We start from the raw sequence: 144,179 nt of genomic DNA, 5'->3' as shown, positions 1-144,179 counted from the left end.
ACTATAAAGTGGAGGGGTAGGAAGACAAAACTAACCTTGAAATTGATGTATATGTTGATGTATACATGGTGTCTTATTCAGCAAGATCATGTGAAAATCTGAATCACAAGGTATGATGTTCAACAACTACTACTCTCATGAGGACTACAATAAGATGATGACCTTATGAAATAAGAGAAATAAGAGATCTGCACGATGGTGGGGTATAAAAACAAGCCTACCCTTACATGAGAAAACAACAATAAAACATTCATAATTCTATCTTCAATAAGATGGAATATGAAGCTGTGACTCTCAAAATAGGATGTTCAATTAGTTATTATCCTTAAAACATTAACTATATAATGTTTGTGGGTTTTCGCCAAACTTTAATTATCATTTGCGAACCTCCAGGGTCTCTCGTCTCTAATAAAGACTACACGATTGTTTGGGCAAAAAGACAAAACTACCCCAAAAGTAGATTTCTATTTTGACGTATACATGGTGTTGTGGTCAGTAAGAACCAGTTTGAAAATGTGGAAGACACGATATAATGTTAAACAACATGTTGGATATTGTTATAGATTGACCCGATAAAATTAGAGAAATTGGAAAGCTACATGTTAGCAGGGTAAGAAGACAAACCCATCCCGGTATGACAACGTAATAACAAGGCTACAAGTATTGGGTGACGTCATGTTCAACAAGATAAAGCGTAAAAGTGTGGACGATAGGAGATGATGTTCGAAAACAAGTATTTTGGTGATGGCTGTTGTTAGTGATTAACTGGGCGAAACGTGAGAAATAAGGTGGCTATAGGAAGGTTGGCTAGAAAAACAAACGTACCCCTGTGTGAAAAAACAGTAATAGTGTATCCATGGTGTCATCTTCAACAAGACGGAATGTGAAATTGTGTGTGACAAGACACGATGTTTTGTGGATGAAATCTGAAATTGTGTGACAAGACACAATGTTCTGTTAGTTATAATCAGTTAAACTCAAACTACATAACGCATGTGGGTTTTTAAGATGCTTTAATTTGGTAGTGCCAATTGCGTGGGACTTTGGACTCGAACAAGTACTTTTATAATAAGTTGCATGAGAGAAGGGTTTGCAGAAAGGTATAAATACCACGACTGAAATTGTGTGTTATAAGACACGATGTTCTGTTGACGAAATCTGAAATTGTGTGACAAGGCACAATGTTGTGTTAGTTATAATCAATGAAACTAACAATATAAACCATGTGGGTTTTGAGCGTATTTTAACTCCAACAAGTACTTTTATAATAAGTTGCATGAGAAAAGGTTCTGCGAAACAGTATAAATACCACGACTACAGAGTTGAGGTATAGGAAGACAAAACAACCCCAAAAATAAATATATATGTTGATGCATACATGGTGTCTCGTTCAACAAGATCGTGTGGAAGTGTGAATCACAAGATACGATGTTCAACGACCATTACTCTGGTGATGGCTACAATAAGAGGTTGATCATATGAAATAAAAAAAAATAGGAAAGTTATACGATGGCGGGGTAGAATGACAAACCTACCCTTATGTGATAAAACAACAAGCCATTCATAATGCCATCTTCAATAAGATTTTGACCAACCCTTACACAATATGAAATGAAAATGTCATTGACAATTATGTGACCATATAAAAAAAATTGGAGAGCTATCCGGTGGTGGTGTAAAATGACAAACCTACCCTTACGTAAGAAAACAACAAGCCACTCGTATTGTCTTCAACAATATGAAATATAAAAGTGTGAATGACAGGTTTTGATGTTAAGTTGTTATCCTTGAAACTCTATCTATATGATGTTTGTGAGTTTTCACATCATTACCAAACTTAGTGGGTCTCTCGTCTCCAATAAAGTTTACAATTCCACGACTACCGAGTTTTGGGGTAGGAAGACAAAACTACCCATGGAATAAATATGTATGTTGATGCATAGATGGTGTCATGTTCAACGGGATGGTGTGGAAGCGTGAATCAAAAGATAAGATGTTCGATAGGTAGTACTCTCGTGATGGCTGCAATAAGAGTTTATCCATATGAAATAAGTAAAATTGGAGAGCAACACGATGGCGGGGTAGAAAGACGAACCTACCCTTACATTTAAAAACAACAAGACATCCATAATACCTTCTTCAACAAGATGAAATTTGAAACTGTGAGTGGCAAGATACGATGTTCATTTAGTTTTTGTCCTTAAAACTTTAACTATATGATATTTATGGGTTTTCACTAAACTTTATTTATCTTTAGCGAACCTAGCAGGTATCTCGTCTCCAATAAGGACTATACGATGGTTTGTGTAAAAAGACAAAACTACCCCTGAATTTGATTTATGTGTCGATATATATATGGTGTTGTGGTCAAGAACAAGTTTGAAAATGTGGATGACGCAATATTATATTAACCAACAAGAACATTGGTGGTGTAGAAAGACAAACGTACCCTTATCGTGGTGGTGTAAAAAGACAAACCTATCATTACATGAAAAAACATCAAGTCATTCATAGTGCCATCTTCAACCAGATGGAATACGAAAATGTGTGACAAGATATGATGTTCAATTACTTATTATCCTCGTAACTCTAACTAAACGATGTTTGTGGGTTTTCACCAGATTTTAATTGTCATTAGTGAACTAGGCAGGTCTATCGTCTCCAACAAGGACTTCATTATAGTGAGTGTGAAAAGACAAAACTTTTCCTCAAGTAGATATCTATTTCGATGTATACAAGGCATTGTTGTCAACAAGAATAAGTTTGAAAATGTGGATTACACGATATGATGTTAAGCAACACGTACGTTGGTGATGAATATTGTTAGAGATTGATCACATGAAATTAGAGAAACTGAAAAAGTACATGATGGCAGGGTTAAAAGACAAACCTATCCTTGTATGACAAAACATTAAGGTAGGCATTCATAATCTCATGTACAACAAGATGAAATGTGGAAGTGTCATTGACAAGGTACGATGTTCAATTACCTATAACTTGAAACTTTAACAATATAACGCATGTGGGTATTCACGATACTTTAATTTTGATGCTATCATTTCCAACGAGTACTTTTGTTGATGGCTAGTATGCAAAAAGTGATAAATAACAAGTCTACATATCGGTGGGGTAAAAATATAAAACTGCCCCGAGCTGAAAAATGATGCTCATGTTTATATGATGCCATGTTCAACAAGATAAATCGTAAAAGTGTGAAAGGTAGGAGATGATGTTCAAGAACAAGTATTATGGTGATGGCTGCTGTTAGTGATTAATCGGGCGAAATGAGAGAAATAAGGTGGCTACACCAATGCGATGTAGAAAGACAAACGTACTCTTATCTGAGAAAACAATGATAGGGTATTGATGATATCATCTTCAATAAGACAAAGTGTGAAATTGTGTGTGACAAGAAACAATGTTCTATTAGTTATAATCAATGAAACTCTTACAATATAGCCTATGTGGGTTTTGAACATACTTTAATCTCGTAGTTCGAATTGAGTGAGACATTCGACTTCAGCAAGTACTTTTATAATAAGTTTCATGAGTAAACGGTCTGCAAAAAGATATAAATACTATGGCTACAAAGTGGAGGGGTAAAAAGACAAAACTACCCTTGAAATAGATATATATGTTGATCTATACATGGTGTCGTGTTCAACAAGATCATGTGGAAATATGAATCACAGGGTATGATGTTCAATAACTATACCTTTCATGATGACTACAATAAGATGATGACCATATGAAATAAGAAAGGTTAAATATCTACACGATGGCGGGGTATAAAAACAAACCTACCCTTACATTAGAAAAGAACAATAAAACATTCATAATTCTATCTTCAACAAGATGGAATATGAAGCTGTGAGTCTCAAGATAGGATGTTCAATTTGTTATTATCCTTAACACATTAACTATATAATGTTTTTGGGTTTTCACCAAACTTTATTTATCATTAGCGAACCTCCAGGGTCTCTCATCTCTAACAAGGACTACACGATAGTTTGGGCAAAAGGACAAAACAACCCCAAAAGTAGATTTCTATTTTGATTGTGGTAAGTAAGAACCATTTTGAATATGTGGATGACACGATATAATGTTAAACAACAATTATGTGGTTGTTGGATATTATTATAGATTGACCCGATGAAATTAGAGAAATTGGAAAGCTACATGTTAGTTGGGTAAGAAGACAAACCTATCTCGGTATGACAACACAATAACAAGACCACAAGTATTGGGTGATGTCATGTTCAACAAGATAAAGCGTAAAAGTGTGAATGATAGGAGATGCTGTTTGAAAACAAGTATTTTGGTGATGGCTGCGGTTAGTGATTAATCAGACGAAGCGAGAGAAATAAGGTAGGTACACGAAGGTAGGCTAGAAAGACAAACATACCCCTGTGTGGGAAAACAACAATAGGGTTTTCATGATGTCATCTTCAACACGACAGAATGTGAAATTGTGTGTGACACGACACGATGTTTTATGGATGATATATGAAATTGTGTGACAAGACACAATGTTCTGTTAGTTATAATCAATGAAACTCTAACAACATAAACCATGTGGGTTTTGAGCATACTTTAATTTGGTAATGCGAATTGTGTGTGACATTCGATTCTTATAAGTACTTTTATAATAAGTTGCATGAGAAAAGGGTTTGCGAAAATATATAAATACCACGATTACAGAGTGGAGGTATAGGAAGACAAAACTACCCCTGAAATAAATTTGTATGGTGATGCATACTTGGTGTCGTGTTCAACAAGATCGTGTGGAAGTGTGAATCACAAGATAAGATGTTCATTGGAAGTGTGAATCTCAAGAAAATATGTTCAACGGCTAGTACTCTGGTGATGGCTACAACAAGAGCTTGACCATATGAAATAAAGAAAATAGGAGAGCTACACGATGGCAGGGTAGAATGACAAACCTACCCTTATGTGAGAAAACAACAAGACATTCATAATGCCATCTTCAACAGGATGAAATATGAAACTGTGAGTGACAATATTCAGTAAGAGAAATTGGAAACCTACATGATAGGGGATGATGTTCGGGAACAAATCTTTTGGTGATCGCTGTGGTTAGTGATTGACCAGGCGAAATAAGAGAAATAAGTTGGCTACACGAAGGTGGGGTAGAAATACAAACGTACCCCTGTGTGAGAAAACAGTGATAGGTATTCATGATGTCATCTTCACCACGACCAAAATTGTCGGCAACAAGAACAATTGTGAAAATGTTGATGACACAATATGATTTTAAGCAACAAGACATTGACAAACCTAACCTTATGGTGGTAGTGTAAAAAGACGAACCTATCCTTATATGAGAAATCAACATAAAGCCATTCATAGTGCCATCTTCAACTAGATGGAATATGAAAGTGTGTGTGACAAGATACGATGTTCAATTACTTTTTATCATTGTAACTCTAACTGTACAATGTTTGTGGGTTTTCACCAACTTTAATTATCATTAGCAAACTAAGCAGGTCTATTGTCTCCTACAAGGACTTCACAATAGTGAGGATAAAAAGCGAAAATTACCCTTGAAGTAGATATCTATGTCGAGGTATACAAGGCGTTGTGGTCAACACGAAAAAGTTTGAAAATATGGATGGCACGATATGATGTTGACCAACACGTACGTTGGTGATGGATATTGTTAGAGTTTGACCCCAATCAATTCAGCGAAATTAGAATGGTACATGGTGCCAGGGTAAAAACACAAACCAATCCCTGTATGACAAAACAATAAGGAAGGCATTCATAATGCCACGTGCGACTAGATGAAGTATGGTAGTGTCATTGACAAGGTACCACGTTAAGTTACTTATAACTTGAAACTTTAACAATATTACACATGTGGGTATTCATCGTACTTTAATTCTGATGCGATCGTTTCCAATGAGTACTCTTATTGTTGACTAGCATGTGAAAAAACATGCAAAAAGTGATAAACAACAAGTCTATACACCAGTGGGGTAAAAATACAAAACTTCCCCCAAACGAAAAAATGATGTTGATGTTTACATGACGGCATGTTCAACAATATAAAGTGTAAAAGTGTGAATTAGATGTTCGAGAACAAGTATTTTGTTGATGGTTCGTGTTAGTGATTGACCGAGCGAAATGAGAGAAATAAAGTGGCTACACGAATGCGGGGTAGAAAGACAAACCTAAACCTACGTTAGAAAACAATGATACGGTATTCATGATATCATCTTCAACAAGACGGAATGTGAAATTGTGTGTTACATGACACGATGTTCTATTGACGGAATATGAAATTGTGTGTGACAATACACAATGTTTTGTTAGTTATAATCAGTGAAACTCAAACCACATAATGCATGTGGGTTTTTAACATACTTTAATTTGGTTGTGCCAATTGCGAGGGACTTTCGACTCGAACAAGTATTTTTATAATAAGTTGCTTGATAGAAGGGTTTGCAGAAGGATATAAATACCACGATTAGAGAGTGGTGGGATACGAAGACAAAACTACCCCCGAAATTGTGTGTTAGAAGACATGATGTTCTGTTGATGTAATCTGAAATTGTGACAAGACACAATGTTCTGTTAGTTATAATCGATGAATCTCTAACATAAACCATGTGAGTTTTGAGCATATTTTAATCTAGTAATGCGAATTGAGTGTGACTTTCGACTCCAACAAGTACTTTTATAATAAGTTGCATTAGAAAAGGGTATGCGAAAATGTATAAATACCACGACTACGGAGTTGGGGTATAGGAAGACAAAACAACCCCCAAAATAAACATATATGTTGATGCATACGTGGTGTCGTGTTCAACAAGATCGTGTGGAAGTGTGAATAACAAGATACGATGTTTAACGACCAATACTCTAGTGATGGCTACAATAAGAGGTTGATCATATGAAATAAAAAAAAATAGGAAAGCTACACGATGGCGGGGTAGAACGACAAACCTACCCTTATGTGATAAAACAACAAGACATTCATAATGCCATCTTCAATAAGATGGAATATGAAACTCTGAGTGACAATGCTCAATAAGAGAAATTGAAAAACTATATGATATAAGATGTTCGGAAACAAATCATTTGGTGATGGCTGCGGTTAGTGATTGACCTGGCGAAATAAGAGAAATATGTCAGCTACACTAAGGCGGGGCAAAAACAAAAATGTAACCGTGTGAGAGAAAACAATGATAGGGTATTCATGATGTCATCTTCAACAAGACCGAAGTTGTGGTCAACAAGAACAAGTGTGAAAATGTTGTTGACACAATATGATATTAAGTAACAAGAACATTGAAGAGCCTACCCTTATGGTGTTAGTATAAAAAGACAAACCTATCCTTACATAAGAAAACAACAACAAGCCATTCATAGTACCATCTTCAACCAGAAGGAATATGAAAGTGTGAGTCACAAGATACGATGTTCAGTTACGTATTATCCTTGTAACTCTAACTATACGTTGTTTGTGGCTTTTTACCAAACTTTAATGATCATTAGCGCACTAAGCATTTCTATAGTCTCCAATTCGGACTTAATGATGGTGTGGGTAAAAACACAAAACTACCCCTTAAGATGATATCTAGGTCGATGTATACAAGGCATTGTGGTCAACAAGAACAAGTTTGAAAATGTGGATGACACGATATGATGTTAACACATACGTTTGGTGATGGATATTGTTAGAGATTGAGGGGATGATTTGAATGAAATTATAAAGGTACACAGTGACAGGGTAAAAAGACAAGCCTATCCCTGAAATGTGGAAGTGTCATTGATAAGGTACGATGTTCAGTTACTTATAACTTGAAACTCTAACAATATAACGCATGTGGGTATTTACCATACTTTAATTTTGATGCGATCGTTTCCAACGAGTACTTCTCTGGTCTTGTCTACAATAAGATCTTGACCATATGAAATAAAAAAATAAGAGAGATGCACGATTGCGGGTTAGAAAGACAAATTTACCCCTACGTGAGAAAACAACAACAAGACATTCCTAATTCTAATCTTCAACAAGATGGAATATGAAACTCTGAGTGTCAACATAGGATGTTCAATTTGCTATTGTCCTAAACACTTTAACTATATAATGTTTGTGGGTTTTCACCAAACTTTAATTATTATTAGTGAAACCTCGAGGGTCTCTCGTCTCAAATAAGGACTAAACGATAGTCGCGGTAAAATGACAAAACTGCCTCTGAAGTAGATTTCTATTTCGATGTATACATGATGTTGTGGTCACTAAGAACAAGTTTGAGAATTTGGATGACACGATATAATGATAAGCAACAATTTCGTGGTTGATGGATATTGTTAGAGATCGACCAGATGAAATGAGAGAAATTGAAAAGCTATACGTTGGTAGGGTAAGAAGACAAACCTATCCCGGTATGACAAGACAATAACTAGTTAACAATTATTGGGTGACACCATGTTCAACAAGATAAAGCGTAAAAGTGTAAATGATATGAGTTGATGTTCGAGAACAAGTATTTTGGTGATGGGTGCTGTTAGTGATTGACCAGTCGAAACGAGAGAAACAAGGTTATCTATCTGAACGGCGGGGTAGAAAGACAACCGTAGCCTTGTGTTAGAAAACAATGGTTGGGCATTCATGATGTCATTTTCAAGAAGACGGAATGTGAAATTGTGTGTGATAAGACAATGTTTTGTTGACGGAATATGAAATTGTGTATAACACGACAATGTTCTGATAGTTATAATCATTGAAACTTTAACAACAAAAAGTTTGAAAATGTCCATGACACAATATGTTGTTAAGCAACGCATATGTTGGTGATGAATATTGTTAGAGATTGATTAGATGAAATGAGAGAAATTAGAAAAGTATACGGTGGGAGGATAAAAAGACAACCCTATCCCTGTATGACAAAACAATAAGGGCATTCATAATCTCATGTACAACAAGATGAAATGTGAAAGCGTCATTGACAAAGTACGATGTTCAATTACTATAACTTGAAACTCGAACAATATAATGCATTTGAGTATTCTCCATACTTTAATTTTGCTGCTATCGTTTTCAACAAGTACTTTTATTTATGACTAATATGCCAAAAAACATGCAAAAAGTAATAAATAACAAGCCTACACATCGGTGGGGTAGAAACACAGAACCAACCCCGAACTGAAAATGGATGTTGATGTTTACATGATGCCATGTTCAACAATATAAGGCGTAAAAGTGCAAATGATAGGTGATGATGTTCGTGAACAAGTATTTTGGTGATGTTGGTGATTGACCAGGTGAAATGAGAATAATAAGGTGGTTGCACGATGGCGGGGTAGACAAAAAAACGTACCCCTTTGTGAGAAAACAATGATAGGGTATTCATGATGTGATCTTGAACAAGACGTAATGTGAAATTGTATATGACAAGATACGATGTTCTGTTGAGAAAATGTGAGATTGTGTGTGACAAGACATATTGTTCTGTTAGTTGTAATTAATGAAACTCTAACTACATAACACTTGTGGGTTTTGACCATATTTTAATTTTGTAATCCGAATTGAGTGGGACTTTTGACTCCAACAAGGACTTTTATTATAAGTTGCGTGAGAAAAGGGTCTGCGAAAAGATATAAATACCACGACTGCAGTGTTTTGGGGTAGGAAGACAAAACTACCCGTGAAATAAATATTTGTTCTGATGCATAGATGGTGTCGTGTTGAACACGATGGTGTGGAAGTGTGAATGAAAAGATAAGATGTTCAACAATTATTACTCTCGTGATGGCTAAAATAAGAGCTTGTCTATATGAAATAAGAAAAATAGGAGAGCAAGACGATGACAACGTAGAAACACAAAGCTACCCTAACGTGAGAAAACAACAAGACATTCATAATGCCATCTTCAACAAGATGCAATATGAAACTTTGAGTGACAAGATACGATGTTCATTTAGTTATTGTCCTTAATTCTTTAACTATATAATGTTTGTGGGTTTTCACTAAACTTTAATTATCATTAGCGAACTAGGCGTTTCTATCGTCTCCAACAAGGACTTCACGATAGTGAGTGTAAAAAGACCAATCTATCCCTCAAGTGGATATCTATTTCGATGTATTCAAGGCATTGTTGTCAACAAGAACAAGTTTGAAAATGTGGATTACACGATATGATGTTAAGCAACACGTATGTTAGTGATGAATATTGTTAGAGCTTGATCGCATGAAATCAGAGAAATTGGAAAAGTACATGATGGCAGGGTAAAAAGACAAACCTATCCGTGTTTGACAAAACATTAAGAAAGGCATTCATAATCCCATGTACAACAAGGTGAAATGTGGAAGTGTCATTGACAAGGTACGATGTTCAGTTACCTATAACTTGACACTTTAACAATATAATGCATGTGGGTATTCACGATACTTTAATTTTGATGTGATGATTTCCAACGAGTACTTTTATTGATGGCTAGTATGCCAAAAGTGATAAATAGCAAGTCTATAAACTGGTGGGGTAAAAATACAATACACCCAAATTCAAAAACTATGTTGATGTTTATATGATGCCATGTTCAACAAAATAAAGCGTAAAAGTGTAAATGATTGGAGATGAAGTTCGAGAACAAGTATTTTGGTGATGGCTGCTGTTAGCGATTGACCAGGCGAAATGAGAGAAATAAGGTGGCTACACGAATGCGGTGTAGAAAGACAAACGTACCCTTATATGAGAAAACAATGATAGGGTATTGATGATATGATCCGCAACAAGACAAAATATGAAATTGTGTGCGACAAGACACGATGTTCTATTGACGAATGTGAAATTGTGTGACACAAAACAATGTTCTGTTAGTTATAATAAAAAACTCTAACGACATAACCCATGTGCGTTTTGAACATACTTTAATCTGGTAGTGCGAATTGAGTGAGACTTTCGACTACAACAAGTACTTTTATAATAAGTTTTATGAGTAAACGGTCCGCAGAAAGATATAAATACCACGACTATAAAGTGGAGGGGTAGGAAGACAAAACTACCCTTGAAATAGATATATATGTTGATGTATACATGGTGTCATGTTCAACAAGATCGGGTGAAAATCTGAATCACAAGGTATGATGTTCAACAACTAGTACTCTCATGAGGACTACAATGAAATGATGACCATATGAAATAAGAGAAATAAGAGATCTACACGATGGTGGGGTATAAAAACAAACCTACCCTTACATGAGAAAACAACAATAAAACATTCATAATTCTATCTTCAACAAGATGGAATATGAAGCTGTGACTCTCAAAATAGGATGTTCAATTAGTTGTTATCCTTAAAACATTAACTATATAATGTTTGTGGGTTTTCGCCAAACTTTAATTATCATTTGCGAACCTTTTGGGTTTGTCGTCTCTAACAAAGACTACAAGATTGTTTGGGCAAAAAGACAAAACTACCCCAAAAGTAGATTTCTATTTTGACGTATACATGGTGTTGTGGTCAGTAAGAACCAGTTTGAAAATGTTGATGAGACGATATAATGTTAAACAACAATTACGTGGTTGTTTGTTATTGTTAGAGATTGACCCAATGAAATTAGAGAAATTGGACAACTACATGTTGGTTTGGTAAGAAGACAAACATATCCCGATGTGACAACACAATAACAAGGCAACATGTATTGCGTGTCATCATTTTCCACAAGATAAAGCGTAAAAGTGTGAATAATAAGAGATGGTGTTCGAAAACAAGTATTATGGTGATGGCTGCTGTTAGTGATTGATCAGGCGAAACGAGAGAAATAAGGTGGATACTCGAAGGCATGATAGAAAAACAAAGGTATCCATGTGTTAGAAAACAATAATAGGGTATTCATGATGTCATTTTCAACAAGACGGAATGTGAAATTGTGTGACAAGGCACGATATTCTGTTGACAAAATCTGAAATTTTGTGACAAGACACAATGTTCTGTTAGTTTTAATCAATGAAACTCTAACAACATAAACGATGTGGGTTTTGAGCATACTTTAATTTGGTAATGCAAATTGAGTGTGACTTTTTACTCCAACAAGTACTCTTATAATATTTTGAAGAGAAAAGGGCCTCCGAAAAGATATAAATACCACGACTACAGAGTGGAGGTATAAGAAGATAAAACTACCCCTGGAATAGATATGTATGTTGATGCATACATGTTTTCGTGTTCAGCAAGATCGTGTAGAAGTTTGAATCACAAGATAAGATGTTCAACGGCTAGTACTCTGGTCATGGCTACAATAAGAGCTTGGCCTTATGAAAAAAAAGGTGAGCTAAATGATGGCAGGGTTGATTGACAAACCTACCCTTATGTGAGAAAACGATAAGACATTCATAATGCCGTCTTCAACAAGATGAAATATGAAACTTTGAGTGACAATGTTCAGTACGAGAAATCGGAAACCTACATGATAGGGGTTGATGTTCGAGAACAAATCTTTTGGTGATCGCTCTAGTTAGTGATTGACTAGGTGAAATAAGAAAAATAAGTTGGCTACACAGAGGCAGGGTAGAAAGACAAACGTACCTCTGTGTGGGAAAACATTGATAAGGTATTCATGATGTCAATTTCACGACACCGAAATTGTCGTCAACAGGAACAATTGTTAAAATGTTGATGACACAATATGATTTAAGGAACAAGACATCGACAAACCCAACCTTATGTTGGTAGTGTAAAAAGATGAATCTATCCTTATATGAGAAATCAACATAAATCTATTTATAATGCCATCTTCAACCAGGTGGAATATGAAAGTGTGAGTGACAAGATACGATGCTCAGTTACTTATTATCGTTGTAACTCTAACTATACGATGTTTGTGGGTTTTCACCAAACTTTAATTATCATTAGCGAACTAAGCAGGTCTATTGTCTCCAACAAGGACTTCACGATGGTGGGGGTAAAAAGTGAAAACTACCCTTGAAGTAGATATCTATGTCAAGGTATAAAAGGCATTGTGGTCAACAAGAACGTTTGAAAATGTAGATTGCACGATATGATGTTAACCAACACTTACGTTTGTGATTGATATTGTTAGAGATTAACCAAATGAATTGAGGGAAATTAGAACGGTAAACGGTGGCAGGGTAAAAACACAAACCCATTCTTGTAAGACAAAACAATATGGCATTCATAATGCCATGTACCACAAGATGAAATATGGAAGTGTCATTGACAAGGTACCATGTTAAGTTATAATTTGAAACTTTAACAATATATTGCGTGTGGGTATTCACCATACCTTAATTTTGATGCGATCGTTTACAGCGAGTACTCTTATTGATGATTAGTATGCGAAAAAACATACAAGAAGTGATAAACAGCAAGTCTATACACCGGTGGGGTAAAAATACAAAACTACCCCCGAACTGTAAAACGATGTTGATGTTTACATGACGCCATGTTCAACAAGATAAAGCATAAAAGTGTGAATGATAGGAGATGATGTCCGAGAACAAGTATTTTGTTGATGTTAGTGATTGACCGGGCGAAATGAGAGAAATAAGGTGGCTACACTAATACTTGGTAGAAAGACAAACCTAACCTTATGTGAGAAAACAATGATAGGGTATTCATGATATCATCTTCAACAAGACAAAATGTGAAATTGTCTATTAAAAGATACGATGTTCTATTTGCGGAATTTGAAATTGTGTATGACAAGACACAATGTTCTATTAATTATAATCAGTGAAACTCAAATTACCTAACGCATGTGGGTTTTTAACATACATTAATTTGGTGGTGCCAATTGCGTGGGACTTTCAACTCGAACAAGTACTTTTATAATAAGTTGCATGAGAGAAGGGTTTGCAGAAAGATATAAATACCATGAGTACAGAGTGGTGGGATAGGAAGACAAAATTACCCTTGAAATTAGATATGTATGTTGCTATATTCATTGGAGTCGTGTTCAACATGATCATGTCTAAGTGTGAATCACAAGGTATGATGTTGAATGACTAGTACTCTCGTGATAACTTCAGTAAGAGGTTGATCATATGAAATAAGAAAAATAGGAAAGCTACACGATGGCAGGGTAAATTGACTAACCGATCGTTATGTTTGAAAAAACACTTTCATAATGCCATCTTTGAACCAACAAGATGAAATATGAAAGTGTGAGTGACAAGATACGATAAGTTATTTATTATCTTTTAAACTCTAACTATATAATATGTTTGTGGATTTTCACCAAGCTTTAATTTTCATTAACGAATTTAGTCCGTCTCTCATCTCTAACGAGCACTACATGATGGTAGGGGTAAAATGGCAAAACTACCCCTGGAAGAGATATCTATGTCGATATATGCATGTTGTTGTGGTCAACAAGAACAAGTGTGAAAATGTGGATGATACTCTATATTGTTGAGCAAGAAGTACATTGGTTGTGGATTTTGTTAGAGATTAAATAAATGAAATGCGAGAACTGCGAGTGCTACACGACTTTCGAGTTAAATGACAATCCAAAAAGAATAACGTGCATTAATAATGCAGTTTACGATAAGATGAAATGCAAATGTCTTTAATGATTATGTGACCCATGTGGGTTTTGAACATACTTTAATCTGTTAGTGCGTATTGAGTGAGACTTTCGACTACAACAAGTACTTTTATAATAAGTTTTATGAGTAAATGGTCCGCAGAAAGATATAAATACCACGACTATAAAGTGGAGGGGTAGGAAGACAAAACTAACCTTGAAATTGATGTATATGTTGATGTATACATGGTGTCTTATTCAGCAAGATCATGTGAAAATCTGAATCACAAGGTATGATGTTCAACAACTACTACTCTCATGAGGACTACAATAAGATGATGACCTTATGAAATAAGAGAAATAAGAGATCTGCACGATGGTGGGGTATAAAAACAAGCCTACCCTTACATGAGAAAACAACAATAAAACATTCATAATTCTATCTTCAATAAGATGGAATATGAAGCTGTGACTCTCAAAATAGGATGTTCAATTAGTTATTATCCTTAAAACATTAACTATATAATGTTTGTGGGTTTTCGCCAAACTTTAATTATCATTTGCGAACCTCCAGGGTCTCTCGTCTCTAATAAAGACTACACGATTGTTTGGGCAAAAAGACAAAACTACCCCAAAAGTAGATTTCTATTTTGACGTATACATGGTGTTGTGGTCAGTAAGAACCAGTTTGAAAATGTGGAAGACACGATATAATGTTAAACAACAATTACGTGGTTGTTGGATATTGTTATAGATTGACCCGATGAAATTAGAGAAATTGGAAAGCTACATGTTAGCAGGGTAAGAAGACAAACCCATCCCGGTATGACAACGTAATAACAAGGCTACAAGTATTGGGTGACGTCATGTTCAACAAGATAAAGCGTAAAAGTGTGGACGATAGGAGATGATGTTCGAAAACAAGTATTTTGGTGATGGCTGTTGTTAGTGATTAACTGGGCGAAACGTGAGAAATAAGGTGGCTATAGGAAGGTTGGCTAGAAAAACAAACGTACCCCTGTGTGAAAAAACAGTAATAGTGTATCCATGGTGTCATCTTCAACAAGACGGAATGTGAAATTGTGTGTGACAAGACACGATGTTTTGTGGATGAAATCTGAAATTGTGTGACAAGACACAATGTTCTGTTAGTTATAATCAGTTAAACTCAAACTACATAACGCATGTGGGTTTTTAAGATGCGTTAATTTGGTAGTGCCAATTGCGTGGGACTTTGGACTCGAACAAGTACTTTTATAATAAGTTGCATGAGAGAAGGGTTTGCAGAAAGGTATAAATACCACGATTACAGAATGGTGGGATAGGAAGACAAAACTGCCTCTGAAATTGTGTGTTATAAGACACGATGTTCTGTTGACGAAATCTGAAATTGTGTGACAAGGCACAATGTTGTGTTAGTTATAATCAATGAAACTAACAATATAAACCATGTGGGTTTTGAGCGTATTTTAACTCCAACAAGTACTTTTATAATAAGTTGCATGAGAAAAGGTTCTGCGAAACAGTATAAATACCACGACTACAGAGTTGAGGTATAGGAAGACAAAACAACCCCAAAAATAAATATATATGTTGATGCATACATGGTGTCTCGTTCAACAAGATCGTGTGGAAGTGTGAATCACAAGATACGATGTTCAACGACCATTACTCTGGTGATGGCTACAATAAGAGGTTGATCATATGAAATAAAAAAAAATAGGAAAGTTATACGATGGCGGGGTAGAATGACAAACCTACCCTTATGTGATAAAACAACAAGCCATTCATAATGCCATCTTCAATAAGATTTTGACCAACCCTTACACAATATGAAATGAAAATGTCATTGACTATTATGTGACCATATAAAAAAAAATTGGAGAGCTATCCGGTGGTGGTGTAAAATGACAAACCTACCCTTACGTAAGAAAACAACAAGCCACTCGTATTGTCTTCAACAATATGAAATATAAAAGTGAATGACAGGTTTTGATGTTAAGTTGTTATCCTTGAAACTCTATCTATATGATGTTTGTGAGTTTTCACATCATTACCAAACTTAGTGGGTCTCTCGTCTCCAATAAAGTTTACAATTCCACGACTACCGAGTTTTGGGGTAGGAAGACAAAACTACCCATGGAATAAATATGTATGTTGATGCATAGATGGTGTCATGTTCAACAGGATGGTGTGGAAGCGTGAATCAAAAGATAAGATGTTCGATAGGTAGTACTCTCGTGATGGCTGCAATAAGAGTTTATCCATATGAAATAAGTAAAATCGGAGAGCAACACGATGGCGGGGTAGAAAGACGAACCTACCCTTACATTTAAAAACAACAAGACATCCATAATACCTTCTTCAACAAGATGAAATTTGAAACTGTGAGTGGCAAGATACGATGTTCATTTAGTTTTTGTCCTTAAAACTTTAACTATATGATATTTATGGGTTTTCACTAAACTTTATTTATCTTTAGCGAACCTAGCAGGTATCTCGTCTCCAATAAGGACTATACGATGGTTTGTGTAAAAAGACAAAACTACCCCTGAATTTGATTTATGTGTCGATATATATATATGGTGTTGTGGTCAAGAACAAGTTTGAAAATGTGGATGACACAATATGATATTAACCAACAAGAACATTGGTGGTGTAGAAAGACAAACGTACCCTTATCGTGGTGGTGTAAAAAGACAAACCTATCATTACATGAAAAAACATCAAGTCATTCATAGTGCCATCTTCAACCAGATGGAATACGAAAATGTGTGACAAGATATGATGTTCAATTACTTATTATCCTCGTAACTCTAACTAAACGATGTTTGTGGGTTTTCACCAAATTTTAATTGTCATTAGTGAACTAGGCAGGTCTATCATCTCTAACAAGGACTTCATTATAGTGAGTGTAAAAAGACAAAACTATCCCTCAAGTAAATATCTATTTCGATTTATACAAGGCATTGTTGTCAACAAGAACAAGCTTGAAAATGTGGATTACACGATATGATGTTAAGCAACACTTACGTTGTTTATGAATATTGTTAGAGATTCATCACTTGAAATCAGAGAAATTGAAAAAGTACATGATGGCAGGGTAAAAAGACAAACCTATCCTTGTATGACAAAACATTAAGGTAGGCATTCATAATCTTATGTACAACAAGATGAAATGTGGAAGTGTCATTGAGAAGGTACGATGTTCAATTACCTATAACTTGAAACTTTAACAATATAACGCATGTGGGTATTCACGATACTTTAATTTTGATGCTATCATTTCCAACGAGTACTTTTGTTGATGGCTAGTATGCAAAAAGTGATAAATAACAAGTCTACATATCGGTGGGGTAAAAATATAAAACTGCCCCGAGCTGAAAAATGATGCTCATGTTTATATGATGCCATGTTCAACAAGATAAATCGTAAAAGTGTGAAAGGTAGGAGATGATGTTCAAGAACAAGTATTATGGTGATGGCTGCTGTTAGTGATTAATCGGGCGAAATGAGAGAAATAAGGTGGCTACACTAATGCGATGTAGAAAGACAAACGTACTCTTATCTGAGAAAACAATGATAGGGTATTGATGATATCATCTTCAATAAGACAAAGTGTGAAATTGTGTGTGACAAGAAACAATGTTCTATTAGTTATAATCAATGAAACTCTTACAATATAGCCTATATGGATTTTGAACATACTTTAATCTCGTAGTTCGAATTGAGTGAGACATTCGACTTCAGCAAGTACTTTTATAATAAGTTTCATGAGTAAACGGTCTGCAAAAAGATATAAATACTATGGCTACAAAGTGGAGGGGTAAAAAGACAAAACTACCCTTGAAATAGATATATATGTTGATCTATACATGGTGTCGTGTTCAACAAGATCATGTGGAAATATGAATCACAGGGTATGATGTTCAATAACTATACCTTTCATGATGACTACAATAAGATGATGACCATATGAAATAAGAAAGGTTAAATATCTACACGATGGCGAGGTATAAAAACAAACCTACCCTTACATGAGAAAAGAACAATAAAACATTCATAATTCTATCTTCAACAAGATGGAATATGAAGCTGTGAGTCTCAAGATAGGATGTTCAATTTGTTATTATCCTTAACACATAACTATATAATGTTTTTGGGTTTTCACCAAACTTTATTTATCATTAGCGAACCTCCAGGGTCTCTCATCTCTAACAAGGACTACACGATAGTTTGGGCAAAAGGACAAAACAACCCCAAAAGTAGATTTCTATTTTGATTGTGGTAAGTAAGAACCATTTTGAATATGTGGATGACACGATATAATGTTAAACAACAATTATGTGGTTGTTGGATATTATTATAGATTGACCCGATGAAATTAGAGAAATTTGAAAGCTACATGTTAGCAGGGTAAGAAGACAAACCTATCCTGGTATGACAATACAATAACAAGGCAACAAGTATTGGTTGACGTCATGTTCAACAAGATAAAGCGTAAAAGTGTGAATGATAGGAGATGATGTTCAAAAACAAGTATTTTGGTGATGGCTGCTGTTAGTGATTAACCGGGGGAAGCGAGAGAAATAAGGTAGCTACATGAAGGTAGGCTAGAAAGACAAACGTACCCCTACGTGGAAAAACAATAATAGGGTATTCATGATGTCATCTTCAACAAGACAGAATGTGAAATTGTGTGTGACAAGTCATGGTGTTCTATGGATGAAATCTGAAATTGTGCGACAAGACACAATGTTCTGTTAGTTATAATCGATGAAACTCTAACAACATAAACCATGTGGGTTTTGAGGATACATTAATTTGGTAATGCGAATTGTGTGTGACATTCGATTCTTACAAGTACTTTTATAATAAGTTGCACGAGAAAAGGGTCTGCGAAAATATATAAATACCACGATTACAGAGTGGAGGTATAGGAAGACAAAACTACCCCTGAAATAAATTTGTATGTTGATGCATACTTGGTTTCGTGTTCAACAAGATCGTGTGGAAGTGTGAATCACAAGATAAGATGTTCATTGGAAGTGTGAATCTCAAGAAAATATGTTCAACGGCTAGTACTCTGGTGATGGCTACAACAAGAGCTTGAACATATCAAATAAAAAAAACAGGAGAGTTGCACGATGGCAGGGTAGAATGACAAACCTACCCTTATGTGAGAAAACAACAAGACATTCATAATGCCATCTTCAACAGGATGAAATATGAAACTGTGAGTGACAATATTCCGTAAGAGAAATTGGAAACCTACATGATAGGGGATGATGTTCGGGAACAAATCTTTTGGTGATCGCTGTAGTTAGTGACTGACCAGGCGAAATAAGAGAAATAAGTTGGCTACACGAAGGTGGAGTAGAAATACAATCGTACCCCTGTGTGAGAAAACAGTGATAGGGTATTCATGATGTCATCTTCACAACGACCAAAATTGTCGGCAACAAGAACAATTGTGAAAATGTTGATGACACAATATGATTTTAAGCAACAAGACATTGACAAACCTAACCTTATGGTGGTAGTGTAAAAAGACGAACCTATCCTTATATGAGAAATCAACATAAAGCCATTCATAGTGCCATCTTCAACTAGATGGAATATGAAAGTGTGTGTGACAAGATACGATGTTCAATTACTTTTTATCATTGTAACTCTAACTATACAATGTTTGTGGGTTTTCACCTACTTTAATTATCATTAGCAAACTAAGCAGGTCTATTGTCTCCTACAAGGACTTCACGATAGTGAGGATAAAAAGCGAAAATTACCCTTGAAGTAGATATCTATGTCGAGGTATACAAGGCGTTGTGGTCAACACGAAAAAGTTTGAAAATATGGATGGCACGATATGCTGTTGACCAACACGTACGTTGGTGATGGATATTGTTAGAGTTTGACCCCAATCAATTCAGCGAAATTAGAATGGTACATGGTGCCAGGGTAAAAACACAAACCAATCCCTGTATGACAAAACAATAAGAAAGGCATTCATAATGCCACGTGCGACTAGATGAAGTATGGTGGTGTCATTGACAAGGTACCATGTTAAGTTACTTATGACTTGAAACTTTAACAATATTACACATGTGGGTATTCATCGTACTTTAATTCTGATGCGATCGTTTCCAATGAGTACTCTTATTGTTGACTAGCATGTGAAAAAACATGCAAAAAGTGATAAACAACAAGTCTATACACCAGTGGGGTAAAAATACAAAACTTCCCCCAAACGAAAAAATGATGATGTTTACATGACGGCATGTTCAACAATATAAAGTGTAAAAGTGTGAATTAGATGTTCGAGAACAAGTATTTTGTTGATGGTTCGTGTTAGTGATTGACCGAGCGAAATGAGAGAAATAAAGTGGCTACACGAATGCGGGGTAGAAAGACAAACCTAAACCTACGTTAGAAAACAATGATACGGTATTCATGATATCATCTTCAACAAGACGGAATGTGAAATTGTGTGTTACATGACACGGTGTTCTATTGACGGAATATGAAATTGTGTGTGACAATACACAATGTTTTGTTAGTTATAATCAGTGAAACTCAAACTGCATAATGCATGTGGGTTTTTAACATACTTTAATTTGGTTGTGCCAATTGCGAGGGACTTTCGACTCGAACAAGTATTTTTATAATAAGTTGCTTGATAGAAGGGTTTGCAGAAGGATATAAATACCACGATTAGAGAGTGGTGGGATACGAAGACAAAACTACCCCCGAAATTGTGTGTTAGAAGACATGATGTTCTGTTGACGTAATCTGAAATTGTGACAAGACACAATGTTCTGTTAGTTATAATTGATGAATCTCTAACATAAACCATGTGAGTTTTGAGCATATTTTAATCTAGTAATGCGAATTGAGTGTGACTTTCGTCTCCAACAAGTACTTTTATAATAAGTTGCATTAGAAAAGGGTATGCGAAAATGTATAAATACCACGACTACGGAGTTGGGGTATAGGAAGACAAAACAACCCCCAAAATAAACATATATGTTGCTGCATACGTGGTGTCGTGTTCAACAAGATCGTGTGGAAGTGTGAATAACAAGATACGATGTTTAACGGCCAATACTCTAGTGATGGCTACAATAAGAGGTTGATCATATGAAATAAAAAAAATAGGAAAGTTACACGATGGCGGGGTAGAACGACAAACCTACCCTTATGTGATAAAACAACAAGACATTCATAATGCCATCTTCAATAAGATGGAATATGAAACTCTGAGTGACAATGCTCAATAAGAGAAATTGAAAAACTATATGATATAAGATGTTCGGAAACAAATCATTTGGTGATGGCTGCGGTTAGTGATTGACCTGGCGAAATAAGAGAAATATGTCAGCTACACTAAGGCGGGGCAAAAACAAAAATGTAACCGTGTGAATGAAAACAATGATAGGGTATTCATGATGTCATCTTCAACAAGACCGAAGTTGTGGTCAACAAGAACAAGTGTGAAAATGTTGTTGACACAATATGATATTAAGTAACAAGAACATTGAAGAGCCTACCCTTATGGTGTTAGTATAAAAAGACAAACCTATCCTTACATAAGAAAACAACAACAAGCCATTCATAGTACCATCTTCAACCAGAAGGAATATGAAAGTGTGAGTCACAAGATACGATGTTCAGTTACGTATTATCCTTGTAACTCTAACTATACGTTGTTTGTGGCTTTTTACCAAACTTTAATGATCATTAGCGCACTAAGCATTTCTATAGTCTCCAATTCAGACTTAATGATGGTGTGGGTAAAAACACAAAACTACCCCTTAAGATGATATCTAGGTCGATGTATACAAGGCATTGTGGTCAACAAGAACAAGTTTGAAAATGTGGATGACACGATATGATGTTAACACATACGTTTGGTGATGGATATTGTTAGAGATTGAGGGGATGATTTGAATGAAATTATAAAGGTACACAGTGACAGGGTAAAAAGACAAGCCTATCCCTGAAATGTGGAAGTGTTATTGATAAGGTACGATGTTCAGTTACTTATAACTTGAAACTCTAACAATATAACGCATGTGGGTATTTACCATACTTTAATTTTGATGCGATCGTTTCCAACGAGTACTTTTACTGATGGCTAGCATGCGAAAAAACATGCATAAATATATAAATATCACGACTACAGAGTGGCGGGGTAGGAAGACAAAACTATCCTTGAAGTTAGATATGTATGTTGATGTATGCATGATGTCGTGTTCAACAGGATCATGCGGAAGTGTGAATCACAAGGTATGATGTTTAATGACTAGTACTCTGGTGATAACTACAATAGGAGGTTTTCCGTATAAAATAAGAAAAATATGAGAGCTACACGATGGCGGATTAAAATGACAAACCAACCGTTACGTGCGAAAACAACAAGACATTGATAATACCATCTTCAACAAGATGAAATATGAAAGTTAGTGACAAGATACGATAGTCAGTTATTTATTATCTTTGAAACTCTAACTATATATGATGTCTTTAGGTTTTCACCAACCTTTAATTTTCATTAGCGAATTTTGTCTGTCTCTCGTCTCCAACAAAGACTATATGATGGTAGGGGCAAAAAGACAAAACTACCACTCAAAGAGATATCTATATTGATGTATACATGTCTTGGTCAACAAGAACGGGTGTGAAAATGTGGATGATACCGTATACTGTTGAGCAAGAAGTATATTGGTTGTGGATTTTGTTAGAGATTAAACAAATGAAGTGAGAGAAATGGGAGAGCTACACGGCGGCACGGTAAAATGACAAACCTATCCCTGTATGAAAAAATAATAACGTGCTTTCATAATGCAGTTTACGACAAGATGAAATGCAAATGTCATTGACAATTATGTGACCATATAAAATAAGAAAAATAGGAGAGCTATACGGTAGTGGTGTAAAATGACAAAGCTACGCTTGCGTAAGAAAACAACAAGCCACTCGTAATGTCATCTTCAACAATACGAAATATAAAAGTGTGAATGACAAGTTTTGATGTCAAGTTACTTGTTATCCTTGAAACTCTATCTATATGATGTTTGTGAGTTTTCACATCATTACCAAACTTAGTGGGTCTCTCGTCTCCAATAAAGTTTACAATACCCCAATTCCAATTCTAGTAAAGCATGTGCATGATGTAGGAAGTTTTTGTTTGTCAAAGGCTGGGATTTGTGTAGATTGGATATTTTCAAGTCCCATATAAGGACTACTTGGAGTAGAAGAATATTATGTAGTTGTTTTTAACTATAGGTATCTATTGATCAAATATTTTTTAGCCCGATATAAAGACAATTTGGAGTAGAAGAATATCATATCATTACGGTTAATGATTGTTATGGGTCAGAAGTGATGGAGGCAAGGCGGATGGTTAAACCGCAAATCTTAGTTTTCAAAAGAAGATTATTGGAAATGTTAGCAATACACTTTATTACACTGAATCTAAAAGGGCTGCAATTTGATTTTGACTGATGTTTAGTCATTGTTTAGAATTTCTAAGAATACTCATTGTGTTTTCTTTGCCCCTGTTGTGTTCAATTAGAACATGCGCGAAAGTGTGAATGACACTATATGATGTTCAACAACTATGTTGGTGATAGCCATTTTTAAAGATTTATCGTACAAAATGAGAAAAATAACCCATGTGGGTATTAACCATACCTTAATTTTGATGCGATAGTTTTCAACGAGTACTTTTATTGATGGCTAGTATGCGAAAAAAACATGAGAAAAGTAATAAATAGCAAGTCTACACATCGGTGGGGTAAACACACAAAACTACCCCCTAACTGAAAAATGATGTTGATGTTTATTTGATGCTCAAGTAGTTATTGTCCTTAACACTTTATCTATATAATGTTTGTGGGTTTTCACTAAACTTTAAAATGACTACAGAGTTTTGGGGTAGGAAGACAAAACTACCCGTGAAATAAATATGTATTTTGATGCATAGATGGTGTCGTGTTCAACAAGATGGTGTGGAAGTGTAAATCACAAGATAAGTTGTTCAACAGCTAGTACTCTCGTGATAGCTACAATAAGAGCTTGTACATATGAAATAAGAAAAATAAGATAGCTACACGATGGCTCGGTAGAAAGACAAACATACCCTTTCGTGAGAAAATAACAAGACTTTCATAATGCCATCTTCAACAAGATGAAATATGAAACTGAGTGGCTAGCTACGATGTTCATTTAATTATTGTCCTAAAAACTTTAACTCTATAATATTTGTGGATTTTCACTAAACTTTAATTATTATTAGTGAACCTAGTGGGTCTCTCGTCTCCAATAAGGAATATACGATTATTGGGGTAAAAAGACAACACTACCCCTGAATTTGATTTCTATGTCGATGTATACATGGTGTTGTGGTCAACAAGAACATGTTTGAAAATGTGGACGACACAATATGATATTAACCAACAAGAACATTGGTGGTGTAGAAAGACAAACCTACCCTTATGGTCGTGGTGTAAAAAGACTAACCTATCGTTACATGAAAAAATAACAAGTCCTTCTTAGTGTTGTCTTCAACAAGATGAAATATGAAAATGTGTTGCAAGATACGATGTTCAATTACTTATTATCCTTGTAACTCCAACTAAACGATGTTTGTGGGTTTTCACCAAATTTTAATTATCATTAGCGAACTAAGCGGGTCTATTGTCTCCAACAAAGACTTCACGATAGTGAAGGTAAAAAGACAAAAGTATCCCTCAAGTAGATATCTATTTCGATGTATATAATGCATTATGGTCAACAAGAACAAGTTTGAAAATGTGGATGACACGATGTGATGTTAAGCAAGACATATGTTGGTGATGAATATTGTTAGAGATTGATCAGATGAAATGAGAGAATTTGGAAAAGCATACGGTGGCAGGGTAAAAAGACAAACCTATCCCTGTATGACATAACAATAAGAAAGTTATTCATAATTCCATGTACAACAAGATGAAATGTGGAAGTGACAAACCTATCCTGTATGACATAACAATAAGAAAGTTATTCTTAATTCCATGTACAACAAGGTGAAATGTGGAAGTGTCATTGACCAGGTATGATGTTCAATTACCAATAACTTGAAACTCTAACAATATAACACATGTGGGTATTCACCATACTTTAATTTTGTTGCGATCGTTTCCAACCAGTACTTTTGTTGATGGTTAGTTTGCGAAAAAACATGCGAAAAGTAATAAGTAATAAGTCTACATATCGGTGAGGTAAAAACCCAAAACCACCCTCGAACCTAAAAAGGGTATTGATGTTTACATGACTGCTGTTGGTGATTGACCAGTTGTAATGAGAAAAATAAGGTGGCTACACAAAGGCGGGGTAGAAAGACAAACATACCCCTATGTGAGAAAACAATTGTAGGGTATTCTTGATGTCATTTCAGTAAGGCGGAATGTGAAAGAGTGTGTGATAAGACACGATGTTATGTTGATTGAATGTGAAATTGTGTGACGAGATACAATGTTTTTTAGTTATAATCAATGAAATGCTAACAAGATAACTCATGTGGGTATTCACCATACTTTAATTTTGATGCGATTGTTTCCAACGAGTACTTTTATTGATGTCTAGTATGTGAAAAACATGCAAAAAGTAATAAATGGCAAGTCCACACATCAGTGTGATTAAAACAGAAAACTAACCCAGAACAGAAAAATGATGCTGGTTTACATGACGCCATGTTTAACAAGGTAAAGCTTAAAAGTGTGAATGATAGAAGATGATATTCGAGAATAAGCATTTCGGTGATGGCTGCTGATGGTGATTGATCGGGCAGAATAAGAGAAATAAGGTGGCTACATGATGGCGGGGTAGAAAGACAAGCGTAACCCTTACGTGAGAAAACAACAAGACATTCATAATGCCATCTTTAACAAGATGGATTATCAAACTGTGAGTGACAAGATACGATGTTCATTTAGGTATTGTCCTTGAAACTTTAACGATATAATGTTTGTAAGTTTTAACTAAACTTTAATTATAATTAGCGAACCTAGTCGATGTCTCGTCTTTGACAAGGACTATATGATGGTCTGGCTAAAAAAACAAAACTACCCCTGAATATGATTTCTATGATGATGTGTACATGCTATTGTGGTCAACAAGAACAAGTTTGAAAATGTTGATGACACAATATAATATTAACCAACAAGAACATTGGTCGTGTAGAAAGATAATCCTACCCTGATGGTGGTGGTGTAAAAGACAAACCTATCATCACTTGAAAAACTAACAAGTCATTCATAGTGCCATCTTCAACCAGATGGAATATGAAAATGTGTGACAAGATACGATGTTCAATTACTTATTATCCTTATAAATCTAACTAAACGATGTTTGTGGGTTTTCTCCAAATTTTAATTATCATTAGGGAACTAAGCGAGTCTATCGTCTCCAAAAAGGACTTCATAATAGTGAGGTTATAAAGACAAAACTACCCCTTAAGTAGATATTTATTTTGATGTATACCAGGCATTGCGGTCAGCAAGATGTTTGAAAATGTGGATGACACGATATGATGTTAAGCAACACATACGTTGGTGATGAACATTGTTAGAGATTGATCAGATGAAATGAGAGAAATTGGAAAAGTACACGATGGCAGGGTAAAAAGGCAAACCTCTCCATGTACGACAAAACAATAAGACATTCATAATCTCATGAACAACAAGATGAAATGTGGAAGTGTCATTGACAAGGTACGACATTCAGTTACTTATATCTTGAAACTTTAACAATATAACGCATGTGGGTATTCACCATACTTTAATTTTGATGCGATCGTTTCCACGAAGTACTTTTATTGATGGCTAGTGTGCAAAAGTGATATATAGCAAGTGTACACACCGGTGGGGTAAAAACACAAAACTACACCCAAACTCAAAAAGGATGTTGATGTTTATATGACGCCATGTTTAACAAGATAAAGCGTAAAAGTGTGAATGATAGAAGATGATGTTCGAGAACAAGTATTAACCAACAAGAACATTGGTGGTATAGAAAGACAATCCTACCCTTATGGTGGTGGTGTAAAAGACAAACCTATCCCCACTTGAAAAAATAACAAGTCATTCATAATTCCATCTTCAACAAGATGAAATTTGAAATTGTGTGATAAGATACGATGTTCAATTACTTATTATCCTTCTAACTCTAACCAAACCTTGTTTGTGGGTTTTTACCAAATTTTAATTATCATTAGCGTACTAAGCGGGTCTATTGTCTCCAACAAGGACTTCACAATATTGAGGGTAAAAAGACAAAACTACCCCCAAGTAAATATCTTTTTCGATGTATACAAGGCATTGTTGTCAACAAGAACAAGTTTTAAAATTTGGATGACACGATATGATGTTAAGCAACACGTACGTTGGTGATGAATACTGTTATAAATTTATCAGACGAAATGATAGAAATTGGAAAAGTACCTGGTGGTAGGGTAAAAAGACAAACCTATCCTTGTATGACAAAACAATAAGAAGGGCATTCATAATCCCATGTAAAACAAAATGAAATATAGAAGTGTCATTGACAAGGTACGATTACCTATTACTTGAAACTTTAGCAATATAACCCATGTGGGTATTCACTATACTTTAATTTTGATGCGATCATTTTTTATGAGTACTTTTATTGATGGCTAGTATGCAAAAAGTGATAAATAGCAAGTCTACACACTGGTGGGGTAAAAACATAAAACTACCCCGAACTGAAAAATGATGCTCATGTTTATATGGTGCCATGTTTAACAAGATAAAGCGTAAAAGTGTGAATGGTAGGAGATGATGTTCAAGAACACACATTATGGAGATGGCTGCTGTTAGTGATTAATCGGGCGAAATGAGAGAAATAAGGTGGCTACATGAAGGCGAGGTTGAAAGACAAACCGACTCTTAGGTGAGAAAACAATGATAGGGTATTCATGATGTTATCTTTAACAAGACAAAATATTAAATTGTGTGTGACCAGACACGATGTTCTGTTAATGGAACATGAAATTGTGTGTAACAAGAAACACTGTTCTGTTTGTTATAATCAATGCAACTCTATCAAAATAACCCATATGGGTTTTGAGCATACTTTAATCTGGTAGTGCGAATTGAGTTGGACTTTCGACTTCAACAAGTACTTTTGTAATACGTTTCATGAGAAAAGGGTCTGCAGAAAGATAAAAATACCACGACTACAAAGTGGAGGGGTAGGAAGACAAAGCTACCCTTAAAATAGATATCTATGTTGATGTATACATGGTGTTTTATTCAACAATATCATATTGAAGTATGAATCACAAGGTATGATGTTCAACATTTAGTACTCTCGTGATGACTACAATAAGAGGATGATCATATAAAATAAGAAAAATCAAAGATCGACACGATGGCGGGGTATAAAGACAAACCTACCCTTACATGAGAAAACAACAATAAGACTTTCATAATTCTATCTTAACACGATGAAATATGAAGTTGTGAGTGTCAAGATAGGGTGTTCAATTAGTTATTATTGCCACACACATAAACTATATAATGTTTGTGGGTTTTCATCGAATTTTAATTATCATTAGCGAACCTCTAGGGTCTCTCGTCTCCAACAAGGCCTACACGATGGTCTGCGTAAAAAGACAAAACTACCCCAAAAATAGATTTCTATTTTGACGTATACATGGTGTTGTGGTCAGTAAGAACCCGTTTGAAAATGTTGATGACACAATATAATGTTAAACAACAATTACGTGGTTGTTGGATATTGTTAGAGATTGACCCGATGAAATTAGAGAAATTGGAAAGCTACATGTTGGTTTGGTAAGAAGACAGACATATCCCGATGTGACAACACAATAACAAGGCAACATGTATTGCGTGTCCACATTTTCAACAAGATAAAGCATAAAAGTGTGAGCGATAAGAGATGGTGTTCGAAAACAAGTATTATGGTGATGACTGCTGTTAGTGATTGATCAGGCGAAACGAGAGAAATAAGGTGGATACTCGAAGGCGTGATAGAAAAACAAAGGTATCCATGTGTGAGAACACAATAATAGGGTATTCATGATGTCATCTTCAACAAGACAGAATGTGAAATTGTGTGACAAGACACGATATTCTGTTGACAAAATCTGAAAGTTTGTGACAAAACACAATGTTTTGTTAGTTTTAATCAATGAAACTCTAACAACATAAACGATGTGGGTTTTGAGCATACTTTAATTTGGTAATGCGAATTGAGTGTGACTTTCGACTCCAACAAGTACTCTTATAATAAGTTGCAAGCGAAAAGGGTCTGCGAAAAGATATAAATACCGCGACTACAGAGTGGAGGTATAAGAAGATAAAACTTCCCCTGAAATAGATGTCTGTTGATGCATACATGTTTTCGTGTTCGGCAAGATCGTGTAGAAGTGTGAGTCACAAGATAAGATGTTCAACGGCTAGTACTCTGGTCATGGCTACAATAAGAGCTTGGCCTTATGAAATAAAAAAAATAGGTGAGCTAAACGATAACAGGGTAGAATGGCAAACCTATCCTTATGTGAGAAAACGACTAGACATTCATATTGCCATCTTCAAAAAGATGAAATATGAAACTGTGCGTGACTGACTAGGTGAAATAAGAAAAATAAGTTGGCTACACAGAGGCAGGGTAGAAAGACAAACGTACCCCTGTGTGAGAAAACATTGATAAGGTATTCATGATGTCAATTTCACGAACACTGAAATTGTCGTCAACAAGAACAATTGTGAAAATGTTGATGACACAATATGATTTAAGCAACAAGACATCGACAAACCCAACCTTATGTTGGTAGTGTAAAAAGACGAATCTATCCTTATATGAGAAATCAACATAAATCCATTTATAATGCCATCTTCAACCAGGTGGAATATGAAAGTGTGAGTGACAAGATACGATGTTCAGTTACTTATTATCGTTGTAACTCTAACTATACGATGTTTGTGGGTTTTCACCAAACTTTAATTATCATTAGCGAACTAAGCAGGTCTATTGTCTCCAACAAGGACTTCACGATGGTGGGGGTAAAAAGCGGAAACTACCCTTGAAGTAGATATCTATGTCAAGGTATAAAAGGCATTGTGGTCAACAAGAACGTTTGAAAATGTAGATTGCACGATATGATGTTAACCAACACTTACGTTTGTGATTGATATTGTTAGAGATTAACCAAATGAATTGAGGGAAATTAGAACGGTAAACGGTGGCAGGGTAAAAACACAAACCCATTCTTGTAAGACAAAACAATAAGGCATTCATAATGCCATGTACCACAGGATGAAATATGGAAGTGTCATTGACAAGGAACCATGTTAAGTTATAACCTGAAAGTTTAACAATATAACGCGTGGGTATTCACCATACCTTAATTTTGATGCGATCGTTTCCAACGAGTACTCTTATTGATGACTAGTATGCAAAAAAACTTGCAAAAAGTGATAAACAAGTCTATACACCGGTGGGGTAAAAATACAAAACTACCCCTGAACTGTAAAACGATGTTGATGTTTACATGACGCCATGTTCAACAGGATAAAGCATAAAAGTGTGAATGATAGGAGATGATGTCCGAGAACAAGTATTTTGTTGATGGTGGGTGTTAGTGATTGACCGAGCGAAATGAGAGAAATAAGGTGGCTACACTATTGCTTGGTAGAATGACAAACCTAACCTTATGTGAGAAAACAATGATAGGGTATTCATGATATCACCTTCAACAAGACAGAATGTGAAATTGTCTGTTAAAAGACACGTTCTATTGACGGAATTTGAAATTGTGTAGGACAAGACACAATGTTCTGTTAATTATAATCAGTGAAACTCAAATTACCTTACGCATGTGGGTTTTTAACATACTTTAATTTGGTGGTGCCAATTTCGTGGGACTTTCGACTCGAACAAGTACTTTTATAATAAGTTGCATGAGAGAAGGGTTTGCAGAAAGATATAAATACCATGAGTATAGAGTGGTGGGATTGGAAGACAAAACTCCCCTTGAAATTGGATATGTATGTTGCTATATTCATTGGAGTCGTGTTCAACATGATCATGTGGAAGTGTGAATCACATGGTATGATGTTCAACAACTAGTACTCCCGTGATAACTACAATAAGAGGTTGATCATATGAAATAATAAAAATTAGAGAGCTACACGATGGCGGGGTAAAATGACTAACCAATCATTATGTTTGAAAACAACACATTCATAATGCCATCTTTGAACCAACAAGATGAAATATGAAAGTGTGAGTGACAAGATACGATAAGTTATTTATTATCTTTTAAACACTAACTGTATAATATGTTTGGGGATTTTCACTAGGCTTTAATTTTCATTAATGAATTTAGTCTGTCTCTCATCTCCAACGCGCACTACATGATGGTAGGGGTAAAATGGTAAAACTACCCCTGGAAGAGATATCTATGTCGATATATGCATGTTGTTGTGGTCAACAAGAACAAGTGTGAAAATGTGGATGATACTATATATTGTTGAGCAAGAAGTACATTGGTTGTGGATTTTGTTAGAGATTAAATAACTGAAATGAGAGAAATGTGAGTGCTACACGACATCTGGGTAAAATTACAATCCTATCCCTGTATAAAAAAACAATAATGTGCATTAATAATGCAATTTACGATAAGATGAAATACAAATGTCTTTGATAACTATGTGACCAAATAAAATAATAAAAATAGGAGAACTATAGGGTGGTGGGGTAAAATGACAAACCTACCCTTACGTAAGAAAACAACAAGCTACTCATAATGCCATCTTCAACAATATGAAATATAAAAGTGTGAATGATAAGATATGATGTTAAGTTACTTATTATACTTGAAACTCTATCTATATGATGTTTGTGAGTTTTCACATCATTAGCAAACTTAGCGGGTCTCTCGTGTCCAATAAAGACTACAAGATGTTAGGGGTAAAAAAACAAAATACCTTTGAAGTAGATATCTATGTCGATGTATACACAGTGTTGTGGTCAACAAGAACAAGTGTGAGAATATCGATAACACAATATGATATGAAGCTACAAGAACATTGACAAACTACCCTGATGGTGGTGTTGTAAAAGACAAACCTATCCTTACATGAGAAAACAGGAAGCCATTCATATTGCCATCTTCAATCAGATGAAATATGAAAGTGTCAGTGACAAGATACGATGTTTAGTTACTTATTACTCTAACTATATAATGTTTGGGTGTTTTTACCGAACTTTAATTATTATTAGCGAGCTAAGCAGGTCTATCTTCTCCATTAAAGACTTCACGATGGTGGGGTTTAAAAGAAAATACCACCCCTGAAGTAGATATCTATGTCGATGTATACAAGGTATTGTGGTCACCAAGAAAAAGTTTGAAAATCTGTATAACACGACATGATGTTAAGCAAGACGTACGTTTGGTGATGGATATTGTTAGAGATTGATCGGATGAAATGAGAGAAATTAGAAAGGTACATGGTGGCAGGGTAAAAAGACAAACCTATCCTCGTATGACAAAACAATAAGAAAGGCATTGATAATGCCATTTATGACAAGATGAAATGTGGAAGTATCATTGACAAGGTACGATATTAAGTTACTTATAACTTGAAACTCTTACAATATAAAGTGGTGATGGGAGATGATGTTCGAGAACATGTATTTTGGTGATGGCTGTTGTTGGTGATTGATTCGCCGAAATGAGAGAAATAGGGTGGCTACACTATCATTATTGATAGCTAGTATGCAAAAAGTGATAAATAGCAAGTCTACACACCGGTGGGGTAAAAATACAAAACTGCCACGAGCTGAAAAAAGATGCTCATGTTTATATGACGCCATGTTCAACAAGATAAAGCGTAAAAGTATGAATGGTAGGAGATGATGTTCAAGAACAAGTATTATGGTGGTGGCTGCTGTTAGTGATTAATCGGGCGAAATGAGAGAAATATGGTGGCAACACGAATGCGATGTAGAAAGACAAACATACTCTCATCTGAGAAAACAATGATAGTGTATTGATGATATAATGTTCAATAAGACAAAGTGTGAAATTGTGTGTGACAAGACATGATGTTCTATTGACGGAATGTGAAATTGTATGTGACACGAAACAATGTTCTGTTAGTTATAATCAATGAAACTCTTACAACATAAACTATATGGGTTTTGAACTTACTTTAATTTGGTAGTGTGAATTGAGTGAGACTTTTGACTACAACTAGTACTTTTATAATAAGTTTTATGAGTAAACGGTCCGTAGAAAGATATAAATACCATGACTATAAAGTGGAGGGGTAGGAAGACAAAACTACGCTTGAAATGGATATATATGTTGATGTATACATGGTGTCGTGTTCAACAAGATCATGTGAAAATCTAAATCACAAGGTATGATGTTTAACAACTAGTACTCTCATGAGGACTACAATAAGATGCTGGCCATATGAAATAAGAAAAATAAGAGATCTACACGATGGTGGGGTATAAAAACAAACCTACCCTTACATGAGAAAAGAACAAAAAAACATTCATAATTCTATCTTCAAGAAGATGGAAAATGAAGATGTGAGTCTCAAGATCGGATGCTCAATTAGTTATTATCCTTAAGACATTAATTATATAATGTTTGTGGGTTTTCACCAAACTTTAATTATCATTAGCGAACCTTCAGGGTCTCTCGTCTCTAATAAAGACTACAAGATGGTTTGGGCAAAAAGACAAAACTACCCTAAAAGTAGATTTCTATTTTGATGTATACATGGTGTTATGGTCGGTAAGAACCAGTTTGAAAATGTGGATGACACGATATAATGTTAAACAACAATTACGTGGTTGTTGGATATTGTTATAGATTGACCCGATGAAATTAGAGAAATTTGAAAGCTACATGTTAGCAGGGTAAGAAGACAAACCTATCCCGGTATGACAATACAATAACAAGGCAACAAGTATTGGTTGACGTCATGTTGAACAAGATAAAGCGTAAAAGTGTGAATGACAGGAGATGATGTTCAAAAACAAGTATTTTGGTGATGGCTACTGTTAGTGATTAACCGGGGGAAGCGAGAGAAATAAGGTAGCTACATGAAGGTAGGCTAGAAAGACAAACGTACCCCTACGTGGAAAAACAATAATAGGGTATTCATGATGTCATCTTCAACAAGACAGAATGTGAAATTGTGTGTGACAAGTCATGGTGTTCTATGGATGAAATCTGAAATTGTGCGACAAGACACAATGTTCTGTTAGTTATAATCGATGAAACTCTAACAACATAAACCATGTGGGTTTTGAGGATACATTAATTTGGTAATGCGAATTGTGTGTGACATTCGATTCTTACAAGTACTTTTATAATAAGTTGCACGAGAAAAGGGTCTGCGAAAATATATAAATACCACGATTACAGAGTGGAGGTATAGGAAGACAAAACTACCCCTGAAATAAATTTGTATGTTGATGCATACTTGGTGTCGTGTTCAACAAGATCGTGTGGAAGTCTGAATCACAAGATAAGATGTTCATTGGAAGTGTGAATCTCAAGAAAATATGTTCAACGGCTAGTACTCTGGTGATGGCTACAACAAGAGCTTGAACATATCAAATAAAAAAAATAGGAGAGCTGCACGATGGCAGGGTAGAATGACGAACCTACCCTTATGTGAGAAAACAACAAGACATTCATAATGCCATCTTCAACAGGATGAAATATGAAAATGTGAGTGACAATGTTCAGTAAGAGAAATTGGAAACTTACATGATAGGCGATGATGTTCGAGAACAAATCTTTTGGTGATCGTTGTAGTTAGTGATTGACTAGGCGAAATAAGAGAAATAAGTTGGCTACACGAAGGCGGGATAGAAATACAAACGTACCCCTTTGTGAGAAATCTGTGATAGGGTATTTATGATGTCATCTTCACCACGACCAAAATTGTCGGCAACAAGAACAATTGTGAAAATGTTGATGACACAATATGATTTTCAGCAACAAGACATTGACAAACCTAACCTTATGGTGGTAGTGTGAAAAGACGAACCTATCCTTATATGTGAAATAAACATAAAGCCATTCATAGTGCCATCTTCAACCAGATGGAATATGAAAGTGTGAGTGACACGATACGATGTTCAATTACTTATTGTCGTTGTAACTCTAACTATACGATGTTTGTGGGTTTTCACCAACATTAATTATCATTAGCGAACTAAGCAGGTCTATTGTCTTGAACAAGGACTTCACGATGGTGGGGGAAAAAACCAAAAATTACCCTTGAAGTAGATATGTATGTCGGGTGTACAAGGCGTTGTGGTCAACACGAAAAAGTTTGAAAATATGGATGGCACGATATGATGTTGACCAACACATACGTTGGTGAAGGATATTGTTAGAGTTTGACCAAATCAATTGAGCGAAATTAGAATCGTACACGTTGCCAGGATAAAAACACAAACCTGTCCCTGTTTGACAAAACAATAAGAAAGGCATTTATAATGCCATGTACGATTAGATGAAATATGGAAGTGTCATTGACAAGGTATCATGTTAAGTTACTTATAGTTTGAAACTTAACAATATAACGCATGTGGGTATTCATTATACTTTAATTTTGATGCAATCGTTTTCAACTTGTACTCATATTGTTGACTAGCATCCAAAAAAACATGCAAAAAGTGATAAACAACAAGTCTATACACCGGTGGGGTAAAAATACAAAACTTTCCCCAAACTGAAAAATGATATTGATGTTGACATGACGCCATGTTCAACAAGATAAAGCGTAAAAGTGTGAATGATAGGAGATGATGTTCAAGAACAAGTATTTTGTTGATGGTTGGTGTTAGTGATTGACCGGGCGAAATAAGAGAAATAAAGTGGTTATACGAATGCGGGGTAGAAAGACAAACCTAAACCAACGTGAAAAAACAATGATACGGTAATGATATCATCTTCAACAAGACAAAATGTGAAATTGTGTGTTACAAGAAACGATGTTATATTGACGGAATATGAAATTGTGTGTGACAAGACACAATGTTTTATTAGTTATAATCAGTGAAACTCAAATTACATAATGCATATGGATTTTGACATACTTTAATTTGGTAGTGACAATTGCGTGAGACTTTCGACTCGAACAAGTACTTTTATAATAAGTTGCTTGAGAGAAGGGTTTGCAGAAGGATATAAATACAACGATTACATAGTGGTGGGATAGGAAGACAAAACTACCCCTGAAATTGTGTGTTAGAAGACATGATGTTCTGTTGACAAAATCTGAAATTGTGACAAGGCACAATGTTTTGTTAGTTATAATCGATGAATCTCTAACATAAACCATGTGAGTTTTGAGCATATTTTAATCCGGTAATGCGAATTGAGTGTGACTTTCGACTCCAACAAGTACTTTTATAATAAGTTGCATGAGAAAAGGGTCTGCGAAAATGTATAAATACCACGACTACAGAGTTGAGGTATAAGAAGACAAAACAACCCAAAAAATAAACATATATGTTGATGCATACATGGTGTCGTGTTCAACAAGATCATGTGAAAGTGTGAATCACAAGATACGATGTTCAACGGCTAGTACTCTGGTGATGGCGACAATAAGAGGTTGATCATATGAAATAAAAAAATAGGAAAGTTACACGATGGCGGGGTAGAAAGACAAACCTACCCTAATGTGATAAAACAACAAGACATTCGTAATGCATGCGACTGAATTTTAGAGTAACAAAAATCTTGGTTCTCAATGTGTCCAAGAAGTTGGGCCCTCCATAACAAAAAATCCATGCGACTGAATTTTAGAGTAACAAAATTAGCCACATTTGGGTAGGGGATACTTGGATGAACCATTAGTGTTGGAACAACATTGTTGTTAAGAGGGTGAAGCCATGAATATGATTAGAGATACACTACCAAGAGAGTTGCTCTGATAGCATAACACACACAAGGAAAGGTAAAGAGCACGATAATTACATGGTTCACTGAGATTCAATGGGGAGCTTTTCATTGTATAAATAATAGTTACAGTAGAGTAAGTTTTGGAAATTTGCATCAAGAAGTTACCAAAGATAATCTCCTAAACAAAAGGCATATAGATGGAAATTATCTCTTAATTGAGATTTGTTTTATCTTCTATATGGCACCATAATCAGCTCATCTTATCGTATTCATATTTCTCTTATTTGAATTATTTGAATTGTTTTGCTTGGTGCCATCCTTGATTGGATCTAGGCCAGTTAGCGGGATCGGATTCTCACTATCAAGCCTCTCAAGTTTGTTGATATACAGATCACTTCTGCAAGTACTACTTTAGGTACAAAACTTTCTTTTTATTGTTCAAACCTGATCAGGTCAGTTCATTGTTGCGGGAGTGCAATACTCATAATCTAATATGATTATGTCGGAATTCTCTAGTCAGGTCAGATCTTTGATCATGTTAGTCCATCAGCAAAATCTATTTCCATTTCCAATAATAACAAACTATGGATATCATGCCTCAACAATATTTCACAAGCCCCCCATCCGGTTGATTCTAGATTCCCTGCGTTCAGCCACCTTTTTGATCCTTTTTTCACTACTAGTTGTAATCCTTGTCTATTTGTTTGTCTACTTTTGCTTGTCCCACAGGAGGGTGATTGTATAGTCCGGGGGTATAGACCTCCAAACTGGGTTGATTCTCTTTTATATCATGAGGAGGCCTTAATCCTTCAGCTCTGTTATGGAAAAAAAGTACGCCGTCAGATGCTGTCATTTTGGCTCAAAATTCTATGTTCTTGAAATCCTGCTTGTTGGCCAAAAAACCCATCTATTTTACCTAAGTTTTGGAAAATGATTTTTTGAGGAAAATTTCACTTTTTGAAATTTGTTTATTCCCTTTTGAAAAATCCAAAGGGTTTAAAACGTGTAGAATTGGCTTTGGCTTTGGACTTGTATTTGGTTTTGGAATTGGCCGGGTTCAGCTCGACTTACTTTTGTTTGGTCTTGATTTGGTTTGACTTTGACCATTGACTATCTTTTTATCACTTTGATCCGTTTTAGTCTCATTAAATAAAATCTTTATAGTTTTCTTAAAAGATTTTTAGTACCAAAACGTATTTTTGAAAAGTCTTACCAGCATGACCTTCCCATGAACATCTCTTTATATGAAGGAAGGCTTGACAGACTTTTTTGTGAAAAGAGGAAGGTGGAGTGAAAAATTATAGCCAACTTGGGACAGCATGGCACTTTCTTACTATCATGACAGCATCTAGGTATGGTAGAAATTCCAAGAGCACATCCTAGGGGTCCATTTAGTTGATATGACCGGTCAATTATCACATACAAGGTTGACAGCATGTTGGTTGATAGTGGCAAGGCAAGAGTGGCCTCAGGGTGTCACTAGGTTGATGGTTCATTTCACCTAAAGCAAGTGCCTGGTGGGGTTGGGATGTTTTTTTTTTTCCTTCCACTAGGTTGATGGTTCAATTTTTCATGGTGGGTTTGGGGTATTACTTTCTTGTCTGTCACTAAGTTGATGATTCATTTGTGTATATATATAAAGAGAGAATGTGGTACAAGCTAACCACCAGCTAACCAGGCCTTTGAAGGTTTTTTCCATGTTTTCCTTAAATCCAACCATATAGATGTGTTATACACACTTGCTTTTATAAGAATCAACTCTTGCATCATCCAATTTTGATATGCAGGTACATTTTTAAAAGGTCAGTTTAATATTTTCATAAATATTTAAGGCATAAAAAATCATATTTTTTTCTAAAAAACATGATCCAGCATGAAATTTAACAATAAATTGACCATGTCAAACACATCTGTATGGTTAAATTTAACAAAAACATGAAAAAATCCTTAAAAGACCTGGTTAGCAAGAAAAATCGCTAGCAGCTACCACCTCTCTCTCTCTCTCTCTCTCTCTATATATATATATATATATATATATATATATAGAGAGAGAGAGAGAGAGAGAGAGTAATGGATCCGTGCTAAACCATATTGGTGCTAAATCGGACCTAAAACGCGCTGACCATCCATTGTACACGTTGATGGATGGTCAGCGTGCAAAAAATGAAAAACGTCAGTAAAGGTCAAAAACATGATTTTTGCATGCTGGACGTCCATCAATGTGTACGATGTATGGTCAATGTGATTTAGCTCCGATTTAGCACCAAATGGGTTTAACACAGACCCATCTCTCTCTCTCTCTCTCTCTCTCTCTTTATATATATATATATATATATATATAGCACTCTGAGTCACTATAAAAAACAAATCAGTTAGGAGATAAGCTTAGAAACGAGACGAGCTGCTCAAGGTTTGTCTTGTGTTGGGCTCCTAAAGAGCTCATTCAAACTCATGAAATAAGCTCCGCTGAAGTAATTGGCTTGCAAGGAATAAGTCTAGAGTTCAAATCCTATTGCTTACAACTTTGAAACAATGTGTTTATTTTTGTAAATGAGCTGGTTTGAGCTTGGCTCAATAAATTTAGGATCCAATTTCTGTTACTTTCAATTTTAAAACGTGGGTTTTTTGTTAAGGAGCCAACTCGAGCTTGGACCATTTAATTTGACCGGGCTATGAGCTCAAGCTTGGCTCAGCTCGCTACAGAAATGTGCTTGAGCTAGCTTGAATGTCATTTGTATGGTTTGTTCGACTCATGTACCAGCCCTATTGAACCAACAAATGCATGGAAGGTGCAAATTATATCTGCAATTCAAGGTGCAAAATTATATTATGTTTATGATTTATTTTACCAAAATCCCTCTCTCTCATCCAACATCCTTAGTCACTATTGAAAAACCACTAGTTAGGAGTTAGACTGCAACCCCCGCTCTACAACGAGGGAGGAGACAATCTGTTCTTAAAGAGGCTTCATGAGGGACAATGGGAAGAATGAAGTGATACAAAATCACAGACTTAATGGGATGTTAATTGCATATATACGCTTAAGAAAAAACTGATGCTATTGTTAATTTGTTATTCCAATATCCATACCTTTCCCTCTTGGAAGTGGGGAACATCAAGATTCCTTGAAACATAGCGCAAACTTATGCATAATCATTGCCCCTTCCTTTTCTTACCCACTGCATAACTGAGTTGCAATTTTGAACCAACAAAGATATGCATGGATGGTGCACACTTGTGTCGCACTATTGAAGCAACAATGGAACGGATGGTGCAAAATTTGTTTGCATTTCAAGGGGGCCCACATGATGTGGCTTTTGATTCTTTTGATAATCAAGTCTTGAGGCATCGATTTACATGGTTTGTTTGGTGAAAGAACGTATTTTAGTTCCTAGGATTGTGTTGTGTGTGTAGGTTTTGACGGACTTCAAAAATTAACATATATTCCTCAATGCACCTAAATTTAAAACATAATTTTACATGGGAAACTGATTTGTTTTTTATAGTGACTCAGAGTGCTATATATATATATATATATATAGATAGATAGATAGATAGATAGAGAGAGAGAGAGAGAGAGAGAGAGAGAGAGAGAGAGAGAGAGAGAGAGAGAGAGAGCAGCTGCCTAATCTGATATGTGCCTATCGCCAGCTTACTGAGCAAATGAAGGGCTTTTTTTTAATGTTTTTCTCAAATCTGACCATACATATATGTTCTACATGCTTGATTCTATAAGAATAATCTCTTCAATCGTCTAATTTTGACATCTGGTTAGGTTTTTATAAAGTTTGAAAACTGATGATCTACTATATTCATAAATATTCAAGCTAAAAGATCATATTTTTCATTAAAAAAACATGATCTGGATAGTACCATATATATGTATGTGCGCGCTTGCGCTCTAAGAGACACGTTAAGCATGCATGATTGAGTTGTATTATTGAACCAACAGATTAAAGGCATGAATTGAGTTGTATTATTGAACCAACAGATTAAAGGCATGAACGGTGGAAAACTGGTCTACAATTCAGGGGGGCCCTCATGACTTGTGTTTTCTAGTGCTAAACAGACCATAGGAATCTTCAACCAGCATTTCCTTGATTACACTGGTTGACATGACCCAAAGTAAAGTGAAGTCTTTATCGGTGCATTGCATCGCAGCAAACAAAACATCCTTAATATTATAATAGCGTTGGGCATCTAGGCTGGAAATGTTCCACACTGCATGCTGAAAGAAAGGACAAAAGGAGGAAGTGGGAAGCTCTTGTATTTAAGTAATGGTGTTCAGGGTTTCCTTGCATCCTCTTCTAGCGATCCACTCTTTGTTTCCTTAATTTCTAGTTTGGTGGTCTGTGTTGAGTATATGGCAACCATAGGGGGAAGTTTGGTGCCACTAGCAGATGTGTGGCAATGGTTGGTGATGGCACCTACTTACTCCTTTATCTTCACTGGACTGGCCCTCGTTATATTCACTCTTTTTACTTACTACTATGCGCCTTCATGGAGAGTAAGGCATGTTCCTGGTCCTCCTGCAACCCCAATCCTTGGGCACCTGCCCTTACTTTCTAAGCATGGCCTTGGTCTGTTCAGTCTCCTTAAAAAGAAGTATGGACCTATATACAGGTATATATATGCATGTTCGGATTTTTCTTAGTATTTTGTTTTCCTTTGGATGTTAGCATGTGTTTTAGACTTTTGAAGAGGAGCAAGCCAATGCTCAAACCCTATAATGTAAAAATGATCACATGTGACCTGCCACAAGCTCAAAGCGACCATTGGTGAGATATGCATTAGCATTTTAACAACCAAAATGCACCAATGTTACCACTATATGTAAACACACATTTTGGACAAAATGTGTTGTCTCTATTCTATCAAAATAGATAATGATTAATAGCTTAATAACGAGTTTTGTCATATGTACTTAACTGACCCCAATTCACTTTACCTTCACTCATGATTATAGTTTGGGTTGGGCAATTTTGCAGATTCTTTAGGTCTTGGAATTGAGCTTGTGTGGTGATTTGAGCCAAAAAAGGGATGATGATGATGATTATGTTGATAAACATTGTTACACATGCTCATCTAACAATGAAAACACTTATTTTTTTGTCGAAAGGCAAAGAAAACTTTTATTTTGTAATGCTAATTTGTAGTAACAGTTTTTATGTTGCGTGCTTGTTTATGCTCTGATCATAAAGACCACCATCTTTATCTTTCTTCTTTAAAAAATGAGAAAAATAACATAATTGATATCCATTAACTACTCTAAATGGTTACATGTGAGACAAAATTTATCTCTTGGTTGTATTGCACCAATTTTGTATGACTTTCATGCATTTCCAATAATAGGCGGGCGGGCCTGCACCCCACTCTGGTTGCCCAAGTGGCAGCAGGCCTCACCAGAAGGTGCTGACCAGGTTCGACTCTCACTAGGTGTGCGGGTGTCTTTAACTGGTGGGCTTCATAAGAGCTTGGATGTCGGTGACCCCACTTGGGGTTTACATCACAGGGAGGTGGGCTCATTAAGTGACCCGAGTCTCTGCTAGTGTTCCTCGACATGATTTTTTTTTTTTTTACTTAAAGTTGGGACATCAATGGCATCATGTGAATGACGTCAACAACTTGGACTCCAACAATTCTAAGTGAAAATATTATGGTTTGTAAATATGGTCATTTTTCTTACACTAAAGCCAAAGCAAAAGGCTGGGCTTTGTGATATAAATATTTGATCTCGTCCTTCGTCTTGCATCATCTGTTACCATGCAGAAAACCATTTCACTTGAAGTCTTTTTTTTTCTTTTCCTGTTTCACCTTTTTTTTTTTTGTACTGGTAAGATAGAAAAATGGTAAAAAAATGCTAGTAGGAAAGGAAAAATGACAACTTTTCCAATCATTCCAAGTAGAGATTTTTTCTAAAAAGTTTGATTTTTTATAGGAAAAATTCCTCCACCCGGGGAGTAGAAGAATTTTTCCTATCATTTTTTTGTTGCATGAGGGCAATTGCCACAAGAGCTTCCTCCATCTTTATCTTCCTCCTATTCACCACCATTTTCATATCTCTCTCTCTCTCTCTCTCTCTCTCTCAGGCACGGTCGACCACCCCTCTTCCTCTATTTGGTGGAACCACCTCTCTCTAAGAGCTGCCCACCACCATTTTCAGATCTCTCTCTCTCTCTCTTTGGTCCAACCACCTCCGAATGACTCTCTCTCTCTCTCTCTCCCTCTCTGTGAGAAGGGGCTTGTGGACTCTCTTTCTCTTTCTCTCAACTTTTCATAAGCTCAGCACTGTGTTTTTCTCCTGCAGCAAAAACTTTTCATTTAGAAAAGTTATCAAGCAAAATTTTCTTTTTCTGAGTCCTTCCAAACGTGCCCATAAGGTTTCACATTAACCGGTGCCCAGAGTGTAAAACTCTATGGATACTCTCCCTCTACTCACTCGGGATAGTTTTCCATTTGACTTTGGCGTTGCAGCCAAAGATTGCACCTAAGGTATCGAACTATCAACCTCCAAGCGTTCAGCCAACCCACCTATCAGGTGTGAGGAACCCTAGTGGCCTTTTGATGCATAGAGTGGCTCGTGATGATGTCAGGGCATGCACTGCATCTCTGTTGATAATGACTTTTGAATCTTTACTAGAGCATCCACTTGCAGCATATTATGCTAGCTAGGTGCATATCATTTCAAAGGTGACATCAATGAGAAAGCAGGTTACATAGCCTCCATACTAAACAAAAGCAAGTGGAAAGTGGCAGACACAGTGAGTCAAAGCCAAGTTGTATTCAGATACATCGTGTCAAGCATTTGGGCTAATATCTGAAATTATGCATATGGTGCAACTAATGGTGTTTCTATTGTTGATTTGTTGACTAGTCTCAACTGCTCAAACATTGAAATAGGGAATTCTATTGACTAGATACGAATAAGTTGTCACCTGAAACATGAAACAACACAGTTCAAGAACTTGGTCATGATTCACCTAATGCCTTACAAGCTCCGATGAACTTCAACATCTTTTTATCTATGGGAAAATATTTGCTACTAACGAAGGTAAGAAACTAATGAGCTAGAAATCATAGGTGCAAGTTGTATCGACTCAATCTAATTAACCACATAGATTGTACCGTTATAATGACGGTTCTAGCAGCCCAAAGTTTTCAAAGTGCCAGAAATATCTTGATATCTTGGTATACTTTATGCAGATTTCATTTGGGAAGGCAGCCACTGATAATTGTGGCGAGTGCAGAATTGTGCAGAGAAGTTGGCATAAAGAAGTTCAAATCCATGCCGAACCGAAGCATTCCTTCTTGCCTTTCGACGTCTCATCTGCATATGAAGAGTCTCTTCTGTACCAGGTATGCGCGTAACACATTTACCTTAACATGCATTATATATATCCTATACCTTAATTTGTAGATGAAGTGGATTTAATAATTTTATTTTTTTTGAAGATGGAGGCTTTTGATTGCGTAACTTTCATCAATTTTACATTATTTACCTTCATTAATTTTGCATTCTATACCTTAATATTTGTAAACTAATACAATTAAATTATATGCATATATGGTCACCTCGTAGTTAGGTAAAATCGCCAACTTAAAATGCTTAAAAGATCATGCCGCTTGTGGCTCAGCTCATGTTTGGCTCCTAAAGAGCTTGTTCAAACTTGTGGAATGGGGTCAGCAAGCCAAACACAAACAACGAATGCTCGGCTCAGCTCAACTCGACTCGTTGAGGCTCGTCAACTAGCAATTAATATATTTTTGTATCAAAGAGTGTAGATGGTTGAAATGTTTGGCTTACAAGCAATATGTTTTATAGTTCAAATGGTTTTGCTCACAGCTTTGAAATAATGTATTTACTTTGTAATCGGCCAGTTTTAGCCGGCTCAGGTTTAGAGTCCAATTGGTATTATTTTCAATTTTAAAAAAGTGCATGTTCTTCGTTAATGAGCCAACTCAAACTCAGCTTTACTGAACTCAGGCCTGCCATGAGCTCAAGTTCGGGTTGGCTCACCACAAGAATGAGTGGAGCTTGAACACCCTGTTCTTAATTTTATGGTTGATTTCAGGAATACAAGATGGTCTACAATGAGAAGCACGATAACTGCCATCTACTAACCTTCCCATCTAGCAAGCTTAGTACCTGCAATGAACCATATCATACAAAATGCAGCACTCAGCTTCACAAACAAAGAAGACAATGACATAGATTTCTCTGACTTCTCCCTCAAACTAGCAAACGATGTCATTGGAAAGGCTGCATTTGGAGTCGATTTTGGGCTCACAAGCAACAGTGCCAATGTTGACAAAGAAATATCAGAGTTCATCAACAACCACATCTACGCTACCACATCACTCAAGATGAACTTCAATGCAACTTCTTCAGCCCTCCTAGGACTTTTCCTTCCAATTCTGCAATATCCGGTTAAGCGGATCCTCGAGTGGATACCAGGAACAGCCGACTGGCGATATAGATTGACCTATAGTATCCTTAGCCAGCGTTTGGATGACATCGTAAAGAAGAGATCAATGAGCCAGAATTTGGGACACAAGGACTTCTTGTCAGTGCTACTGAGTGATAGGAAGTTTGAGAATGACTCAAAGGTGTTTACACAAGACTACATCAGTGCTCTTGCTTATGAGCACCTCCTATCTGGGACAGCTACAACTGCTTTCACTTTGTCCACTGCAGTTTATTTAGTGGGGGCCCACCGTGAAGTAGAGAAGAAGCTGTTGGCTGAGATCGACGCTTTTGGCACCTATGATCAGGAGCCAACTGCTGAGGATCTTCACAAGTTTCCTTACCTTGATCAGGTGAGAAGTCCATATTTATAGCCTTTTTCATTTTTTTGTCTCCAGCATAACTGCCATGTATAACTAGGGAAGAAAGCAAGTTATCACTGTAAGATAATTCACTTTGTTACACTTCAAATTATATCCATTCACATTTAAGTTGATTAGTCACTTGGAAGATAATTGACTTTACTTCCTCCCCCGTTTTTTTTTCTTTCCCTGGAATTTTTACGTGTATGCGGAAAATGCACACCACCATATTCACCCTTGATGCGTAAAGACAACCATGTGAGCTAATCGTCCTTGTGTTGCAGGTTGTAAAAGAGTCCATGCGGTTTTACATTGTCTCCCCACTTGTTGCCAGAGAGACATTGGAAGAGGTGGAGATTGGGGGATATAGACTACCCAAGGTATGAACTATGAACTTGTAATATTTCAAACGCAAATATGGATAATATTTGTGCAAACAGTATCAGCCAAAATATGACAATAGTTGATCATTGTAACACAAAGTTTGAGCATTCACCATGCACCCCAAATTGGGGCACATTTTTCCCTTCGTGTTTGATTTCTTCACGATGCTAAGACAATCCTACTTAATAGGTCCTTTGTCATTCCTTCAATAAAACTACAGTAAAAAACTGAACCATGATTTAAAGGTGTAACACCAATTCATCATTTTGAGAACATTAGTTCCTGAAAAATGGAAGCATGTGAAGTATAATATTTTGTGATTAAAACAAGATAATCCTGAAAAATGGAAACATGTGAAGCATAATATTTGTGATTTTTCTAACCATTGCTTAAAGCAAGAGAAAAGAACCAGCTCCTCTTACTGTGAAGTTGCTAAAGATTACTCCCACAATTGCAGGGAACATGGGTTTGGATGGCAATACATGTGCCAACTCAAGATCCACAAAACTTCCCAGAACCACAAAAGTTCAAGCCAGAGCGATTTGATCCCGAGTGCGAGGAGGAGAGGAAACGGCTCCTTTCTTTTCTCTTTCTATTTCATTTTGCCGCCCATCGCCCTTCGCCCGTCGTCCGCCGCCCGTCGACTGTCGGTCGCCGCCCGTCGCCCGCCGCACTCTCCTTCACCTCCTTCTTCTCTCGCCCCCATCGCTCGTCGCACTCTCCTTCACCTCCTCCTCTCGCTGCTTGTCGCCCACTGCACTCTCCTTCACATCCTCCTTCTCTCGCCACCCGTCACCCACCGCACTCGCCTTCACCTCCTTCTCTCGCCGCCTGTCGTCTGCCACTCTCCTTCCCTCACTCCATCTCTCATCACTGTGTGCTGCCCCTGATGACCCTCGAGCACCGACACCGTTGTGTGCCACCGCCGACATCCCCTGAGCACCGACGCCATTGTGTGTTGACGACCCCCAAACAACCCGATTCGTTGATAGTGCCTCGTGGTACGACAGGGTCCGGACACGACTGGGCTCTCACCCTCTCTGGCGCCCCCTTCCAGGGGACTTGGGTCCATTCCATCGGTGAAGATGCTTCTACATACTACAATTCGGTAGGTGAAGCCTACCGATTCTCAAGCTGAGCTATTCTCGGTTTGCTCGCCGTTACTAGGGGAATCCTTGTAAGTTTCTTTTCCTCTGCATATTGATATGCTTAAACTCAACGGGTGGCCTCACCTGACCTGGGGTCGCTAAGCTGAGACGAGTAATCGTCTTTAGAGTTCCAGCAAACTTTTGATGCTTCATGCGAGCTGCGGCAATCCACCGCACACAGAGTGCACGGCTATGGTAATCCCTTGCTTGCCTCACCGCATCGTGCCATGAGCCTACATTTCAATCGATGGCACACCGATAAAAAAGGCACCGCAGGCCAATCCTCTGTTTGTACATTTGTGCTTTGCAGGTATGTAACTGAGCTAATTGCGCGATGCTTAGTGCTAAACATCGCATGCGGCTAAAAATGCCATGTAAAAAGAAATAAAAAAAATGCAAAGGTAAAAACATACAAATCGGGTAAATATCCGTGGTAAGTAAGTGATGCAGGCACATCATAGGTTATTTAATTTCTTGAATGCAACACTTTTTTGTTCACACACTCACTTAGTTGTGGATATCTAGGACTGCTTTGATAGAGTTCGGAGATCATGCTGAGCATGATTTGAATGTATGAAAATAGAAATGCTCTTATTTTTTGAGTTCGGATTCCATACCAGTCATGGTAGTAGTTGATTATTGGAGTGTGTTTACTGCATGTACATATTTAACATTATTTTGATATGAATGATTTGAATGTATTGTAATGTTTGATGTGACTGTATGCATGCTTGCATGAAGTTATTTTCGATTTGATTATGTATCCATGAAGATATAGAGTTGTGTAACTGATCCAAATAAAATTTTTATTTGTTAGAATATGGTTTGTTAAGGTCACAGTGGTCTAGCACCCAGTGGTAGTCAGTCTCAGCCTTCATCTTCACGGGTTGCTTCGATAGGTATATCATTTAACTAATTGTATACTTGATTAGTTTAAATGTGCACTGTGTGAATTTTTAACTCATTTTTCTATAAATGATGTTTCGCTTGCACATGACCCACCAACACCAGCTATTCATACATGCCAGGAGACAACGCCAGATGCAGGGTCTTCTCAGTCTGACACACGATGACTCATTCAAATAGTATATATCGATAGTTGACCGTAAGTATTTCATTTTCACTTATCCAATACTTATCTTATAAATAGTGTATATCGATAGTTAATGTATACCAATTCATGTGCAGCGCGAGGTTTGAGCCATAAGAAGTAATACCAGAAATTAAGCAGTCACTAGTTCAACATCTTTCAGAACCGATCACTCAATAGAAAGAGTAACCGAATGAGGTGTTGGACAGATTGTGGTCCTCATTCTTGGTATAGAATCATTTATCATAGCTAATGTGTTTCATATTTTTTTTTTTTTATAGTCATGCATACTAACTTTCTGAAATTATTCGTAGGCTTCGAATCGCTTCGCGACTATGAAGGAGGAGCAGGATGCGAAGCGGGTATGACAGAAGGTGTCTGTCAGTCGATTTGCAGACATGCTGCACAACATGAAGACTGCAACAATAAAAACATCTGGTGGGATGGACGATCCACTGCAGTAGAAGGATCATGACCCTCCTACTATTATGTGAGATTATTGGGATGCAATGTGCGACAAGTGGGCGGGCCATGAATTTCAAAATCGCTCAGCAAAGGCTGCACAAAACTGAGCGAAGATACCCGATACCCATCTACACACAGGTGGATCTAGGACTTTTGGGAGCCACCTGGAGAAAATGGTAACTCATCAATATATATATTATCAAATTTATAAGTATTGTTGCATACTTTTTAATTGATTTTTTTATCATTTAATCTCGCAGGAAGCAGAAAAAAGAGGCATTGTGCCTTACAAGGATGTATTTGTTAAAACACATAAACATAAGAGTACGGGAGAGTTCGTATCAGAGAAGACGAGAGTGATAATGGTATGTATTTATTGTATTAATAAACATTATAATAGACAAGTTACCATGAACATTATAATTCTTAATTATTAATCCATATTGTAATCATTACTTTATAGGAGTCATACGAGCAACAAATAGTAGAGTGATATGACGATGACTCGACTCAGCATCTGCCTTTTGATCCTGCAGCATGAGTGACTGCAACCGGTGAACCAAAAAAGGGTCGTGTGTTCGGGTTTGGGAATAATAGCAACACTACACTAGTCATTGCCTCCTCCAGCCAGAGCTCTCAGAGTTCTCCCGCCAGCATCAACTTTCAGCGTTCGATTGACCCTGCTAATTCTTAGGATGGTGTCCGCCAGCTTGTTAAGAATACAGTGCGTGACTATTTACATGAAGTCATTTTCGACGTTGTCCACAATGAGTTGTGCAACTTTTTTTGGGACAGGGAAACTTCGTCTGCAGGTGCCTGTCAGGTATGAAAGTTTCATTTCATTTGTTTCATGTCATTAGATTTCAAGCTAGTATATGCATGATTTCATCACATATGAGCATGATTTCATCATTTGTAAAGTTTTTTGACTGCCTTATAACATATATATGCATGATTGAATCACTATGAAAGTTTTTTCACAACCTTAGAACACATATTAGCATGATTTCATCATTATGAAAGTTTTTTGACTGCCTTAGAACACATATATGTATGTTTGAATCACTATGAAAGTTTTTTGACAACCTTAGAACACATATATGCATGATTGAATCACTATGAGAGTTTTTTCACAACATTAGAACACATATAAGCATGATTTCATCACTATGAAAGTTTTTTTACAGCCTTATAACACATATATGCATGATTGAATCACTATGAAAGTTTTTTTACAACATTAGAACACATATAAGTATGATTTCATCACTATGAAAGTTTTTTGACTGCCTTATAACACATATATGCATGATTGAATCATTATGAAAGTTTTTTGACAACCTTAGAACACATATCTGCATGATTGAATCACTATGAAAGTCTTTTGACAACCTTAGAACACATATATGCATGATTGAATCACCATGAGAGTTTTTTGACAACATTAGAACACATATAAGAATGATTTCATAAATATGAAAGTTTTTTGATTGCCTTATAACATATACATGCATGATTGAGTCACTATGAAAGTTTTTTGACAATATTAAAACACATATAAGCATGATTTCATCATTATGAAAGTTTTTTTACTGCCTTTTAAGACATATATGCATGATTGAATCACTATAAAAGTTTTTTGACAACCTTAGAACACATATATAAGCATGATTTCATCACTATGAAAGTTTTTTAACAACCTTAGAACACATATATAAGCATGATTTCATCACTATGAAATTTTTTGACTGCCTTATAACACATATATGCATGATTGAATCACTATGAAAGTTTTTTGACAACCTTAAAACATATATCTGCATGATTGAACCACAATGATTTTTTTTTACTGCCTTATAACACATATATGCATGATTGTGATACATAACACATTTATTTGACAGCCTTATAACACATATATGCAAGCTTGAATCACTATGACATTTTTTTGGCAACCTTAGAACACATATCTGCATGATTGGATCACTATAAATTTTTTTTGTCAACCTTAGAACACATATCTGAATTCTGTTAATGTTCTTTACTTTATTGCTAGCTAGTCTGTGTAATTCATTAATGTTGCTTTGATTGTCTTAGATTAGGTGCATTGCATATAATTTATTTCATTATATTTTATTTATCAATACTAACCTTTCGGTTCTCTTGTAGGATGCTGGAGATAATCAGCGTAGAGGAGCTAATGGAGGCATGAATGAAGGGGCAGATCGTGACAATGAAGAATATAATACATCGAATCTTGGCGATGATTAGATTTATGTGTTGAATTTGTTGCACATTCTTGTTGTTTCAAACGAAACTCTTTGTATATGTTCACTTATAAATAATTAGAACTTGACGAGGATTATAGTAGATTGATAAATTTTTTCGCCTTGTATCTTGTGTTAAATTTGTTTCAACTGCTTTGTATATATATCTTTTATGTGTACTTTGGTTTTTATACATAGGATATATAAATTGTATAACGAGAAAATTTTTCTTGATATTTATATTTCAAACAATTTTTTTTTTATTTTTTGTGACAGATTAGCGGTGGATAATATCCGTCGTTAATTAGAATCGGCCTCCAATTTAGCGACGGATTAGGGATGAATATTTATCCATCGCAAAACTGAATCTGTCGATGTTTTGTGACGAATTATAATCCATCGCAATTTCATCGCTACAATAGCGATGAATGTGTATCTGTCGCAAAACCAAATTTCTGCAGATTAATGATGGCCTCGCGATGAATCATGACATTCTCTAATTTATCGTAAATTAGTGACGAAAGTAGTGACAGATATGTTCCATCGCTAATTAGCGACTAGAAAATTGCGATGAAAGTTATTTGTCGCTAATCCGTTGCTAAATTGTTCAGCGACGGATTACGACTGTCGCTAGTCTACAGATTTCTTGTAGTGAGTCTGGGTATATACAGAGTCAGGTATGCCCAAGATTATATATATATATACCAGCAACTCTGCACCCAAGTTTTTTGAAAGTGCCATATTGCCACACCCATACCTATGTTACAGGTTTCGATGATAATAGACAGAAAATATTTGAATAATTTTTCTATATATTATGGTTTTACTGGTATTAGTAATAATATATACCTGGCACTTTCTTGAATACAAATGGTGTTCCTGTGCTTCCAAGCCAAAGGATCCAAGTTATCTGTTCCCCAAGCTACACACACAAAGACGTGTTAGCACTCAATCATGCATGTATGTATATATATATATATAGAGAGAGAGGGCAGGAAAAGTATAATCAACCCATTTACAAAGTGGAGTCATTTCCACACAAATATTCAGCCAGCAAGCTGGAAACCATCAATGAAAAGGCCATCATAAAAACTTATTTTGAAATTGCTGATAATAGCCACTGGAGACAGAACAAGACCACATATATTCAGCTGGCTAGCTTGAATGCATCGATGAAAAGCCCATGAGTGAAGCCCATTTTAACCTTTATTGTAGCACTAAGAGTGCCAATAAAGGGACTGGGACCTTTACTGGCGCTTTTAATTCTCTACTAAAAGCCGAGCACATTTCTGGAAAAAGTTTTTACCGTATTCAAAGCGCCAGTAAAGGTGCCAGACCCTTTACGGGTACATTTTTAGTGCACCATTAAAGGTCTAAAACATGTTTTTTGCGTTTTTTTGTAAGTGTGAGTGACAAGATACGATGAGAAAACAATAAGAAGTCATTCATAGTGCTACCTTCAATATGATGAAATATGAAAGTGTGAGTGACAAGATACGATGTTCAGTTACTTATTATCCTTATAACTCTAACTATATGATGTTTGTGTATTTTCACCAAACTTTAATTATCATTAGCGAACTAAGCGGGTTTATCGTCTCCAACAAGGACTTCATGATGGTGTAGGTAAAAAGAGAAAACTACCCCTGAAGTAGATGTTTATGTTGATGTATATATGACTTTGAATTTATATAATTGTTTTTTCATACAAGGATAAGTTTATCATTTTACCCTTTCGCCGTGTAACTCTGACATTAATTTTATTTTATTTGGTTAATCTCTAAAAAAATCCATAACAAATGTACTTCACACTTGTTTAGGGATAGTTTTATCTTCCAACCCCTCCACTTTGTAGTCGTGGTATTTATATCTTTTCGTGGACCTTTTTCTTATGTTACTTATCATAAAAGTACTTGTTGAAGTTGAAAGCCCTACTCAATTCGCACTACCAGATTAATGTATGTTCAAAACCCACATGAGTTATGTTCTTATAGTTTCATTGATTATAATTGACAGAACATTATGTCTTGTAACACACAATTTCATATTTCGTCAACAGAACATCGTGTCTTTTCACACACAATTTAACATTCCGTCTTGTTGAAGTTTACATCATGAATACCCTATCATTATTTTCTGACATAAGGCTACGTTTGTTTTTCTTGTTGAAGAAGACATCATGAATACCCAATTGTTGAAGATCACATCAAAATTAAAGTATAGGAAACACCCACACACGTTATAATTCATACTTTTGCACGATCTTGTTGAACATGACACAGTGTATGCATCAACATACATCTCTATTTCAACGGTAGTTTGTCTTCCAAACCCACCACTTTATAGTTGTGGTATTTATATCTTTTCATAGATCCTTTTCTAATGCAACTTACTATGAAATTACTTGTTGGAGTCTAAAGTCCCACTTAATTCTCACTAACAAATTAAAATATGCTCAAAACCCATATACAACAATGTTTTGTTCACGGAATATGAAATTGTGTATGACAAGACAATGTTCTATTAGTTATAATCATTAAAACTCTAACAACAAAACACATGGGTTTTGAGCATATTTTAATTTGCTAATGCAAATTGAGTGAGATTTTTTACTCCAACAAGTACTTTTGTTATATGTTGCATGAGAAAAGAGTTTGCGAAAAGATACAAAAAATACGACTACAGAGTTTTGGGGTAGAAAGACAAAACTACTCGTGAAATAAATACGTATGTTGATGCATAGATTGTGTCATATTCAACAAGATGGTGTGAAAGTGTGAATAATAAGATAAGATGTTCAACAGCTAGTACTCTCATGATGGCTACAATAAGAGCTTGTCCACATAACATAAGAAAAATAGGAGAGCTATACGAAGGCAGGGTATACAGACAAACCTACCCTTACCTGAAAAAATAACAAGACATTTATAATGTTATCTTCAACAAGATGGAATATGAAACTGTGGGTTACAAGATACGATGTTCATTTAGTTATTGTCTTTAAAACTTTAACTATATAATGTTTATGGGTTTTCAGTAAACTTTAATAATCATTAGCGAACCTAGCGGGTCTCTCATCTCCAACAAGGACTATACGATGGTCGGGGTAAAAAGACAAAACTACCCCTGAATTTGATTTTTATGTCGATGTATACATGGTGTTGTAGTCAACAAGAACAAATTTGAAAATATAGAAGACACAATATGATATTAACCATCAAGAAAATTGGTGGTGTAGAAAGACAAACCTACCGTTATGGTGGTGGTGTAAAAAGACAAACTTATCATTACATGAAAAAATAACAAGTCATTCATAGTGTCATCTTCAACTATTACGACAATGAAGCCGTACATGATACTTCAAGTACAAGGTTTTAATAATGAACAAGTGAATCAACTGTATTTCAGCTAAGGCAATGACGAAAGATGACAAGAATTGAAGAATTCAATGAAGAATCTTTGAAGACTAGTGTGCAAATATAAAATTCATTAAATGTCTTAGAATCTTGTAAGAGCCTTACTTAGAGTGCATATTTGGATTGCATTTCACATAAAAAGTCTTTAGAAAAACTTTTTTAAAAGAACCCTTCATGAAAATAATTTTAAAAAACTCTTTACTTAATTTTTTATATTTATTAGTCGACCAACAGACTCACCAGTCGACCAACTTTTCCGCGCCAAATTTTTCTAAGCTAAAACGTTAACTTTCTGAATTAATCGTCTAATCGACTCTTAGTCGATCAAACATAATGTCTGTTTTCTAGAAAATTTAGCAGCAGTCGACTGAAGGTTTTATCAGTCGACCATATAGAATGTTTGTTTTTAGAAAAAAATTTAACAGCAGTTGACTGAAAGGTTTTATCGTATGATGTTATGAATAGTATCCTAACCAATTAAAAGAGAATCATCAGAATGCTATGATGAAGAAAATTTCAAATTTATCACGCAATATATGATGCATGTTATATATTTGATATATATCACACACACACACACATATATATATATATATATATAATATAAATATATATAATGTCATACAATCACAAGAACTATGATGCATGCATTGATAACTTAATATTTTCATGTGCAAACTATTCATAACACGATACATTCATTTGAAGCATGCTTTTATTATACAATTTCACATGGAAGTCATAATCAAATTAAAAGTAACTATATGCAAGCATGAATACAATCACATCAAACATTGCAATACATTCAAATCATTTATATAAAAAAAAGTCAAACATGTACCTGCAGCAAACACACTCTAATATCCCGCTAACTACTATCATGCCTAGCATGAAATCCGTACTAAAAAAATAAGAACACTTCTATTTACATACGTTAAAATCATGCTCAGTATGATCTCCAAACTCCATCAAAACAATCATATATATTAACAACTAAGTGAGTGTATGAACAAAAATGTGTTGCATCCAAAAAATTAGATAACATGTGATGCACTTGCATCACTTACTCACCACAGGTATTTACCCGATTTGAATTGCTTGTCTTTGAATATTTTTCTTATTTCTTTTTGCATTGTATTTTTTACAGCATGTGATGCTTAGCAATAAGCATCGCGCAATTTGCTCAGCAACGTACTTGCAAAAAATATATATACAAAACAATACAGGGAGGAGGTTCGACCCCTCCCTGGCAAAAAAAAATTAACAAGGAGGGGGCTCGGCCCATCCCTTGAAAAAAAAAAGAGGGGGTCGAGCGGCCTCCTGCCTCCTGTCGGCCACCCAAAACCCGAAAGAGAGAGGGGGGGAGAGAGACGCGACAGGGGGCCACCAACCTCCTGCCGGCCTCCTGGTAACGAAACAGAGAGAGGGGAGGGAACTGTTTCGGATTGTCGGGTCTCCGGCAACCCGAAACAAAGAGAGGAGAGGGCACGACAGGGGTCCGACAATCTGAAAGAGAGTGAGGGGGCGAGAGACGCGGTAGGGGGGCACCAACCTCCTTCCGGCCTCTCGGCAACGAAATAAAGAGAGGGGAGGGCACGATAGGAGTTGTTGGCCCTCCAGCAACTCGAAACAGAGTGAGGGGAGGCAAGAGACGCGGTAGGGGTCCGCCGGCCTCTTGTCGGACCCCGACAATGAAACAAAGAGCATGGAGGGCACAACAGGGGTTGTCGGCCCTCCAGCAAGCCGAAATAGAGTGAGGGGGGCGAGGGGCGCGACAGGGGGCCACCGGCCTCTTGCCGGCCTCCCCGCAACGAAACAGAGAGATGGGGAGGGCACGACAGGGGTTGCCAACCCTCTGGCAACCCGAAAGAGAGTGAGAGGGCGAGAGACACGGCAGGGGGCCACCAGCCTCTTGTCGGCCTCCCGGCAACGAAACAGAGAAAGAGGAGGGCACTGTTTTGAATAACCCACCCTTCGGCAAACCGAAACACAGAGAGGGGAGGGCATGGCAGGGGTTACCGACCCTCCGACAACCCGAAAGAGAGTGAGGGGGCGAGAGACGCGGTAGGGGGCCACCGACCTCCCGACAACAAAACCGAGAGAGGGGAGGGCACTGTTTCGGGTTGCCGGCCTTCCGGCAACCCGAAAGAGAGTGAGAGGTGTGGGACCAAGAGGAAGGTGAAGAAGAGGGATGCGGGGTCACCTCCGGTTGTTGGACAAGAGGACGACGACCGGCGGGTGGGCGATGGGAGGATGCGGGGTGGTAGGTGGTCGATGGGAGGTCGTGGGGAGGCAGGCGGTCAACGGGAGGTCGTGAGGAGGCGGACAACCGACGGTAGGTCGACGGGAGGGCGACCGACGAGAGCTCGATGGCCGACAACAAAGAAAAGAAAGGGAAAAGTGGCTCGAATTAGGGATTTATGGAAAATTTAGCGACGGATTAGCGATAGCAAAATGCATCGCCTATTCCGTCGCAACTGTGGGACGGAGTAGCGACAAAATTGGTACGTCTATAATCCGTCGTTACGTAGTGACGGTTTGGCGTCAGACTAATTTTCGTCGCTAATTTCATAAATAATTTGAATGGTAGCAACAGATATTTTGCTCTCGCTAAGCCGTCGCTAATGGGCGACCGAAAAAATTTATCGCCAATATCCGTCGCTATTTGGAGTTTTTCTTGTAGTGTTCAATTACTTATTATCCTTGTAACTTTAACAAAACAATGTTTGTGGGTTTTCACCAAATTTTAATTGTCATTAGCGAACTAAGCGGGTCTATCGTCTCCAACAAGGACTTCACGATGGTGAGGGTAAAAAGACAAGACTACCACTCAAGTAGATATCTATTTCAATGTATATAAGGCATTGTGGTCAACAAAAACAAGTTTGAAAATATGGATGACACGATATGATGTTAAGCAACACATACGGTGATGAATATTGTTAGAGATTGCTTAGATTAAATGAGAGAAATTGGAAAAGTATACGATGGCAGTGTAAAAAGGCAAACCTATCCTTGTATGACAAAACATTAGGAAAGACATTCACAATCCCATGTACAACAAGATGAATTGTGGAAGTGTCATTGACAAGGTATGATGTTCAGTTACATATAACTTAAAACTCTAACAATATAATGCATGTGTGTATTCACCATACTTTAATTTTGATGCGATCGTTTACAATGAGTACTTTTATTGATGGCAAGTATGTGAAAATACATGCAAAAAGTGATAAATAACAAGTGTACACATCAGTGGGGTAAAAACACAAAACCACCCCCAAACTGAAAAAGGATGTTGATGTTATGTGACACTATGTTCAACAAGATAAAGCGTGAAAGTGTGAATGATAGGAGATGATGTTCGAGAACAAGTATTTTGGTGATGGCTCCTGTTGGTGATTGACTAGGTGAAATGAGAAAAATAAGCTGGCTACACGAAGGTGGGGTAGAAAGACAAACATACCTCTATGTGAGAAAACAATGATAGGGTATTGATGATGTCATCTTTAGCAAGACAGAAAGTAAAATTGTGTGTGACAAGACATGATGTTTTGTTGACTGAATGTGAAATTGTGCGTGACAAGGCATAATGTTCCGTTAGTTATAATTAAGGAAATTCTAACAACATAACTCACGTGGGTATTCACCATACTATAATTTTGATGTGATCATTTTTAATACGTAGTTTTATTGATGTCTAATATGCTAAAAACATGCAAAAATTAATAAATATCAAGTCTACACATCGAAGGGGTAAAAACACAAAACTACCCGAAAACTGAAAAGGAATGTTGGTTTACAGGATGCCATATTCAACAATAGAAATTATAAAAGTGTGAATGATAGGAGATGATGTTTGAGAACATGTATTTTGCTGATGGTTGTGGTTGGCGATTGACCGAGCGAAATGAGAGAAATGAGGTGGCTACACGAAAGCGGGGTAGAAAGACTAACATAACCCTATGTGAGAAAACAATGATAGGGTATTCATGATGTGATCTTGAATGAGACAAAATTTGAAATTGTGTGTGACACGATATGATGTTCTGTTGACGAAGTGTGTGACAATACACAATGTTCTGTTAGTTATAATTAATGAAACTCTAACAACATAACCCATATGGGATTTGAGCACATTTAATTTGGTAATGCGAATTGAGTGTGACGTTCGACTCCAACAAGTACTTTTATTATAAGTTGCATGATAAATGGTTGTGTAAAAAGATATAAATAGCACGATTACATATTTTTAGGGTAGGAAGAAAAAACTACCGGTGAAATAAATATGTATGTTGATGCATAGATGGTGTTGTGTTCAACAAGATGGTGTGGAACTGTGAATCACAAGATAAGATGTTCAACAACTAGTACTCTCGCGATGGCTACAATAACAACTTGTTTATATAAAAGAAGAAAAATTGGAGCTGCACGATGTTGGCGTAGAACGACAAACCTACCCTTACGTGAAAAAACCACAAGACATTCATAATGCCATCTTCAACAAGATGGAATATGAAACTGTGAGTGACAAGATGCGATGTTCATTTAATTATTGTCCTTAAAACTTTAATTATATAATGTTTGTGGGTTTTAACTAAGCTTTAATTACCATTAGTAAACTTAGCGGGTCTCTCATCTCCAACAAGAACTATACGATGGTCGGGGTAAAAAGACAAGACGATCCTTGAATATGATTTCTAAGTCGATGTATAAATGGTGTTGTGGTTAACAAGAACAAGTTTGAAAATGTGGATGACACAATATAATATTTAGCAAGAAGAACATTAGTGGTGTAGAAAGATAATCCTACCCTTATGGTGGTGGTGTAAAAGACAAACCTTACTTAAAAAAATAACAAGTCATTCAGAGTGCCATCTTTAACCAGATGGAATATGAAAATGTGTGACAAGGTACGATGTCCAATTACTTATTATCCTTGTAATTCTAACTAAATGATGTTTGTGAGTTTTCACCAAATTTGAATTATCATTAGCAAATTAAGCTGGTCTATCATCTCCAACAAAGACTTCACTAAAGTCAGTGTAAAAAGGCAAAACTACCGCTCACGTCGATATGTATTTTGATGTATACAAGGCATTTCAACCCACAAACATTATATAGTTAAAACCCATTGAAGCTTAGTTAAAACCCACAAACATTATATAGCTAAAGTATTTTTTTATAGTTGCTCAATAGCAATTGGTCAGGACGGGTTAAGAGTTCAGTACTAGTGCGTATTCTTATCCGCATAAAATCGATATGATTGACGCTTGAATTGGCTATTTGTAATAAATATAAAAAGAATGCATAATTTTATTTTTTAATATTATTTTAATAGCTTTAACATGTGTCATTTCTGATTGCCACATAATATTTTTGAGTTCTTCTTGACTGCGCCGCAGGTAAATGACCGCACAACCAAAGAATTGTACAATACGAAATGACATGAAAAAACTAAATTACTAATTCTGCAATAAAAAATTTGTGAGGCTGACTAATATTTTATGATCAAAACTCCATAAACTAAAATTGTCATATATGGTATTCTTTGCAATAAAAAAAACTCGCTTTTAATTTTTAAGTAAAAAAATTACCATTTTTTTCAAAAAATGTAAGGAAGAAAAGTTGATTTTTATCACGAGAAAGTGGCTGCCGATATTTACCCAAAAAAGCGTTTAGTCACTATGCTCAGCACCATTATTTTCTGTCCTGATCCAAATCTGATTGGATCCGTCCGAGACTGGCCTAAAAAAGGCTTTCTTCAACCCACATTAGTACCGATTTCATTCGATCCATACCCGCACCAGAGTTTACACCTAAAGCGTACTCGATACGGGTTTTCTTGATAATGACAAAATTATAAATTCCGCCCAATTAAAAGCCTTTATTAAGCAAGTACTCCCGCCAAGTGCCAACCGCCAACCGCCATCCGCAAGCCAGATTTAAAACTCGTTACGTTACCTCTTTCACTCTCTAATCCAAGAACAAGAACCAGAACCAGAACCAGAACATCGACGTCTCTGGAAGCTCCCGCTGAGCGCATCGTCGTCCTCCCCCTTTCCCCTCGAGAACCAGAGACGATCTGAGATTCTCGGTCCATTCGAAGCCCTAATCTCGCCGTCTGCGTCCTTCGTCGTCTGCCGACTCTCGTCTCCGTTCCCGCGTGGCTTCTGCTTCCCTTCCGCTCCCCTCTCCACGCTCAGAGCTCGGCGATGATCGTCGAATCGAGGCGATTCGTCTCGAGATCTCCTTCGTTGTACGCGAGTTCTAGGCTGCGGAGCTGCGTGGTGTGTTTCTTCTTGCGAAAGGAACCCGACCGGACGGAGGATTCCTGGGAATGTGCAGAGAGGGAGGTCGATCGCGTCCCGTTTGATCTCAACATCTTCGTCGTTCTCTCTGGGTTCGCCTTCTGAGCGTACACGAGCCCGCTTATGAGTTTAGCTGCGTTTGCCTGCCTTTTTATTTAGATTTTCATTTTTTCTTACTCCGTTTTTGGTTTTTGTGGATCTAGTGTGCGATGGTTTTGATCTCAGCGTGGTTTCTTGCTCGTTGAGGCAGGAGGACACGGGGACGCATGAGATTGGTGCCAAGTTGAGGCAGGAGAACGCGGGGACGCGTGAGATTGGTGCAGCGGAGTGCCAGACGGTGTATCTCTCCGAGTAAGACGGTTTGATCGTTTGTTATTTTCTTTTTTCCCGATCCATTTGTTTTTAGCATACGCACCCCCAAACGCCTTTCTTGATTGTAGTCGAATTCGTGTAGGAAATTCATGATCTATTGTTTCGATCTTCTTTTGGAATGATTTGTACTCAAGCGAGGTTGTTTCCATTGGTGAATTGTAGGGTTCTTTGTGTTTTAGATTTTGCATGTTCTCTTCAAAGAAGTTCTGGGTTAAGTGATGTATGTGTTGTCTGTGAAGTTGACACGCTTTTGTAAATTCATTTAGTTGTTAAGATAGTCTTGGATGCTTTCTTGTTTGTCGATTCTAACCCTTCAAAATATTTATCTGACCAGGCAGTTCCTTCGTGAGGTTTATGATGGGCAGCTATTTATCAATTTGAAGAAGGGTGTGGATTTGCCTGCCATGGATCCTTAGGTCGGTTCCTTTTCTCCTTTATCTTTATTGATTCATTTTGTTGAATCTGAGTTTGCTGCCTAATGGATTTGGAGAATGTAGACTGGTCTAAAACGTTTTCCATCTTTCTTTTATGTTGAAACTGATTTTGAGTTGACCAATATGATTGCGTTAGTAATTTGAGTGAATATTGGATGAGAAGTGTTAAAACTGTTGTGAAACCCGATGATCCTGACAAACTAGACAGTGGGCCCTTCTAGTTAACCTGGGTCAACATCTGCATTTTGATATCCCAAACAAATAGAATTATCTACCACAATGCACATTAACACCTACTCGGTCTTTGGACATAGAAAATCACTTTGGATGGAGTGATAGAAGATGAAAAGGAATCTTTGCCATCTAGGGTAACTTCAGTAAGGCACTCAGACACCTTTGCATGGTCATGAAGATGAGATGCTCGTTTCTTTTTATCATGGCCTCATGTGGAGTTTGTATATATATGTATATATGTGTATGTATGCATGTATGTATCCACGTATGTATGTATGTATGTATGTATGTGCCATTATCTTTATTATCTTTTTTGTATTTTTGTCTGAATCCTTGTTTGGTGTGGTTAGCTAACCCTAGGCATTTTAGCCATGTGAGATTGAAATATGGGTTTGTAAATTCTGGTTCATCTCTTGATCATTAGAGAAGAATAAGCCATTAACACTGTTTGGGTGAGGCTTTTTGGTCACAGTCTTTTTGACCAATTTATATGGAAGTTCTGGGTGGCTCTGGGCTATATAATGTCTTTTCTCAAGAAAAAGCTATCATGTGAAAATAGTTTCTAACAAATGCATTTTTCACACTCACTGGCAGTTCCAGTAATGTTCCATTTTGAAAATAATGCCACTTACTGATACAAAATTTCCAGGAACAAGCGATCTTTATGCAGTCATACAATATGACAACTAGGCTGTGAAATGCATGCCGAAATGATCGTAAGTTTCACACTATTCCTTATTAGCACCAGTTGGTATGTCAGTGAAACTCAAAATTAGTTTCCTTTTTGAATTAGAATTTTCTGGGTTCTGCAGAATTGCTTATTCACATGCATGCTATTGGAATCTTTTGATTCAATCTATGTTTAACATGATTTTATTGGGTTGTTTATAGTTTACCCTTGCCTCTTAAACTTGATTTTCTTAAACAGGAAAGCTTATCAGGTTTTTTTTCTGAAAATTTTGGTCATTGGAGATCAAATTCTCTACCTAGTGTTTAACACATCATTGTCTACATTTTATTACACTATTATGAGTGCCTTTATCAAATGTTCTATTTATCTATACTAAGAATGATATTTATTGGATTGAATGTGATATCATGGTCAGTAAAACTGCTATCAGCTGAAGGGTCCAGCTTGGCCATCAAAAGAAAAAAAAAGGGGCATGGTTTGCATTAAAAAAGTGGTACACTTGTGATTTGCACCCAACATCACAAATAAATCATGTTAGTCTTTACCATTCTCATGGTATTATCTGTTATAATAGTGTCTGGTGCATGTCCATTTGGCAAGCCTGATTGAGAAAGCAAATCAAAGTGCCTTTTATCTGGTAGCTTTACGTGCAAGAGTGTGTAGCCTTAAGGCTTGATCAGTCTGAATTGGCTCTGTGCTTGACCTGCTCTAAACCAGGTTATATGTTATCATTTTGATTGCATGGTTAGTGGTTGCTGAGTTGGCTGATTATGTCTGAGATGCCAGTCATTATGTGCAGAGAATATTTTTCTGCCTGCTATGAGAATACACATGCTTGGGCATTTCCAAGAAACTGAAGTTGTATGAGCGTGTAAAATACGCAGCTCATGACAGTTAAGTTTACTTCTTTGTTAAAAAGAAGGTGCTTTTTCCTGATTTATATGTTGTGCATTTTATCAAGGATTCGTTGCTGCCAAAGTATCAAATTTCAAATATAATGCAAGTTGATCTTATGCACAGAGCAAAACATACATAACACTACATACCATGCACGTACGCCCGCTACAACTCATGCTCCAGGGTCATGCAGGTCATCTTTAGTTGCCCTTGACTATCTGCACAGTACCCCAATTCCAATTCTAGTAAAGCATGTGCATGATGTAGGAAGTTTTTGTTAGTCAGAGGCAGGGATTTGTGTAGATTGGATATTTTCAAGCCCCATATAAGGACTACTTGGAGTAGAAGAATATTATGTAGTTGTTTTTAACGATAGGTATCTATTGATCAAATATTTTCTAGCTCGATATAAAGACAATTTGGAGTAGAAGAAAATCATATCATTACGGTTAATGATTGTTATGGGTCGGAAGTGATGGAGGCAAGGCGGATGGTTAAACTGCAATTCTTAGTTTTCTAAAGAAGATTATTGGAAATGTTAGCAATACAATTTATTACACTGAATCTAAAAGGGCTGCAATTTGATTTTGACTGATGTTTAGTCATTGTTTAGTATTTCTAAGAATACTATTTGTGTTTTCTTTGCCCCTCATCCAACAAGTACTTTTATAAGTAGTACAACTATACAATTATGGGGTAAAAAAAGAAAACTAGCCATGAGATACAAAACTATGTCGGTGTGTACACTGTGTTGTGTTCAATTAGAACATGCGCAAAGGTGTGAATGACACAATATGACGTTCAACAACAACTATGTTGGTGATAGCCATTTTTAAAGATTTATCATACAAAATGAGAAAAATATCTCATGTGGGTATTAACCATACCTTAATTTTGATGCGATCATTTTCAACGAGTACTCTTATTGATGGCTAGTATGCGAAAAAACATGCGAAAAGTAATAAATAGCAAGTCTACACATCTATGTGGTAAAAACACAAAACTACCCCCGAACTGAAAAATGATGCTGATGCTTATTTGATGCTCAAGTAGTTATTGTCCTTAACACTTTATCTATATAATGTTTGTGGGTTTTCACTAAACTTTAATTATCATTAGCGAACTTAGCGGGTCTCTTGTACACAAGGACTATACGATGGTTGCAGTAAAAAGACAAAACTACTACTGAATTTGATTTATATGTTGATGTATACATGGTGTTGTGGTCAATAAGAACAAGTTTGAAATGTGGATGACATGATATAATGTTATGCTACAATTTCGTGGTTGATGGATATTGTTAGAGATCGACATGATGAAATGAGAGAAATTAGAAAGCTACACGTTGGCAGGGTAAGAAGACAAACCTATCCCGGTATGACAAGTACTTTTAACAAGGCAACAAGTATACGGTGACGTCATGTTCAACAAGATAAAGCGTAAAAGTGTGAATGATAGGAGATGATGTTCGAAAACAAGTATTTTGGTGATGGCTGCTGTTAGTGATTGACTGCGCGAAACGAGAGAAATAAGTTATCTACATGAAGGCGGGGTAGTAAGACAAACGTAGCCCTGTGTCAGAAAACAATGATAGGGTATTCATGATGTCATCTTCAACAAGACCATGTGAAATTGTGTGACAAGACACAATGTTCTGTTGACGGAATGTGAAATTGTGTATGACAAGACAATGTTCTCGTAGTTATAATCAATGAAACTCTAACAACATAATACGTGGGTTTTGAGGATATTTTAATTTGGTAATGCAAATTGAGTTTTGATTTTCGATTCCAACAAATACTTTTATTATAAGTTGCATGAGAAAAGGGTCTGCCAAAAATTATAAATACAATGACTACAAAGTTTTGGGGTAGGAAGACAAAACTACCCGTGAAATAAATATGTATTTTGATGCATAGATGGTGTCGGGTTCAAAAAGATGGTGTGGAAGTGTAAATTACAAGATAAGATGTTTAACAGCTAGTACTCTTGTGATAGCTACAATAACAACTTGTACGTATGAAATAAGAAAAATAGGATAGCTACACGATGGCTAGGTAGAAAGACAAACATACCCTTTCGTGAGAAAACAACAAGACATTCTTATTGCCATCTTCAACAAGATGAAATATGAAATTGAGTGACTAGCTACGATGTTCATTTAGTTATTGTCCTAAAAATTTTAACTATATAATATTTGTGGATTTTCATTAAACTTTAATTATTATTAGCGAACCTAGTGGGTCTCTCATCTCCAACAAGGACTATACGATGGTCGGGGTAAAAAGACAACACTACCCCTGAATTTGATTTCTATGTCGATGTATACATGGTGTTGTGGTCAACAAGAACATGTTTGAAAATGTGGATGACACAATATGATATTAACCAACAAGAACATTGGTGGTGTAGAAAGACAAACCTACCCTTATGGTCATGGTGTAAAAAGACTAACCCATCGTTACATGAAAAAATAACAAGTCCTTCTTAGTGCCGTCTTCAACGAGATCAAATATGAAAATATGTGGCAAGATACGATGTTCAATTACTTATTATCCTTGAAACTCCAACTAAACGATGTTTGTCGGTTTTCACCAAATTTTAATTATCATTAGCGAACTAAGCGGGTCTATTGTCTCCAACAAGGACTTCACGATAGTGAAGGTAAAAAGACAAAAGTACCCCTCAAGTAGATATCTATTTCGATGTATATAACACATTATGGTCAACAAGAACAAGTTTGAAAATGTGGATGACACGATGTGATGTTAGGCAAGACGTATGTTGGTGATGAATATTGTTAGAGATTCATCAAATAAAACGAGAGAAATTGGAAAAGCATACGGTTGTAGGGTAAAAAGACAAACCTATCCCTATATGACATAACAATAAGAAAGTTATTCATAATTCTATGTACAACAAGATGAAATGTGGAAGTGTCATTGACCAGGTACGATGTTCAGTTACCAATAACTTGAAACTCTAACAATATAACACATGTGGGTATTCACCATACTTTAATTTTGATGCGATCGTTTCCAACTAGCACTTTTGTTGATGGTTAGTTTGTGACAAAACATGCGAAAAGTAATAAGTACCAAGTCTACGTATCAGTGAGGTAAAAACACAAAACGAACTCCGAACCTAAAAAGGATATTGATGTTTACATGATGCCATGTTCAACAATATAAAACGTAAAAGTGTGAATGATAGGAGATGATGTTCGAGAACAAGTATTTTGGTGATTGCTGCTGTTGGTGATTGACCAGTTGTAATGAGAAAAATAAGGTGGCTACACGAAGGCGGGGTAAAAAGACAAACATACCCCTATGTGAGAAAACAATTGTAGGGTATTCTTGATGTCATTTCAGCAAGGCGGAATGTGAAAGAGTGTGTGATAAGACACACTGTTATGTTGATTGAATGTGAAATTGTGTGACGAGACACAATGTTTTTTTAGTTATAATCAATGAAATGCTAACAAGATAACCCATGTGGGTATTCACCATACTTTAATTTTTATGCGATCGTTTCCAACGAGTACTTTTATTGACGTCTAGTGTGCGAAAAACATGCGAAAAGTAATAAATAGCAAGTCCACACGTCGATGTGATTAAAACGGAAAACTAACCTAGAACAGAAAACTGATGCTGGTTTGCATGACGCCATGTTGAATAAGGTAAAGTTTAAAAGTGTGAATGATAGAAGATGATATTCGAGAATAAGCATTTTGGTGATGGCTGCTGATGATGATTGATCGGGCAGAATGAGAGAAATAAGGTGGCTACACGATTGCAGGGTAGAAAGACAAGCATAACCTTTACGTGAGAAAACAACCAGACATTCTTAATGCCATCTTCAACAAGATGGATTATCATTAGGGAACTAAGCGAGTCTATCGTCTCCAACAAGGACTTCACAATAGTGAGGGTAAAAAGGCAAAACTACCCCTCAAGTGGATATTTATTTTGATTTATACCAGGCATTGCGGTCAACAAGATGTTTGAAAATATGGATGACACAATATGATGTTAAGCAACACGTACGTTGGTGATGAATATTGTTAGAGATTGATCAGATGAAATGAGAGAAATTGGAAAAGTACACGATGGCAGGGTAAAAAGACAAACCTATCCATGTACGACAAAACAATAAGACATTCATAATCCCATGTACAACAAGATGAAATGTGGAAGTGTCATTGACAAGGTACGACGTTTAGTTACCTATAACTTGAAACTTTAACAATATAACGCTTGTGGGTATTCACCATACTTTAATTTTGATGTGATCGTTTCCATGGAGTACTTTTATTGATGGCTAGTGTGCAAAAGTGATATATAGCAAGTGTACACACCAGTGGGGTAAAAACACAAAACTACACCCAAACTCAAAAAGGATGTTGATGTTTATATGACGCCATGTTTACCAAGATAAAGCGTAAAAGTGTGAATGATAGGAGATGATGTTCGAGAACAAGTATTTTCGTAATGACAAGAACAAGTTTGAAAATGTTGGTGACACAATATAATATTAACCAACAAGAACATTGGTGGTGTAGAAAAACAATCCTACCCTTATGGTGGTGGTGTAACAGACAAACCTATCACCACTTGAAAAAATAACAAGTCATTCATAGTGCCATCTTTACCCAGATGGAATATGAAATTGTGTGATAAGATACGATGTTCAACTACTTATTATCGTTCTAACTCTAACTAAACCTTGTTTGTGGGTTTTCACCAAATTTTAATTATCATTAGCGAACTAAGCGGGTCTATCGTCTCCAACAAGGACTTCACAATAGTGAGGGTAAAAAAGACAAAACTACCCCACAAGTAGATATCTATTTCGATGTATACAAGGCATTGTGGTCAACAAGAACAAGTTTTAAAATTTGGATGACATGATATGATGTTATGATGTTAAGCAACACGTACGTTGGTGATGAATACTGTTATAAATTTATCAGATGAAATGATAGAAATTGGAAAAGTACCTGGTGGTAGGGTAAAAAGACAAACCTATCCCTGTATGACAAAACAATAAGAAAGGCATTCATAATCCCATGTAAAACAAGATGAAATATAGAAGTGTCATTGACAAGGTACGATTACCTATTACTTGAAACTTTAGCAATATAACCCATGTGGGTATTCACTATACTTTAATTTTGATGCAATCATGTTATTGATGGCTAGTATGTAAAAAGTGATAAATAGCAAGTCTACACACCGGTGGGGTAGAAACATAAAACTACCCTGAACTGAAAAAGGATGCTCATGTTTATATGGCGCCATGTTTAACAAGATAAAGTGTAAAAGTGTGAATGGTAGGAGATGATGTTCAAGAACACGTATTATGGTGATGACTTCTGTTAGTGATTAATCGGGCGAAATGAGAGAAATAAGGTGGCTACACGAAGCCGGGGTTGAAAGACAAACCTACTCTTATGTGAGAAAACAATGATAGGGTATTCATGATGTTATCTTTAACAAGACAAAATATTAAATTGTGTGTGACCAGACACGATGTTCTGTTAATGGAATGTGAAATTGTGTGTAACAAGAAACAATGTTCTGTTTGTTATAATCAATGCAACTCTATCAAAATAACCATATCTGTTTTGAGCATACTTTAATCTGGTAGTGCGAATTGAGTTAGACTTTCGACTTCAACAAGTACTTTTGTAATACGTTTCATGAGAAAAGGGTTTGCAGAAAGATATAAATACCTTGACTACAAAGTGGAGGGGTACGAAGACAAAGCTACCCTTAAAATAGATATCTATGCTGATGTATACATGGTGTTGTATTCAACAAGATCATATTGAAGTATGAATCACAAGGTATGATGTTCAACATTTAGTACTCTCGTGATGACTACAATAAGAGGATGACCATATGAAATAAGAAAAATAAAAGATCGACACGATGGCGGGGTATAAAGACAAACTTACCCTTACGTTTGAAAACAACAATAAGACTTTCATAATTCTTTCTTCAACATGATGGAATATGAAGTTGTGAGTGTCAAAATAGGATGTTCAATTAGTTATTATTGCCAAACACATTAACTATATAATGTTCGTGGGTTTTCATCTAATTTTAATTATCATTAGCGAACCTCCAGGGTCTCTTGTCTCCAACAAGGACTACACGATGGTCTGCGTCAAAAAGACAAAACTACCTCAAAAGTAGATTTTTATTTCGATGTATACATGGTGTTGTGGTCAGTAAGAACCAGTTTGAAAATGTTGATGACACAATATAATGTTAAACAACAATTACACGGTTGTTTGATATTGTTAGAGATTGACCCGATGAAATTTGAGAAATTGGAAAGCTACATGTTGGTTTGGTAAGAAGACAAACATATCCCGATGTGACAACGCAATAACTGGGCAACATGTATTGCGTGTCATCATTTTCAACAAGATAATGCGTAAAAGTGTGAATGATAAGAGATGGTATTCAAAAACAAGTATTATGGTGATGGCTGCTGTTAGTGATTGCTCAGGCGAAACAAGAGAAATAAGGTGGATACTCGAAGACGTGATAGAAAAACAAAGGTATCCATGTGTGAGAAAACAATAATAGGGTATTCATGATGTCATCTTCAAGAAGACAAAATGTGAAATTGTGTGACAATACACGATATTCTGTTGACAAAATCTGAAATTTTGTGACAAGACACAATGTTCTGTTAGTTTTAATCAATGAAACTCTAGCAACATAAACCATGTGGATTTTGAGCATACTTTAATTTGGTAATGTGAATTGAGTGTGCCTTTCGACTCCAACTAGTATTCTTATAATAAGTTGCAAGAGAAAAGGGGCTGTGAAAAGATATAAATACCACGACTACAGAGTGGAGGTATAAGAAGATAAAACTACCCCTCTAATAGATATGTATGTTGATGCATACATGTTTTCGTGTTCAGCAAGATCGTGTAGAAGTGTGAATCACAAGATAAGATGTTCAACGGCTAGTACTCTGGTCATGGCTACAATAAGAGCTTGGCCTTATGAAATAAAAAAATAGGTGAGCTAAACGATGGTAGGGTAGAATGACAAATCTACCCTTATGTGAGAAAACGACAAGACATTCATAATGCCATCTTCAACAAGATGAAATATGAAACTGAGTGGCAATGTTCAGTACGAGAAATCGGAAACCTACTTGATAGGGTATGATGTTCGAGAACAAATCTTTTGGTGATCGCTCTAGTTAGTGATTGACTAGGTGAAATAAGAAAAATAAGTTGGCTACACAGAGGTGGGGTAGAAAGACAAACGTACCCCTGTGTGAGAAAACAATGATAAGGTATTCATGATGTCAATTTCACAAACACTGAAATTGTCGTCAACAGGAACAATTGTTAAAATGTTGATGACACAATATGATTTAAGGAACAAGACATCGACAAACCCAAGCTTATGGTGGTAGTGTAAAAAGACGAATCTATCCTTATATGAGAAATCAACATAAAGCCATTTATAATGCCATCTTCAACCAGGTGGAATATGAAAGTGTGAGTGACAAGATACGATGTTCAGTTGCTTATTATCGTTGTAACTCTAACTATACGATGTTTGTGGGTTTTCAGCAAACTTTTATTATCAGTAGCGAACTAAGCAGGTCTATTGTCTCCAACAAGGACTTCACGTTGGTGGGGGTAAAAAGCGAAAACTTCCCTTGAAGTAGATATCTATGTCGAGGTATAAAAGGCGTTGTGGTCAACAAGAAAAAGTTTGAAAATGTGGATTTCACTATATGATGTTAACCAACACTTACGTTTGTGATCGATATTGTTAGAGATTGACCAAATGAATTGAGGGAAATTAGAAAGGTACACGGTGGCAGGGTAAAAACACAAACCTATCCTTGTATGACAAAACAATAAGGCATTCATAATGCCTTGTACCACAAGATGAAATATGGAAGTGTCATTGACAAGGTACCGTGTTAAGTTACTTATAACCTGAAACTTTAACAACTTAACGCGTGTGGGTATTCACCATACCTTAATTTTGATGTGATCGTTTTCAACGAGTACTTTTATTGATGACTAGTATGCGAAAAAACATGCAAAAAGTGATAAACAACAAGTCTATACACCGGTGGGGTAAAAATACAAAACTACCCGCGAACTGTAAAACAATGTTGATGTTTACATGACGCCATGTTAAACAAGATAAAGCATAAAAGTGTGAATAATAAGAGATGATGTCCGAGAACAAGTATTTTGTTGATGTTAGTGATTGACCGGGCGAAATGAGAGAAATAAGGTGGCTACACTAATGCTTGGTAGAAAGACAAACCTAACCTTATGTGAGAAAACAATGATAGGGTATTCATGATATCATCTTCAACAAGACAGAATGTGAAATTGTCTGTTAAAAGACACAATGTTCTATTGACGGAATTTGAAATTGTTTATGACAAAACACAATGTTCTGTTAATTATAATCTGTGAAACTCAAATTACCTATCGCATGTTGGTTTTTAACATACTTTAATTTGGTGGTGCCAATTGCGTGGGACTTTCGACTCGAACAAGTACTTTTATAATAAGTTGCGTGAGAGAATGGTTTGCAGAAAGATATAAATACCATGAGTAAAGAGTGGTGGGATAGGATGACAAAACTACCCTTGATTATTATTCTAACTATATAATGTTTGCGTGTTTTTACCGAACTTTAATTATTATTAGCTAACTAAGCAGGTCTATCTTCTCCTATAAGGACTTCACGATGGTGGGGTTTAAAAGAAAATACCACCCCTGAAGTAGATATCTATGTCGATGTATACAAGGTGTTGTGGTCACCAAGAACAAGTTTGAAAATGTGTATAACACGACATGATGTTAAGCAAGACGTACGTTTGGTGATGGATATTGTTAGAGATTGACCGGATGAAATGAGAGAAATTGGAAAGGTACATGGTGGCAGGGTAAAAAGACAAACCTATCCTCGTATGACAAAACAATAAGAAAGGCATTGATAATGCCATTTATGACAAGATGAAATCTGGAAGTATCATTGACAAGGTACGATATTAAGTTACTTATAACTTGAAACTCTTACAATATAAAGTGGTGATGGTAGATGATGTTCGAGAACATGTATTTTGGTGATGGCTGTTGTTGGTGATTGATTCGGCGAAACGAGAGAAATAGGGTGGCTACACGAAGTTGGGGCAAAAAGACAGACATGCCCTTATGTGAGAAAGCAATGATAGGCTATTCATGATGTCATCTTCAGCAAGACACAATGTTCTGTTAGTTATAATAAATGAAACTCTAATGACACAACCCATGTGGGTATTCACCACACTTTAATTTTGATGTTATAGTTTCCAACCAGTACTTTTATTGATGGCTAGTATGCGAAAAATAATAAATAGCAAGTCTACACATCGGTGGGGTAGAAACACAAAACTACCACCGAATTGAAAAAGGATGTTGCTGTTTATATGACGCCATATTGAACGAGATAAAACGTACAAGTGTGAATGTAAAGGAGATGATGTTTGATGGTTGTTGTTGGTGGTTGACCGGCCGAAAAGAGAGAAATAAGGTGGCTACACTAAGGGGGAGTAGAAAGACAAACATACCCCTTTGTGAGAAAACAATGATAGGGTATTCATGATGTCATCTTCAACAAGATGGAATGTAAAATTGTGTGTGACAAGTTAGGTTGTTCTGATGACGGAATTTGAAATTGTGTATGACAAGGCACAATGTTCTCTTAGTTATAATCAATAAAACTCTAACAACATAACCCATGTGGGTTTTGAGTATACTTTAATCTGGTAGAGTTAATTGAGTGGGGCTTTCGGTTCCAAAAGTACTTTTATAATAAGTTGCACGAGAAAAGGGTCTTCGAAAAGATATAAATACCACGACTACACAGTGGAGGGGTGGGAAGACAAAACAACCCGTGAAATACATGTGTTGATGTATACTTGGTGTCGTATTGAACAAGATTGTGAGGAAGTGTGAATCACTCGATAGGATGTTCAATGACTATTTCTCTGGTCTTGTCTACAATAAGATCTTGACCATATAAAGTAAAAAAAATAAGAGAGCTACACGATGGCGGGGTAGAAAGACAAATTTACCCCTACGTGAGAAAACAACAACAAGACATTCCTAATTCTAATCTTCAACAATATGGAATATGAAACTCTGAGTGTCAAGATAGGATGTTCAATTAGCTATTGTCCGAAACACTTTAACTATATAATGTTTCTGGGTTTTCACAAAACTTTAATTATTATTAGTGAAACCTCGAGAGTCTCTCGTCTCAAACAAGGACTTAACGATAGTCAGGATTAAACGACAAAACTACCCTTGAAGTAGGTTTCTATTTCGATGTATACATATTGTTGTGGTCAATAAGAACAAGTTTGAGAATGTGGATGACACGATATAATGATAAGCAACAATTTCGTGGTTGATGGATATTGTTAGAGATCGACCAGATGAAATGAGAGAAATTGAAAAGCTATACGTTGGTAGGGTAAGAAAACAAACCTATCTCGGTAAGACAAGACAATAACTGGTTAACAATTATTGGTTGACGCCATGTTCAACAAGATAAAGCGTAAAAGTGTAAATGATATGAGTTGATGTTCGAGAACAAGTATTTTGGTGATGGGTGCTGTTAGTGATTGACTAGTCGAAACAAGAGAAACAAGGTATCTATCTGAAAGGCGGGGTAGAAAGACAACCGTAGCCTTGTGTTAGAAAACAATGGTAGGGCATTCATGATGTCATTTTCAAGAAGACGGAATGTGAAATTGTGTGTGATAAGACAATGTTTTGTTGACAGAATATGAAATTGTGTATGACACGACAATGTTCTGATAGTTACAATCATTGAAACTTTAACAACAAAAAGTTTGAAAATGTCCATGACACGATATGTTGTTCAGCAACACGTACATTGGTGATGAATATTGTTATAGATTGATTAGATGAAATGAGAGAAATTAGAAAAGTACACGGTGGGAGGGTAAAAAGATAAACCTATCCCTGTATGACAGAACAATAAGGGCATTCATAATCTCATGTACAACAAGATGAAATGTGAAAGCGTCATTGACAAGGTACGATGTTCAGTTACTATAACTTGAAACTCGAACAATATAATGCATTTGGGTATTCTCCATACTTTAATTTTGGTGCAATCGTTTTCAACGAGTACTTTTATTTATGGTTAATATGCGAAAAAACATGCCAAAAGTAATAAATAACAAGCCTACACATCGATGGGGTAGAAACACAGAACCAACCCCGAACTGAAAAAGGATGTTGATGTTTACATGGTGCCATGTTCAACAATATAAGGCATAAAAGTGTGAATGATAGGTGATGATGTTCGTGAACAAGTATTTTGGTGATGTTGGTTATTGACCAGGTGAAATGAGAAAAATAAGGTGGTTGCACGAAGGCGGAGTAGACAGACAAACGTACCCCTTTATGAGAAAACAATGATAGGGTATTGATGATGTGATCTTGAACAACACCTAATGTGAAATTGTATATGACAAGATACGATGTTCTGTTGACAAAATGTGAGATTGTGTTTGACAAGACACATTGTTTTGTTAGTTGTAATTAATGAAACTCTAACTACATAACACTTTTGGGTTTTGACCATATTTTAATTTGGTAATCCGAATTGAGTGGGACTTTAGACTCCAAAAAGTACTTTTATTATAAGTTGCATGAGAAAAGGGTCTGCGAAAAAATATAAATACCACGACTGCAGTGTTTTGGGGTAGGAAGGCCAAACTACCCATGAAATAAATATTTGTTTTGATGCATAGATGGTGTCGTGTTGAACACGATGGTGTGGAAGTGTGAATGAAAAGATAAGATGTTCAACAATTAGTACTCTCGTGATGGCTAAAATAAGAGCTTGTCCATAGAAAATAAGAAAAATAGGAGAGCAACACGATGACAACGTAGAAAGACAAACCTGCCCTAACATGAGAAAAGAACAAGACATTCATAATGCCATCTTCAACAAGATGGAATATAAAACTGTGAGTGACAAGATACGATGTTCATTTAGTTATTGTCCTTAATTCTTTAACTATATAATGTTTGTTGGTTTTCACTAAACTTTAATTATCATTAGTGAACCCAGCGGGTCTCTCGTCTCCAACAAGGGCTACACGATGGACGGGATAAAAAGACAAAACTACCCTTGAATTTGATTTCTATGTCGATGTATACACGATGTTGTGATCAACAAGAACAAGTTTGAAAATGTGGATGACACAAAATGATATTAACCAACAAGAACATTGGTGGTGTAGGAAGACAAACCGACCCTTATGGTGGTGGTGTAAAAAGACAAACCTATCGTTACATAAAAAAATAACAAGTCATTCGTAGTGCTGTCTCCAACCAGATGGAATATGAAAATGTGTGACAAGATATGATGATCAATTACTTATTATCCTTGTGACTTTAACTAAATGATGTATGTGGGTTTTCACCAAATTTTAATTATCATTAGCGAACTAGGCGTGTCGATCGTCTTCAACAAGGACTTCACGATAGTGAGTGTAAAAAGACCAAACTATCCCTCAAGTGGATATCTATTTCGATGTATAGAAGGCATTGTTGTCAACAAGAACAAGTTTGAAAATGTGGATTACACGATATGATGTTAAGCAACACATATGTTGGTGATGAATATTGTTAGAGATTGATCACATGAAATCAGAGAAAAAGTACACGATGGCAGGGTAAAAAGACAAACCTATCAGTGTATGACAAAACATTGAGGAAGGCATTCATAATCCCATGTACAACAAGATGAAATGTGGAAGTGTCATTGACATGGTACGATGTTCAGTTACCTATAACTTGACAATTTAACAATATAATGCATGTGGGTATTCACGCTACTTTTATTTTGATGCGATCATTTCCAACGAGTACTTTTATTGACGGCTAGTATGCAAAAAGTGATAAATAACAAGTCTATAAACCGGTGGGGTAAAAATACAAAACTACACCAAAATTCAAAAAGGATGTTGAATTTTATATGATGCCATATTCAACAAGATAAAGCGTAAAAGTGTGAATGATTGGAGATGAAGTTCGAGAATAAGTATGCTGGTCATGGCTGCTGTTAGCGATTGACCAGGTGAAATGAGAGAAATAAGGTGGCTACACGAATGTGGTACAGAAAGACAAACATACCCTTATGTGAGAAAACAATGATAGGGTATTGATGATATGATATTCAATAAGACAGAATATGAAATTGTGTGTGACAAGACACGATGTTCTATTGACGGAATGTGAAATTGTATGTGACACGAAACAATGTTCTGTGAGTTATAATAAAAAAAACTCTAACAACATAACCCATGTGGGTTTTGAACATACTTTAATCTGGTAGTGCGAATTGAGTGAGACTTTCGACTACAAGTACTTTTATAATAAGTTTTATGAGTAAACGGTCCGCAGAAAGATATAAATACCATGACTATAAAGTGGAGGGGTAGTAAGACAAAACTACCCTTGAAATAGATATATATGTTGATGTATACATGGTGTCTTGTTCAACAAGATCATGTGAAAATCTGAATCACAAGGTATGATGTTCAACAACTAGTACTCTCATGAGGACTACAATAATATGATGACCATATGAAATAACAAAAATAAGAGATCTAAACGATGGTGTGGTCTAAAAACAAACCTACCCTTACATGAGAAAACAACAATAAAACATTCATAATTCTATCTTCAACAAGATGAAATATGAAGCTGTGACTCTCAAAATAGGATGTTCAAATAGTTATTATCCTTAAAACATTACCTATATAATGTTTTTGGGTTTTCACCAAACTTTAATTATCATTAGCGAACCTCCATGGTCTGTCGTCTCTAACACGAACTACATGATGGTTTGGGTAAAAAGACAAAACTACCCTAAAAGTAGATTTCTATTTTGACGTATGCATGGTGTTGTGGTCAGTAAGAACCAGTTTGAAAATGTGGATGACACGGTATAATGTTAAACAAGAATTACGTGGTTGTTGGATATTGTTATAGATTGACCCGATGAAATTAGAGAAATTTAAAAGCTACATGTTAGCAGGGTAATAAGACGAACCTATCCCGGTATGACAACGAAATAACAAAGCTACAAGTATTGGGTGACGTCATGTTCAACAAGATAAAGCGTAAAAGTGTGAATGATAGGAGATGATGTTCAAAAACAAGTATTTTGGTGATGGCTGTTGTTAGTGATTAACTGGGCGAAACGAGAGAAATAGGGCGGCTACACGAAAGTATGGTAGAAAGACAAACGTACCCCTGTGTGAGCAAACAATAATAGTGTATTCATGGTGTCATCTTTAACAAGACGGAATGTGAAATTGTGTGTGACACGACAGGATGTTTTGCGAATGAAATCTGAAATTGTGTGACAAGACACAATGTTCTGTTTGTTATAATTAGTGAAACTCAAACTACATAACACATGTGGGTTGTTAAGATACTTTATTTTGGTAGTGCCAATTGTGTGGGACTTTGGACTCGAACAAGTACTTTTATAATAAGTTGCATGAGAGAAGGGTTTGCAGAAAGGTATAAATACCACGATTACAGAGTGGTGGGATAGGAAGACAAAACTGCCCCTAAAATTTTGTGTTACAAGACACTATGTTCTGTTGACGAAATCTAAAATTGTGACAAGGCACAATGTTCTGTTAGTTATAATCAATGAAACTAACAATATAAACCATTGTGGGTTTTGAGCATATTTTAATCTGGTAATGCAAATTGAGTGTGACTTTCGACTCCAACAAGTACTTTTATAATAAGTTGCATGAGAAAAGGTTCTGCGAAACAGTATAAATACCACGACTACAGAGTTGAGGTATAGGAAGACAAAACAACCCCAAAAATAAATATATATGTTGATGCATACATGGTGTCGTGTTCAACAAGATCGTGTGGAAGTGTGAATCACAAGATACGATGTTCAACGGCCATTACTCTGGTGATGACTACAATAAGAGGTTGATCATATGAAATAAAAAAAATAGGAAAGTTACATGATGGCGGGGTAGAAAGACAAACTCATTCATAATGCGATCTTTAATAAGATTGTGACCAACCCTTACACAATATGAAATGCAAATGTCATTGACAATTATGTGACCATATAAAATAAGAAAAATAGGAGAGCTGTACTCGTAATGTCATCTTCAACAATATGAAATATAAAAGTGTGAATGAGAGGTTTTGATGTTAAGTTACTTCTTATCCTTGCAACTCTATCTATATGATATTTGTGAGTTTTCACATCATTACCAAACTTAGTGGGTCTCTCGTCTTCAATAAAGTTTACAATACCACGACTACCGAGTTTTGTGGTAGGAAGACAAAACTACCCTTGAAATAAATATGTATGTTGATGCATAGATGGTGTTGTGTTCAACAAGATGGTGTGGAAGTGTGAATCAGAAGATAAGATGTTGAATAGGTAGTACTCTCGTGATGACTACAATAAGAGTTTTTCCATATGAAACAAGTAAAATAGGAGAGCAACACGATGGTGGGGTAGAAAAATGAATCTACCCTTACGTGAGAAAACAACAAGACATCCATAATACCTTCTTCAACAAGATGGAATTTGAAACTGTGAGTGGCAAGATTCTATGTTCATTTAGTTTTTGTCCTTAAAACTTTAACTATATAATATTTATGGGTTTTCACTAAACTTTAATTATCATTAGCGAACATAGCAGGTCTCTCTTCTCCAATAAGGACTATACGATGGTTTGTGTAAAAAGACAAAACTATCCCTGAATTTGATTTCTGTGTCGATGTATATTTGGTGTTGTGGTAAAAAACAAGTTTGAAAATGTGGACGACACAATATGATATTAACCAACATGAACATTGGTGGTGTAGAAAGACAAACATACCCTTGTCGTGGTGGTGTAAAAAGACAAACCTATCATTACATGAAAAAATAACAAGTCATTCATAGTGCCATCTTCAACCAGATGAAATACGAAAATGTGTGACAAGATACGATGTTCAATTACTTATTATCCTTGTAACTCTAACTAAACGATGTTTGTGGGTTTTCACCAAATTTTAATTGTCATTAGCGAACTAGGCGGGTCTATCGTCTCCAACAAGGACTTCACGATAGTGAGTGTAAAAAGACAAAACTATCCCTCAAGTAAATATCTATTTCGATTTATACAAGGCATTGTTGTCAACAAGAACAAGCTTGAAAATGTGGATTACACGATATGATGTTAAGCAACACTTACGTTGTTTATGAATATTGTTAGAGATTCATCACTTGAAATCAGAGAAATTGAAAAAGTACATGATGGCAGGGTAAAAAGACAAACCTATCCTTGTATGACAAAACATTAAGGTAGGCATTCATAATCTTATGTACAACAAGATGAAATGTGGAAGTGTCATTGAGAAGGTACGATGTTCAATTACCTATAACCTGAAACTTTAGCAATATAACGCATGTGGGTATTCACGATACTTTAATTTTGATGCTATCATTTCCAACGAGTACTTTTATTGATGGCTAGTATGCAAAAAGTGATAAATAGCAAGTCTTCATACCGGTGGGGTAAAAATACAAAACTGCCCCGAGCTGAAAAATGATGCTCATGTTTATATGACGCCATGTTCAACAAGATAAAGCGTAAAAGTATGAATGGTAGGATATGATGTTCAAGAACAAGTATTATGGTGACGGCTGCTGTTAGTGATTAATCGGGCGAAACGAGAGAAATAAGGTGGCTACACGCATGCGATGTAGAAAGACAAACGTACTCTTATCTGAGAAAAAAATGATGGGGTATTGATGATATCATCTTCAATAAGATAGAGTGTGAAATTGTGTGTGACAAGATACGATGTTCTATTGACGGAATGCGAAATTATGTGTGACAAGAAACAATGTTCTGTTAGTTATAATCAATGAAACTCTTACAACATAAACTATGTGGGTTTTAAACATACTTTAATCTGGTAGTGCGAATTGAGTGAGACTTTTCGACTTCAACAAGTACTTTTATAATAAGTTTCATGAGTAAACGGTCTGCAGAAAGATATAAATACGACGGCTACGAAGTGGAGGGGTAGAAAAACAAAACTACCCTTGAAATAGATATATATGTTGATCTATACATGGTGTCGTGTTCAACAAGATCATGTGGAAATAGGAATCACAGGGTATGATGTTCAATAACTAGAACTCTCATGATGACTACAATAGGATGATGACCATATGAAATAAGAAAAGTAAGATATCTACACGATGGCGGGGTATAAAAACAAACCTACCCTTACATGAGAAAAGAACAATAAAACATTCATAATTCTATCTTCAACAAGATGGAATATGAAGCTGTGAGTCTCAAGATAGGATGTTCAATTTGTTATTATCCTTAACACATTAACTATATAATGTTTGTGGGTTTTCACCAAACTTTAATTATCATTAGCGAACCTCCAGGGTCTCTCGTCTCTAACAAGGACTACACGATGGTTTGTGCAAAAAGACAAAACAACCCCAAAAGTTGATTTTTATTTTGATTGTGTTCATTAAGAACCATTTTGAAAATGTGGATGACACAATATAATGTTAAACAACAGTTATGTGGTTGTTGGATATTGTTATAGATTGACCCGATGAAATGAGAGAAATTGGAAAGCTACGTGTTAGCTGGGTAAGAAGACAAACCTATCTCGGTATAACACAATAACAAGGCAACAAGTATACGGTGACGTCATGTTCAACAAGATAAAGCGTAAAAGTGTGAATGATAGGAGATGATGTTCGAAAACAAGTATTTTGGTGATGGCTGCTGTTAGTGATTGACTGCGCGAAACGAGAGAAATAAGTTATCTACATGAAGGCGGGGTAGTAAGACAAACGTAGCCCTGTGTCAGAAAACAATGATAGGGTATTCATGATGTCATCTTCAACAAGACCATGTGAAATTGTGTGACAAGACACAATGTTCTGTTGACGGAATGTGAAATTGTGTATGACAAGACAATGTTCTCGTAGTTATAATCAATGAAACTCTAACAACATAATACGTGGGTTTTGAGGATATTTTAATTTGGTAATGCAAATTGAGTTTTGATTTTCGATTCCAACAAATACTTTTATTATAATGCATGAGAAAAGGGTCTGCCAAAAATTATAAATACAATGACTACAAAGTTTTGGGGTAGGAAGACAAAACTACCCGTGAAATAAATATGTATTTTGATGCATAGATGGTGTCGGGTTCAAAAAGATGGTGTGGAAGTGTAAATTACAAGATAAGATGTTTAACAGCTAGTACTCTCGTGATAGCTACAATAACAACTTGTACGTATGAAATAAGAAAAATAGGATAGCTACACGATGGCTAGGTAGAAAGACAAACATACCCTTTCGTGAGAAAACAACAAGACATTCTTATTGCCATCTTCAACAAGATGAAATATGAAATTGAGTGACTAGCTACGATGTTCATTTAGTTATTGTCCTAAAAATTTTAACTATATAATATTTGTGGATTTTCATTAAACTTTAATTATTATTAGCGAACCTAGTGGGTCTCTCATCTCCAACAAGGACTATACGATGGTCGGGGTAAAAAGACAACACTACCCCTGAATTTGATTTCTATGTCGATGTATACATGGTGTTGTGGTCAACAAGAACATGTTTGAAAATGTGGATGACACAATATGATATTAACCAACAAGAACATTGGTGGTGTAGAAAGACAAACCTACCCTTATGGTCATGGTGTAAAAAGACTAACCCATCGTTACATGAAAAAATAACAAGTCCTTCTTAGTGCCGTCTTCAACGAGATCAAATATGAAAATATGTGGCAAAATACGATGTTCAATTACTTATTATCCTTGAAACTCCAACTAAACGATGTTTGTCGGTTTTCACCAAATTTTAATTATCATTAGCGAACTAAGCGGGTCTATTGTCTCCAACAAGGACTTCACGATAGTGAAGGTAAAAAGACAAAAGTACCCCTCAAGTAGATATCTATTTCGATGTATATAACACATTATGGTCAACAAGAACAAGTTTGAAAATGTGGATGACACGATGTGATGTTAGGCAAGACGTATGTTGGTGATGAATATTGTTAGAGATTCATCAAATAAAACGAGAGAAATTGGAAAAGCATACGGTTGTAGGGTAAAAAGACAAACCTATCCCTATATGACATAACAATAAGAAAGTTATTCATAATTCTATGTACAACAAGATGAAATATGGAAGTGTCATTGACCAGGTACGATGTTCAGTTACCAATAACTTGAAACTCTAACAATATAACACATGTGGGTATTCACCATACTTTAATTTTGATGCGATCGTTTCCAACTAGCACTTTTGTTGATGGTTAGTTTGTGACAAAACATGCGAAAAGTAATAAGTACCAAGTCTACGTATCAGTGAGGTAAAAACACAAAACGAACTCCGAACCTAAAAAGGATATTGATGTTTACATGATGCCATGTTCAACAATATAAAACGTAAAAGTGTGAATGATAGGAGATGATGTTCGAGAACAAGTATTTTGGTGATTGCTGCTGTTGGTGATTGACCAGTTGTAATGAGAAAAATAAGGTGGCTACACGAAGGCGGGGTAAAAAGACAAACATACCCCTATGTGAGAAAACAATTGTAGGGTATTCTTGATGTCATTTCAGCAAGGCGGAATGTGAAAGAGTGTGTGATAAGACACACTGTTATGTTGATTGAATGTGAAATTGTGTGACGAGACACAATGTTTTTTTAGTTATAATCAATGAAATGCTAACAAGATAACCCATGTGGGTATTCACCATACTTTAATTTTTATGCGATCGTTTCCAACGAGTACTTTTATTGACGTCTAGTGTGCGAAAAACATGCGAAAAGTAATAAATAGCAAGTCCACACGTCGATGTGATTAAAACGGAAAACTAACCTAGAACAGAAAACTGATGCTGGTTTGCATGACGCCATGTTGAATAAGGTAAAGTTTAAAAGTGTGAATGATAGAAGATGATATTCGAGAATAAGCATTTTGGTGATGGCTGCTGATGATGATTGATCGGGCAGAATGAGAGAAATAAGGTGGCTACACGATTGCAGGGTAGAAAGACAAGCATAACCTTTACGTGAGAAAACAACCAGACATTCTTAATGCCATCTTCAACAAGATGGATTATCATTAGGGAACTAAGCGAGTCTATCGTCTCCAACAAGGACTTCACAATAGTGAGGGTAAAAAGGCAAAACTACCCCTCAAGTGGATATTTATTTTGATTTATACCAGGCATTGCGGTCAACAAGATGTTTGAAAATATGGATGACACAATATGATGTTAAGCAACACGTACGTTGGTGATGAATATTGTTAGAGAATTATCAGATGAAATGAGAGAAATTGGAAAAGTACACGATGGCAGGGTAAAAAGACAAACCTATCCATGTACGACAAAACAATAAGACATTCATAATCCCATGTACAACAAGATGAAATGTGGAAGTGTCATTGACAAGGTACGACGTTTAGTTACCTATAACTTGAAACTTTAACAATATAACGCTTGTGGGTATTCACCATACTTTAATTTTGATGTGATCGTTTCCATGGAGTACTTTTATTGATGGCTAGTGTGCAAAAGTGATATATAGCAAGTGTACACACCAGTGGGGTAAAAACACAAAACTACACCCAAACTCAAAAAGGATGTTGATGTTTATATGACGCCATGTTTACCAAGATAAAGCGTAAAAGTGTGAATGATAGGAGATGATGTTCGAGAACAAGTATTTTCGTAATGACAAGAACAAGTTTGAAAATGTTGGTGACACAATATAATATTAACCAACAAGAACATTGGTGGTGTAGAAAAACAATCCTACCCTTATGGTGGTGGTGTAACAGACAAACCTATCACCACTTGAAAAAATAACAAGTCATTCATAGTGCCATCTTTACCCAGATGGAATATGAAATTGTGTGATAAGATACGATGTTCAACTACTTATTATCGTTCTAACTCTAACTAAACCTTGTTTGTGGGTTTTCACCAAATTTTAATTATCATTAGCGAACTAAGCGGGTCTATCGTCTCCAACAAGGACTTCACAATAGTGAGGGTAAAAAAGACAAAACTACCCCACAAGTAGATATCTATTTCGATGTATACAAGGCATTGTGGTCAACAAGAACAAGTTTTAAAATTTGGATGACATGATATGATGTTCTGATGTTAAGCAACACGTACGTTGGTGATGAATACTGTTATAAATTTATCAGATGAAATGATAGAAATTGGAAAAGTACCTGGTGGTAGGGTAAAAAGACAAACCTATCCCTGTATGACAAAACAATAAGAAAGGCATTCATAATCCCATGTAAAACAAGATGAAATATAGAAGTGTCATTGACAAGGTACGATTACCTATTACTTGAAACTTTAGCAATATAACCCATGTGGGTATTCACTATACTTTAATTTTGATGCAATCATGTTATTGATGGCTAGTATGTAAAAAGTGATAAATAGCAAGTCTACACACGGGTGGGGTAAAAACATAAAACTACCCCGAACTGAAAAATGATGCTCATGTTTATATGGTGCCATGTTTAACAAGATAAAGTGTAAAAGTGTGAATGGTAGGAGATGATGTTCAAGAACACGTATTATGGTGATGACTGCTGTTAGTGATTAATCGGGCGAAATGAGAGAAATAAGGTGGCTACACGAAGCCGGGGTTGAAAGACAAACCTACTCTTATGTGAGAAAACAATGATAGGGTATTCATGATGTTATCTTTAACAAGACAAAATATTAAATTGTGTGTGACCAGACACGATGTTCTGTTAATGGAATGTGAAATTGTGTGTAACAAGAAACAATGTTCTGTTTGTTATAATCAATGCAACTCTATCAAAATAACCATATCTGTTTTGAGCATACTTTAATCTGGTAGTGCGAATTGAGTTAGACTTTCGACTTCAACAAGTACTTTTGTAATACGTTTCATGAGAAAAGGGTTTGCAGAAAGATATAAATACCTTGACTACAAAGTGGAGGGGTACGAAGACAAAGCTACCCTTAAAATAGATATCTATGCTGATGTATACATGGTGTTGTATTCAACAAGATCATATTGAAGTATGAATCACAAGGTATGATGTTCAACATTTAGTACTCTCGTGATGACTACAATAAGAGGATGACCATATGAAATAAGAAAAATAAAAGATCGACACGATGGCGGGGTATAAAGACAAACTTACCCTTACGTTTGAAAACAACAATAAGATTTTCATAATTCTTTCTTCAACATGATGGAATATGAAGTTGTGAGTGTCAAAATAGGATGTTCAATTAGTTATTATTGCCAAACACATTAACTATATAATGTTCGTGGGTTTTCACCTAATTTTAATTATCATTAGCGAACCTCCAGGGTCTCTTGTCTCCAACAAGGACTACACGATGGTCTGCGTCAAAAAGACAAAACTACCTCAAAAGTAGATTTTTATTTCGATGTATACATGGTGTTGTGGTCAGTAAGAACCAATTTGAAAATGTTGATGACACAATATAATGTTAAACAACAATTACACGGTTGTTTGATATTGTTAGAGATTGACCCGATGAAATTTGAGAAATTGGAAAGCTACATGTTGGTTTGGTAAGAAGACAAACATATCCCGATGTGACAACGCAATAACTGGGCAACATGTATTGCGTGTCATCATTTTCAACAAGATAATGCGTAAAAGTGTGAATGATAAGAGATGGTATTCAAAAACAAGTATTATGGTGATGGCTGCTGTTAGTGATTGCTCAGGCGAAACAAGAGAAATAAGGTGGATACTCGAAGACGTGATAGAAAAACAAAGGTATCCATGTGTGAGAAAACAATAATAGGGTATTCATGATGTCATCTTCAAGAAGACAAAATGTGAAATTGTGTGACAATACACGATATTCTGTTGACAAAATCTGAAATTTTGTGACAAGACACAATGTTCTGTTAGTTTTAATCAATGAAACTCTAGCAACATAAACCATGTGGATTTTGAGCATACTTTAATTTGGTAATGTGAATTGAGTGTGCCTTTCGACTCCAACTAGTATTCTTATAATAAGTTGCAAGAGAAAAGGGGCTGTGAAAAGATATAAATACCACGACTACAGAGTGGAGGTATAAGAAGATAAAACTACCCCTCTAATAGATATGTATGTTGATGCATACATGTTTTCGTGTTCAGCAAGATCGTGTAGAAGTGTGAATCACAAGATAAGATGTTCAACGGCTAGTACTCTGGTCATGGCTACAATAAGAGCTTGGCCTTATGAAATAAAAAAATAGGTGAGCTAAACGATGGTAGGGTAGAATGACAAATCTACCCTTATGTGAGAAAACGACAAGACATTCATAATGCCATCTTCAACAAGATGAAATATGAAACTGAGTGGCAATGTTCAGTACGAGAAATCGGAAACCTACTTGATAGGGTATGATGTTCGAGAACAAATCTTTTGGTGATCGCTCTAGTTAGTGATTGACTAGGTGAAATAAGAAAAATAAGTTGGCTACACAGAGGTGGGGTAGAAAGACAAACGTACCCTTGTGTGAGAAAACAATGATAAGGTATTCATGATGTCAATTTCACAAACACTGAAATTGTCGTCAACAGGAACAATTGTTAAAATGTTGATGACACAATATGATTTAAGGAACAAGACATCGACAAACCCAAGCTTATGGTGGTAGTGTAAAAAGACGAATCTATCCTTATATGAGAAATCAACATAAAGCCATTTATAATGCCATCTTCAACCAGGTGGAATATGAAAGTGTGAGTGACAAGATACGATGTTCAGTTGCTTATTATCGTTGTAACTCTAACTATACGATGTTTGTGGGTTTTCAGCAAACTTTTATTATCAGTAGCGAACTAAGCAGGTCTATTGTCTCCAACAAGGACTTCACGTTGGTGGGGGTAAAAAGCGAAAACTTCCCTTGAAGTAGATATCTATGTCGAGGTATAAAAGGCGTTGTGGTCAACAAGAAAAAGTTTGAAAATGTGGATTTCACTATATGATGTTAACCAACACTTACGTTTGTGATCGATATTGTTAGAGATTGACCAAATGAATTGAGGGAAATTAGAAAGGTACACGGTGGCAGGGTAAAAACACAAACCTATCCTTGTATGACAAAACAATAAGGCATTCATAATGCCTTGTACCACAAGATGAAATATGGAAGTGTCATTGACAAGGTACCGTGTTAAGTTACTTATAACCTGAAACTTTAACAACTTAACGCGTGTGGGTATTCACCATACCTTAATTTTGATGTGATCGTTTTCAACGAGTACTTTTATTGATGACTAGTATGCGAAAAAACATGCAAAAAGTGATAAACAACAAGTCTATACACCGGTGGGGTAAAAATACAAAACTACCCGCGAACTGTAAAACAATGTTGATGTTTACATGACGCCATGTTAAACAAGATAAAGCATAAAAGTGTGAATAATAAGAGATGATGTCCGAGAACAAGTATTTTGTTGATGTTAGTGATTGACCGGGCGAAATGAGAGAAATAAGGTGGCTACACTAATGCTTGGTAGAAAGACAAACCTAACCTTATGTGAGAAAACAATGATAGGGTATTCATGATATCATCTTCAACAAGACAAAATGTGAAATTGTCTGTTAAAAGACACAATGTTCTATTGACGGAATTTGAAATTGTTTATGACAAAACACAATGTTCTGTTAATTATAATCTGTGAAACTCAAATTACCTATCGCATGTTGGTTTTTAACATACTTTAATTTGGTGGTGCCAATTGCGTGGGACTTTCGACTCGAACAAGTACTTTTATAATAAGTTGCGTGAGAGAATGGTTTGCAGAAAGATATAAATACCATGAGTAAAGAGTGGTGGGATAGGATGACAAAACTACCCTTGATTATTATTCTAACTATATAATGTTTGCGTGTTTTTACCGAACTTTAATTATTATTAGCTAACTAAGCAGGTCTATCTTCTCCTATAAGGACTTCACGATAGTGGGGTTTAAAAGAAAATACCACCCCTGAAGTAGATATCTATGTCGATGTATACAAGGTGTTGTGGTCACCAAGAACAAGTTTGAAAATGTGTATAACACGACATGATGTTAAGCAAGACGTACGTTTGGTGATGGATATTGTTAGAGATTGACCGGATGAAATGAGAGAAATTGGAAAGGTACATGGTGGCAGGGTAAAAAGACAAACCTATCCTCGTATGACAAAACAATAAGAAAGGCATTGATAATGCCATTTATGACAAGATGAAATCTAGAAGTATCATTGACAAGGTACGATATTAAGTTACTTATAACTTGAAACTCTTACAATATAAAGTGGTGATGGTAGATGATGTTCGAGAACATGTATTTTGGTGATGGCTGTGGTTGGTGATTGATTCGGCGAAACGAGAGAAATAGGGTGGCTACACGAAGTTGGGGCAAAAAGACAGACATGCCCTTATGTGAGAAAGCAATGATAGGCTATTCATGATGTCATCTTCAGCAAGACACAATGTTCTGTTAGTTATAATAATTGAAACTCTAATGACACAACCCATGTGGGTATTCACCACACTTTAATTTTGATGTGATAGTTTCCAACCAGTACTTTTATTGATGGCTAGTATGCGAAAAATAATAAATAGCAAGTCTACACATCGGTGGGGTAGAAACACAAAACTACCACCGAATTGAAAAAGGATGTTGCTGTTTATATGACGCCATATTGAACGAGATAAAACGTACAAGTGTGAATGTAAAGGAGATGATGTTTGATGGTTGTTGTTGGTGGTTGACCGGCCGAAAAGAGAGAAATAAGGTGGCTACACTAAGGGGGAGTAGAAAGACAAACATACCCCTTTGTGAGAAAACAATGATAGGGTATTCATGATGTCATCTTCAACAAGATGGAATGTAAAATTGTGTGTGACAAGTTAGGTTGTTCTGATGACGGAATTTGAAATTGTGTATGACAAGGCACAATGTTCTCTTAGTTATAATCAATAAAACTCTAACAACATAACCCATGTGGGTTTTGAGTATACTTTAATCTGGTAGAGTTAATTGAGTGGGGCTTTCGGTTCCAAAAGTACTTTTATAATAAGTTGCACGAGAAAAGGGTCTTCGAAAAGATATAAATACCACGACTACACAGTGGAGGGGTGGGAAGACAAAACAACCCGTGAAATACATGTGTTGATGTATACTTGGTGTCGTATTGAACAAGATTGTGAGGAAGTGTGAATCACTCGATAGGATGTTCAATGACTATTTCTCTGGTCTTGTCTACAATAAGATCTTGACCATATAAAGTAAAAAAAATAAGAGAGCTACACGATGGCGGGGTAGAAAGACAAATTTACCCCTACGTGAGAAAACAACAACAAGACATTCCTAATTCTAATCTTCAACAATATGGAATATGAAACTCTGAGTGTCAAGATAGGATGTTCAATTAGCTATTGTCCGAAACACTTTAACTATATAATGTTTCTGGGTTTTCACAAAACTTTAATTATTATTAGTGAAACCTCGAGAGTCTCTCGTCTCAAACAAGGACTTAACGATAGTCAGGATTAAACGACAAAACTACCCTTGAAGTAGGTTTCTATTTCGATGTATACATATTGTTGTGGTCAATAAGAACAAGTTTGAGAATGTGGATGACACAATATAATGATAAGCAACAATTTCGTGGTTGATGGATATTGTTAGAGATCGACCAGATGAAATGAGAGAAATTGAAAAGCTATACGTTGGTAGGGTAAGAAAACAAACCTATCTCGGTAAGACAAGACAATAACTGGTTAACAATTATTGGTTGACGCCATGTTCAACAAGATAAAGCGTAAAAGTGTAAATGATATGAGTTGATGTTCGAGAACAAGTATTTTGGTGATGGGTGCTGTTAGTGATTGACTAGTCGAAACAAGAGAAACAAGGTATCTATCTGAAAGGCGGGGTAGAAAGACAACCGTAGCCTTGTGTTAGAAAACAATGGTAGGGCATTCATGATGTCATTTTCAAGAAGACGGAATGTGAAATTGTGTGTGATAAGACAATGTTTTGTTGACAGAATATGAAATTGTGTATGACACGACAATGTTCTGATAGTTATAATCATTGAAACTTTAACAACAAAAAGTTTGAAAATGTCCATGACACGATATGTTGTTCAGCAACACGTACATTGGTGATGAATATTGTTATAGATTGATTAGATGAAATGAGAGAAATTAGAAAAGTACACGGTGGGAGGGTAAAAAGATAAACCTATCCCTGTATGACAGAACAATAAGGGCATTCATAATCTCATGTACAACAAGATGAAATGTGAAAGCGTCATTGACAAGGTACGATGTTCAGTTACTATAACTTGAAACTCGAACAATATAATGCATTTGGGTATTCTCCATACTTTAATTTTGGTGCAATCGTTTTCAACGAGTACTTTTATTTATGGTTAATATGCGAAAAAACATGCCAAAAGTAATAAATAACAAGCCTACACATCGATGGGGTAGAAACACAGAACCAACCCCGAACTGAAAAAGGATGTTGATGTTTACATGGTGCCATGTTCAACAATATAAGGCATAAAAGTGTGAATGATAGGTGATGATGTTCGTGAACAAGTATTTTGGTGATGTTGGTTATTGACCAGGTGAAATGAGAAAAATAAGGTGGTTGCACGAAGGCGGAGTAGACAGACAAACGTACCCCTTTATGAGAAAACAATGATAGGGTATTGATGATGTGATCTTGAACAACACCTAATGTGAAATTGTATATGACAAGATACGATGTTCTGTTGACAAAATGTGAGATTGTGTTTTACAAGACATTGTTTTGTTAGTTGTAATTAATGAAACTCTAACTACATAACACTTTTGGGTTTTGACCATATTTTAATTTGGTAATCCGAATTGAGTGGGACTTTAGACTCCAAAAAGTACTTTTATTATAAGTTGCATGAGAAAAGGGTCTGCGAAAAAATATAAATACCACGACTGCAGTGTTTTGGGGTAGGAAGGCCAAACTACCCATGAAATAAATATTTGTTTTGATGCATAGATGGTGTCGTGTTGAACACGATGGTGTGGAAGTGTGAATGAAAAGATAAGATGTTCAACAATTAGTACTCTCGTGATGGCTAAAATAAGAGCTTGTCCATAGAAAATAAGAAAAATAGGAGAGCAACACGATGACAACGTAGAAAGACAAACCTGCCCTAACGTGAGAAAAGAACAAGACATTCATAATGCCATCTTCAACAAGATGGAATATAAAACTGTGAGTGACAAGATACGATGTTCATTTAGTTATTGTCCTTAATTCTTTAACTATATAATGTTTGTTGGTTTTCACTAAACTTTAATTATCATTAGTGAACCCAGCGGGTCTCTCGTCTCCAACAAGGGCTACACGATGGACGGGATAAAAAGACAAAACTACCCTTGAATTTGATTTCTATGTCGATGTATACACGATGTTGTGATCAACAAGAACAAGTTTGAAAATGTGGATGACACAAAATGATATTAACCAACAAGAACATTGGTGGTGTAGGAAGACAAACCGACCCTTATGGTGGTGGTGTAAAAAGACAAACCTATCGTTACATAAAAAAATAACAAGTCATTCGTAGTGCTGTCTCCAACCAGATGGAATATGAAAATGTGTGACAAGATATGATGATCAATTACTTATTATCCTTGTGACTTTAACTAAATGATGTATGTGGGTTTTCACCAAATTTTAATTATCATTAGCGAACTAGGCGTGTCGATCGTCTTCAACAAGGACTTCACGATAGTGAGTGTAAAAAGACCAAACTATCCCTCAAGTGGATATCTATTTCGATGTATAGAAGGCATTGTTGTCAACAAGAACAAGTTTGAAAATGTGGATTACACGATATGATGTTAAGCAACACATATGTTGGTGATGAATATTGTTAGAGATTGATCACATGAAATCAGAGAAAAAGTACACGATGGCAGGGTAAAAAGACAAACCTATCAGTGTATGACAAAACATTGAGGAAGGCATTCATAATCCCATGTACAACAAGATGAAATGTGGAAGTGTCATTGACATGGTACGATGTTCAGTTACCTATAACTTGACAATTTAACAATATAATGCATGTGGGTATTCACGCTACTTTTATTTTGATGCGATCATTTCCAACGAGTACTTTTATTGACGGCTAGTATGCAAAAAGTGATAAATAACAAGTCTATAAACCGGTGGGGTAAAAATACAAAACTACACCAAAATTCAAAAAGGATGTTGAATTTTATATGATGCCATATTCAACAAGATAAAGCGTAAAAGTGTGAATGATTGGAGATGAAGTTCGAGAATAAGTATGCTGGTCATGGCTGCTGTTAGCGATTGACCAGGTGAAATGAGAGAAATAAGGTGGCTACACGAATGTGGTACAGAAAGACAAACATACCCTTATGTGAGAAAACAATGATAGGGTATTGATGATATGATATTCAATAAGACAGAATATGAAATTGTGTGTGACAAGACACGATGTTCTATTGACGGAATGTGAAATTGTATGTGACACGAAACAATGTTCTGTGAGTTATAATAAAAAAAACTCTAACAACATAACCCATGTGGGTTTTGAACATACTTTAATCTGGTAGTGCGAATTGAGTGAGACTTTCGACTACAAGTACTTTTATAATAAGTTTTATGAGTAAACGGTCCGCAGAAAGATATAAATACCATGACTATAAAGTGGAGGGGTAGTAAGACAAAACTACCCTTGAAATAGATATATATGTTGATGTATACATGGTGTCTTGTTCAACAAGATCATGTGAAAATCTGAATCACAAGGTATGATGTTCAACAACTAGTACTCTCATGAGGACTACAATAATATGATGACCATATGAAATAACAAAAATAAGAGATCTAAACGATGGTGTGGTCTAAAAACAAACCTACCCTTACATGAGAAAACAACAATAAAACATTCATAATTCTATCTTCAACAAGATGAAATATGAAGCTGTGACTCTCAAAATAGGATGTTCAAATAGTTATTATCCTTAAAACATTACCTATATAATGTTTTTGGGTTTTCACCAAACTTTAATTATCATTAGCGAACCTCCATGGTCTGTCGTCTCTAACACGAACTACATGATGGTTTGGGTAAAAAGACAAAACTACCCTAAAAGTAGATTTCTATTTTGACGTATGCATGGTGTTGTGGTCAGTAAGAACTAGTTTGAAAATGTGGTTGACACGGTATAATGTTAAACAAGAATTACGTAGTTGTTGGATATTGTTATAGATTGACCCGATGAAATTAGAGAAATTTAAAAGCTACATGTTAGCAGGGTAATAAGACGAACCTATCCCGGTATGACAACGAAATAACAAAGCTACAAGTATTGGGTGACGTCATGTTCAACAAGATAAAGCGTAAAAGTGTGAATGATAGGAGATGATGTTCAAAAACAAGTATTTTGGTGATGGCTGTTGTTAGTGATTAACTGGGCGAAACGAGAGAAATAGGGCGGCTACACGAAAGTATGGTAGAAAGACAAACGTACCCCTGTGTGAGCAAACAATAATAGTGTATTCATGGTGTCATCTTTAACAAGACGGAATGTGAAATTGTGTGTGACACGACAGGATGTTTTGCGAATGAAATCTGAAATTGTGTGACAAGACACAATGTTCTGTTTGTTATAATTAGTGAAACTCAAACTACATAACACATGTGGGTTGTTAAGATACTTTATTTTGGTAGTGCCAATTGTGTGGGACTTTGGACTCGAACAAGTACTTTTATAATAAGTTGCATGAGAGAAGGGTTTGCAGAAAGGTATAAATACCACGATTACAGAGTGGTGGGATAGGAAGACAAAACTGCCCCTAAAATTTTGTGTTACAAGACACTATGTTCTGTTGACGAAATCTAAAATTGTGACAAGGCACAATGTTCTGTTAGTTATAATCAATGAAACTAACAATATAAACCATTGTGGGTTTTGAGCATATTTTAATCTGGTAATGCAAATTGAGTGTGACTTTCGACTCCAACAAGTACTTTTATAATAAGTTGCATGAGAAAAGGGTCTGCGAAAAGATATATATACCACGACTACAAAGTTGAGGTATAGGAAGACAAAACAACCCCAAAAATAAATATATATGTTGATGCATACATGGTGTCGTGTTCAACAAGATCGTGTGGAAGTGTGAATCACAAGATACGATGTTCAACGGCCATTACTCTGGTGATGACTACAATAAGAGGTTGATCATATGAAATAAAAAAAATAGGAAAGTTACATGATGGCGGGGTAGAAAGACAAACTCATTCATAATGCGTATCTTTAATAAGATTGTGACCAACCCTTACACAATATGAAATGCAAATGTCATTGACAATTATGTGACCATATAAAATAAGAAAAATAGGAGAGTTGTACTCGTAATGTCATCTTCAACAATATGAAATATAAAAGTGTGAATGAGAGGTTTTGATGTTAAGTTACTTCTTATCCTTGCAACTCTATCTATATGATATTTGTGAGTTTTCACATCATTACCAAACTTAGTGGGTCTCTCGTCTTCAATAAAGTTTACAATACCACGACTACCGAGTTTTGTGGTAGGAAGACAAAACTACCCTTGAAATAAATATGTATGTTGATGCATAGATGGTGTTGTGTTCAACAAGATGGTGTGGAAGTGTGAATCAGAAGATAAGATGTTGAATAGGTAGTACTCTCGTGATGACTACAATAAGAGTTTTTCCATATGAAACAAGTAAAATAGGAGAGCAACACGATGGTGGGGTAGAAAAATGAATCTACCCTTACGTGAGAAAACAACAAGACATCCATAATACCTTCTTCAACAAGATGGAATTTGAAACTGTGAGTGGCAAGATTCTATGTTCATTTAGTTTTTGTCCTTAAAACTTTAACTATATAATATTTATGGGTTTTCACTAAACTTTAATTATCATTAGCGAACATAGCAGGTCTCTCTTCTCCAATAAGGACTATACGATGGTTTGTGTAAAAAGACAAAACTATCCCTGAATTTGATTTCTGTGTCGATGTATATTTGGTGTTGTGGTAAAAAACAAGTTTGAAAATGTGGACGACACAATATGATATTAACCAACATGAACATTGGTGGTGTAGAAAGACAAACATACCCTTGTCGTGGTGGTGTAAAAAGACAAACCTATCATTACATGAAAAAATAACAAGTCATTCATAGTGCCATCTTCAACCAGATGAAATACGAAAATGTGTGACAAGATACGATGTTCAATTACTTATTATCCTTGTAACTCTAACTAAACGATGTTTGTGGGTTTTCACCAAATTTTAATTGTCATTAGCGAACTAGGCGGGTCTATCGTCTCCAACAAGGACTTCACGATAGTGAGTGTAAAAAGACAAAACTATCCCTCAAGTAAATATCTATTTCGATTTATACAAGGCATTGTTGTCAACAAGAACAAGCTTGAAAATGTGGATTACACGATATGATGTTAAGCAACACTTACGTTGTTTATGAATATTGTTAGAGATTCATCACTTGAAATCAGAGAAATTGAAAAAGTACATGATGGCAGGGTAAAAAGACAAACCTATCCTTGTATGACAAAACATTAAGGTAGGCATTCATAATCTTATGTACAACAAGATGAAATGTGGAAGTGTCATTGAGAAGGTACGATGTTCAATTACCTATAACCTGAAACTTTAGCAATATAACGCATGTGGGTATTCACGATACTTTAATTTTGATGCTATCATTTCCAACGAGTACTTTTATTGATGGCTAGTATGCAAAAAGTGATAAATAGCAAGTCTTCATACCAGTGGGGTAAAAATACAAAACTGCCCCGAGCTGAAAAATGATGCTCATGTTTATATGACGCCATGTTCAACAAGATAAAGCGTAAAAGTATGAATGGTAGGATATGATGTTCAAGAACAAGTATTATGGTGACGGCTGCTGTTAGTGATTAATCGGGCGAAACGAGAGAAATAAGGTGGCTACACGAATGCGATGTAGAAAGACAAACGTACTCTTATCTGAGAAAAAAATGATGGGGTATTGATGATATCATCTTCAATAAGATAGAGTGTGAAATTGTGTGTGACAAGATACGATGTTCTATTGACGGAATGCGAAATTATGTGTGACAAGAAACAATGTTCTGTTAGTTATAATCAATGAAACTCTTACAACATAAACTATGTGGGTTTTAAACATACTTTAATCTGGTAGTGCGAATTGAGTGAGACTTTTCGACTTCAACAAGTACTTTTATAATAAGTTTCATGAGTAAACGGTCTGCAGAAAGATATAAATACGACGGCTACGAAGTGGAGGGGTAGAAAAACAAAACTACCCTTGAAATAGATATATATGTTGATCTATACATGGTGTCGTGTTCAACAAGATCATGTGGAAATAGGAATCACAGGGTATGATGTTCAATAACTAGAACTCTCATGATGACTACAATAGGATGATGACCATATGAAATAAGAAAAGTAAGATATCTACACGATGGCGTGGTATAAAAACAAACCTACCCTTACATGAGAAAAGAACAATAAAACATTCATAATTCTATCTTCAACAAGATGGAATATGAAGCTGTGAGTCTCAAGATAGGATGTTCAATTTGTTATTATCCTTAACACATTAACTATATAATGTTTGTGGGTTTTCACCAAACTTTAATTATCATTAGCGAACCTCCAGGGTCTCTCGTCTCTAACAAGGACTACACGATGGTTTGTGCAAAAAGACAAAACAACCCCAAAAGTTGATTTTTATTTTGATTGTGTTCATTAAGAACCATTTTGAAAATGTGGATGACACAATATAATGTTAAACAACAGTTATGTGGTTGTTGGATATTGTTATAGATTGACCCGATGAAATGAGAGAAATTGGAAAGCTACGTGTTAGCTGGGTAAGAAGACAAACCTATCTCGGTATAACACAATAACAAGGCAACAAGTATACGGTGACGTCATGTTCAACAAGATAAAGCGTAAAAGTGTGAATGATAGGAGATGATGTTCGAAAACAAGTATTTTGGTGATGGCTGCTGTTAGTGATTAACCGGGCGAAACGAGAGAAATAAAGTAGCTACACGATGTATACATGCTGTTGTGGTCAATAAGAACAAGTTTGAAAATGTTGATGACACAATATAATATTAACCAACAAGAACATTGGTTGTGTAGAAAGACAATCCTATACTTATGGTGGTGGTGTAAAAGACAAACTTATCATCACTTGAAAAAATAACAAGTCATTCATAGTGCCATCTTCAACCAGATGAAATACGAAAATGTGTGACAAGATACAATGTTCAATTATTTATTATCGTTGTAAATCTAACTGAACGATGTTTGTGGGTTTTCTCCAAATTTTAATTATCATTAGGGAACTAAGCCAGTCTATCATCTCCAACAAGGACTTCACAATAGTGAGGGTAAAAAGATAAAACTACCCCTCATGTAGATATTTATTTTGATGTATACCAGGCATTGCGGTCAACAAGATGTTTGAAAATGCGGATTACACAATATGATATTAAGCAACACGTACGTTGGTGATGAATATTGTTAGAGATTGATCAGTTGAAATGAGAGAAATTGAAAAAGTACACGATGGCAGGGTAAAAAGACAAACCTATCCATGTACGACAAAACAATAAGACATTCATAATCCCATGTACAACAAGATGAAATGTGAAAGTGTCATTGACAAGGTATGACGTTCAGTTACCTATAACTTGAAACTTTAACAATATAACGCATGTGGGTATTCACCATACTTTAATTTTCATGTGATCGTTTCCATGGAGTACTTTTATTGATGGCTAGTATGCAAAAGCGATATATAGCAATTGTACACACCGGTGTGGTAAAAACACAAAACCACACCCAAACTCAATAAGGATGTCAATGTTTATATGACGCCATGTTTAACAAGATAAAGCATAAAAGTCTGAATGATAGGAGATGATGTTCAAGAACAAGTATTTTCGTGATGACAAGAACAAGTTTGAAAATGTTGATGACACAATATAATATTAACCAACAAGAGCATTGGTCGTGTAGAAAGACAATCCTATCCTTATGGTGGTGGTGTAAAAGACAAACCTATCATCACTTGAAAAAATAATAAGTCATTCATAGTGCCATCTTCAAGCAGATGGAATATGAAATTGTGTGATAAGATACGATGTTCACCAAATTTTAATTATCATTAGCGTACTAAGCGGGTCTATTGTCTCCAACAAGGACTTCACAATATTGAGGGTAAAAAGACAAAACTACCCCCAAGTAAATATCTTTTTCGATGTATACAAGGCATTGTTGTCAACAAGAACAAGTTTTAAAATTTGGATGACACGATATGATGTTAAGCAACACGTACGTTGGTGATGAATACTGTTATAAATTTATCAGACGAAATGATAGAAATTGGAAAAGTACCTGGTGGTAGGGTAAAAAGACAAACCTATCCTTGTATGACAAAACAATAAGAAGGGCATTCATAATCCCATGTAAAACAAAATGAAATATAGAAGTGTCATTGACAAGGTACGATTACCTATTACTTGAAACTTTAGCAATATAACCCATGTGGGTATTCACTATACTTTAATTTTGATGCGATCATTTTTTATGAGTACTTTTATTGATGGCTAGTATGCAAAAAGTGATAAATAGCAAGTCTACACACTGGTGGGGTAAAAACATAAAACTACCCCGAACTGAAAAATGATGCTCATGTTTATATGGTGCCATGTTTAACAAGATAAAGCGTAAAAGTGTGAATGGTAGGAGATGATGTTCAAGAACACACATTATGGAGATGGCTGCTGTTAGTGATTAATCGGGCGAAATGAGAGAAATAAGGTGGCTACACGAAGGCGGGGTTGAAAGACAAACCTACTCTTATGGAGAAAACAATGATAGGGTATTCATGATGTTATCTTTAACAAGACAAAATATTAAATTGTGTGTGACCAGACACGATGTTCTGTTAATGGAATGTGAAATTGTGTGTAACAAGAAACAATGTTCTGTTTGTTATAATCAATGCAACTCTATCAAAATAACCATATCTGTTTTGAGCATACTTTAATCTGGTAGTGCGATTTGAGTTAGACTTTCGACTTCAACAAGTACTTTTGTAATACGTTTCATGAGAAAAGGGTTTGCAGAAAGATATAAATACCTTGACTACAAAGTGGAGGGGTACGAAGACAAAGCTACCCTTAAAATAGATATCTATGCTGATGTATACATGGTGTTGTATTCTACAAGATCATATTGAAGTATGAATCACAAGGTATGATGTTCAACACTTAGTACTCTCGTGATGACTACAATAAGAGGATGGCCATATGAAATAAGAAAACAAAAGATCGACACGATGGCGGGGTATAAAGACAAACCTATCCTTACGTGAGAAAACAACAATAAGACTTTCATAATTCTATCTTAACATGATGGAATATGAAGTTGCGAGTGTCAAGATAGGATGTTCAATTAGTTATTATTGCCAAACACATTAACTATATAATGTTTGTGGGTTTTCACCGAATTTTAATTATCATTAGCGAACCTCTAGGGTCTCTCGTCTCCAACAAGCACTACACGATGGTCTGCGTAAAAAGACAAAACTACCCCAAAAGTAGATTTTTATTTCAATGTATACATGGTGTTGTGGTCAGTAAGAACCAGTTTTAAAATGTTGACACGATATAATGTTAGACAACAATTACATGGTTGTTGGGTATTGTTAGAGATTGACCCCATGAAATTAGGGAAATTAAAAAGCTACATGTTGGTTTGGTAAGAAGACAAACATATCCCGATGTGACAACACAATAACAAGGCAATGTGTATTGCGTGTCATCATTTTCAACTAGATAAAGCGTAAAAGTGTGAGTGATAAGAGATGGTGTTCGAAAACAAGCATTATGGTGATGGCTGCTGTTGGTGATTGATCAGGCGAAACGAGAGAAATAAGGTGGATACTCGAAGGCGTGATAGAATAACAAAGGTATCCATGTGTGAGAAAACAATAATAGGGTATTCATGATGTCATCTTCGATAAGACGGAATGTGAAATTGTGTGACAATGCACGATATTCTGTTGATAAAATATGAAATTTTGTGACAAGACACAATGTTCTGTTAGTTTTAATCAATGAAACTCTAACAACATAAACCATGTGGGTTTTGAGAATACTTTAATTTGGTAATGCGAATTGAGTGTGACTTTTGGCTCCAACAAGTACTCTTATAATAAGTTGCAAGAGAAAAGGGTCTGCGAAAAGATATAAATACCACGACTATAGAGTGGAGGTATAAGAAGATAAAACTACTCCTGAAATAGATATGTATGTTGATGCATACATGTTTTCGTGTTCAGCAAGATCATGTAGAAGTGTGAATCACAAGATAAGATGTTCAACGGCTAGTACTCTGGTCATGGCTGCAATAAGAGCTTGGCCTTATGAAAAAAAAAATAGGTGAGCTAAATGATGGCAGTTCTGAATGACAAAGCTACCCTTATGTGAGAAAACGACAAGACATTCATAATGCTGTCTTCAACAAGATGAAATATGAAACTTTGAGTGACAATGTTCAGTACGAGAAATCGGAAACCTACTTGATAGGGGTTGATGTTCGAGAACAAATCTTTTGGTGATCGCTCTAGTTAGTGATTGATTAGGTGAAATGAGAAAAATAAGTTGGCTACACAGAGGTGGGGTAGAAAGACAAATGTACCCCTGTGTGAGAAAACAATGATAAGGTATTCATGATGTCAATTTCACAAACACTGAAATTGTCGTCAACAGGAACAATTGTTAAAATGTTGTTAAAGGTGGAATATGAAAGTGTGAGTGACAAGATACGATGTTCAGTTGCTTATTATCGTTGTAACTCTAACTATACGATGTTTGTGGGTTTTCACCAAACTTTGATTATCATTAGCGAACTAAGCAGGTCTATTGTCTCCAACAAGGACTTCACGATGGTGGTGGTTAAAAGCGAAAACTTCCCTTGAAGTAGATATCTATGTCGAGGTAAAAGGCGTTGTGGTCAACAAGAAAAAGTTTGAAAATGTGGATTTCACGATATGATGTTAACCAACACTTACGTTTGTGATTGATATTGTTAGAGATTGACCAAATGAATTGTGGGAAATTAGAAAGGTACACGGTGGCAGGGTAAAAACACAAACCTATCCTTGTATGACAAAACAATAAGGCATTCATAATGCCATGTACCACAAGATGAAATATGGAAGTGTCATTGACAAGGTACCATGTTAAGTTACTTATAACCTGAAACTTTAACAATATATTGCGTGTGGGTATTCACCATACCTTAATTTTGATGCGATCGTTTACAGCGAGTACTCTTATTGATGATTAGTATGCGAAAAAACATACAAGAAGTGATAAACAGCAAGTCTATACACCGGTGGGGTAAAAATACAAAACTACCCCCGAACTGTAAAACGATGTTGATGTTTACATGACGCCATGTTCAACAAGATAAAGCATAAAAGTGTGAATAATAAGAGATGATGTCCGAGAACAAGTATTTTGTTGATGAGTGGTGTTAGTGATTGACCAAGAGAAATGAGAAAAATATGTTGGCTACACTAATGCTTGCTCGAAAGACAAACCTAACCTTATGTGAGAAAACAATGATAGGGTATTCATGATATCATCTTCAACAAGACAAAATGTGAAATTGTCTGTTAAAAGATACGATGTTCTATTGACGGAATTTGAAATTGTGTATGACAAGATACAATGCTCTGTTAATTATAGTAAGTGAAACTCAAATTACCTAACGCATGTGGGTTTTTAACATACTTTAATTTGGTGGTGCCAATTGCGTGGGACTTTCGACTCGAACAAATACTTTTATAATAAGTTGCATGAGAGAAGGGTTTGCAGAAAGATATAAATACCATGAGTAAAGAGTGGTGGGATAGGAAGACAAAACTACCCTTGAAATTGGATATGTATGTTGCTATATTCATTGGAGTCATGTTCAACATGATCATGTGGAAGTGTGAATCACAAGGTATGATGTTCAATGACTAGTACTCTCGTGATAACTACAATAAGAGGTTGATCATATGAAATAAGAAAAATAGGAGAGCTACCCCATGGTGGGGTAAAATGACTAACCAATCGTTATGTTTGAAAACAACACATTCATAATGCCATCTTTGAACCAACATGATGAAATATGAAAGTGTGAGTGACAAGATACTATAAGTTATTTATTGTCTTTTAAACTCTAACTATATAATATGTTTGTGGATTTTCACCAAGCTTTAATTTTCATTAACGAATTTAGTCTATCTCTCATCTCCAACGAGCACTACATGATGGTAGGGGTAAAATGGCAAAACTACCCCTGAAAGAGATATTTATGTCGATATATGCATGTTGTTGTGGCCAACAAGAACAAGTGTGAAAATGTGGAGGATACTCTATATTGTTGAGCAAGAAGTACATTGGTTGTGGATTTTGTTGGAGATTAAATAAATGAAATGAGAGAAATGCGAGCGCTACACGACATCCGGGTAAAATGACAATCCTATCTCTATATGAAAAAACAATAACGTGCATTAATAATGCAGTTTACGATAAGATGAAATGCAAATGTCTTTGATAACTATGTGACCATATAAAATAAGAAAAATAGGAGAACTATACGGTGGTGGGGTAAAATGACAAACCTATCCTTACGTAAGAAAACAACAAGCTACTCATAATGCCATCCTCAACAATATGAAATATAAAAGTGTGAATGATGAGATATGATGTTAAGTTACTTATTATGCTTGAAACTCTATCTATATGATGTTTGTGAGTTTTCACATCATTAGCAAACTTAGCGGGTCTCTCGTGTCCAATAAAGACTACAAGATGTTAGGGGTAAAAAAACAAAATACCTTTGAAGTAGATATCTATGTCGATGTATACACAGTGTTGTGGTCAACAAGAACAAGTGTGAGAATATCGATAACACAATATGATATGAAGCAACAAGAACATTGACAAACTACCCTTATGGTGGTGGTGTAAAAAGACACACCTATCCTTACATGAGAAAACAACAAGAAGCCATTCATATTGCCATCTTCAATCAGATGGAATATGAAAGTGTGATTTACAAGATACGATGTTCAGTTACTTATTACTCTAACTATATCATGTTTGAGTGTTTTTACCGAACTTTAATTATTATTAGCGAACTAAGCAGGTCTATCATCTCCATTAAGGACTTCACGATGGTGGGGTTTAAAAGAAAGTTCCACCCCTGAAGTAGATATCTATGTCGATGTATACAAGGTGTTGTGGTCGACAAGAACAAGTTTGAAAATGTGTATAACACGACATGATGTTAAGCAAGACGTATGTTTGGTGATGGATATTGTTAGAGAATGACCGGATGAAATGAGAGAAATTGAAAAGGTACATGGTGGCAGGGTAAAAAGACAAACCTATCCTCGTATGACAAAACAATAAGAAAGGCATTGATAATGCCATTTATGACAAGATGAAATCTGGAAGTATCATTGACAAGGTACGATATTAAGTTACTTATAACTTGAAACTCTTACAATATAAAGTGGTGATGGTAGATGATGTTCAAGAACATGTATTTTGGTGATGACTGTTGTTGGTGATTGATTCGGCGAAACGAGAGAAATAGGGTGGCTACACGAAGTTGGGGCAAAAAGACAAACATGCCCTTATGTGAGAAAGCAATGATAGGCTATTCATGATGTCATCTTCAGCAAGACACAATGTTCTGTTAGTTATAATAAATGAAACTCTAATGACACAACCCATGTGGGTATTCACCACACTTTAATTTTGATGTGATAGTTTCCAACCAGTACTTTTATTGATGGCTAGTATGCGAAAAGTAATAAATAGCAAGTCTACACATCGGTGGGGTAGAAACACAAAACTACCCCCGAATTGAAAAAGGATGTTGTTGTTTATTTGACGCCATATTCAACGAGATAAAACGTACAAGTGTGAATGTAAAGGAGATGATGTTTGATGGTTGTTGTTGGTGGTTGACCGGCCGAAAAGAGAGAAATAAGGTGGCTACACTAAGGGGGAGTAGAAAGACAAACATACCCCTTTGTGAGAAAACAATGATAGGGTATTCATGATGTCATCTTCAACAAGATGGAATGTAAAATTGTGTGTGACAAGTTAGGTTGTTTTGATGATGGAATTTGAAATTGTGTATGACAAGGCACAATGTTCTCTTAGTTATAATCAATGAAACTCTAACAACATAACCCATGTGGGTTTTGAGTATACTTTAATCTGGTAGAGTTAATTGAGTGGGGCTTTCGGTTCCAAAAGTACTTTTATAATAAGTTGCACGAGAAAAGGGTCTGCGAAAAGATATAAATACCACGACTACACAGTGGAGGGGTGGGAAGACAAAACAACCCGTGAAATACATGTGTTGATGTATACTTGGTGTCGTATTGAACAAGATTGTGAGGAAGTGTGAATCACTCGATAGGATGTTCAACAACTATTTCTCTAGTCTTGTCTACAATAAGATCTTGACCATATGAAATAAAAAAATAAGAGAGATGCACGATTGCGGGGTAGAAAGACAAATTTACCCCTGCGTGAGAAAACAACAACAAGACATTCCTAATTCTAATCTTCAACAAGATGGAATATGAAACTCTGAGTGTCAACATAGGATGTTCAATTTGCTATTGTCCTAAACACTTTAACCATATAATGTTTGTGGGTTTTCACCAAACTTTAATTATTATTAGTGAAACCTCGAGGGTCTCTCGTCTCAAATAAGGACTAAACGATAGTCGCGGTAAAATGACAAAACTGCCCCTGAAGTAGATTTCTATTTCGATGTATGCATGATGTTGTGGTCACTAAGAACAAGTTTGAGAATTTGGATGACACGATATAATGATAAGCAACAATTTCGTGGTTGATGGATATTGTTAGAGATCGACCAGATGAAATGAGAGAAATTGAAAAGCTATACGTTGGTAGGGTAAGAAGACAAACCTATCCCGGTATGACAAGACAATAACTAGTTAACAATTATTGGGTGACACCATGTTCAACAAGATAAAGCGTAAAAGTGTAAATGATATGAGTTGATGTTCGAGAACAAGTATTTTGGTGATGGGTGCTGTTAGTGATTGACCAGTCGAAACGAGAGAAACAAGGTTATCTATCTGAACGGCGGGGTAGAAAGACAACCGTAGCCTTGTGTTAGAAAACAATGGTTGGGCATTCATGATGTCATTTTCAAGAAGACGGAATGTGAAATTGTGTGTGATAAGACAATGTTTTGTTGACGGAATATGAAATTGTGTATAACACGACAATGTTCTGATAGTTATAATCATTGAAACTTTAACAACAAAAAGTTTGAAAATGTCCATGACACAATATGTTGTTAAGCAACGCATATGTTGGTGATGAATATTGTTAGAGATTGATTAGATGAAATGAGAGAAATTAGAAAAGTATACGGTGGGAGGATAAAAAGACAACCCTATCCCTGTATGACAAAACAATAAGGGCATTCATAATCTCATGTACAACAAGATGAAATGTGAAAGCGTCATTGACAAAGTACGATGTTCAATTACTATAACTTGAAACTCGAACAATATAATGCATTTGAGTATTCTCCATACTTTAATTTTGCTGCTATCGTTTTCAACAAGTACTTTTATTTATGACTAATATGCCAAAAAACATGCAAAAAGTAATAAATAACAAGCCTACACATCGGTGGGGTAGAAACACAGAACCAACCCCGAACTGAAAATGGATGTTGATGTTTACATGATGCCATGTTCAACAATATAAGGCGTAAAAGTGCAAATGATAGGTGATGATGTTCGTGAACAAGTATTTTAGTGATGTTGGTGATTGACCAGGTGAAATGAGAATAATAAGGTGGTTGCACGAAGGCGGGGTAGACAGAAAAACGTACCCCTTTGTGAGAAAACAATGATAGGGTATTCATGATGTGATCTTGAACAAGACGTAATGTGAAATTGTATATGACAAGATACGATGTTCTGTTGAGAAAATGTGAGATTGTGTGTGACAAGACATATTGTTCTGTTAGTTGTAATTAATGAAACTCTAACTACATTACACTTGTGGGTTTTGACCATATTTTAATTTTGTAATCCGAATTGAGTGGGACTTTTGACTCCAACAAGGACTTTTATTATAAGTTGCGTGAGAAAAGGGTCTGCGAAAAGATATAAATACCACGACTGCAGTGTTTTGGGGTAGGAAGACAAAACTACCCGTGAAATAAATATTTGTTTTGATGCATAGATGGTGTCGTGTTGAACACGATGGTGTGGAAGTGTGAATGAAAAGATAAGATGTTCAACAATTATTACTCTCGTGATGGCTAAAATAAGAGCTTGTCTATATGAAATAAGAAAAATAGGAGAGCAAGACGATGACAATGTAGAAACACAAAGCTACCCTAACGTGAGAAAACAACAAGACATTCATAATGCCATCTTCAACAAGATGCAATATGAAACTTTGAGTGACAAGATACGATGTTCATTTAGTTATTGTCCTTAATTCTTTAACTATATAATGTTTGTGGGTTTTCACTAAACTTTAATTATCATTAGCGAACTAGGCGTTTCTATCGTCTCCAACAAGGACTTCACGATAGTGAGTGTAAAAAGACCAATCTATCCCTCAAGTGGATATCTATTTCGATGTATTCAAGGCATTGTTGTCAACAAGAACAAGTTTGAAAATGTGGATTACACGATATGATGTTAAGCAACACGTATGTTGGTGATGAATATTGTTAGAGCTTGATCGCATGAAATCAGAGAAATTGGAAAAGTACATGATGGCAGGGTAAAAAGACAAACCTATCCGTGTTTGACAAAACATTAAGAAAGGCATTCATAATCCCATGTACAACAAGGTGAAATGTGGAAGTGTCATTGACAAGGTACGATGTTCAGTTACCTATAACTTGACACTTTAACAATATAATGCATGTGGGTATTCACGATACTTTAATTTTGATGTGATGATTTTCAACGAGTACTTTTATTGATGGCTAGTATGCCAAAAGTGATAAATAGCAAGTCTATAAACTGGTGGGGTAAAAATACAATACACCCAAATTCAAAAACTATGTTGATGTTTATATGATGCCATGTTCAACAAAATAAAGCGTAAAAGTGTAAATGATTGGAGATGAAGTTCGAGAACAAGTATTTTGGTGATGGCTGCTGTTAGCGATTGACCAGGCGAAATGAGAGAAATAAGGTGGCTACACGAATGCGGTGTAGAAAGACAAGCGTACCCTTATATGAGAAAACAATGATAGGGTATTGATGATATGATCCGCAACAAGACAAAATATGAAATTGTGTGCGACAAGACACGATGTTCTATTGACGAATGTGAAATTGTGTGACACAAAACAATGTTCTGTTAGTTATAATAAAAAAACTCTAACGACATAACCCATGTGCGTTTTGAACATACTTTAATCTGGTAGTGCGAATTGAGTGAGACTTTCGACTACAACAAGTACTTTTATAATAAGTTTTATGAGTAAACGGTCTGCAGAAAGATATAAATACCACGACTATAAAGTGGAGGGGTAGGAAGACAAAACTACCCTTGAAATAGATATATATGTTGATGTATACATGGTGTCATGTTCAACAAGATCGGGTGAAAATCTGAATCACAAGGTATGATGTTCAACAACTAGTACTCTCATGAGGACTACAATGAAATGATGACCATATGAAATAAGAGAAATAAGAGATCTACACGATGGTGGGGTATAAAAACAAACCTACCCTTACATGAGAAAACAACAATAAAACATTCATAATTCTATCTTCAACAAGATGGAATATGAAGCTGTGACTCTCAAAATAGGATGTTCAATTAGTTGTTATCCTTAAAACATTAACTATATAATGTTTGTGGGTTTTCGCCAAACTTTAATTATCATTTGCGAACCTTTTGGGTTTGTCGTCTCTAACAAAGACTACAAGATTGTTTGGGCAAAAAGACAAAACTACCCCAAAAGTAGATTTCTATTTTGACGTATACATGGTGTTGTGGTCAGTAAGAACCAGTTTGAAAATGTTGATGAGACGATATAATGTTAAACAACAATTACGTGGTTGTTTGTTATTGTTAGAGATTGACCCAATGAAATTAGAGAAATTGGACAACTACATGTTGGTTTGGTAAGAAGACAAACATATCTCGATGTGACAACACAATAACAAGGCAACATGTATTGCGTGTCATCATTTTCCACAAGATAAAGCGTAAAAGTGTGAATAATAAGAGATGGTGTTCGAAAACAAGTATTATGGTGATGGCTGCTGTTAGTGATTGATCAGGCGAAACGAGAGAAATAAGGTGGATACTCGAAGGCATGATAGAAAAACAAAGGTATCCATGTGTTAGAAAACAATAATAGGGTATTCATGATGTCATTTTCAACAAGACGGAATATGAAATTGTGTGACAAGGCACGATATTCTGTTGACAAAATCTGAAATTTTGTGACAAGACACAATGTTCTGTTAGTTTTAATCAATGAAACTCTAACAACATAAACGATGTGGGTTTTGAGCATACTTTAATTTGGTAATGCAAATTGAGTGTGACTTTTTACTCCAACAAGTACTCTTATAATATTTTGAAGAGAAAAGGGCCTCCGAAAAGATATAAATACCACGACTACAGAGTGGAGGTATAAGAAGATAAAACTACCCCTGGAATAGATATGTATGTTGATGCATACATGTTTTCGTGTTCAGCAAGATCGTGTAGAAGTTTGAATCACAAGATAAGATGTTCAACGGCTAGTACTCTGGTCATGGCTGCAATAAGAGCTTGGCCTTATGAAAAAAAAGGTGAGCTAAATGATGGCAGGGTTGAATGACAAACCTACCCTTATGTGAGAAAACGATAAGACATTCATAATGTCGTCTTCAACAAGATGAAATATGAAACTTTGAGTGACAATGTTCAGTACGAGAAATCGGAAACCTACATGATAGGGGTTGATGTTCGAGAACAAATCTTTTGGTGATCGCTCTAGTTAGTGATTGACTAGGTGAACTAAGAAAAATAAGTTGGCTACACAGAGGCAAGGTAGAAAGACAAACGTACCTCTGTGTGGGAAAACATTGATAAGGTATTCATGATGTCAATTTCACGACACCGAAATTGTCGTCAGCAAGAACAATTGTGAAAATGTTGATGACACAATATGATTTAAGCAACAAGACATCGACAAACCCAACCTTATGTTGGTAGTGTAAAAAGACGAATCTATCCTTATATGAGAAATCAACATAAATCCATTTATAATGCCATCTTCAACCAGGTGGAATATGAAAGTGTGAGTGACAAGATACGATGCTCAGTTACTTATTATCGTTGTAACTCTAACTATACGATGTTTGTGGGTTTTCACCAAACTTTAATTATCATTAGCGAACTAAGCACGTCTATTGTCTCCAACAAGGACTTCACGATGGTGGGGGTAAAAAGTGAAAACTACCCTTGAAGTAGATATCTATGTCGAGGTATAAAAGGCATTGTGGTCAACAAGAACGTTTGAAAATGTAGATTGCACGATATGATGTTAACCAACACTTACGTTTGTGATTGATATTGTTAGAGATTAACCAAATGAATTGAGGGAAATTAGAACGGTAAACGGTGGCAGGGTAAAAACACAAACCCATTCTTGTATGACAAAACAATATGGCATTCATAATGCCATGTACCACAAGATGAAATATGGAAGTGTCATTGACAAGGTACCATGTTGAGTTATAATTTGAAACTTTAACAATATATTGCGTGTGGGTATTCACCATACCTTAATTTTGATGCGATCGTTTACAGCGAGTACTCTTATTGATGATTAGTATGCGAAAAAACATACAAGAAGTGATAAACAGCAAGTCTATACACCGGTGGGGTAAAAATACAAAACTACCCCCGAACTGTAAAACGATGTTGATGTTTACATGACGCCATGTTCAACAAGATAAAGCATAAAAGTGTGAATAATAAGAGATGATGTCCGAGAACAAGTATTTTGTTGATGAGTGGTGTTAGTGATTGACCAAGAGAAATGAGAAAAATATGTTGGCTACACTAATGCTTGCTCGAAAGACAAACCTAACCTTATGTGAGAAAACAATGATAGGGTATTCATGATATCATCTTCAACAAGACAAAATGTGAAATTGTCTGTTAAAAGATATGATGTTCTATTGACGGAATTTGAAATTGTGTATGACAAGATACAATGCTCTGTTAATTATAGTAAGTGAAACTCAAATTACCTAACGCATGTGGGTTTTTAACATACTTTAATTTGGTGGTGCCAATTGCGTGGGACTTTCGACTCGAACAAATACTTTTATAATAAGTTGCATGAGAGAAGGGTTTGCAGAAAGATATAAATACCATGAGTAAAGAGTGGTGGGATAGGAAGACAAAACTACCCTTGAAATTGGATATGTATGTTGCTATATTCATTGGAGTCATGTTCAACATGATCATGTGGAAGTGTGAATCACAAGGTATGATGTTCAATGACTAGTACTCTCGTGATAACTACAATAAGAGGTTGATCATATGAAATAAGAAAAATAGGAGAGCTACCCCATGGTGGGGTAAAATGACTAACCAATCGTTATGTTTGAAAACAACACATTCATAATGCCATCTTTGAACCAACATGATGAAATATGAAAGTGTGAGTGACAAGATACTATAAGTTATTTATTGTCTTTTAAACTCTAACTATATAATATGTTTGTGGATTTTCACCAAGCTTTAATTTTCATTAACGAATTTAGTCTATCTCTCATCTCCAACGAGCACTACATGATGGTAGGGGTAAAATGGCAAAACTACCCCTGAAAGAGATATTTATGTCGATATATGCATGTTGTTGTGGCCAACAAGAACAAGTGTGAAAATGTGGAGGATACTCTATATTGTTGAGCAAGAAGTACATTGGTTGTGGATTTTGTTGGAGATTAAATAAATGAAATGAGAGAAATGCGAGCGCTACACGACATCCGGGTAAAATGACAATCCTATCTCTATATGAAAAAACAATAACGTGCATTAATAATGCAGTTTACGATAAGATGAAATGCAAATGTCTTTGATAACTATGTGACCATATAAAATAAGAAAAATAGGAGAACTATACGGTGGTGGGGTAAAATGACAAACCTATCCTTACGTAAGAAAACAACAAGCTACTCATAATGCCATCCTCAACAATATGAAATATAAAAGTGTGAATGATGAGATATGATGTTAAGTTACTTATTATGCTTGAAACTCTATCTATATGATGTTTGTGAGTTTTCACATCATTAGCAAACTTAGCGGGTCTCTCGTGTCCAATAAAGACTACAAGATGTTAGGGGTAAAAAAACAAAATACCTTTAAAGTAGATATCTATGTCGATGTATACACAGTGTTGTGGTCAACAAGAACAAGTGTGAGAATATCGATAACACAATATGATATGAAGCAACAAGAACATTGACAAACTACCCTTATGGTGGTGGTGTAAAAAGACACACCTATCCTTACATGAGAAAACAACAAGAAGCCATTCATATTGCCATCTTCAATCAGATGGAATATGAAAGTGTGATTTACAAGATACGATGTTCAGTTACTTATTACTCTAACTATATCATGTTTGAGTGTTTTTACCGAACTTTAATTATTATTAGCGAACTAAGCAGGTCTATCATCTCCATTAAGGACTTCACGATGGTGGGGTTTAAAAGAAAGTTCCACCCCTGAAGTAGATATCTATGTCGATGTATACAAGGTGTTGTGGTCGACAAGAACAAGTTTGAAAATGTGTATAACACGACATGATGTTAAGCAAGACGTATGTTTGGTGATGGATATTGTTAGAGAATGACCGGATGAAATGAGAGAAATTGAAAAGGTACATGGTGGCAGGGTAAAAAGACAAACCTATCCTCGTATGACAAAACAATAAGAAAGGCATTGATAATGCCATTTATGACAAGATGAAATCTGGAAGTATCATTGACAAGGTACGATATTAAGTTACTTATAACTTGAAACTCTTACAATATAAAGTGGTGATGGTAGATGATGTTCAAGAACATGTATTTTGGTGATGACTGTTGTTGGTGATTGATTCGGCGAAACGAGAGAAATAGGGTGGCTACACGAAGTTGGGGCAAAAAGACAAACATGCCCTTATGTGAGAAAGCAATGATAGGCTATTCATGATGTCATCTTCAGCAAGACACAATGTTCTGTTAGTTATAATAAATGAAACTCTAATGACACAACCCATGTGGGTATTCACCACACTTTAATTTTGATGTGATAGTTTCCAACCAGTACTTTTATTGATGGCTAGTATGCGAAAAGTAATAAATAGCAAGTCTACACATCGGTGGGGTAGAAACACAAAACTACCCCCGAATTGAAAAAGGATGTTGTTGTTTATTTGACGCCATATTCAACGAGATAAAACGTACAAGTGTGAATGTAAAGGAGATGATGTTTGATGGTTGTTGTTGGTGGTTGACCGGCCGAAAAGAGAGAAATAAGGTGGCTACACTAAGGGGGAGTAGAAAGACAAACATACCCCTTTGTGAGAAAACAATGATAGGGTATTCATGATGTCATCTTCAACAAGATGGAATGTAAAATTGTGTGTGACAAGTTAGGTTGTTTTGATGATGGAATTTGAAATTGTGTATGACAAGGCACAATGTTCTCTTAGTTATAATCAATGAAACTCTAACAACATAACCCATGTGGGTTTTGAGTATACTTTAATCTGGTAGAGTTAATTGAGTGGGGCTTTCGGTTCCAAAAGTACTTTTATAATAAGTTGCACGAGAAAAGGGTCTGCGAAAAGATATAAATACCACGACTACACAGTGGAGGGGTGGGAAGACAAAACAACCCGTGAAATACATGTGTTGATGTATACTTGGTGTCGTATTGAACAAGATTGTGAGGAAGTGTGAATCACTCGATAGGATGTTCAACAACTATTTCTCTAGTCTTGTCTACAATAAGATCTTGACCATATGAAATAAAAAAATAAGAGAGATGCACGATTGCGGGGTAGAAAGACAAATTTACCCCTGCGTGAGAAAACAACAACAAGACATTCCTAATTCTAATCTTCAACAAGATGGAATATGAAACTCTGAGTGTCAACATAGGATGTTCAATTTGCTATTGTCCTAAACACTTTAACCATATAATGTTTGTGGGTTTTCACCAAACTTTAATTATTATTAGTGAAACCTCGAGGGTCTCTCGTCTCAAATAAGGACTAAACGATAGTCGCGGTAAAATGACAAAACTGCCCCTGAAGTAGATTTCTATTTCGATGTATGCATGATGTTGTGGTCACTAAGAACAAGTTTGAGAATTTGGATGACACGATATAATGATAAGCAACAATTTCGTGGTTGATGGATATTGTTAGAGATCGACCAGATGAAATGAGAGAAATTGAAAAGCTATACGTTGGTAGGGTAAGAAGACAAACCTATCCCGGTATGACAAGACAATAACTAGTTAACAATTATTGGGTGACACCATGTTCAACAAGATAAAGCGTAAAAGTGTAAATGATATGAGTTGATGTTCGAGAACAAGTATTTTGGTGATGGGTGCTGTTAGTGATTGACCAGTCGAAACGAGAGAAACAAGGTTATCTATCTGAACGGCGGGGTAGAAAGACAACCGTAGCCTTGTGTTAGAAAACAATGGTTGGGCATTCATGATGTCATTTTCAAGAAGACGGAATGTGAAATTGTGTGTGATAAGACAATGTTTTGTTGACGGAATATGAAATTGTGTATAACACGACAATGTTCTGATAGTTATAATCATTGAAACTTTAACAACAAAAAGTTTGAAAATGTCCATGACACAATATGTTGTTAAGCAACGCATATGTTGGTGATGAATATTGTTAGAGATTGATTAGATGAAATGAGAGAAATTAGAAAAGTATACGGTGGGAGGATAAAAAGACAACCCTATCCCTGTATGACAAAACAATAAGGGCATTCATAATCTCATGTACAACAAGATGAAATGTGAAAGCGTCATTGACAAAGTACGATGTTCAATTACTATAACTTGAAACTCGAACAATATAATGCATTTGAGTATTCTCCATACTTTAATTTTGCTGCTATCGTTTTCAACAAGTACTTTTATTTATGACTAATATGCCAAAAAACATGCAAAAAGTAATAAATAACAAGCCTACACATCGGTGGGGTAGAAACACAGAACCAACCCCGAACTGAAAATGGATGTTGATGTTTACATGATGCCATGTTCAACAATATAAGGCGTAAAAGTGCAAATGATAGGTGATGATGTTCGTGAACAAGTATTTTAGTGATGTTGGTGATTGACCAGGTGAAATGAGAATAATAAGGTGGTTGCACGAAGGCGGGGTAGACAGAAAAACGTACCCCTTTGTGAGAAAACAATGATAGGGTATTCATGATGTGATCTTGAACAAGACGTAATGTGAAATTGTATATGACAAGATACGATGTTCTGTTGAGAAAATGTGAGATTGTGTGTGACAAGACATATTGTTCTGTTAGTTGTAATTAATGAAACTCTAACTACATTACACTTGTGGGTTTTGACCATATTTTAATTTTGTAATCCGAATTGAGTGGGACTTTTGACTCCAACAAGGACTTTTATTATAAGTTGCGTGAGAAAAGGGTCTGCGAAAAGATATAAATACCACGACTGCAGTGTTTTGGGGTAGGAAGACAAAACTACCCGTGAAATAAATATTTGTTTTGATGCATAGATGGTGTCGTGTTGAACACGATGGTGTGGAAGTGTGAATGAAAAGATAAGATGTTCAACAATTATTACTCTCGTGATGGCTAAAATAAGAGCTTGTCTATATGAAATAAGAAAAATAGGAGAGCAAGACGATGACAATGTAGAAACACAAAGCTACCCTAACGTGAGAAAACAACAAGACATTCATAATGCCATCTTCAACAAGATGCAATATGAAACTTTGAGTGACAAGATACGATGTTCATTTAGTTATTGTCCTTAATTCTTTAACTATATAATGTTTGTGGGTTTTCACTAAACTTTAATTATCATTAGCGAACTAGGCGTTTCTATCGTCTCCAACAAGGACTTCACGATAGTGAGTGTAAAAAGACCAATCTATCCCTCAAGTGGATATCTATTTCGATGTATTCAAGGCATTGTTGTCAACAAGAACAAGTTTGAAAATGTGGATTACACGATATGATGTTAAGCAACACGTATGTTGGTGATGAATATTGTTAGAGCTTGATCGCATGAAATCAGAGAAATTGGAAAAGTACATGATGGCAGGGTAAAAAGACAAACCTATCCGTGTTTGACAAAACATTAAGAAAGGCATTCATAATCCCATGTACAACAAGGTGAAATGTGGAAGTGTCATTGACAAGGTACGATGTTCAGTTACCTATAACTTGACACTTTAACAATATAATGCATGTGGGTATTCACGATACTTTAATTTTGATGTGATGATTTTCAACGAGTACTTTTATTGATGGCTAGTATGCCAAAAGTGATAAATAGCAAGTCTATAAACTGGTGGGGTAAAAATACAATACACCCAAATTCAAAAACTATGTTGATGTTTATATGATGCCATGTTCAACAAAATAAAGCGTAAAAGTGTAAATGATTGGAGATGAAGTTCGAGAACAAGTATTTTGGTGATGGCTGCTGTTAGCGATTGACCAGGCGAAATGAGAGAAATAAGGTGGCTACACGAATGCGGTGTAGAAAGACAAGCGTACCCTTATATGAGAAAACAATGATAGGGTATTGATGATATGATCCGCAACAAGACAAAATATGAAATTGTGTGCGACAAGACACGATGTTCTATTGACGAATGTGAAATTGTGTGACACAAAACAATGTTCTGTTAGTTATAATAAAAAAACTCTAACGACATAACCCATGTGCGTTTTGAACATACTTTAATCTGGTAGTGCGAATTGAGTGAGACTTTCGACTACAACAAGTACTTTTATAATAAGTTTTATGAGTAAACGGTCTGCAGAAAGATATAAATACCACGACTATAAAGTGGAGGGGTAGGAAGACAAAACTACCCTTGAAATAGATATATATGTTGATGTATACATGGTGTCATGTTCAACAAGATCGGGTGAAAATCTGAATCACAAGGTATGATGTTCAACAACTAGTACTCTCATGAGGACTACAATGAAATGATGACCATATGAAATAAGAGAAATAAGAGATCTACACGATGGTGGGGTATAAAAACAAACCTACCCTTACATGAGAAAACAACAATAAAACATTCATAATTCTATCTTCAACAAGATGGAATATGAAGCTGTGACTCTCAAAATAGGATGTTCAATTAGTTGTTATCCTTAAAACATTAACTATATAATGTTTGTGGGTTTTCGCCAAACTTTAATTATCATTTGCGAACCTTTTGGGTTTGTCGTCTCTAACAAAGACTACAAGATTGTTTGGGCAAAAAGACAAAACTACCCCAAAAGTAGATTTCTATTTTGACGTATACATGGTGTTGTGGTCAGTAAGAACCAGTTTGAAAATGTTGATGAGACGATATAATGTTAAACAACAATTACGTGGTTGTTTGTTATTGTTAGAGATTGACCCAATGAAATTAGAGAAATTGGACAACTACATGTTGGTTTGGTAAGAAGACAAACATATCTCGATGTGACAACACAATAACAAGGCAACATGTATTGCGTGTCATCATTTTCCACAAGATAAAGCGTAAAAGTGTGAATAATAAGAGATGGTGTTCGAAAACAAGTATTATGGTGATGGCTGCTGTTAGTGATTGATCAGGCGAAACGAGAGAAATAAGGTGGATACTCGAAGGCATGATAGAAAAACAAAGGTATCCATGTGTTAGAAAACAATAATAGGGTATTCATGATGTCATTTTCAACAAGACGGAATATGAAATTGTGTGACAAGGCACGATATTCTGTTGACAAAATCTGAAATTTTGTGACAAGACACAATGTTCTGTTAGTTTTAATCAATGAAACTCTAACAACATAAACGATGTGGCTTTTGAGCATACTTTAATTTGGTAATGCAAATTGAGTGTGACTTTTTACTCCAACAAGTACTCTTATAATATTTTGAAGAGAAAAGGGCCTCCGAAAAGATATAAATACCACGACTACAGAGTGGAGGTATAAGAAGATAAAACTACCCCTGGAATAGATATGTATGTTGATGCATACATGTTTTCGTGTTCAGCAAGATCGTGTAGAAGTTTGAATCACAAGATAAGATGTTCAACGGCTAGTACTCTGGTCATGGCTGCAATAAGAGCTTGGCCTTATGAAAAAAAAGGTGAGCTAAATGATGGCAGGGTTGAATGACAAACCTACCCTTATGTGAGAAAACGATAAGACATTCATAATGTCGTCTTCAACAAGATGAAATATGAAACTTTGAGTGACAATGTTCAGTACGAGAAATCGGAAACCTACATGATAGGGGTTGATGTTCGAGAACAAATCTTTTGGTGATCGCTCTAGTTAGTGATTGACTAGGTGAACTAAGAAAAATAAGTTGGCTACACAGAGGCAAGGTAGAAAGACAAACGTACCTCTGTGTGGGAAAACATTGATAAGGTATTCATGATGTCAATTTCACGACACCGAAATTGTCGTCAACAAGAACAATTGTGAAAATGTTGATGACACAATATGATTTAAGCAACAAGACATCGACAAACCCAACCTTATGTTGGTAGTGTAAAAAGACGAATCTATCCTTATATGAGAAATCAACATAAATCCATTTATAATGCCATCTTCAACCAGGTGGAATATGAAAGTGTGAGTGACAAGATACGATGCTCAGTTACTTATTATCGTTGTAACTCTAACTATACGATGTTTGTGGGTTTTCACCAAACTTTAATTATCATTAGCGAACTAAGCACGTCTATTGTCTCCAACAAGGACTTCACGATGGTGGGGGTAAAAAGTGAAAACTACCCTTGAAGTAGATATCTATGTCGAGGTATAAAAGGCATTGTGGTCAACAAGAACGTTTGAAAATGTAGATTGCACGATATGATGTTAACCAACACTTACGTTTGTGATTGATATTGTTAGAGATTAACCAAATGAATTGAGGGAAATTAGAACGGTAAACGGTGGCAGGGTAAAAACACAAACCCATTCTTGTATGACAAAACAATATGGCATTCATAATGCCATGTACCACAAGATGAAATATGGAAGTGTCATTGACAAGGTACCATGTTGAGTTATAATTTGAAACTTTAACAATATATTGCGTGTGGGTATTCACCATACCTTAATTTTGATGCGATCGTTTACAGCGAGTACTCTTATTGATGATTAGTATGCGAAAAAACATACAAGAAGTGATAAACAGCAAGTCTATACACCGGTGGGGTAAAAATACAAAACTACCCCCGAACTGTAAAACGATGTTGATGTTTACATGACGCCATGTTCAACAAGATAAAGCATAAAAGTGTGAATAATAAGAGATGATGTCCGAGAACAAGTATTTTGTTGATGTTAGTGATTGACCGGGCGAAATGAGAGAAATAAGGTGGCTACACTAATACTTGGTAGAAAGACAAACCTAACCTTATGTGAGAAAACAATGATAGGGTATTCATGATATCATCTTCAACAAGACAAAATGTGAAATTGTCTATTAAAAGACACGATGTTCTATTTGCGGAATTTGAAATTGTGTATGACAAGACACAATGTTCTATTAATTATAATCAGTGAAACTCAAATTAACTAACGCATGTGGGTTTTTAACATACATTAATTTGGTGGTGCCAATTGCGTGGGACTTTCAACTCGAACAAGTACTTTTATAATAAGTTGCATGAGAGAAGGGTTTGCAGAAAGATATAAATACCATGAGTACAGAGTGGTGGGATAGGAAGACAAAATTACCCTTGAAATTAGATATGTATGTTGCTATATTCATTGGAGTCGTGTTCAACATGATCATGTCTAAGTGTGAATCACAAGGTATGATGTTGAATGACTAGTACTCTCGTGATAACTTCAGTAAGGGGTTGATCATATGAAATAAGAAAAATAGGAGAGCTACACGATGGCAGGGTAAATTGACTAACCGATCGTTATGTTTGAAAAAACACTTTCATAATGCCATCTTTGAACCAACAAGATGAAATATGAAAGTGTGAGTGACGAGATACGATAAGTTATTTATTATCTTTTAAACTCTAACTATATAATATGTTTGTGGATTTTCACCAAGCTTTAATTTTCATTAACGAATTTAGTCCGTCTCTCTTCTCTAACGAGCACTACATGATGGTAGGGGTAAAATGGCAAAACTACCCCTGGAAGAGATATCTATGTCGATATATGCATGTTGTTGTGGTCAACAAGAACAAGTGGGAAAATGTGGATGATACTCTATATTGTTGAGCAAGAAGTACATTGGTTGTGGATTTTGTTAGAGATTAAATAAATGAAATGAGAGAACTGCGAGTGCTACACGACTTTCGAGTTAAATGACAATCCAAAAAGAATAACGTGCATTAATAATGCAGTTTACGATAAGATGAAATGCAAATGTCTTTAATAATTATGTGACCCATCTGGGTTTTGAACATACTTTAATCTGTTAGTGCGTATTGAGTGAGACTTTCGACTACAACAAGTACTTTTATAATAAGTTTTATGAGTAAATGGTCCGCAGAAAGATATAAATACCACGACTATAAAGTGGAGGGGTAGGAAGACAAAACTAACCTTGAAATTGATGTATATGTTGATGTATACATGGTGTCTTATTCAGCAAGATCATGTGAAAATCTGAATCACAAGGTATGATGTTCAACAACTACTACTCTCATGAGGACTACAATAAGATGATGACCTTATGAAATAAGAGAAATAAGAGATCTGCACGATGGTGGGGTATAAAAACAAGCCTACCCTTACATGAGAAAACAACAATAAAACATTCATAATTCTATCTTCAATAAGATGGAATATGAAGCTGTGACTCTCAAAATAGGATGTTCAATTATTTATTATCCTTAAAACATTAACTATATAATGTTTGTGGGTTTTCGCCAAACTTTAATTATCATTTGCGAACCTCCAGGGTCTCTCGTCTCTAATAAAGACTACACGATTGTTTGGGCAAAAAGACAAAACTACCCCAAAAGTAGATTTCTATTTTGACGTATACATGGTGTTGTGGTCAGTAAGAACCAGTTTGAAAATGTGGAAGACACGATATAATGTTAAACAACAATTACGTGGTTGTTGGATATTGTTATAGATTGACCCGATGAAATTAGAGAAATTGGAAAGCTACATGTTAGCAGGGTAAGAAGACAAACCTATCCCGGTATGACAACGTAATAACAAGGCTACAAGTATTGGGTGACGTCATGTTCAACAAGATAAAGCGTAAAAGTGTGGACGATAGGAGATGATGTTCGAAAACAAGTATTTTGGTGATGGCTGTTGTTAGTGATTAACTGGGCGAAACGTGAGAAATAAGGTGGCTATAGGAAGGTTGGCTAGAAAAACAAACGTACCCCTGTGTGAAAAAACAGTAATAGTGTATCCATGGTGTCATCTTCAACAAGACGGAATGTGAAATTGTGTGTGACAAGACACGATGTTTTGTGGATGAAATCTGAAATTGTGTGACAAGACACAATGTTCTGTTAGTTATAATCAGTTAAACTCAAACTACATAACGCATGTGGGTTTTTAAGATGCTTTAATTTGGTAGTGCCAATTGCGTGGGACTTTGGACTCGAACAAGTACTTTTATAATAAGTTGCATGAGAGAAGGGTTTGCAGAAAGGTATAAATACCACGATTACAGAGTGGTGGGATAGGAAGACAAAACTGCCTCTGAAATTGTGTGTTATAAGACACGATGTTCTGTTGACGAAATCTGAAATTGTGTGACAAGGCACAATGTTGTGTTAGTTATAATCAATGAAACTAACAATATAAACCATGTGGGTTTTGAGCGTATTTTAACTCCAACAAGTACTTTTATAATAAGTTGCATGAGAAAAGGTTCTGCGAAACAGTATAAATACCACGACTACAGAGTTGAGGTATAGGAAGACAAAACAACCCCAAAAATAAATATATATGTTGATGCATACATGGTGTCTCGTTCAACAAGATCGTGTGGAAGTGTGAATCACAAGATACGATGTTCAACGACCATTACTCTGGTGATGGCTACAATAAGAGGTTGATCATATGAAATAAAAAAAATAGGAAAGTTATACGATGGCGGGGTAGAATGACAAACCTACCCTTATGTGATAAAACAACAAGCCATTCATAATGCCATCTTCAATAAGATTTTGACCAACCCTTACACAATATGAAATGAAAATGTCATTGACAATTATGTGACCATATAAAAAAAAATTGGAGAGCTATCCGGTGGTGGTGTAAAATGACAAACCTACCCTTACGTAAGAAAACAACAAGCCACTCGTATTGTCTTCAACAATATGAAATATAAAAGTGTGAATGACAGGTTTTGATGTTAAGTTGTTATCCTTGAAACTCTATCTATATGATGTTTGTGAGTTTTCACATCATTACCAAACTTAGTGGGTCTCTCGTCTCCAATAAAGTTTACAATTCCACGACTACCGAGTTTTGGGGTAGGAAGACAAAACTATCCATGGAATAAATATGTATGTTGATGCATAGATGGTGTCATGTTCAACGGGATGGTGTGGAAGCGTGAATCAAAAGATAAGATGTTCGATAGGTAGTACTCTCGTGATGGCTGCAATAAGAGTTTATCCATATGAAATAAGTAAAATCGGAGAGCAACACGATGGCAGGGTAGAAAGACGAACCTACCCTTACATTTAAAAACAACAAGACATCCATAATACCTTCTTCAACAAGATGAAATTTGAAACTGTGAGTGGCAAGATACGATGTTCATTTAGTTTTTGTCCTTAAAACTTTAACTATATGATATTTATGGGTTTTCACTAAACTTTATTTATCTTTAGCGAACCTAGCAGGTATCTCGTCTCCAATAAGGACTATACGATGGTTTGTGTAAAAAGACAAAACTACCCCTGAATTTGATTTATGTGTCGATATATATATGGTGTTGTGGTCAAGAACAAGTTTGAAAATGTGGATGACACAATATGATATTAACCAACAAGAACATTGGTGGTGTAGAAAGACAAACGTACCCTTATCGTGGTGGTGTAAAAAGACAAACCTATCATTACATGAAAAAACATCAAGTCATTCATAGTGCCATCTTCAACCAGATGGAATACGAAAATGTGTGACAAGATATGATGGTCAATTACTTATTATCCTCGTAACTCTAACTAAACGATGTTTGTGGGTTTTCACCAGATTTTAATTGTCATTAGTGAACTAGGCAGGTCTATCGTCTCCAACAAGGACTTCATTATAGTGAGTGTAAAAAGACAAAACTTTTCCTCAAGTAGATATCTATTTCGATGTATACAAGGCATTGTTGTCAACAAGAATAAGTTTGAAAATGTGGATTACACGATATGATGTTAAGCAACACGTACGTTGGTGATGAATATTGTTAGAGATTGATCACATGAAATTAGAGAAACTGAAAAAGTACATGATGGCAGGGTTAAAAGACAAACCTATCCTTGTATGACAAAACTTTAAGGTAGGCATTCATAATCTCATGTACAACAAGATGAAATCTGGAAGTGTCATTGACAAGGTACGATGTTCAATTACCTATAACTTGAAACTTTAACAATATAACGCATGTGGGTATTCACGATACTTTAATTTTGATGCTATCATTTCCAACGAGTACTTTTGTTGATGGCTAGTATGCAAAAAGTGATAAATAACAAGTCTACATATCGGTGGGGTAAAAATATAAAACTGCCCCGAGCTGAAAAATGATGCTCATGTTTATATGATGCCATGTTCAACAAGATAAATCGTAAAAGTGTGAAAGGTAGGAGATGATGTTCAAGAACAAGTATTATGGTGATGGCTGCTGTTAGTGATTAATCGGGCGAAATGAGAGAAATAAGGTGGCTACACCAATGCGATGTAGAAAGACAAACGTACTCTTATCTGAGAAAACAATGATAGGGTATTGATGATATCATCTTCAATAAGACAAAGTGTGAAATTGTGTGTGACAAGAAACAATGTTCTATTAGTTATAATCAATGAAACTCTTACAATATAGCCTATGTGGGTTTTGAACATACTTTAATCTCGTAGTTCGAATTGAGTGAGACATTCGACTTCAGCAAATACTTTTATAATAAGTTTCATGAGTAAACGGTCTGCAAAAAGATATAAATACTATGGCTACAAAGTGGAGGGGTAAAAAGACAAAACTACCCTTGAAATAGATATATATGTTGATCTATACATGGTGTCGTGTTCAACAAGATCATGTGGAAATATGAATCACAGGGTATGATGTTCAATAACTATACATTTCATGATGACTACAATAAGATGATGACCATATGAAATAAGAAAGGTTAAATATCTACACGATGGCGGGGTATAAAAACAAACCTACCCTTACATGAGAAAAGAACAATAAAACATTCATAATTCTATCTTCAACAAGATGGAATATGAAGCTGTGAGTCTCAAGATAGGATGTTCAATTTGTTATTATCCTTAACACATTAACTATATAATGTTTTTGGGTTTTCACCAAACTTTATTTATCATTAGCGAACCTCCAGGGTCTCTCATCTCTAACAAGGACTACACGATAGTTTGGGCAAAAGGACAAAACAACCCCAAAAGTAGATTTCTATTTTGATTGTGGTAAGTAAGAACCATTTTGAATATGTGGATGACACGATATAATGTTAAACAACAATTATGTGGTTGTTGGATATTATTATAGATTGACCCGATGAAATTAGAGAAATTGGAAAGCTACATGTTAGTTGGGTAAGAAGACAAACCTATCTCGGTATGACAACACAATAACAAGACCACAAGTATTGGGTGATGTCATGTTCAACAAGATAAAGCGTAAAAGTGTGAATGATAGGAGATGCTGTTTGAAAACAAGTATTTTGGTGATGGCTGCGGTTAGTGATTAATCGGACAAAGCGAGAGAAATAAGGTAGGTACACGAAGGTAGGCTAGAAAGACAAACATACCCCTGTGTGGGAAAACAACAATAGGGTTTTCATGATGTCATCTTCAACACGACAGAATGTGAAATTGTGTATGACACGACACGATGTTTTATGGATGAAATATGAAATTGTGTGACAAGACACAATGTTCTGTTAGTTATAATCAATGAAACTCTAACAACATAAACCATGCGGGTTTTGAGCATACTTTAATTTGGTAATGCGAATTGTGTGTGACATTCGATTCTTACAAGTACTTTTATAATAAGTTGCATGAGAAAAGGGTTTGCGAAAATATATAAATACCACGATTACATAGTGGAGGTATAGGAAGACAAAACTACCCCTGAAATAAATTTGTATGGTGATGCATACTTGGTGTCGTGTTCAACAAGATCGTGTGGAAGTGTGAATCACAAGATAAGATGTTCATTGGAAGTGTGAATCTCAAGAAAATATGTTCAACGGCTAGTACTCTGGTGATGGCTACAACAAGAGCTTGACCATATGAAATAAAGAAAATAGGAGAGCTACACGATGGCAGGGTAGAATGACAAACCTACCCTTATGTGAGAAAACAACAAGACATTCATAATGCCATCTTCAACAGGATGAAATATGAAACTGTGAGTGACAATATTCAGTAAGAGAAATTGGAAACCTACATGATAGGGGATGATGTTCGGGAACAAATCTTTTGGTGATCGCTGTAGTTAGTGATTGACCAGGCGAAATAAGAGAAATAAGTTGGCTACACGAAGGTGGGGTAGAAATACAAACGTACCCCTGTGTGAGAAAACAGTGATAGGGTATTCATGATGTCATCTTCACCACGACCAAAATTGTCGGCAACAAGAACAATTGTGAAAATGTTGATGACACAATATGATTTTAAGCAACAAGACATTGACAAACCTAACCTTATGGTGGTAGTGTAAAAAGACGAACCTATCCTTATATGAGAAATCAACATAAAGCCATTCATAGTGCCATCTTCAACTAGATGGAATATGAAAGTGTGTGTGACAAGATACGATGTTCAATTACTTTTTATCATTGTAACTCTAACTACACAATGTTTGTGGGTTTTCACCAACTTTAATTATCATTAGCAAACTAAGCAGGTCTATTGTAATATCCGGAAGAATTAGGGTATATTTAGTCGATTTGGGTCTAGGACCCGATATCCGGACCCATAAAGGAATCGATAAATGGGTATTAAATTCGGATTGATATAATGAATTTATTTAGGAAAATACTCAGGTATTAGGGTCGGATCCACAGTGGACCCGCAAGGATCCACTGAGGATCCATTAGCCCTGAAAGACCCGGATCCATGCTCATGTTGGATCGGGTGTTGCGGGTCGCAGGGTTTGGACCCGGACCCGAGTGCGAGCATTTTGAAATAAAAAAAAAAAAAAAATCAAGAATCGTGCCTCAAGCACGATTCTTGCATTTTCAAAGAGGCGAGAAGGGTGAAAGGGGGAGGTTACGCCGAACGTAACCAACCCCTCTTTTCCCGGAAGGAGGTGGGAAGGGGGAGAAGCTCGGCTATATAGAGGAGGGGGAAACCCCCACATCCAGGTTTTTGTTTCCCCCACTCGACTTCTCTCTCTCTCCCGACCGGTGCGCACACAGTGGAGGAAGGAGCCCTTCACGGCAGTAAGGGGGGGGGAAAACACGATCGGCCTGCACCTCTTCACGCCGGAAGCCACCAGCCGCCGGAAATCACCGTAATCAGGTACGGCTATTCTCGGAAATGGGTGAGGGATCGAACGTGGGTTCGATCTTGTATGAGGGTTTGAGGGTAGGATTTGGGGGTTTACATTAGCCCTAAACCTAAAACCCCAAATCGGTGAGATTGGGGTTTCGGATCTTCCATGTGAGGGGTTATAGGGGAAGCCCTACTCGGACAGCAATGAGGGTTTATCTTGTCAATATAAATCCCTGATTTTACATGCGTGCTCTACACCGATTGCGGGTTTGGTGTGTAGTGATTTAGGAAATCAGTGTGGAAGCACCTGATTTGCCTAATTTAGGGTTTCATCTGTCGATTTTGGGGAAAACACGATTCCCGTAAAGAAAAGCTGATTTCTCCTGTACAGGGGTGTTGATAGAACTAAAACCATGAATGGTAAGTTACTTTATGCGTAGCATCTTTTTTACAGTTTTCATTTGATTACAATAGTCTTGATCATGGGCTTTATAATAAGTTGCAACAGTGGGTTAAATTGGTGTATGTATGAGGGAGCCTCATATTTGCAGCTTGGTTCACCATAACTTCAGGGCTGCGAAGTATCATTTTTTTTTTCATGGGTCTGCTGAAGTCTATGATTTCTCCGAATTGTGTTAAGGTATTGAGGGTTGGACTCAACCAGTTAGGAGTGTATCAAAATAACTCTTAAATTTCAATTTGCTGTTCATGATAGCAATGGTGATAGTTGGGATTTTATAGTGACACTCTTAAGCCGATGTTTCTGAAATAATTTAAGTATACATTCTGCATGCTTTAAATCTAAAACAAGTACATAATGCACTTTAAGATGTTGTTCATTTTTAATGTTATGAGGATTTGCAGGGGACACCCCCCTGTCAACAGATGTCCGGGTACCGATGACTGCCATTATTAGCATTTTTTTTATGCTATTACTGTCTCTCCATGGTCGGCTGCTAATGGTGTGTTTTCTTTGTATAAAGACCATCAGCCGTAGGGGATTAGCCTGTTTGTTTCTTTTCTGTTTTTTTTATGATGGTGTATGTGCAGTAATATGAGCAGGGGATGTGCTGGATGCTCTCATCTAGCTAGTCCAGCCAGCAGTCTAAGTAGTGTGAACTACTTAGACAGTAGGCCGAAAGGCTGAGTGTGGCAAGCCTAACTACTTCTAGTAGGTGCTGGGATTTTTACACCATCCTGATGGATGGATGAATGATAGTATTTCATTTCATGATATTTAAATGGGAGTTTGGTTAGTATACTGCTGGTTGTCTTGATCATGAATGCTGGTTGAAATATGTGGCATGTTACATGGAAGTATGTACTGTTTAAAGCCTCGTGTGCATATATGGATCAATGTGGGTTTTAAAATGTGATATCATGCATGGATTGTTGTCATGAATCTATGAACGATGGATGAATGCATAAGAGGTAGGGGGTGCCCTAGAGTCACTTGTACATGGATAGTACATGCATATGGTGGGGTAATTTGTGCACTTTATTAAGAAAGTTGGTTTTGTTTCCACATTTGGCTGCATCACTTACACAACGTAAGATGGTGGCATACCACTACACTGTTCACATGGTATTCGTGGGCGGGAGTCCCATATGAATTCTCGCAGGGGCGTATGCGAGCTTTACATTTCACTTTTGCATAGGGTTTTGCAGAATTTAGAACTGAATTAAATAAAAACATAATAAAGAACAGTGTAACTTTTGATTTGAGGTCTTCCATCTGGAGAATGGAGATCTTAGAGTTTCCAGTCCTGGGGAGGCTGTGAGGATACAAAAACTCTGTGTGCGTGAATTTTCCTCCCCAGAACCCGATATGGAGGTTCTTTCTCCTGGCCACGGTTTTAGGGAGAACCCGCCACTTTACCCGGGAGTGGTGGTGATGGTCACAGCTGTGAATTTGTTTGGTACCAAAGGAAGTGGCACTTGTGGGCGTGGGGTGTCCCTTGTGTCCCCGACATTAGATGGGGAGGTCTAATGTTCCGAGGGTGACTCGGTCGAGGGCTAGGTTGGGACCCAGTAATAAAATACCAATTTGTGTGCTAATCTACCCTGGGAACCTACTTGACCTCGGGGTTTTTACCCGTTTGGTGTATCCGCGGGCGATGGGAATTTAAAAAGGAGAAACCTAAAGTTGTATGCATTAAATAAGGTCATGCATATGGAAAGAAAACTCAAACTTAAATATCAGATAATAAGGAAGCCATGCATTTTCTTCTTTGCACTAGGTCATGCATCAATTGAAATGATCTCTAGTTCATGATATGGTAAATGTATGCAACTCATTTCTTAAAAGCATGTTGAAATGTTTTATTACTGCTATGTGTTACTACCTTACTGTACTTTAGTTGTGAGTATAAATAATCCGTTACACTTGTGCAGGATTAGATTGTTGCATGTTGGTTGTATCTGCACTCACTCAAACCAACATATGAAATCTTACTTATGATCTTTGTCTCACCTAATTTCCTTGAATTAGTAGTGCTCAGAATTTTGTTCTGACCCTTCTACTTCGTTGGTTTTACAGGAAATGGAGGGCAGTGAGAGATGAGTTGTTCACTATGGATGGACGAGGTTCACAATTTGGAGTGGATAGTTCGGCAGTGGCACAGGGATTTTATGTTTGTTTTTGACTCCATGGTTCTTATCAATTCTTGTATTCTTTGATTGTATGAAGAATGGTAATAACAATTTACTTCGGTTCATAAATAAATGGTTAGTGTTGCTACTCATTGATGATGATTGTCAGTACTTTGTGATGATGGGATATCCAATGGAAAGTGGAACTGTGAGGACCCCAGATCCTTGGGAAGGTTTCTATAAAAAAAAAAAAAATTCTTGCATTTTTGAAAGGGAAGAAGTTGGGGTCGTTACATCTATTATCTCCTACAAGGACTTCACGATAGTGAGGATAAAAAGCGAAAATTACCCTTGAAGTAGATATCTATGTCGAGGTATACAAGGCGTTGTGGTCAACACGAAAAAGTTTGAAAATATGGATGGCACGATATGTTGTTGACCAACACGTACGTTGGTGATGGATATTGTTAGAGTTTGACCCCAATCAATTCAGCGAAATTAGAATGGTACATGGTGCCAGGGTAAAAACACAAACCAATCCCTGTATGACAAAACAATAAGAAAGGCATTCATAATGCCACGTGCGACTAGATGAAGTATGGTAGTGTCATTGACAAGGTACCATGTTAAGTTACTTATAACTTGAAACTTTAACAATATTACACATGTGGCTATTCATCGTACTTTAATTCTGATGCGATCGTTTCCAATGTGTACTCTTATTGTTGACTAGCATGTGAAAAAACATGCAAAAAGTGATAAACAACAAGTCTATACACCAGTGGGGTAAAAATACAAAACTTCCCCCAAACGAAAAAATGATGTTGATGTTTACATGACGGCATGTTCAACAATATAAAGTGTAAAAGTATGAATTAGATGTTCGAGAACAAGTATTTTGTTGATGGTTCGTGTTAGTGATTGACCGAGCGAAATGAGAGAAATAAAGTGGCTACACAAATGCGGGGTAGAAAGACAAACCTAAACCTACGTTAGAAAACAATGATACGGTATTCATGATATCATCTTCAACAAGACGGAATGTGAAATTGTGTGTTACATGACACGATGTTCTATTGACGGAATATGAAATTGTGTGTGACAATACACAATGTTTTGTTAGTTATAATCAGTGAAACTCAAACTGCATAATGCATGTGGGTTTTTAACATACTTTAATTTGGTTGTGCCAATTGCGAGGGACTTTCGACTCGAACAAGTATTTTTATAATAAGTTGCTTGATAGAAGGGTTTGCAGAAGGATATAAATACCACGATTAGAGAGTGGTGGGATACGAAGACAAAACTACCCCCGAAATTGTGTGTTAGAAAACATGATGTTCTGTTGACGTAATCTGAAATTGTGACAAGACACAATGTTCTGTTAGTTATAATCGATGAATCTCTAACATAAACCATGTGAGTTTTGAGCATATTTTAATCTAGTAATGCGAATTGAGTGTGACTTTCGTCTCCAACAAGTACTTTTATAATAAGTTGCATTAGAAAAGGGTATGCGAAAATGTATAAATACCACGACTACGGAGTTGGGGTATAGGAAGACAAAACAACCCCCAAAATAAACATATATGTTGATGCATACGTGGTGTCGTGTTCAACAAGATCGTGTGGAAGTGTGAATAACAAGATACGATGTTTAACGACCAATACTCTAGTGATGGCTACAATAAGAGGTTGATCATATGAAATAAAAAAAATAGGAAAGTTACACGATGGCGGGGTAGAACGACAAACCTACCCTTATGTGATAAAACAACAAGACATTCATAATGCCATCTTCAATAAGATGGAATATGAAACTCTGAGTGACAATGCTCAATAAGAGAAATTGAAAAACTATATGATATAAGATGTTCGGAAACAAATCATTTGGTGATGGCTGCGGTTAGTGATTGACCTGGCGAAATAAGAGAAATATGTCAGCTACACTAAGGCGGGGCAAAAACAAAAATGTAACCGTGTGAGAGAAAACAATGATAGGGTATTCATGATGTCATCTTCAACAAGACCGAAGTTGTGGTCAACAAGAACAAGTGTGAAAATGTTGTTGACACAATATGATATTAAGTAACAAGAACATTGAAGAGCCTACCCTTATGGTGTTAGTATAAAAAGACAAACCTATCCTTACATAAGAAAACAACAACAAGCCATTCATAGTACCATCTTCAACCAGAAGGAATATGAAAGTGTGAGTCACAAGATACGATGTTCAGTTACGTATTATCCTTGTAACTCTAACTATACGTTGTTTGTGGCTTTTTACCAAACTTTAATGATCATTAGCGCACTAAGCATTTCTATAGTCTCCAATTCGGACTTAATGATGGTGTGGGTAAAAACACAAAACTACCCCTTAAGATGATATCTAGGTCGATGTATACAAGGCATTGTGGTCAACAAGAACAAGTTTGAAAATGTGGATGACACGATATGATGTTAACACATACGTTTGGTGATGGATATTGTTAGAGATTGAGGGGATGATTTGAATGAAATTATAAAGGTACACAGTGACAGGGTAAAAAGACAAGCCTATCCCTGAAATGTGGAAGTGTCATTGATAAGGTACGATGTTCAGTTACTTATAACTTGAAACTCTAACAATATAACGCATGTGGGTATTTACCATACTTTAATTTTGATGCGATCGTTTCCAACAAGTACTTTTACTGATGGCTAGCATGCGAAAAAACATGCAGAAATATATAAATATCACGACTACAGAGTGTCGGGGTAGGAAGACAAAACTATCCTTGAAGTTAGATAGGTATGTTGATGTATGCATGATGTCGTGTTCAACAGGATCATGCGGAAGTGTGAATCACAAGGTATGATGTTTAATGACTAGTACTCTGGTGATAACTACAATAGGAGGTTTTCCGTATGAAATAAGAAAAATATGAGAGCTACACGATGGCGGATTAAAATGACAAACCAACCGTTACGTGCGAAAACAACAAGACATTGATAATACCATCTTCAACAAGATGAAATATGAAAGTTAGTGACAAGATACGATAGTCAGTTATTTATTATCTTTGAAACTCTAACTATATATGATGTCTTTAGGTTTTCACCAACCTTTAATTTTCATTAGCGAATTTTGTCTGTCTCTCGTCTCCAACAAAGACTATATGATGGTAGGGGCAAAAAGACAAAACTACCCCTCAAAGAGATATCTATGTTGATGTATACATGTCTTGGTCAACAAGAACGAGTGTGAAAATGTGGATGATACCGTATACTGTTGAGCAAGAAGTACATTGGTTGTGGATTTTGTTAGAGATTAAACAAATGAAGTGAGAGAAATGGGAGAGCTACACGGCGGCACGGTAAAATGACAAACCTATCCCTGTATGAAAAAATAATAACGTGCTTTCATAATGCAGTTTACGACAAGATGAAATGCAAATGTCATTGACAATTATGTGACCATATAAAATAAGAAAAATAGGAGAGCTATACGGTAGTGGTGTAAAATGACAAAGCTACGCTTGCGTAAGAAAACAACAAGCCACTCGTAATGTCATCTTCAACAATACGAAATATAAAAGTGTGAATGACAAGTTTTGATGTCAAGTTACTTGTTATCCTTGAAACTCTATCTATATGATGTTTGTGAGTTTTCACATCATTACCAAACTTAGTGGGTCTCTCGTCTCCAATAAAGTTTACAATACCCCAATTCCAATTCTAGTAAAGCATGTGCATGATGTAGGAAGTTTTTGTTTGTCAAAGGCTGGGATTTGTGTAGATTGGATATTTTCAAGTCCCATATAAGGACTACTTGGAGTAGAAGAATATTATGTAGTTGTTTTTAACTATAGGTATCTATTGATCAAATATTTTTTAGCCCGATATAAAGACAATTTGGAGTAGAAGAATATCATATCATTACGGTTAATGATTGTTATGGGTCAGAAGTGATGGAGGCAAGGCGGATGGTTAAACTGCAAATCTTAGTTTTCAAAAGAAGATTATTGGAAATGTTAGCAATACACTTTATTACACTGAATCTAAAAGGGCTGCAATTTGATTTTGACTGATGTTTAGTCATTGTTTAGAATTTCTAAGAATACTCATTGTGTTTTCTTTGCCCCTGTTGTGTTCAATTAGAACATGCGCGAAAGTGTGAATGACACTATATGATGTTCAACAACAACTATGTTGGTGATAGCCATTTTTAAAGATTTATCGTACAAAATGAGAAAAATAACCCATGTGGGTATTAACCATACCTTAATTTTGATGCGATAGTTTTCAACGAGTACTTTTATTGATGGCTAGTATGCGAAAAAACATGAGAAAAGTAATAAATAGCAAGTCTACACATCGGTGGGGTAAACACACAAAACTACCCCCTAACTGAAAAATGATGTTGATGTTTATTTGATGCTCAAGTAGTTATTGTCCTTAACACTTTATCTATATAATGTTTGTGGGTTTTCACTAAACTTTAAAATGACTACAGAGTTTTGGGGTAGGAAGACAAAACTACCCGTGAAATAAATATGTATTTTGATGCATAGATGGTGTCGTGTTCAACAAGATGGTGTGGAAGTGTAAATCACAAGATAAGTTGTTCAACAGCTAGTACTCTCGTGATAGCTGCAATAAGAGCTTGTACATATGAAATAAGAAAAATAAAATAGCTACACGATGGCTGGGTAGAAAGACAAACATACCCTTTCGTGAGAAAATAACAAGACTTTCATAATGCCATCTTCAACAAGATGAAATATGAAACTGAGTGGCTAGCTACGATGTTCATTTAATTATTGTCCTAAAAACTTTAACTCTATAATATTTGTGGATTTTCAGTGTGGTCGGCAGGGGAGCGACCCCTGCCGATTCGTTGCTGTCGGCAGGGGCTAGCCCCCTGTCGATTCGCTGTCGTCGGCAGGGGTGCGACCCCCTGCCGTTTCAGTGTGGTCGGCAGGGGAGCGACCCCTGCCGATTCGTTGTTGTCGGCAGGGGCTAGCCCCCTGCCGATTCGCTGTCGTCGGCAGGGGTGCGACCCCCTGCCGTTTCAGTGTGGTCGGCAGGGGAGCGACCCGTGCCGATTCGTTGCTGTCGGCAGGGGCTAGCCCCCTGCCGCTTCGCTGCCGTCGGCAGGGGTGCAACCCCTGCTGCTTTAGTATGGTCGGTAGGGGCTAGCCCCCTGCCGATTCGTTGTTGTCGGCAGTGGCTAGCCCCTGCCACTTCGCTGCTGTCGGCAAGGGTGCGACCCCTGCCACTTCAGTGCTGTCTGCAGGGGCTGACCCCCTGCCGCCTCGCTGTTTTTGACAGTGGCTCATTTCCTGTCGCTCCGTTGTCGTCGGTGCCGCCATTGCCTAATTCTACCCTTGCCCCGTTGCACCATTAATTATATTAACATAATTGAATATTTAACACTCTTGCCTATTTACGCAACAGGTCCCGATCGTGCTCCACGGCTCAACCCTCGTATTATCCTCTCGCGTAGGCGTATGCAGCTGCACGACATCCCAAGGTAGGGTAAAGTCGCACAAAGGGCAATTGAGGAACGTATTTAAGTTGAAATAATTAAGATGCCCATGCTAGATATGCTTAGATTTATATTGCTTTTGCGTTGCATATTTTCTTGTCTGCATATTTATGAGTCGATGTATGATTTTACTCTTTGAGTATTAATTTGCGTATTTGCTTATGTGGTTGAAGGTGGTTTCGTACTTTTTTGCAATACTCATGCCCTTAATTGCTTGCCTATATGCTTGCCTGTTCGTTCCTATGGGTCGATGTACAATTTCATTCTTCGATCATTATTTTGCATAAGTTGATTATGAGTTGAGGTGTAGTTTCGTATTTCTTGAAATACATATGCCCTTGTTTGCTTGCATCCATTTTTGCCTGCACGTTTCCTTTGAGTGAGGTACGACTTTGTGTCTCGTGTATTACTCATGACCTTATGTGTTTGCCTGTCTAAGTGGTCAAAGTATGGTTTGGCACCTCGTGTGTTACTTATGTGTTCTTCGCTTGATGTGCGGCATCGCAAGTTGAGAGTTGCTTGTCGTCATGTTATAACCTGCATATGCTCACACTTATGGTAAATATGTACTTACATAAATGAAGTCTTGTGCCTATCTTGATTCAGTTGTTTTCAAAACACTAGAAGTTGTACTTGCGCATTGCAGTTCTTTAAAAGAGGGTTTCCTCCTGCGAACCCACTGCTCTTCAAATGGCACAGCTCTTGTAAAGTTAAGTTTTAATCCTCGCAGGATGTCGAAGTTGCATTTGAGTCCTCCCAAGTCCGCACACTTGGGAGAAATATTTTATAACCCTGATTCGAGTTGCGACCCAATTCGAATAACCCCGATCAGGGGTATAAGCATATGAATGAGTGGGGTTTCTGTTGAAGGACTCATTCTGTATTTATCAATCTAGTGTCACATGTCGATACTAAGATAAATTTTGGATGTAAGATTGATAATGTTGTGCCTTGCGTGAATGACTTAATGTGGCATTATGGCTTTTAAGGATGAATCGTGCCAAATGAGCACTCTTATATTCTTTGGATCGTTATGAAGTTGTGTGTTGGGTGTTCCTTTTGAGAAGCCCACACACCTTCCTTGTTCAGTATAGCGTACTTTTAGACATGCATAACATGTTAAGTACTTTGTTGATCAGACGAGAGATCCGAGATGACCTTGCATCATTGAAATATGAAAAATGTTGTTGAAGTGAATTCAAGACTTATCTTGCCAGGTTGTGTTGTATTAATTCTTTTGCAGATAATATCTGTTGGGGTTTCTTTTGTGAAACCATATCCCTTTCATCGTAGTCGTACTTATGACATATACGACCGTACTTTTTGACAAGTACGTCTTCTTACGTTGCGATGATTGGATGAGTAGGTTGTGGCAACCTCGATGAGTGCAAATAACAAAATGTTGTGATCACCTAAATAAGTGATGTTTTCGCCTTCACCGGCAAGATACTCGAGTGGGTCGAAAGACCACAGTATGTAGAATGTGTCTTCAGTTAACTACCCCTGATGTACTCATTCGAATCGCTGACTCCTGTCAGGAGAGAGGACAGGAAGGTACAAAACTTTGATGGACAGGCCATTAATGGCAGTTACGAGCAAAAGACTCGGCTTCCCCAGTCATCAGAGTTAGGGGAATGAGACTATTATAATTATCCTAGGTGGTAGTTCTCCATGATTGGGATGCATCCATTGTTTATGCTGCTTTGGGGATTTCTCTCTTGGTCACCGACCGTCCCCTTAGGTGCGGACTCAGTCAGCTATCCGGGTTATCATAAAATACATAGCATAATAAACCACCGGATCAGTCTAGGCTGTTTCTAGAGTCGTGCCTTGTGCGTACCCGCTTGGCCAGTTAATATCGAAACATAATTTAAATCCGATTACACAATGTGTTTAGTTATGCACGTATGAAAGTTATAGGGTACAATATGTTCAATACTTATGGAAGTGTGTGTGTGGTTGATGAAGCATTGTATTTTGCTAGTTAACTTTCTTGTGCAGTGCTTTGCTTGTAATAGTTAGCTTACTTGTGCCAGTAAAATGCTAGTAATAATTTTAGCATTATGCTCATGATAGTTTGCTCTATGGCTCTGCTGTAATTAAATTGTTATTTAATTGCCTGTCTACTTGACATATTAAATTATTTTGCTTAACTATGTTCTATATTGTCCTGTCTGTGCACCTACCAGTTTTTAGTGAAACTGACCCATTTTATGGGCAGGTGATGGATAGGTAATACAGTCTGCGATGGCACGATGGCGTGATGAGGTCAAGATAGAGCTCTTTCCCTGACGTTTCGCTCCTGAGGACATGTTGGTAAATTTGGTATAAAGTGTGTTTCAAAATTTATCTTTTATTAAACCGTGAGTTAATAAAACTGTTTTAGTAAGCTTCTTTTTGGTTTCAACAAACGAATTCTCAATTATTGAAACTCCGTTTCTAAACCATTTGATTTCAATGGTTGTGCGGGATTTGACAAAAGGAAAGTTTACGCTGTAATGCGCTCAAGGTCCATTGACTTGTGGTTTTAAAAATATCATTTTCCGCTGAAGTATTATTTAAACTCTGATTATTGTATGATTTCAAAGCTTCCTAAACTATTCTAAAAAGTTACAAGTCCTGGATTTTTGGGGCGTTACAGGAAGAGCGAAAGAGAAGGATAAAGAAAGAAGAGAGAAGAGGAGGAGAAATGAGAGACAATATGAGGAACACAAGCACTCCTCCACCAATGATTCACATGATCACTTGAACACTTTTAAGATCACCAAAACATTGAAGAAGAGTCTTCAAATGAGCTTTAATACTTCCAAGTTCTGATACCATGTAATGATTCAAGGAGGCTTCAATCACAAACCAAAAGTCCACCAATCTAAGCAACACACTTATAACACTCACAAAGGGAACCACAAAATGTTCTAAAATAACACTCACAAATCCCACAAAGGGGATACACAAGAAGACAATATAAAATATATATTTTATTCAATGAAAAGAGTGCTCAAATGCGTACATTACAAGGAGGGGAAGACCCCTATATACACATTCATAAAAGGGAGTTAGAGGGAAGAAGAAAAAAAGAAAGGGAAGAAGGCCCATTCCCAACGGCTAGATTTCTAACTGTTGGGACTTGGGAGAGCCCAACGGCTAGAAATCTAGCCGTTGGGGGCTGGGGGGCTTAGTCAAACTTAGTTTGACTAAGTCCAAAACAGTCCCAAAAATAATAACTAATAAAAAATAATATATATATATATATATACTTATTATTGTATATGCATAAATATATATTTATAGTACATAATTACACGTGATCATGACCTATATGTCTTAGATGTGTTCAGCATAGCAATGTGATCATTGCTCTTTTCAAAAGAATGCATGTACTTGCAAGTGCAGGCCGCAGGATTCCATGTTAAGAGTTACCATTGTTAGCACGTTAGAGATTGGTAAACCAACTTAGCGCTTTGATTAGCCTTAAGTCTATTCAACTCCAAACATGGCAAGGTGGAACCTGCAATGGATTTATGCCTGCAACGACTTTCTGAGTATTGTCAACCAAGACAGAGGTTGATTCCAGGTTATAATGACTTGTTCCAACTTTGCCATCTCTCAGACTGAGCCACCAATTTAGCCAGTCCCAGACTGTCAGTCAAAACACCCAGTGTGAGTCGGGCCATAACCCATGAATAAGTTGTCAAACTTCCCAAAATATTATGCTTTTCTGGAGCCGATAAGTTGATGCCAAAAGTACTAATGAACTGTCCTTTACTTCAGTGATTGTGAAATCACTGTCAGTCTTATTGAAGAGCAACGTTACTCAGATGATGCCCGTTTTGTCTGGCTGCATCTCTCGGACAATTTAGGGAAATTGAGATCATGGTCAATAGCTAAATCATCTAAGTTTCTGGGCTGTCAAATTGTGGTGGTTATTGCTAACTTGCTGTGAAACTACTGATGAATATGTTCTGTTCTTGAGTAGCCATATGAATTCACTGTTGGAGCACCCCCAGGGAAGGAGCGGAAACGAGAATATGTAGACAATGCCAATGGTCTATTTTCTGCCCAGGCTGCTCCAAAGCCACCTGCTGCCATGTACTCAATAACTGAAGGGATGAAAGTTGGAGGGAAGGTCAAAATTATCATGCACCATAGTCATTGATTAGAAATTCATAATTGTATTTTGAATATTTTTGTTCCTAATCAATACCATTTCTTCCTTCACTAATGGAAAAGATGTACTTGCAGAGAACCATAATCGTCCCTCCTGAGGCTGGATATGGTAAAAGGGGAATGAATGAAATACCGGTAAAGGCCAAGATATTTGTTTGCATCAAACTATTTTGAAATTTTTCTTGGACTGTAGAATATCATGAGCAAATTTTGCCTACCATTTGCAGCCAGGGGAAACTTTTCAAATGAATGTGGAACTTCTAGAAGTAATATCATCACCCTCAAAGTAGTTCAGATGGTAAATGCTATGGTTCTTTTCTTGATGGCCTATTCTTTCTATATCTTTAACTTTTATTGGTGAGTATATACATATTGACTTTCATATTCTGCGGGATTTGCTGCTAGGAGTGCTGCTCGAAGATTGGTCAATTGTGAAATCAAATAATTTGAAGTTTTGTCAATTGTTCAAATTGACTCTGTCAAAGCGTATTCGTGAAAGAAACCTCGCCAGGGTTGAAGAGCCAGTGCAATGCATAAAGGCCCAACTCTTTTTATTTTGACTGAGAAAGGCTGAATTGCTTATTTTATTTTTATTTTTTTCTTTGGACTTTCCTTGTTGAACTTGTTCATTCAAGTTTTTTCTTTTGTTATATTTTTATCCTCGGTCCCAAAAAAATTACTTTTGAATAAGATGTTTGAGTGCATTAAAATGTTGATGCTTCTATTGTATTTGCTTTAACACGTGTATACAAAGATGATATTTCTGGTTGCTTCATTTCACTTGTTCAATGAACAGATATAATAACTAAGAATCCATAATAATATTTGTTCTATCCCTCGCTCAGCTCAAACTAAGCATTTTCCATTTTCTGGTGGAAGATAACTAACTACTATTTGATCTACGGAAGAATATAAAAAGAGCAGCATTCCTTGTCTCTCAAATTTTGCAAATGACTAGTTAAAAAGCAACTATCCAACTGCGATCAGAAAATTTAACTGCACCCTATTGATGGAGAGAATTTATAAGAGGGGGAGACATTAAGGCATTAGCAAGGCCAAGTCTAAAAGTGGGTGCTGCTAGCGGGGAATGACCTTTGACCCAAATCAATTTGTGCATAGGAAAATTCACACCTTTAACACGAAATAGATTCCCAGACTGCTTTAGAGGTGGCAGTGGAGGATGAGTCCCACAGCCATAGATCCCTGTTAGCATTGCAACTCAAGGCCTGATTCACCATGATCTCAAGTGTGGTGGGAAGGAGAACAAGCTGAATATATCGCAAGACATCACCATATTCCTCAACCACTTCTTTCAATGAAATAAGATGCAACAGCTTATAAAGTTCCAAGCTAAGGTGTCGTTCATATAGACTAATGAGCGGAAAGTTACTTACCCAAGGATCAAACCAGGATTCTACGTTTTTCCTATCACCAACTTGCCAACGACCTTTTGTCTTTTTAAAAGCAGAAATCCATATTTTCATGATTTTCCATCCCCATGATCCACCAGTAGATTTGCAGGGAAGCCATATAGATTCCAAACTTAGATACCTTAGCCTGAACTAAATCCATATAAGAGTGATGAGTTTTGGAAGCTGCATGCCATGCACTTTTAGCTAACAATGCCATATTAATCTCATGGACCCAATCCTCCTTGAATAGGTTTGCAAACCATTTCCCAGTTTATTAAATGGATATGATGAATAGCATCATGATCACTGCAGAGAAACTTCTACATAATAGATTCCATTTTGTTAATAAACTAGATGTGGCAATCGGGAGTGCGTCATTCAGAAAATTTGAAATGAAGACAACACAACTTTAACAAGGACAATCCCCATAGCCATGCATGGACAACAAACAACTTTGCCAACCTTCAATCCGACATTGAAACTTAGAAATAAGAGTGTTACAAAGAGAAGACTTTGAGGCGCCCTTGAAAGATAGGCATATCTAAATATTTATAGGAAGAGAAGTAGGCTGACAAGAACAAAGCAACTAAATCTGCGTAAAAGAGGATACATGAAAAGGCATAAAGAAAGATTTTTGTGTATTTACCAACAGACCAGATTTTTGCTCAAACTTGTGCAAATAAGTTAAGGAAAGCATTTATTGAAGTGCTCTTATCACGAATGAAGAACAATACATCATCTGCAATAAGACTGCAGCTCCATGTAAATGAACCCACGCACAACACATGGCCATATAGAACCCCTATTTTCTTTTAACTTGCATACACCGGGTCAACCACTCCATAACCACCAAAAAAAAAGATACAGGGGAAATGGACTGCCCTAGAGTTTGCTCGTTAATTGGCAAAGAAAAAGAAAGTTTTAATGCAAACCAAATTTTTTGAATCCAATTCTTCGAAAAACCAAAGAAGTCGTATGGAGTGCTTTAAAAAGAACCAATTAATCTTGTCATACGCCTTCACTAAATCAATCTTGAACATAAAGCTAGATTTTCAGCTCTTTGCTAAGAAATGAACCATCTGAAAGGCAATTAATACACTTCATATATATATTTCTTCCACACAAAAAAGCCCTTTGATTATGAGATATGATATGTTGAAGGATCAACCTCACACGGTTGGCTATAATCTTAGAAATAATTTTCTAAAGAAAGTTGCAAAGACTAATGGGTCGAAAGTCAGACAAACTAGTTGTTTGCTGGATTTAGGGACAAGAATGATATTAGTAGTGTTAAGACTTAAAAAAGGTTAATAATTGATGTTATTTTTCAAACGGTTATTTTTAAACAAGAACTGCACACCAAATAATAAATTCAAAATCAGTCATTGCACTCACGTAGAGTGGCAAGTCGGATTGTCTTCTTAGGGAATAGAAAATAAGGCATAATATTTCACTTAAAAACCTCACTTTATTAATACTTCAAAAGAAAATAAAAGAATTTCATTATCACTTCCATTACAATGCAATAAAAGTAAACACAATTAAAATAAAAGTAAATCCTAAAATAAGCTCGGGACTTTCTCACTTCGGGCTCAATTAAAGAGGCAATGATAGATATCCTCCTCCGTAAGTAGCAGCCTTTAAGAGAAAATAGTTGCAAAACAAAATAATACAACTACACATATACTAACAAGACTATTATTAAAATAATCAGGAAGCCTACAGGACTAATAATTAAAAACTCAAACAAATTAAACCTAATTAAATTTGAGAACAACTTAAAGAAAATCAACAACTAATCAAATAATCAACAATAAATCTATCTAATTTAACACTACTCAAAAACAAAAACAAGAAGATTATACTAACGGTCACAACTAAAAAGAAAACTAGATAAAAATATATTTGTTTTTCTTAACGAAAATCAACGCGCACACACACGGACCAGACCTAACAAACACTAATATATCGAATAACACAAAGCAACACCCAAAAAAAATAAAAAAACTAAACTATTCTACCTGATTTGCAAATAAAGAAAACTCGAACTCGGTAGGACCTGTCAACTTTGGACAAAGGATGGGCAGGGTCAAAACATATCAGAATCTCCTCAAATTTGGCATAGACCTAGCCAATATCCTCTAGTTACATGTCTGCCTTGTTCTTGAATGAAATTCTATGAAAACTTACATGAAATGATGAGCTAAAATGTGAAATTCACTTTACCGATTTCGATTCTTAATGATAAAGCAATTAAACATTAATTAAAACAATGCAATTCAATCTAATTAAATACTAATCAAAATGCAGACTATACTAAAATCAATTCTAAACTAAAAATTAATCACTAACTTGATGACAAAATGCTGGAAATTAATTAAAAATATAAAAAGAAACTAAATTGCACGATATAATCACCTACCACTAACGTGAACAAGAACTCAACTAATATCGACTAAATTAATCCTAAAAATGATGATGATAACAAAATCTAATGCAAAACAACAAGATAAAAATAAATTTTAATCTAACTAATATGGAATTAAAATTAATAAATGATCAAAATTAACTATATATGACACGTCAAAATCGTAGAACACACTAACGTTGATTGACACTATTCAATTAATCTATTCTACCTTAGTTCTAATCAGTATAATCTTATTACAATCCCTAAAAAAACTAAAAAATAACTTAATGAATAAATCAATTTAATAAACTAACAAAGAACTATATGCTAAATCTACTTAAATCTATTATATACCTAACTACAAGCAGTGGGTGAGAAGACTTACCTCAAGGGTTGTCCGACTAGTTTTAGAAAGAAGAGAGTGGTCCACCTTTCTTAAAAACATGTACACACATTTTCCTCTGTTGTACATTGATATCCTCTTACTACACATGTATCAGAGTCAAATCTATGAAGGGGAAGATCAATGGAGAAGAAAAGATGTTTGGTGGTTGCTAGATGGGATTCTCGACTATCGACAATGAAGGTAATTGGCGTTTTCACGCCAAATTCGATTTCAAGCTTCAAGGGATTGTACTTGAAATGATTAGACACAAAATACAACAAGAATAATATAGAATATGCGAAGAACACGAAGATTTATA

General features: G+C 36.1%; 2 long non-coding RNA genes and 1 pseudogene across 5 annotated transcripts; all 3 read left to right on the top strand.

The window, feature by feature from the left end:
* The first annotated feature begins 41,718 nt into the window (after positions 1-41,718).
* Positions 41,719-48,169, top strand: LOC149835760 (cytochrome P450 711A1-like; annotated as a pseudogene).
* Positions 48,170-49,277: 1,108 nt separating this feature from the next.
* On the top strand, positions 49,278-51,792 carry LOC149835759 (uncharacterized). Its single transcript, XR_016432651.1, has 2 exons — positions 49,278-50,229; positions 51,576-51,792. It is a non-coding gene; the product is annotated as an uncharacterized LOC149835759 (long non-coding RNA).
* A 9,291-nt stretch (positions 51,793-61,083) lies between these two features.
* Positions 61,084-140,387, top strand: LOC149835758 (uncharacterized). 4 transcript variants are annotated; one of them, XR_016432647.1, is made up of 7 exons: positions 61,084-61,445; positions 61,604-61,751; positions 62,107-62,188; positions 139,463-139,612; positions 139,729-139,788; positions 139,881-139,951; positions 140,059-140,387. It is a non-coding gene; the product is annotated as an uncharacterized LOC149835758 (long non-coding RNA). The 4 variants fall into 4 exon arrangements; XR_016432649.1 differs by lacking the exons at positions 139,463-139,612; positions 139,729-139,788; positions 139,881-139,951; positions 140,059-140,387 and adding an exon at positions 63,090-63,425; XR_016432648.1 differs by lacking the exons at positions 139,463-139,612; positions 139,729-139,788; positions 139,881-139,951; positions 140,059-140,387 and adding an exon at positions 63,035-63,425.
* Positions 140,388-144,179: the final 3,792 nt, after the last annotated feature.

The sequence above is a fragment of the Nuphar pumila genome, chromosome 6 (assembly GCF_984573655.1).
Source record: "Nuphar pumila chromosome 6, dmNupPumi1.hap1.1, whole genome shotgun sequence".
NCBI lineage: Eukaryota > Viridiplantae > Streptophyta > Magnoliopsida > Nymphaeales > Nymphaeaceae > Nuphar > Nuphar pumila.
This window is presented reverse-complemented; position numbering and strand designations above follow the sequence as displayed.